This window comes from Cordyceps fumosorosea (assembly GCF_001636725.1).
Source record: "Cordyceps fumosorosea ARSEF 2679 chromosome Unknown scaffold_4, whole genome shotgun sequence".
Taxonomy (NCBI): Eukaryota; Fungi; Ascomycota; class Sordariomycetes; order Hypocreales; family Cordycipitaceae; genus Cordyceps; species Cordyceps fumosorosea.
In genome coordinates this window covers 1-116624 of record NW_017387304.1, presented here as the reverse complement: position 1 = coordinate 116624, position 116624 = coordinate 1, and the positions used below count along the sequence as shown (strand labels likewise).

The following is a 116624-nucleotide window of genomic DNA, read 5'->3' as shown; positions in this document are numbered from 1 at the left end:
GACAGATAAAATCAAGCAGAATGCAGTCAATTCAGCAAGGGACAAGGCAAGGGATAGTTGAAATATGTAATTCATTCAACGGAGCCTGATCTGCGGCTCTTTCGTTCCATCTATATATATCATGATGCTGCTCATATCCAAGAGTGGCAGCAGTCGCAAAAAACGCCAGTATTCCCAAACCTCGAGCAATAATCCAAAACTGCAAAAAGGTGTCCAAGAATTGAAAGAAAAAACAAAATCATCCAACATTATCGATGCCCATAAAAGTCGCCATGAAACGTCGCTCTCATACAACAGGTATTTCCAACAAATGCAAACCCATATCCGCCTCTTTTCTTCTTTTGTTCTTGAGCCTCGCAACTGTGTGCCAGGTCCTTGCAGCAAAACACAATCGAGTTGGATTTCACACGCAACTCGAGCCGGTCAGCACGCAAGCCCCGAGGCACACAGCGCAAGACAAGTGATGATGATGATGATGATGATGATGATTGCACACCCTCTGCCGTCGCACCAACGGGGCGGGTTTCTCAAACCCCGCTCCCCCGTGGATGACAGGACGCCGGCAGAGGGTCTACTAATCATCCGCGAGCTGCCCGCTGCTCCCGGAGCTCGCGCTCGAGCTCGAGTCCTCGCTGATGCTCTGGCGGACCATGTTCATCAATTTCCAAATACCAAAGGCGACGCCAGCGAGCACGGCGAACAGGACGATGATGATGATGGCGATGACGTAATTGCGCTGCACCATGGTTGTGGAAAAAAAGGTTGGGGGAGGGCGAAGCCGCTCCGGATGTTGAGGTTGTCTTGTTTTGTTGTTGTGTGCCCGTTTGGCACGGCGGTGGTGGTGGTTGAAGCTGCAGATGCTATTGATGCCCGATGTGTGGTGATAATGATAATGTGGGTCTAGTCGATGGACGTTGAGCAAAGGGCGATGTTTCGGGAAGTAAAAAGCAATGGAATGCTGTTTTCACAACGGTTTCTTTTGTTCGGGGAAAGAGATGGAATGTGGGAAAGGAGGGTGCGTAGAGCTTGGAGCGCGGGAAGGGCGTTGATATACGGCCTCTCCCCGCCACCTTCTTTTGCTTGCCAAAGACAATAAAAACAAATTGCCAAATATATGAGGAGGTTGGTTGGCAGGGTGCTGGGGATGGATGATGGGTTTTGCAGGCCGCTAACAACTCAGCGCTAAATCGGTGCCTGACAGCGCCCTGTAAGTTCCCCTGCAACGACCACAAGAAAGAAGTCGGGACGCCTCGTCAACGCCCCAGCCTCCCCGTTAAAAAACAGGGTCCCAGCCACGGCATCCGCCTGGCCGGCCCAAAGCTTCCCGCCCGCCGCCGTCGCCGAGGCCGCCCAAGTCTCAGGCACCGAAAAGTCTGGGCAAATCTTTCGTCACCTTCCTGTTCCTGAACAAAGCCCGTCGTCATCTGTCCCGGCATTCCTCCACTTCATTGCATTGTTAAACAATGGAATCTTTTATAGACTTCCTGAATGAATTGCATTGTCATCTGCCTAGATGGAAAAAATCATTACCGTTCAAACGCCAATCAACAACAAATCACCTCTCTAAAGCGCAAGTTGCTCGCTTTTCTGCTTTTCAGAGATTTGAATCAATGCCGCGACGTTGTACCCTCCCTCGCCTAGTCCTGTGCGCGCATGTCTGTTTACCAGGCAACCAGACGACAAACGAAGCAAACTTCAACCAGGTGGTGAGAAAGACGGCGCCGAAAATATATAAACAAAAAGATGCCCATGTTGTGCACACCAAAAGAGAAGCATTCCAATACCTCACTTCCATTTCTTTTCATCTCTTGCCCCTATCCGCGTTTCCAGCCTCGTGCGTCCGTGTCTCGTCAAGACTCCTCCTCGGGCTTGACAATCTTAATGTGCTGCTCGTAGAACTGGAGCATCTGCAACCAAGCTTGTTAGCATGCTTCCTCTCATCCATCTTGCCCTCCCAACGCCAACGCTTACCTTTTGCGGGCACTTTGCGTAAATTACCTGGGTAGTGTGCTTCGTCTTCTTGCCATTCTTCCACACCAGGTAGACCATGAGGTTCCCCGAACCCTCGTCGTGGCAGGCGTCAATCGACTGAATCGCCTCCTCCCACGAACCGGCGGGCGGGCTCCACGGCTTTGTCGATGCGGGCGGCGTTGATTGACTCGGATGCGTCCCGTTGCTCTTGCGCGATCGCTTCGTCGGCGTCGGGTCTGCGGATACGCCGCCCGCTACCGCCGACGAGCCCTTGCGCCCGCGCTTCTTGCCCGACAGCGCCTTGGCCGTCTCCTTGAAGATGCTGTCGCGTCCGCCGATTTTGTTGAAGTACTCCTCTAGAATCTCGTTGGCCGATTCCCTGAAGTGTGCGCGTTAGTGAAACTTCGGTTCGTTCTCAGTCGTGCGCCGGGTTCGGTCTATGCGTACTCGAGGTTCTCTTCGGGCTCCCATGTCATATCCGCCTTCTTGTCGTAGCCTTCCCACTTGACGTGAAACTTCAGTGAGCCCTACACCAGTCAATTAGCACACTGCGCTCCGGGGTTTCTATGCGATTCATGTCTGCGCGTACGTCTTCGTCAATCATGTGCTTTTTGATGGCTTCGACAATGAATCTGCAAGTAGCGCGTTAGTATCGCCTTGGAGAAGCTGCTGTTCGCAGCGGAACATACACGTCCTCATCGCCCTCCTCGTCGTCATCATCATCATCGTCGTTGCCATTCTCGGCGTCGCTCGTCTTTGCTTCTCCGCTTTGTTCTTTTTCTTCGTCTTCTTGGTCCTCATCGTCGTCTAAATCGACTGATGTGGGCTTGGTCGCAGCCGCCGTTCGTCGCGCTGGGCGAGCCTCGCCATCGTCGTCTTCGCGCCAGCTCGCGACGGGCAGGTGAGCGTCCACGTCGGAGGATTCGTCATCACTGATTGCTGCAACCCAGTAAAAAAACAAGTTAGCAATTTCGCGCACGGACTGAATCTCGAGAGAAACGCGCATTTAACGGTCGATTGGCGCGTTTCAACGCGGACGTTTTCCTCTCCCAGTCACCATCCAACTGCAAGCGTTACACGCTGGGAGTAGGAAAAGCGTAGACGTACCCGGTGGCATCGTGGGCGCTTCGGTATCCTTCGAAAAAATATTCCCCAAAAAGTTCGAAAAGCGCATAGGCAGCTCTGGCGGGATGAAGAGAGGATGGCACGGAGAAGAGCTGTTCTGATTCCAGTCGCAAATGCGAGATGCCAGCCTCGTCGCATCGCGCGAGCAGAATGGCTGGGCGAGGAACGTCAAGGTGATTGGGACTGGGTCACGTGCACGCGGCGGCAGGTTTTTGGCGGCGGCAACCTCTCACTGGCGAAGGGAGAACCACCAACATCAAACGGGCAAGAAGAATCAGCTCATTTTTGGCACCGAGAATCTCGATACCGTGAATTGTACGCAGTCGCTCTATTTGAATTGTTTGTGTTGCGGTTGCTCGTTACTCCTATAAATGCGGCCGCGTTCAACTGCTACTTACCAGGTGTAGCGATTAACAGCAAGGCAACCAGTAGGGCAACAACTCGGTCAACCAGTAGGCCACTGGTTACTCTCTCATCATTGTAATTGTGCGGGATCTTGAGAATTTGGTGTCGGGCTGGTTACCGCTCGAGTCAGACTGCAAACGCCATGACACCCACCTCTCACCTAACGACTTCAATTTACGCTTCCCTACGTTCGTAGCCAAAGCTACATGGCCTTCCTCTCAAACCTCTGCAGTGGGCTACTTTCGACTCTTTACGCATTATCTGCGGAAACACACCTGCCCTTCAACAACTTGATCGTATCGTTGGCTTGTGTATCGTCATCGCCGCGGAGAATGGTACATGGACCGCGGGTTGATACTTCCCGCGGCGGATCCATCGATGCCATGTATTTCGCAGCATGAATTTGCACAGCCGAGCGATCTGAATGGCCTGCCCCCACCAAACTTCAACGAGAGGAGCCGAATTTACGTCGCACACAGCCGCAACAGTCAAAGTTGAATCGAGGGGGCGGTTTTGAGCAATGGCCTGCTGGCCAGGTATTACTGCTCTGCGCACTCCAAGCTCAACGGCGCCCGCGGGAGCTAATAAACATCCAAGTTCCGGCCCCGGGAGTAATGTAATTTCTGTTCCAGTATCAACGTGTAGGCACGCACGTAGTTCCCGTAAGATTTGACACCAATCACGCACTGGAGCACGGCCGCCCGTTTGTTCAGTCCAACGAGCGAACATGCCTACATAATTGAGGACAGTGCAGCGCATACATGGCATTGATAGAATGATGTGATATAGAGCCTACGTGAGGATGCACGCCCTGCTGCATCAGTATTTCCAAAACAATTTTCTCCGTTTATTTCCAAGTCAACACTCTCAACATAATTAACGCTATCAGCAACGCTGTCAACAACCTCAACAGCGGCCATCTCAGTGCCCGCGTCTTCTTGTGGCTCCCACATGGATCTGAACACTGGACGGGCCAGCCCGTTATTAAAGCCGCCCGCTCTGCCCCAAAAGATTGGCGACGAAAAATAAATGCCTAATCAAACATTGACAGCTGCAGTTTTCCCCGTCTTTTTCTTTGTGTCTCTCATTCCCCTGTAAATATGTACATTGCATCTCTCGTGATTACGCCACGGACTCGGCGTTCCCCTGGCCCCCTGCGTCAAGCCACTGACTTGACAATTTGACAGCCTCGTGCCCGGGAGACTTTTCCTTCTCCATCTGGTTTCTGCGTATCTGCATATTACGAACATTGACTTCTAGGATTTTCATTTGACAGCTACTACGCAGTAAATAGGGTGAGAACCGTCTTACCCACACCACCCGCAATGGCTACCAAGCTGCCAACGATACCATCAAGCCAGCCGCAAAAGCACTGTTCCAAATAGGCGCCTTCTTGCGCGGGCCTCGTAAGGAACTGCGACCAGGATAGCCCGACGACTCTGGATGTCGTTCCCGTCTACCGGGTTTGGCGGACCTTTTGCAACGCCGCGCCGATCCCCCTGGTCACTTGGTTAGCACATGTGCGATGTTGCAATCCATCGCACCGCCGTCCTTGATCAGCATATTCGTGCCTGTTATGGCTGGGCTTCCAGCCTCCCCATGTAAGCCACGGATCAACACCCCGAGCCGTTCCAGACCCGGCATTGTCTGTTACAGGTGCATCGCAATGGCCTGGCACTGGCCGGCGCCATAGCCCTTGGCTGCGCTACCAAGCCATGGTCAGCAGTCATTGGCCGCATGCTTTTCGAAACGGTAGACTTTCTTGCATGATGAAATGATCACCTGACTGCTTCGCAATTGCTTACCTACTGGTTCTGGCAACTTGTTGATGCTGCCGCCAAGGCTGCTTGCCAGCTTATTGATCCAGAGCAGTGCGGGCCAATCGGGTTGCCAGATCAGTGTGCAGAAGGAATATTAAGAAGTGTTCGATTCTTGTAGAAACGAAGACGCAAAGCTAGCAGCAACGTTTCTATCTATTCAAATCTGCTGCATCATGCCTAGCGAGTCGTTACTGCAGCATGCACCTCGGCCCTTGGGCAGGGGGGTCGTTTTGGCTGTAGCTTTCGGACCGTAGCAGACAGAAATCACAGAAATCACAGAATGTTCCCAGGTTTCCCGAACGAGCAACTAATCTTCACGGCTAGGGACAATATCATAAGCTCGACCCCACGTAATATATCTATTACGAAATTTCTTTTGGTCGTGGTGGCCAAGCCTGTACGAAGTGCCTGTACGACTTGGGTAGTTGGCGCCTGCAGCGGGAAAGGGGGAGCTGCGCCTCACATTGATGCTACTGGTAGTTATCGACTTCCACCCATCTCGCATTATTAGGACGTGAAAAGGACCACAGACGCCTGCCTGGTCGGTGCCATCCATGATGTGGTGAGCCCACACTGTATGCGGCGCTAGTGCCAGGGGCCGACGCAGATGAAGGCTGTCCCCTTCTCTCCGAGTTGGGTCTGTCTCGTGGGAGTTGCTGCTCTTACTTTTTCGTACGACCAAGAGCGTGCTGCGATAGTCTCATTGGGCTCTTGGGAGCCTGCTTGACTCGGTGTGGACCGTTCGTGTTGTACAAGGATAGCCTGGCTTCCTCCATCCGCTTCGTCTGAGAAGCATGTTGGAAAGCACGGAAGAAGAGCGGGAGAAGAAACAATTCATGCACTGATTCCCCGCAGTTCCGCCACGGAGGCTTTTTGCGGCATTTCAGTGCTGACCGAGCTTCAACACTGACCGGAATAGTTGCACTGGGTTAATCAAAAGCTGCACAATAGCACCATCCCGACAGGGGTTGTCTGCTCTTCTTGCAGCAGACGTTACCTTGACTCAAGACGAGCCTCGCTCAGCTTACCATCGCTCCAAGATATCCCCCAATGCGATCACAAGTCGATGAGTATCAGATTATGCGCCCAGGTACCGTCATAGCGCGGCGAGAAGAGAGGCCGAGTATATGTAGCTCGGTCATATCTCGACGAGGCAAAACTTGTGTAGAAGAAATAAAGTCTTGAGAGGAGAGTGCCCGAAGCATGCCGCTAGGTGCACTTAGAGTTAGCCAACCCCGGTTACTGCTTGGCTCTGACAGCACGGTCGTTGGCCGCAACCTTGGCACCAGACAACTACAGAAACAACTTGACATTGTCCAGTCTTGCAGAAAGCTGCCCCCCTTCAATTGTTAACAACACGCATGCATAGGGAGGGGCGTAGTTAGACCCCTTGTCCGATAAGGAGACTAGACTCTTCTTTGAGGGCTCAGTCCTGGCTATCCCGGCCCATATGCAGGCGGGCCTGCATGTGCATGTGCAGCAAATTACCAGCATGCAGCTCTGCATACGCCAACTCAGTTTTAGGGACAAGTGTTGGGGCAGCCTTGTTGTTTGTTAGATGAAGAAGAGATGCATTAGGAGTCCGGTTAGACAAGCACCAATACATTGAACGCGCACTCGAGAGCGTTTACAGCCGCAACGAGCTGACGCCGAGATGGAAGGGCTTGCCAGAGGTAACTAGTGAGTACGGCAACTCGGGTCTGGCGAGAGGCGTGAAGAATTGGTATGTATGTGGAGGACTGTAGCGTGGAACGAAGGGCCGGAAACGATCGGCGACTGGCGGGTGTCAGGATGGCCCCGCCTAGCGGCTGCTGCTTGTCCAACGGGCGGCTTGTTCCTGTGCGTTGTCGTTTAATATAAGGCAGGTCAAGGTGGCTGCTGCCTTTGATTTTCAGCGGACGCGGTGGCAGAGGCGTGCATGAGGGCTTGCTGGGGAAAGCTCGTCATTTACCAGGCGGCCGAGGCAATCTATAGGTGCCAGGTGGCCCATCTGCGGTCCACTCGGTGTGAGTTTTGTCGTCTGGAACGGGAGAAGGACGCAGCTGGAGAGGCAGAGCGGGTTGATCGGAGGGTCGACGAGGTCGGGGCCAGGCACTGGCGATCAGCCACGCTGGCGGGCATGCTGCGTATGTATGGCTGGCTCGCTTCTTTTTCTTTCTCTTTTTTGTTGCAATATACTATTTAATAAGCCAGCTGCAAGTCGGGCATGTGGCTTATCGATGTCGCAAGCAGGCAGCCCTAGTGCCTGGGCCATGCCAGGCATCGCGGTCCAGCTAGTCGGGTTCGTTCGAGGCGGAGGTGGGAGGGGGGCATCTAGGGACTTTGGAGAGAGTCAGAGCGTCCAGCATATGACATGTAATTGTTGGAGCTGAGATTCTCTGGAAGCATTGGCCGGAAGACTGCATGTCTCTGCCGCGACTCTCTCTCTGAGTTAGACCCGCCATAACTAAAGGCAGGGCAAGGTGACGAGGGGCGAGGCTGCGGGAGTCAGAGAGGTCGGAGAGTCGGCTGTGGGTGTTTGGTGGTGGTGGTGGTGGTCTTGTTGTATTGCAGTCAAGGCGGTGGTGGCCATGGCAGCTGGCTGCGGGTATCGACAGCAAGCAATGCGGCGAAAGAGGCAAGGAGCCGGCCAGCAATGGAGAGAAAGCTCAGAATATCGAAGCAGGCAGACAGGCCGGCATAATGATAATCAAAACAGCGGCCCGTTTGGGAGACCATGCGTGCATGTATGTATGTCCTTACCGACTTCCATTTGAGTCCCTCGCTCTATGCCTACCGCCGGCCAAGTGAGGCGGCCAGGGCAAAGCATCAGCAAACGCTCACACCACATTGGTAGACAAGGTATGAGGTAAGGAGGGAGTCGGGAAGAGGAATGAGGAGGCATCGTAGGTCGTCGCACCCGCGAACAGACACACCGTCTCCCGTCCGCCTCCCGTGTTCTCGTTTCCCTCCCCCCATTTCCCATTTCCGGCTACCCGTTTCGCAGGTCGATGGTCGATGGATGCTATCGTCACTTTCGCTATCACTTGTCATTGTCATTGCTCTCTGCTCTCCGCTCTTGTGATTGATTGACTTCGCTCGGCCCTGCTGGCTCTGATGGCCCTGCCGCTGCCCGCGCCCTGCCCTTTTCCACCCAGGTGCTTTTTTTAGCTGCATGTTCTGCTGGAGGAGGGGGTCAGATGGGGAAGGCAGCTCTGCTCTGTCGGTAAGTTACCTAGGCCATAGTTAGTGTTAGTAGTGAGTTAGTTCAGTAGCTGCTTGGTTGGCGCGGCCCATTTTGCGCCCCGAGAGGTTCCACCCCTGACCCGAAAGTCATTATTTGAGGAGAAAAAAAAATAATTAAAAAAAGAACACTCACTGTAATCCTTTCTCCTCACTCTCCTTCTCTCTCACCATTCATTCCTTTCTCTCCTTCTTCTTCTTCTTTTCTCGCCAAAGGGCACCGGATGCGGGAGGATATTGTCACAGCCTTGGGACTCACTCTGCCCGATGCTCTTATGCTCGTTCGCTAGCCTCTGTGCGCCTTGTATATACTAGCCATTGGAGGATCTCGACCTCCCGACGTTCGTTACCTGTCGTTTTACCGTTGCCTTTTGCCTTTTTTGCCTTTTTGCATTTGCGCAGCTTCTTCCGGATCCGTCGCCCATCTGTCTGCCTTTTGTCTTCATTCAATTGTACCCAGATCCAGCTGGCCACTCTCTGCCCCCAATATCTACCCTGCTATCCTTATGATCCTAGCAGCCACTGCTCCAGCCGAGGAGCTGTCCGAGTACGCTGCTTCTAGAGGCACCGACCTGTAGTCTTGGATAGACGTGCTCGGTTTGAACACTCTGAGCAAGTATCGCCGCCAACCTTTGTTCTTGCCATAGTCAACCGCCCTCACTCCAACATGGCTTCGCCCTCTGTCGGGACCCCTGACGCCAGTACTCCTAGGCTCGGCGCCACCAAAGACAAGAACTGCCGCTTCTGTGGCCAGGCCTTCACCTCTTCCTCCCTCGGCCGGCACCTCGATCTCTACATCAGAGAAAAGAACCCGAAACTGCCCGACGGTATCCACGATGTCGATGAGATCAGAAAAATGCGAGGCGGCATCACCAGACGACAGCCGCGGGGCTCTACCGGCGGCAAACGAGAATTCAGTGGTACTCCTGCTGGAACACCCAAAACAAACCCCAAAAGGAAGATTCGAACGACCTCGACTCCCGGTACCCCCAGGCCAGCGCAGATACCCAAAGACGGCCAGTATCTGGTTGATTCGACATTGAGCAAGTTTCCTTATACCGGCGTCATTAACGATATTCCCCCCAAGGTCGCCGCCGAAAACGTACCAAACACGGAAGCCGTCAAACGTCCTGTTACTGGACGAACTGTCAGCAAGCAAGCGGCCCAAAAGGCTCAGTTCGAGTTGAATCAGAAGCTGCAAGATGCCAGGGACAATGCCCGCGCCGGCGAACTGGCCCTGCTAGAAATAATAGGCTCTTGGAGATCTGCAAAGTATGCGCCCCTGCCGGGAGATATCCCTGCTTGGCCTGTTACTGACCGTGTATCAAAATTATAGGCAAGAAATTACCAACAGCTCGAATCCGTTTGATTTCGACCCTCTCTCTCTAGACTTCCCTGCTCTCACCTTGCAATGTCTGAAACCGCCGCCAACACTTTTCTCGTCGACCCAGCACGCCACCTCGACGTCATGGTCCGTTCAGTCGCCAGGCGAGCGTGAATTCAGTGTCCTTCAGTTGTACTTTGAAGATGCTTTCAAAGCCTGGAAAGTTACTTGTGCCTCCGCAACTACCGCCGCCACGGAGGAATTGATCATGCTACCGAACGGAAGGTCAGCCTGGAATCTCCAAGACGCTGTCCGAAAAGCAGAGCGTGACGCTTCCACTTTCGAAACACAAGTTGCCGAGCATATACAGTCTGCCTTTGCCGCATGGGCTGCTCTGCCGGAGCAACGGCGGGACGAGCTCTGGGTGCTGGAACTGGCGCGTGGTGTCGGCAGAAAGCAAAAGGACCTTGACAGATACAAGGATGAGCAGCACCGCCTCAAACAGGAGAATACCCATCTCAAGACCCAGGTCGAACAATTAAACCGACTGCAGCAACCCCGAGAGTTCAAGCTTTTGTCACCCACCACGTTCCCTGTAGATCGGGAATTGGTGGCGAAGGCCTACGGAGCGGGTGTCCGCGGCGCCAAGAGCATTGGGTTTGACGTTGAAGACCGCCAGTTCGATCTGAAGACTGTTGTTGAGAGGTCCATTGGCCGATGGAAAAGCGTCATTACTTCAACTCGCATCTCGTCATCGGGCATGAGTGCGCAAAAGCCTCTGGAGCCGCCCGAGAGCCCTGCCGCATCGGGCAGCGCTGCAAGCCCGGCCCAATCCCAGCAAGCGAGATCCCACAAACCCTCCTTCGCCGAGTCGACCCAGCCGGGACCATCCCAGGATAAACGACCATCCGTCGTCAGTACAAACGATCACGAGAGTGAGCAGACGAGGCGGTCAGCTTCCAACACAGCTCCTCCCTCCGTGGCCGAGACGAGCGATCGAGACGCTGACACTGATGAGGACGCCGATGTCGACGCCGATGCCGACGCCGATGCCGACGTCGAAGCTGACGCCGATGCTGATGAAGAGGCTGATGAAGACGCCGACGCAGAGATGGAAGACGACGACAGCTTCGCCATGATGAATGCCTCCCCCATGAAACAAACGCAGGCTCCCATGCAGCAGCAAGCCGCGCAACTGGACGTGCCTAGGACGCGGGCCCAGGCCCAGCAGATCTCCGGCGACATCCGCTTCATGATGCCCAATGCTAGCACCAGCCCCGCCACGCGGAACTCGATGGGCATGAGCCGCTCGATGCCTGATTTGGGCATGACCATGCCAACGAATACTATGCAAGAGATCGGCATGGCCATGCAGGGCGTACAAAGGGACATGTACAGGGACTGACGCGATGGTGAATGAACATGATGGGACCGAAACTTTGGGAAGAGGAAGGGAAAGGGGAGAAAAGGCTATCGGGTGATGAGGTTTGGAATGATGGTCTTGGGTCATAAAATGACCTTGTCCTCCTTTCAGGGTAATCTGGCGCTTTGTAAATCTGGCCATATACGGTGCAGGTTTTGTAATGACTACGACTATTATGGTGCTTCATTCAGCGCCGATGATGTGTTACTACGAATCAATCATAATATATTTTTTTAGTTCTTCGCTTTGCTGAAATGTACAGTGTTGGTGTATTTTCTCTATCCGGATTTCAAAGATAAGACTATTTACTTTACAATAGAATACTGAGATGAGTACAAGCGATTGACATCGCGATGGCAAAACTCGACGTTTTGGCAAAACGGCTGTTTTGTTACACAGAGAATACCCGAACTTGACACGGTCACACCGGGCTCAACTATTGTGGCTTCATGTGCTTGAGCTTCTGCTCGAGAGCGCGGACGGTGGACTTGGGCACGTGCAGGCGGTGGGCCAGGACGAGGGCGCCGGACAGCACGGCGAGGCTGCCAGCCTGGTGGGCGGCGCCGAGGGGAATGGGCACCATGTAGATGAGCGTGGTGATGCCGAGCGCGACCTGCATGCAGACGAGGTGCACGAGGCCGAGGGCTCCCTTGCGGGCGTTGCTGGGCAGGGCCGCGCCGACGCGGCCGCGGCGCGAGTAGGCGAAGAGCGCGAGGATGGCGCAAAACGTGCTGACGGCGAGGATGCGGTGGTCCATCTGCACGGTGCTGGGGTTCTCGAGCATGTTGCGCCACCAGAGGTCGGCGCCGTCGTCGCGGCGCACATAGAACTTGTCCCAGAGCTCGGCGGCGGGCGGCGTCAGCCCGACGCCCATCTTGGGGAACTCGTTGTAGATGAGGCCGGCGTCGAGGCCGGCGACGAGCGCGCCGGACATGGCGGTGACGAAGATGAGCGTGGTGATGCCGAGGACGGCGCGGCGGAAGTTGGTGAGGGCGGGGTTCTGGACGGCGCGGATGGCGGCGAGCGCGGCGCGCGGGTCGGCGGCCATGCGGCGGGCGCGCAGCACGGCGAGCCCGGAGAGCAGCATCCAGGAGTAGCAGATGAACGCGGTGCCGAGGTGCGCAGTCAGGCGGTACTGGGAGACGCGCGGGTGGGAGCCCTCGGCGAAGAGGTCGTCCTTGAGCCCGGACTTGACCATCCACCAGCCGATGAAGCCCTGGAAGCCGATGAGGGCGGAGATGCCGAGAAGGTTGGCGCCCATGCGGGCGGAGACGCGGCGGCGGGCGATGAAGTAGAGCGTAGGCAGGACGAAACTGACCCCGATGACGCGACCCCACAGGCGATGGCTCCATTCCATGAAGTAAATCTTTTTGAACTCGTCGAGCGTCATGTGCGGGTTGAGGAGTTTGAACTCGGGCGAGGCGCGGTACAGCTCGAACTCGGCCTCCCAGTCTTGCTGGGATCGCGGCGGCATCGACCCAGTCACGGGCTTCCACTCTGTGATACTCAGGCTAGGTGGACATCAGTTAAATCCTAGAAAGCTCGGGGGAGTGAAAAGGTTGAGGCAACTCACCCTGATTCAGTCAATCTGGTCAGGCCGCCCCAGACGACGATACCAAAAACACTAACGGCGCTACCGATGAGCCAATAGCCGACGGCTTTGGACGTGGTCTTGGGAAAGACGTATTTGGCCTGCGAGGAGGCCTTTACGGCGGCGCCGGAGGCATCGGCGGCCAATGCATTCACCGGCCCCGTTGCGTTGGCGACGAAGAATCGAGACTGGGTGGCGGCCTTGAGGATGCGCGACGAGGGCGCTGCGCGGGGGGGCTGCCGCAGGCATTGATTGCAGACGAAGAACCTAGACGGGGCCTGAAAGGCAACCCGTCGGAAGGCAGGGAGAAAGGCCGACATGGTCGCTTCTGGCGATGCAGGCCAGCTGTTTGAGGTCCTCCGCGATGTTGAAGAAAGAGTGGCGTGATGTCGCCTGGGTCAATTTTCAGGGCAACAAACCGCTAAAAGAAGTCGTAGGCCAGTCGCGGCACTCGGACACTCTCGCCTGACCGAACTCAAATACACGGCGCTGATAGGCCACGACTGACTGGGGTGCTTTCAAGGTGTACCCCACCACTAACAGCTCCCTCACCGCCAAAATTTTATCTGGCAGAAAAATGAAATGTCGAGATAGGCTTTGCGTCGTCGCACGTGGATTCCGTCCAACTACGAAAAAGGTCCTTATCCAGCAACTACGCAAGCCTCTCGACATGCCTGGACGACAATCACACGGGAGGCCGCTCTTGGCAGCGCCCAAGACGAAAACTATAAAGCGCTCAAAGTCCCGATCGCAAAAGAGCGCACTCAACGCCTTCAACACAGCCTCTGAGCAGTACCCCACCAGAATAAAAAAGACGCCGCGTGCGCGCGAGCTGGACGCGGAGATTGAGCGGAAGCATGGCCGTGATGACGACGACGAAGACGACGACGAAGATGACGAAGAAGGGCCCACAAGAAAAAAGGCGAGACGGCCAGCTCGGAATGGAGACGCAGAGTACGGCAGCGACAGTGAAGGCAACGAGTGGCAGCTCGGTGGTATGGCCGAAGACGACGAGGACTCTGAAATCGAGAGTGACGACGCGTTCGGTGATAGCGATAACGAAAAGTTCGAAGAATATCAATTTCGTGGTGGGAAATCCAAGAAGATTCAGGTGCGTGTGGAGTTAAACGTGATGGCCACCTGCACAAGTCTAACCGCCTTCTCCAGGATGACGACTCGGAGGATGACTCCAACGACGACGAAGGACAAACACTTGGCGACGAAGCTATTGATTTGGCGACCGCTCTAGACCAATTCGAGGAAGACTCTGACGAGGAAGAGGGCAGTCAGGATAGCTCTGACGACGATGATGAAGACGGCTCCGATGAGGAAGAGGATGACAGCGACGATGAGGACGACGAGGAAGCCGATCCCGAAAAGCTAAATGCCCTACAAGGTCTCATTTCGGGATATGGCGGTGAGGAACCAGCTGCCGACGAGAAGCCTTCTTCCAAGCAAAAGATTGGCTTTGACGATCTCGGTCTTTCGGGTCTCAACGATCCACTAATGCGCAAGTCGGTCAAGCTCATGAATAAAGAAGAAAAAGCAAAGCGTCCAGGTGCTGCGAAGAAGTTGGACGTGCCACTGTCCAGACGCGAACAGGGTCGTCTTGACCGCAGTGCGGCGTACGAAACCACTAATAAAACTCTTGACCGCTGGACGGAGACTATCCAGTACAATCGTCGGGCAGAGCATCTCGTCTTTCCTCTGCCGGAGAACGCCGCGGATGCCGGCCTCGACCGTGCAGAGCTACAGCCTTTGTCGACTGCCAAACCCGCCAATGAGCTCGAATCCGCCGTCATGTCCATTATGGAGCAAAGTGGCCTCAGCTTGGCGAAGCCCCAGAAGCCGAAGAAGGTCGAGTACGACGACGAAGGCAACGAGCTGACGAGGCGGGAAGCCGCCAACCGGCGACGCCTAGAACGCGAACTCAACTCGCGCGAGGCTAAGCGGGCTAAGCGCATCAAGAAAATCAAGAGTAAGGCGTACCACCGCGTGCACCGCAAGGAGCGGGAGCGTGACGAGCTCGCTACCAAGGAGGCCATGGAGGAGGCCGGCGAGCTGGACTCGGAGGCGGAACGTGAGGCGCAGGACCGCCGCCGCGCGCTGGAGCGCGTCGGCCAGCGCCACAAGGACAGCAAGTGGGCCAAGCTTGGCAACAAAACGAAGCGCGCCGTCTGGGATGACGAATTCCGCACCGGCTTGACGGAGATGGCGCAGCGCGACGAGGAGCTGCGACGCCGCAAGGAGGGCAAGCGCGGCGGCACAAACGGCGACGACTCGGATGCCACAAGCAGTTCGGGCAGCGATAGCGATGACGACGGAGATGCAAAGCTACGACGCCAGCTGGCGGAGCTGGAGCAGGACGACGACGACGAGCCGCGGTCGAAGCTGATGTCGATGAAGTTTATGCAAAATGCCGAGGCGGCGCGCAAGCAGGAGAATGATCAGCTGATCAAGGATATCCGAAAAGAGCTCGACGGTGACGAGGCGAGCGGCTCGAACTCGGACGACGAAGCTGCCGCGGATGTCGGTCGCAGGTCCTACGGCGACCCCGGTGCCAAGATCAAGCCCGTCGCCATTGACCTCTCCAAGAAGAAGCAGGCCAAGAAGACCCGCGCGGCCGCCCAAGAGGACGAGGACGAGGACGACGTCGTCATCACCACGTCCAACGGCGCATCATCCGCCAACGCAGCGTGGGCCGCTCCCGCAGAGGCCGCCACGGCCACGACCGGCGCCTGGTCGCGCGGCGAGATGCGGCGCAAGTCCAAGGGCGGCAGCACCCGCGCCGAGGATCTGGACCTCAACTCACACGTCGTCGTAGCCGCCGAGGCCGTCGAGCAACCCCCTAGACGCAAATCCAAGCCCGCACCATCCGCCGCCGCCGCCGCCGCCGCCGCCGAGTCCGACTCCGACGATGACCAGCAGCACCTCCCCATGGCCGAGCGGGAGCGCGCGCTCGTCGCGCGCGCCTTTGCTGGGGAGGACGTGGTCGCCGACTTCGCGCGGGAGAAGGAGGCCGCCACCGCGGCCGACGACGACCGCGTCGTCGACGCCACGCTGCCCGGCTGGGGCGCCTGGGTCGGCGAGGGCGTCAGCAAGCGCGAGCAGGCACGCAACGCGGGGCGCTACCTGCGCACCGTCCAGGGCGTGGTCAAGCCCAAGGACCGCCGGGACGCCAAGCTAGACAAGGTGGTGATGAACGAAAAGACCATCAAAAAGGTAAAGTCTTCCGCTCTCTGTTTCTTTTTTACTTCACCATCTTTGCTCTTTACTAACAACTGGGATAGAACAACTTGTACAGGGCCTCGCAGCTCCCGCACCCGTTCGAGACGAGGGAGCAGTATGAGCGTTCGCTGAGGTTGCCGGTCGGGCCGGAGTGGATGACGAGGGAGACGTTCCAGGAGAGCACCAAGCCGCGGGTGATGATCAAGCAGGGCGTCATCACGCCCATGTCGAAGCCGACGAGGTAGATGGAGCAATTCTCGCCTGGTCAGATATTAATCCTTTTAGTTTGCATATAGGAAGTTTTCCGTGCGGTTTCATTTCCTTCTGTTTGATGGGACACATCAAAATCAAGCATTTACATCGGATGGCTAGATATATATAGACCGCTATGCTCGGTCAATTTACATCCATCACACTTTCGATGACCAAGGACACTTTCGTGGGGTGAATTGAATTGATTGAATGATTAAACTTTCATGAAGGACCAACCCAACAAATATTTCATCGCTCATACGAATGTGGGAAAACAAACACAGTAGGGAAGGCCGTAGGGGCAGTGAAAACAAGCCAATAAGTGGCAGACACACTCAAACTCCAATCAGTCGTAGCTGATTCCGTCCATGTGGTGATACCAACCCTGATAGAGCTTTCTTTCTTTTTTTTTTTTTCTTCACTCGGCGTGAAGTTTCTATCATTACACAGTCCGTGCTTAATTGCCGTTGGAGAAAAAGGTCATGGCACTGTCCATAGCGTCGGCAGGAGTAGCGTAGAAAGCAACTGCGATGATGGTGTAGAGACCAATCAACATGGCTCCCTCCAGGTAATTGGACTTGCCGTCTTGCACAGTGTACGTGACGACGAGAACTGATACGGCAAACGAAACAGTTTGGACTATAACCTGTCAGTACATGATTTCTCATTTGCTGGCGCGCGGCGACAGAAGACGACTTACAAGTTTCAAAGCGCAAGGTCATATCCCTGTTCATGATCCAACCGACAATGACGAGGAAAGGTGTGACGCCAAGAGCAATTTGGATACTGGAACCGATGGCCACACTCATAGCGAGGTCCATCTTGTTTTGAACCGCGGAGTACACAGCTGACGCGTGCTCAGCGGCGTTGCCGACGATGGGGAGGAGAATCAGACCAATAAAGGCCTTGCTCATGCTGGTGGAGGCGACAATTTCGTCGATGCTACCGACGAGGTAGTCGGCGCAAATGGAGACCAGCACAGTGACAACGACGAGGACACCGAAAGCGCTGGCAGGGCCGAGATGGACCTCCGGTTCATCATCCTCGGCGGCTTCAACCTCGGGAGTCTGGGTGGTCTCGTCTTCGGCGATGGCGGCAGCGCCGTCCATCTCGGGGTCAAAGAGGTTGCGATGAGTGCGCAGCTGGAAGACGAGGTAGAGGACGTAGAGGATAAGCAGAATGATGGCGGTGCCGCGGGAGAAGACGAGAATAGATTCGCGCTTGGCACCGGAGTGGTTTTGGTCCATGACAGCGTACAACTAGGGAGCTGTTAGCATATACTGGGGGTTTTATAGAGGAGATAGCAAGGGAAGACGTACAGCAGCAGGGAGGACAAGTGAGGCCGAGGAGAGCGCCATGAGGGAGCAGGTAGTCTGGGCAACGGCGGCAGAAAATACCTGCTCGCTACCATGGCCGCTGCTGCCGCGGTGTCTAAGGCCACCAAAGAGAAAGCACATGCCCATGACGAGGAGCAGGTTGGAGAGGATGGAACCGAGCATGGACGACTGGACAACCTCAATCTGGCCATCACGAAGGGCGACGATACTAACCTATGAAATTGTCAGCAGGGAGAATAGGCAAGATAAGTTGCGCTTTGTGCGCGTTGGGGAGTAAAGAGCATACAATCAGCTCCACGGCGTTGCCAAAGGTGGCGTTAAGCAGCCCGCCGAGAGCCTCTCCAAGATCCGCGGCGAGTGCCTCGGTGGCAAAGGCCAGGACGGCCGCGAGGGGAATGATGGCGAAGAAGTTAAGGGTGAAGACGGCTGCGGCGCTCCACTTGAGCATGCCAGCGGCAATACCAATGGGAACCAGGACGAGGAGAAGGTTGACATAGCCTAGATTTTGACGGTGGTTAGTATCCCGATCCTCAGCCTGTCGCTCCGGGGCGTGAACTTACTGCTGAGCAGGGTCGCCTTGAGGGTGTGCCAGCTATATGCGGCGCTGCGCACGATGAGGCTGTGGTGGTCGGTACCAGGCGTGTAGTGGGAATTTGTGAAGAATTGCGCGAGTTTGGAACCAGAAGCCTGGTGGTGATGGGCGCCGCGGCTAGTCGGCGCGGCACCGGCGTTGGAGCCGCCCTCGCCGTTGAGCAAGGGTGTGCGCTCCGAGGAGTCTTGACGTGATTTGGTGGGATCCATCACTTTTCTGTGTTGACGCTCGTCTGCGGCGGTGGTTTGGTGAGAGCTCTGGTGAGGGAAGAGCAAAACAGGTGTACAGGTGTACAGGTGTAGAGAGGGACGAGAGTGGGTGTGGTGTGGTACGGATCAAGCTAGGTCGGACTAGGTTCGTAATTGTCCTCGTTGCAGAGATAGGAGTAGTCGGAATTGATGACTTTGCTGGAGAAGCAAATCTCGGCTGACTTGATGCAAAGATGAACGTAGAAGCGAGACGAGAAATATTGGCTGCCACAGTCGTAAACGGTGACACGGTGTCTGCGGGAAGTCCGGCGAGAATGAGTCGTATATGAAACCGGCAAACGAGACGAGATGAATTGGCAGTGGCAGTGGCAGTGGCAGTGGAAATTAGGACGAGAAAGAAGGAGGAGGGGACGATTATTATAAAGATTGTAGAGAAGAGAAGAAGGAAAGAGGGGAAGAAAGAGAAGTTTAGCCTTTTGGCGGCGCCCGTTTTACCTTTAGGTTCGTCGTGTTGGACGGATGTTTTAGTTGGAGCTGAGGGTGGGTGGGAAGCGAAGCTCTTCAGATCGCACCTGCTGCAGGGGCCAATTTAGTTAGCAGGAGGGAGCTCGTTACCCGGACCAGCCTAGCGCCTAACTCAGCCCTTGTCTGTCGGTAGCTGTGGCGCATGCAGCGAAGGCCAACGCTCCGCTTTTCAAGCTTGCACAATGTTTGATCGAGTTCGCAGGAGTAGTTATGGATATAAGACGTAGCAAGTAATATTAGAATTTTCATTGTATAGCTCGTATCAACCCGTACGTGGTGCAAGAAAACGCGCGCCATTGTTCACGGTAAGAAGACAAGACAGACGTCACTGTCCTCCCGTCCTGACCACATGTCATGACCATCTCTGACGTCGGTCCGTCCAGTCTCGCCAAGGACAGGGCACTTGCTACAGGGCGGCTAGAGCCCCTAGGGGTAACTCATACCTGCTAATTTGACAGAGTTGTTACACCAGCACATGCTACCGCCCGGCTCAATGTGCCTCGCCGTTGAAGGAAGCACGAAGGCAGAAGAATTGCGGATTTTATGACGAGGAGCCTAAAAATACCATTTTGAGACGGAGGAATTCTTCTTCTGTAACCGCGCGCTCTCAACTTCCTTCTGCTTGTACGAGGAATGCTGCCTGTCGCTGTGCTTCACAATTGTTGAGTGGCGCATGTACCCAGCCCGCCCCGTCAAACTGTGGCGCGTGGCCCTTTTTTTTCCAGTTAATTTCCTCCACCCACTGTCGTCCCGGCGATCCGGGAGGCCTCTTGTCTCTCCTCTGTTTCTCTTCCTCCGCTGTTTCTCCTTCCCGTCACGCAGAAATCAATCAAAGCTCATCACAAAGCCACAAGCCACCTTCTCCATAAGCAACGTGCGCATCCCACAGGTCCTCCTCTCGTTCACATCGCGACGCGCATACCCGTCCACGTAGTCAAGGCCTCGTCGCCTTGTGTGAGAGTGTGATCCAACAGTCCGCCTAGCTGTCTGCCTGACTCGGATCAGCACCGTTAAGCGTACGCACCCGGACCAAGTCCCCCAGCTACCTGCTGCAGTAGCAGTGCTTCAGCACACCGCATCGTCACATGGAAAACTCCGTCCCTGGCCCTTCCTTCGTCACCGCCTCCCATGCATGTTGTTCTTTCGGTTCGACATTTCATCCAAGCGACCCGACCCTTATCCGCCCACCCCTTGCAAGCTGAAGCTCCGATGCCTGCCATGCTAAATACAGATTAAGGTTTCCAAGACATGCACTGCCTCCCCCGCAAAATCGCCAGCCAATCGACAGCCAATCGACAGCCACATCTGGCTCATTTCGGAAGCTTCGCCTCATTGCACCAGCTGTCATCTGTCAAGAAAAATCATCAGCAAAATACAAAGGTCAGCTTGAACTGTACTGTTCTAGGTCTATCTATTACTAATTACAATTTCGAAACTAAGTATCAACGCGGGCGTGTCATCCATGCATTGCCCTCTATCTGTATTCTTCCATCCCCCCTTTGTCACACATTCAGCATCCCCAACACAATTACAATCCGCCGAGAGCTGTACTGGTGTTAGCATTCATCATTCATACGCCTCGCTCAACCAACTCGGACTCGCAGCTTACCAGCAGAATACGCCAACAACCATGTCAGCGAGACGCCTCCATCCAGCCACTTGCTGTCAAAGTTCTTCTCGCTTAGCACCGCAAACGCCTGCTTGGGCTCGATCGTCGCCAGGTTGCCAAGCAAGATAGACTTCCAACCATTGTCGATGAGGTCCAGTCTCCCGTTGCTGAAGAACGCCTCCCACTCCTCCTTGACAAACTTGGACGTGCGCGCCACTGTCGTCACCGGCAAGATCGGAATCATGTGAATGCCCTGGATAAATTCAATCTGGTTGCCAAAGAACGTGGTGTGGTCAATCTTGTTCTCAAACAAGATACCCGCAACCTTGTTTCCGATAAAGCTTCCCGGCTGAATCGTGTTCTCCGCCTCATACAGATAGTACTGCTGCAAGCTTCGTGCTGTAATGGCCAGCTGCAAGTTGGCTCTGTTTCCGTCGTTAGCACCCATTCGTCCATCCGTGTACACTGGTTCTTCGCCGCTTACCGAGCTTCAAGGGGTGCATTCCTCGACACCTTACCCCACATCTTCAAGCCATACGCATGCATCATATCCTCCGAGCTCGATTCCTGGTTCTTGCCGTCCAGCGACGCGTACAGGCCGGTCGCCCAGCTGTGTCCATGATACCAGTCAAACGACCGCCACTCCGGGAACACGGTATCCTTGGAGCTCGGGTTCGAGGTGTCTCGTGCTAGCATGTTGACATAGTCCTTGTTCTTGGCCACCCACGTCTTGTCCAAGTGTCCAATCACGGCCGCCGCCAGAATATGGTAACCGTAGTGGAAGTGGTGGTCGTTGTAATACGTGTTGCCAAAGTCTTCCAGTGCCTGCCCAGTCTTGTAGGCTCCAGACGATACAACGCCGCCCCAGGCGGTTTCGTGGACCAACGGGAATTTTTGCTTGTTGTCGGCGAATCTTGCAAAGGCAGTCTTCAACTGCCCCAGCCCAGTCTGCGCAAGCTTCGTCTCTCCAAGCATGTCGTTGATGATGTAGAGCATAAATGCATACTTGGCCAGCGCCTTTCCACTAAAGTACATTGAGTCAAGGTCGCTCGCCGCTATCATGTCTTGGAGGATTTCCTTGGAGGCGGCGGCCTTGATGGTCGACTTTGCGCTGTCCGAGAGCTTGTTCAGGCTGCCCTTTTGCGCATCATAAGGATCAAAACCGAGCTTGACGGGCATGGCCGGTTCTATCATGTTCCACTTTGTACCTTGCACCAGTGCGGCACTACCTTTGGTAGGTGTCATGAGTGAAACGCCCTTTGCCTGTTGGCCAAGTGTGGCTTTGTCAAATGATTGCACATGATGAGGCAGTGCAAACATTAGAAGCTCACCATCCTGGTGGCCGCTCTTGTCAAAGGTGAATTGGTAGCTTCCAACAGCGCCTTTCACACTGCCATCAAGGGTCATGCTTGTAGGGTAGATACCAGCGCCCTGATCCAGAAGCTTGCTTTCCTCGTCCGAGTTAGTTGTCGTAGATTCCTTGACAACTTGAAGAATTCCGTAGAAAGGCTTCGACGACGTGGCCACTCCGTTATTGAGGACCTGCAAATCTAGGTCATCTCCTTTCGTCTTGTAGCCATACACACGCCATGTCGTGCCATCCTCCAGAACAAAGCTGTATCTGGTGACGTCCTTTTTTGGCTTCTGCGTGGACCGAGTAACATTTCGGAAAAATACTCCAGTCTGCAAAAGGGGCGTCGCTCCGTTGTATTCGGCCGTGATGTAGGCCATGCCCTGAACAAGAGGGAAGGAGATGAGTGGTGCCGACGAGTCGCTTGAGCTCAGATGAGCCCGAATCGACGATGCGGTCATGCTGTCCAGCGTCATCTTCGTCCCTTTCGAAAGTTCTCTTGCAGAGATAATCATGGAGTGGATACCGATCGGGTTAATAAAGTAGGACGCCGAGCCGTCAAACTTGGGCGGTCCAAAGACACGCTGCTTCTCGTCGATGTGCGAGACAGCCATGCCATAGCTCCCGCTAACTCCCGTACCGTCGACCCATGACACCGAGTAGGGATAAGTGAAGACGGGATCCCTTTGATTTCCCAGGAAGAGGTTGGAGTAGAACTTGTTGGTCTGAAGCGGGCCTTGGGTCTGGATGCCGGTGCGGGGGACCGGATGATCGGGCCGGGACGAGAATTGACGCGGCAGCGGCTTGATGTCAATGGGAGCGGCAAAGATGTTTGCCAAGTCCATGTCTGCAGAGTTCCAATCCTCTTGAGCCGAAGTTGTATTGGCAAGGGACTGTGTTGTGTTTAGACTTGTCGAGCTTGAACTTGAGGTGGTGAGGCTTGTAGTTGCGCTGGTACTTGTCGAGTTTAGACTAGTGGAGCTGGTTGAGTTGCTTATGGCTGGTTTGAGCTGGTTGAGCTGGTTGAGCTGGTTGAGCTGGTTGAGCTGGTTGATGCCCCGGTAGGTTGAAGTTGGTTTCCGCTGGTACCTGTCGCGAAACCGGTGCCAACTGACACGGTAGAATTAGGTAGCTGAAAAGGTGCACCAATAGGTGCAGAGGTGAAGTCAACCTTGTTGAAGACTGTGCTCGACGACTGTGCCGTTGGTGTAGCCTCTGCAGAAGCTACAGAGTCGGTGCTTGGGAAGGTTGGTAGAGACGACAGGGTAGGAATCGAATTAGTGAGAAGAGGCGCCTGAGTAGGCTGGCCTTCTTCGCCAAGTTCGGTATTGAGAACACCCGAGGTTTGGGGCTCGACGCTTGTAAGCGACGGCAGCGAGCAGATGGTCGCGGTGTCGGTTATAGTCCTCGTCACCACCTCGACAGTGTTTGACACGTTGTAGACAATCGTCGAGGGCGTTTCCAATATAGTGCGGAGACTGGTGCTGGAGATGACTAGAGTAAAGAAGTCTTCATCGGGGCAGACGGTATACTTGGGAGCAGGGCAATCCGACACGGCCGTCTCGAGGATGGTGACGGTCTTTGTGACGGTCGGGCGATTCGCTCTCGAGAACAAAGAATGGCCGTTGGCAGGACGCGACGCTTCAACCAAGGTCAGTGCCTCGCCGCATAATAGCAACGATGTAGAGCAACGCATAGCTGCTGTTCTTGTGTGCCACTCTCACAAGCAGCAACGATCAAAAGTACAGCAAGATGAAGACATGTGCCCGCGCGGAGCAGCCTGCACAGCTCTTTTCTCATTTATAATGGATAGCCAGCGTACTTTTCACATTGTCCCGCCAGCATGCTGTTCCAGGCGCCTCGTGGCGACCCATGAATAATAGATCACCATTCCAGTCGGGGGCAGAATCGCCAGTCAATTCCCGCCAAGCCACCTGCACCGGAGCCCATTGGTTCCGCACAATGGAGAGGAGCGGAATGTGGGCAGAAAGCATAATGGCGAGGGCTCAAATAAGGAATAAGAAAATAAATCGCGTCACTTACAAATTTGCTCGGGGCTGGCTGCGCCGAGACCCCAAGGGTCCAAAAACGGCGGATCCCACAGTTGTCTTGGATTGTTCGCCTTGGTTGCGATGGAAACGATGACTTTTTTTTCCTTTTTCCTGCGCTCTCAGCTGGTAGAGAAATACAAGGTAGGTTCGATTAGCGGCAACTAGATGAATTATAGGTTCTGTAGGGTTTCGAGGCACAGTGTGTTTGCATGACTTTCAGAAAGGGTGTGTCGGCTTGGGAGGTTGCCGCGCGCCTTCCCTGGGAATGGATAGGCGATATGTCCCTGACATATCAGTCGCTGTGCCCCGTCCGTGGAAATTCAATATGTCAAGACAGCCAGGCACAAGACCCTAAAAGAGGGGAGAGCTTAGGAAATTGCAGGTTCCGATTTTTCGATGAAAATTTTCCAACGGGGTATCAATCAGTACCGATGCGCCATGTCCCATGAATCTCTCCCAACTCCGAACTATATAGAATACCGCCCAATCATGAATACACCATCAACACACACGAGTCAGAGCCCTAGGGCGCTGTACTCGCCCTTACAGCTTGCCACCAGCACCTTCAGAGCCTCCTCTCCGTCTCTGCTCGGGAACTGCGCCGCCTTTCCAGGCCCCTCAGCCACCCCGCGTCTCCCACGCGCCGCGTCCTTGTCCTTGTCTTTGCCCGCCTTCGTCTGATGCCGGCTTCCGAAGGCAGCAGCATCCCTGAGACGCTGCTTCTTCCTCTCGGCCTCTGCCTCTGACCGTTCCGCAGCCCTGCGGCACTGGCGGATCCTCTTGTCTGGCAGCACCCAGGCCTTGCCCAGCACGTCCCTGCGAAAGGCGCTCCTCTTGGCCCAGAGGCTGACCTCCCCCGCGGTGCTCGGCACCGTGGTCATCTTCTCCACTTTGAGCTGCCTGGCATCGCGAAATGTGGTCAGTGCGCCTTTAACGTCCACGACGGAGCCCACGTCGACGTGGTCGTAGGGTTGCGCCAGGGAACCGGCCGGTGCTGCCGCGGGCTCGTTCGTAGTCGAGGCCGTTTTCGCAGTGTCTAGTGATACGATGGCTTCTATGCAGGCGCCGCTGCTGTCGTCGATGGTAAACGCTCGGCGGCCCGCGAACTCGTCAACGGCGACCACCAGGCCGACGACGCGGACCCATTTAATCGGTAGATTTTGGTAGAAGAACAAGCCCTCCCCTGTATTGCGTTAGTTGAATCGAATTCCTCGTCAGGGCGCAAAGGCGCATACCCTCGAAGCCGTCTCGCTGTTGCAGCGCAAACAGGTCCGCTATCCGGAAGAAGCACCAGGCATCTGCAGTCGGGGCCAGGTGGAAGCAGTACCGGGGGTAAAAGGCCCTTTCAATCGTGTCGCTCATGGCATGATTGCGCAATATTCGAGATCAAGAGACCCGAATTTTTCAAATTTCAAGCCGGGTGTGGAGAGTATCCGTTGTCTAGAGGTAATGGTAGTTGAAAGGTCAATATTTGGTTTCCGGGCGCGTTCACGGAACGTCATTTGGTACTACATTACATACAGTGGGCTTGTAAGCAGCCCACTAACTACGGCGGTCAGCGTGCCCCGCCATCCCACTGCGGACAGCGGCGAGGCGAAGCAAAGAGATTTGAACGAAATAATAATTGTAATGATAAATTGCAGGAGATAAAAACATATTTCTGTTTGATGCAAAATGCGGAATCAATTATTGCAAGCAATGAACAAGTGCGGCGCGGCTCACGACGAAAACATTCAAGTTGAAGCAGGAGTAGTCAAACACCAAGTTTGAAAATGCAGTCATGCGATTCTTGTTCTATGTGTACGATAATCAACCAGTACGCCAAGTATTCCATAAAAGTTCCAAATCATCATAGCAATCCAACTCCCTGCTAAGGTAAAGTTCCGAGATCCAATGCGAAGCAGCCCCATCTATTCACGACGCTTCTTTGAGCCATTCTTCAGTTTGGCGGCAGCCGCCTGGAAAGCCTCCTCAGACGGCTCCTCCCCCACCACCCTCTTCTTCCCCTTCTTGCCCTTGCCCGGCGCTCCGTACTTGGCCTCGAGGTGGTCAAAGAAGCTCTCCGAGCGGTCCTGCTGCCTCCGCTGAATCAGCGCCGCCAGGGCATCCTCCGAGCCACCACCCTTGCCGCCCTTGCCGCCCTTCTTCTCACCCTTTTTCGCACCGCCACCGAATATCTCCTCGTGCACGCCCAACTCCTTCGCGTAGTCCTCCGCCTCCGCCGCCTCCGCGCGGGCGCGCTTCAACCTTGCGGCGCGCTTCAGCCTCGGCTCCTTCGCGTACGCCTTGAACTCGGACACGTCCCCGTCGGCGACGGCGCGGTCGATGATTGCGCGGAAGCGTTCCTCGTCGTCGATGACGCGGCTCAGGACGACGTGCTCGAAGAGGGCGTCCATGTCGCCGGCGCACCGCTCGTACGCGGCCAGCACGTCGTCACGCTCCTCGTCGGAGCCCCGGTAGGCGCGCGCGAAGCGCTCGATGGCATCGCCCGAGACGGCGTCCCGGAACTGCTCGCGGTAAAAGTCGCTCCAGTCGAAGCCGTCCGCGTCGACGATGGACTCGGCCGTGGAGCCGGTCGCGTCGTAGCGCTTCCGCCGGGCGGGGTCGGACAGCACAGCGTAGGCGAAGGCGACGGCTTGGAAGGTCTCGTGCGCCTTAAAGCGCTCGGAATCGGCAACCTTGTCTGGAGATGGTGAGAGAGGGCCAGGTTAGTCGGGTAGTTGTGCGCGCGGCGGGGGCGGATTCTCCCACCTGGATGGTGCTTGAGCGCAGCTTTTCGATAAGCCTTCTTGACGTCGTCGGCCGTGGCGGTGCGCTCTAGTCCGAGGACCTCGTACGGGTCAATCGAAGGGGGCTCGCCCTCGACGCTGTCCTCGCGATCTGACATTCTGGCTGATGCTTGTGATGGTGGTTGGTTTGATGCTCTTTACGCGTAAACGCGTCTGGGCTGGGGCCGGTAGTGGGGTCCGCTGTAACTACCTTACAGATTAGCTACCTACCCGGCACTGATTCAACAGTCAATCAGAAATGAGGCGTCAAATCACCAATTACGCTTTTGATTTATTCTCTGTATTTTGACGACTCTCAATCCAATTGTTCCTGTTTTTCTTTTTTCTATTTTCTTTTTTTCAGCCTAATTGGTGCTCATCCCCATAGGCTGAAAGTCGATCGTCAGCTCAGGCCGGCAACTTACCAGCACTTCAGCCGCCAGTGGGGTTTGCTGTACCTTAGAAGCTACAACAACTTGAAAGCCTTTTCGTTTACTGTCATAGCCAGCCCTCCCATGTCTTTAAACCGGCCCATATCTGCTTCGCGACTTGCACATACTCGCCATGGCGACTTTTGAGAAGGATGACCACGTCGCTTTCATGCGACACGCCATGAGCCTGGCAAGCCAGTCTCCCCCGAAGCCTACGAATTTTCGAGTCGGCGCAGTGCTTGTCAAGCTGGACGACTCGTCCATAACCGCAAGCGGATTCACCCTGGAATGCCCTGGCAATACACATGCCGAAGAGAGCTGCTTCATCAAGCTCGCTGAGCGGCACTCCACGTCCGAAGAGCGTCTCGCCGAGGCCATGACCAGCCCTCACGCCCTCTACACAACCATGGAGCCATGCTTCAAGAGACTCAGCGGCAAGCTGCCCTGCGTCGAGCGTGTGCTACGCCAAAAGTCATGGATCACGAAGGTGTACGTGGGCGTACAAGAACCGGAAACATTCGTCGGCCAGAACACGGGCCGGCGTGTGCTGGAAGATGCCGGCATAGAGGTTAATGCGGTACCTGGATTGCAAGCCGAGATTCTGCAGATTGCCACGGCAGGACATCTGGCGCCGGAAGCCTGAGTGAAATACTACGTTGAATCCTTGGCGACCATATGAAGACGTATTCACGGCTGCATCGATGGCCGCCTCGGTTTTCTTTGTTGGTCTGTGTCGAACAGCAGGCCATAAGGCAACAACGAAATACGCTAGAAAGATGTTGAATTTACCGGTTGGCGAGAAGAGCCAATCATTGACTTTGGGCGTCGTTGGCCAGCCTGTCGAACTGGGTGTGGCAATATCTTACTGGCCTCGGGCCGGCGCCTCATGTAACTATCTACTGAAATAGCATGCATAGTATGATTTAATAACCGACAGCAATGAAAATTCAAGCTAAAAAAGAAAAGTAACGGCGCGAAAATGCCAAAACGTGTCACTGCAGCTTTGACGGAGCCTTACGTGTTACCGTCGCACGGCATACGACATAGTCGCCCAGCATGCGACGTGCACATGCTTCCTCGTTTGTAGCATCATCGATTGACTAAAATGGGCACGACGGTGCTTTCACTTAGCCCACTCACTCACTCATGTACGCACAAGTGACGTTTCTTCTGGATGATTCTGAGGACCTGGCTTTGTCCGCGTCGGGGCTGAGTTCTGACTGCCCTGTCCGTATAGTCATGACAAATAATGACATCGAAGAAAGAGTTATCGATTTACATACAAAAGGCTCATAGGCGCCCAAAGCGCCGAGACGTTGCCGTGCTTGCTCTTTGGGGGCTGAATAGACGTTGTTTGCTGGGCGGTCAAGGTGCTGCTCGGGGATAAGCGAGACCCCTATTCGGCTTGACGTATGGAAACAAGCGGATAGAATTTACAGATCAGATTTGTAATTACTTTTAGACATCCTTTGGTTGTGTGACTGCCTGCTTAGGGCTGGCCCGTGTCTTGCATCACAAGAATGTTGTGCGCAAGCAGGCTCAAGGTCAGCATCACATTGTAAACATTTTCGCTCTCACGAGTTCTTGACTGTACGAGCGCTAATTAGCGAATTTTCCTTGGCCGCGCGCAAAAATGTAGATGTCGTGTGACGTTACGGTTATCGTGTAGCGGTTAAGCACCGTGATGGCAGACATCGTCAGGGATGAGAGATGGCCAAGAAGGCTGTATGCGCTGGGAGAACGAAAAGGCAAGTGAATGACTGAAAACATCAAGAATAATAAAACACCAAGAAAAAAACCCCAACAATAAAATGAATAAAGATTAACTATCTAAAATTTTACATTTACTGCAGAACCCGCGGTGACGTGGCGGCCCGTGCCGCTGCTGCAGCCAGAGATGGAGACCGAGAGGAGGCGATAATTCTCCCAGAGGTGTTCAAAGGACAAAGGCAAGCAAGATGTTTATAGAAGTTGATTAAAAAAGAAAAGCCAAAACAAATTCAAACAAAAGAGACACTTTTGCACGACTCCTATGATTCTCTTGCACGACTCTTGTGATTGTAACTATGTAGTTAGTGCTGCTTTTGGCCAACCTTCACACAGCTTCCCGATCGCCCCAAACTGCGGGCGCCAATAACGTCCAACGAACAGTAAAACCTTCTCTCCACCAGCCACCCAACGGTTTCCTCTTCTTCCTCACCGGCACACCACGCCCTGGCGTGAGAGACCTCTTGCGCGAAGCAGAACCAATCGCTCCAGGCCCTGTATCACGGGCCTACTGTCGGTCTTACCTTGACCGGTCCTTTCATAGCCCCACGACTCTTTTCCCTTTTCCTTTCAGGCCGAGCTGCCATTGTCCGCTGCCCAAGTGTGCGCTCCCTCCTACACGGCTGCCCGCTGCGTGCATCCCCTCACGGCGTTTCACGACCAGGCAGTACTGAAGGCTATTTAAAGCCTGTCCCGTCTCCGCGAAACACTGGGCTGGTGCTTTTACCGAATTTCGGATATTTACACGAAGCGTTTTATAACGAGTCTGACAACACATCCAAACACGACTCTTTCTGACATAGCTTACTATCTCCCAACGTCACCATGTCGGACAATCGCGGAAACCGAGGCCGCGGCAATTACCGCGGCGGCGGCGGCGGCGATCGTGGAGGTGATAGGGGCGGGAGAGGAGGCGGCGGCAGAGGCCGTGGCGATGTCCCCTATCAGGGCAGCTTTCCCCTTTCGCATCGAGGTGGTCGTCCTGACTACCAAGGAGGCGGTCGAGGCGGTCGAGGCGGATCCCACCAAGGTGATCAAGGTGGTTTCTACCAAGGCGGCGGCCGAGGTCGAGGTGGACCTTACCAAGGTGATGGCGGAGGTCGCGGCCGAGGAGGAGGCCGAGGTCGAGGCGATGGCGGCTTCAGAGGTGGAAGAGCGCCCCCCAAGTTTTTCAGGTAAGGTTCAGACTCACCATGTCCCTAAAGAATCGATGCTGATGCTGTCACAGTGCACCGAACCAGAGTCCGGTGCCGGATCCAAAGATTGAGCAGCTCGAGAACGCCATCGTCAAGGTCCAGTCTGAAGAGCTGGCCCAGCGCGTGAAAAAGCTCGTCAAGGGCCCCAAGGCTGCGGCTTCGGTCAGAACCGAGTTTGGCGAGCATCTCCCTGCCCGCCCTGCCTTTGGCGACCTGGGTCGTGCCACTGTCGTCTACGCCAACAGCTTCGATGTGGCTGTCAAGTCCATCACCGTGCAAAGGTACGGCCTCAACATCAGCAAGGTCGCCGCCGCCGCCGCCGAGAACCAGAAGAGCAAACAAGGGGCCGCCAACCCGGCGTCCGAGATTCGCGGCAGGAAGCTGCAGCTCGTCATCCAGGCTCTCCTCAAAGTCATCGCCGACATGCCCGAGCCGGCCCTTCATGAGGCCAAAGCCAAGCTCGAGCAGGCTAAGCAGGACCAGACGGAGGCGCAGAAGACGCGCGATAAGGACGCTATCGCCGCGGCCAAGGACATAGTCAAGAAGGCCACGGACGTCCACAAGGCGGCTGCGGCGGCTGCGGCGAACAATAAAATCGTCGTCAGCGAGTTCAAGAGCGCCGTCGTTTCCCAGGAGCCGCTGCTCTTGACCCAGAATCCTGTTCGCGTGGTTCTGTCTGAAGAAGCTCTTGAGGATGGAGCCCCTCCTCGCCAGGAGCTGTTTGACGTTGAGCTCACGAAGCCGGTTACCTTGAACTTGCTGGACGTCAACAAACACGTTGATACCATGGTAGTCGACAGGGACGACTCGGTATTCCCTCGCCATCCGGAAGTGATGGATGTCATCAACATGATCCTTGGGTTCTACGCGCGATCTAACATGGACCGTGTTAGTGCTGTTGGATCCTCTAGGTTCTACCCGCTCGATGATGCTCACATGTCATTACTCATGAGGGACGGTCGGCCCCTGATTGCATCCAGAGGCTTCTTCCAATCTGCTCGTCTCGCAACGGGCAGGCTTCTCCTCAACACACATGTTACTCATGGTGTGTTCAAATTCGCTTCAAAAGGCGTGGAATTTTGCAAGAAACTGGGCCTTCGGCCCCTTTTGGCGAGCGAAGTAGGCCAAAATCGCAACATCAGACATCAGGACCTCAAGGCCATTTCGAAGTGCCTCAGCAAGGTTCGGGCGTCCGTTACTTTCAGAGTTATGACCGAAAATGCGGGTAAACGTGTGGTCAAGCGTGAGGTCCAGCGTGTCAAGATTCTCGAGGGCCTAGTTCTAGGGTCCGAGATGACCAAGAAGCGCAGCAACAAGGGACCCAATGCAGTTCGGTTCAAGCCCGGCGTGGAGATCTGTGGCCCGGAGCACGTTTCGTTTTGGAATGAAAAGGAGAAAAAGTATGTGACCGTCCAGGAGCATTTCAAGACGACTTACGGAATTGAGCTGGGTAAGTACCCGCTCTTCAACTTCAGCCACGGCGATAAGAGCTCCTACTTCCCTGCCGAAATGGTTGAAATCCTGCCGGGCCAGCAGGCCAAGCTCAAGTTGAGAGCAAATGAGACGACTGATATGCTCAACTTTGCCTGCCAGCCGCCACACATCAATGCCCAAACCCTGGTCGACGAGACTCGTCCATGCTTGGGCCATGATGGGCCTCTCCTAAAGCAGCTTGGCATGTCTGTTTCACCAAAGCTTCTTGCTGTGCAGGCTAGAATCTTGAGCCAGGTGCAGGTACAGTACGGCAAGGGGTTGAAGCCTAGGATCAACTCTGGAAGCTGGAACATGAAAGACACTGCCGTCACCCGATCCGGCAAGATGATTCAAACTTGGGCGTACCTCGATCTCGTGCGGTACGACACGGAGCAGAGTGTCGATCATGGAAAAGTTGGAGACTTGCTTAATGCATGGCGCGGAATGGGCATCGACATCAAGGGCGGTCCTCCGGCAGTGCAAGGCAAGCTTGACCAGTTTGTTGCCCCGGACAGGTTGGAAGATTTCTTTAAAAAATGCAAGGCAGAGCACGTGCAGCTCATCCTCATCATCCTTCCCCAGAAGGACTCTGGCGCGTTGTATAACCGCATCAAGACCCTCGGCGATTGCATCTACGGCATCCACACCAGCTGCATGGTTCGTAAGCAGGTCGAAGGAGGGTCGTTGGGAACATACGCAAACCTCGGCCTCAAGGTCAACCTCAAGTTTGGCGGCGTCAACCAGAAGCTGAGCAATGACATTGACATTTTGCGCGACGGAAGTACCATGTTCGTTGGCTACGACGTCACACATCCCACCAACATGGAGGTCCCCAAGAACGCCGCCAACCCTCCTAGTCTGGTCGGCCTGGTCTCGAGCATCGACAGTGAGCTCGGCCAGTGGCCCTCGGTCACCTGGGAACAAAGCTCCAGGCAGGAAATCCTTGGCTCCGTGCTGGAGAGCCACTTCGCCGGGCGCATCAGCCTTTGGCAGAAGAAGAATCCCAAGAAGCAGCTCCGCAACATCGTCATCTACCGCGACGGCGTCTCCGAGAGCCAGTTCTCCACGGTGCTCACCCACGAGCTGCCGATGATCCGGCAGGCGTGCGAGAAGAAGTTCCCCGGCAACCCGCCCTCGCTGACCATCATCGTGGCCGTAAAGCGGCACCAGACGCGCTTCTTCCCCGCCAACGACGACAACCTGAGCGCCTCGAGCAACGTGCGCAACGGCACCGTCGTCGACCGCGGCGTCACCCAGGTGCGCTACTGGGACTTTTACCTGACGGCACACCACGCGCTCAAGGGCACCGCCCGCCCCGCGCGCTACACGGTGCTGCTCGACGAGATCTTCCGCCCGCGCTACGGCGTCCGCGCGGCCAACGAGCTGGAGAAGCTGACCCACGAGCTGTGTTACCTGTTTGGACGCGCCACCATGGCGGTCAGCATCTGCCCACCGGCGTACTACGCGGACCTGGTGTGCGAGCGCGCCAGGGCGCACCGCCCGGAGTACGCGGGCGTGGATGACTCGGCGAGCGAGAAGTCGGGCTCGACGGGCCTCGGACCGGTGCAGTCGCGTGAGATTCACGAGAACCTGCGCGACAGCATGTTTTATATTTGATGGGGCCATGTAAGCAGACGATCGCTGTGAGGCTTGGTCTTGTGAGGATTTAATTTGCTGCTTGATCTACATGAACGAAAATGACATGATGTGTTTGAGATTTTTGCATACACAAATTGCTTGAGCAAGTTGGACATACAGATTGGATATTGCGTATTGGATAGGCAAGTTGGATCAACAGATTGGATACCATGTATTGGATAGTTAAATAAAATTATACTCTCGTACATCTTTAACGTGATTGTGTTTCTTGTCCCGAAAACTTCGCCAAAGAGAGTCATCGCAAAAAGTGTATTTTCTCCTCCATCTACATACAAATGTATGTCTATCCTCAGATCATTACATCAATATACAACGCATCTATGTGCACATCCTCAGAGCTTTGGTTTCAGGGCCTCGGCCATGGCATCCAGCATCCCCTTGCTTATGCGCGCCTTGTCCTCGAGCGGCCTGGCCGCCCACGCCTCGTACGCGCGCTCCTCCTCCCGCCACCTTCCCACCGCCTCCGCCGCCGCCGCCGCCGCCGCGCGGCCCACGAACGCCGGCGCCTCCAGCGGGATCAGGTGCCCCCACTCCTCGCCGACCACCTCCTTGACGCGCCCTGCCTTGACGCCGCCGCTGCCCCCCAGCCCCACCCCCGTCGCGCTCACCTTTTCCTCCCGCATCGACTCGGTGGACATGTAGCTGGCGCCGCCAAACACCCAGAGCGCGGGCGGGCGCAGGTGCGGCAGCTGGTCGAACACGGCGCCGGGCTCCGGGCGGTACACCGGCGTCATGACGCCGCGCGAGGTGTCCATGTCCGGCACAAGGTCCACCTCGACGCCGCTGCCGTCGGCGGTGACGGCGTGGAAGCTGGGGCGGGAAAAGGTAAAGACTTCCTGGTGCTTGGTGGTGGTCAGCGTGACCTCCCCTTCTCCCTCAGTGGTCGGGGTGAGGCCGTGGGCGATCCAGCGGTCAAAGACGCGCGGGTCCCAGGTCTGGTAGAAGGGGCTCCGGCGGAGGGCGGCGGCGGCGGCGGCGCGGGAGGGCCAGAGGTCGCGGCGGCGGGCGCTCATGGTGGGCGGCTGCAGGTAGGCGGCGAGGAAGGAGGGGTGGTGCGTGGCGATGACAGGGTCGACGAGGACGAGCCCGGAGAAGAGACGCGGGTGGAAGAGGGACAGCTTGACGAGGGCGCAGGCGCCGAAGGAGTGGCCGACGCCGAGGAGGGGCCGCGGTGGGCGGAAGTGGTTGATGAGCTGCAGCATGTCGCGGGAGTAGTCGAACCAGCCGGCTGGTGGATGTGAGAATGTGGGGGCTTTCGTAGAAGGGTGGGTGATGGGAGAGGGAGGGAGATGAACGTACGGTCGTCGCCGAGCTTGGCCTTGTTCAGGATGCCGCTCTGGCCTTGCCAGGCGCAATCTGCGATCCAGATGGAGCCGACGCGGACGCCCTTGCTGGAGAGCTCTTTGACGAGCTCCTCCCAGAGAGGCTCATATAGTTCCTTTCATACAGTTCAGTTACGAGTTCTCAGGTGGTAAGAGTGACGAATTGGGCCATATGCCGTCGCACCTTGGGGAAGCCATTGGCGTGGGCGCCGATGATGCTCAGGTCGCCCTTTTGCGGCGCGCCATTGCCCTTGGGCGTGTACTGCTTGACGTGCAGGACGAGCGTGTCTTCCTGGGAGTTGGCCTTGGCCCGCGCGTACTCGCGCGTGTGCTCGCCGGGGATGACGTGCTCCTTGATGTCGAAGACGGCGGAAGCCATTTGTGCCGCCGAGTTTGGCGCCGGATCCTCCGGGGGTGAATTGGCGATTTGCGTGGGGCGCGTGCCGAGACCGGTGTGAGTTTGGAGTTGATGGGATAGGAGTATGAGTTAGGCGGCGACGGCGACGGCGAGGCTTGTCAATGAGGTCAATTGGCTCTTTGACGAACAAAGATGCTTCAATGAGTAGTGAGTTGGTTGATAGGTGCGGAAGGCTATTTGGGTCTCAGCCAGGGCGGCTACACTAGTTAGCCTCGGCTACTAAGTCGGCGTGGCTGTGGGGAAGTTCCCCGGAATAGCGGCCATGAGTGGCTCCAGCTGGAGCCTGGTCTGGTCTGTTGGGGGGTTATTTTGTCTTGACATTGGAATTTTATTAGCGGAAGAGTGGTAATTAATTGGCGAGCCTGCCTTGACGTCTGGCGGTTGATGTTGATGAGGGGGTTCATGGCTGGTTTGCAGGGGTCATCACAGCCCGCACCTACATAGCCACCTGTGGCGCCTACGCCTCCTTTGCTTTGTACAGTATGTATGTACCTTCTGGCATTCGACGGGGATGCAAACAAACGCCAACCATAAAACACCTCTCTCTCTCCGCAGTCCATGCAACACGTCTCTCCCTGCAGCCGAACGCGAGACGCAAGCGGAAGATGAATCTCGAAATCGCCACTGATAGTAACACTTCGGTCGTTGACTCTGTGTTACCGCCTCCGTGGAGTGTCATCGAGTTCACATTCTCAAATCAAGATACTGACGTGGAGATAGTTGCCATGTGCAACTATGTGCGTTTTGTTGTCCAAGCCACCGAGAACGGCTTCGCTTCGTCGCCTCAGTTAAGGGAAAAATACATCTTCTTTCTCAACATGGCCAAAAACTACGAAGTTCCGGACTTCAATGAAGATGACTTCTTCGACTGGGCTCTTGAGCCTCTACTACCCGTGCTCTGCGAACAGACACCATGGGAGCTGAAGGGTAAAACAGCAACACTTAACAATGCTTTATATGCCCCAATAATGGAATACACACTAGAAGCCGTGTCGGACAAGCTAGTCTTGAGGCCACGCGAGGAACATGCCGAGACGCAGTCTATGTTTGGTGTCTCCCGGCCGGACGGATATCAACAGTGGCCGGGCTACTTGCCGTCTGAGACTCTACTCGATAAGAATGCTTCTTACGACTCGATACCTAGAAAAGTCATCCTGCCTGATGGCAGTAGGGGCTTTTTCAAGATCGTGGGCCGTGGAGAGAAACATACCATCGAAACAGAGCTTAATAATTATGATAGGATTCGAATCTCACAACTCCCAAGCTCAGTCCGTATATCTCGTCTTCTTGGGTTGGTCCGGGACGAGTGCGATACAGTGTTTGGTCTGCTTCTCACGTACATTGACTGCGGAACTGTGACTTTGACCTGTGCCGTTGAGTCGGGCGCGTCGGACTGCCAACGGCAGGAATGGGTAGCGGAGGTGACACAAATCATCTCATCTTTGCATAAAAACGGCATCGTGTGGGGTGATGCGAAACCGGACAACATCCTCATTGATCAAAACCAGAATGCCTGGATTATTTACTTTGGCGGTGGATATTCAGAAGCCTGGGTTCCAAAAGACCTGGCAGGCACCATGAATGGTGATCTTGTGGCCCTTGCCAAGGTGGTTGATTATATCAACGGGGACTTGCCGTTTCAATCTGAAAAAGGTATCTCGACACGCTGCAAGTTCTTGTGACGCATTTCCTTTTATTACTAACGAAAGCAAGCATCGGGAGGCCAGATCGATCAGCCCGCTGCCTAGCTCCGGTCCGATACGGCCAGCCTCACTCAGTCAGCCTTGCCGTTAGTCACCGGCGAGTCCTTTCCGGAACCATTTCTTTGTGATATTGGTAGAAATACAAATCACCAATAAGGCTGTGCCATTACTATACCGGCGTGAGTCAATACCGCGATTTTGATTCTCGGTGGAGCTGCGCAACAATATTGGCAACGGCGACCCAATTAGGCGACTACTCAAGCTGCAACTACACAACTAGACCCCTTCTCCTGGGACATAAAAGAGCGCGATGCCACCGCTAAAATATTTGCCACGAACAACTTCAATTGCTCTTTTTACCGCTGCTGGAGAGAGCTCAGCACGACTCACCCGACATCGCCGCCGGTTCACACCCCCTTTCTTTGCAACCATGGCGACGTCAGCTTCCTCTTCAGCTGCCATCCTGTCTACCATGAAACATGTCACAACAAACAAATGGGACAAGGCAGAGGCTCGTTTGCAAGAAATAAAAGGTCATGTGCGTGACGCCGAAATGCGGCTCGTTTGCAAGCCAGGCAGCCGTGATGCCGATCAGCACAAGCTTGAGGCCGATGTTGCGAGTTTGCTCACCGCCGTCCGGAAGGCTTACGCCGGAGCGCCCAGCATGAGCGTAAGCACCCGTGCTGGTCTCAGATCCAGGGGCGCGGCCTATGAATCGCTCGAGACGCGCCTCAACACCATCGAGCGGATGCTATCCAATGCAAAGTACTCATCCGGCTTCTCGACCTCGGCTGCCCTGTCGTGGCGCGATGAGCTGCTTGCCTATCTGCGCCAGTCCCAGCGCCGCATGGAATATACTATACTCTTTGGAAAGCTGACCAACGAATGGGCCAACTTCCGGTTCGGAGAGCTCTCGGACACGATTGTTTCTGCAAAGCAAGGCGGCGAACAGCAATCCGATGCTGTCTCGGAGGATGAGGAGGGCCCCGTTTCTGTCGGCCGCAAGGAAATGCACGAGCAGAGACAGGTCTGGGAAAGCCTGGTCACCAATCCTCGGACAAGCGACAAGGACAAGATTGTCGAGTTTCTAGACAATCTCTTTCATGCTGCTCCGCTGCAGAAGAAGAGCAGTAGCTCGGTCGAGGAACTAGCCGACTTGCGCACAACGCTCTTGAAGAAGATGCGCAAGTCCATCTTCAATGCCTGCAAGCGCACGATCCATATCGACGTTGCCACAGTCAAGGCTGCGATACAGGCCATCCTCGCAGCCGACCAACTAACCAGCGAGAAGCGCCGCGCCATGATCGACCTCAGCAATAGAGAAAACGTGCTAAGTGAGATTGCCGACATCCTCAATTTTGATTTGAAGCTCGCGGCCGTTGAGCGGTGGTCATGGGGCGACGCTCCAATCCAGGCACAGTTGCGCAAGGCCATCAATGGGAAGTACCGCGTGTACATGGACCTTGAGCTACTCGACTCGATCCTGATTCAATGTGTCGGACAGGCCGTCTCGGTGCACATCGCAGCCGCGCTCAGGGAGGCGTGGCTGCCAGCCGTCTCAAGCGTATGGAAAGCCAAGGAGGACGAGGTTCGCACGGCGGCAATCGAGGCCCAAATTCCCAATTTCACAAGCCAAAACGCGTCCAACTCGACCAGGCAACTGCGAAACGACATATTCAAGACCATCTTTTTCTCTCCGCGTCTACCGACCAGTATGACGGATGGAAGCAGCGGCGTTGGACGCTACGATGATGATGGTTCGGATGCCACCGAGGATCAAGTGCAGGCAAACTTGACGAATCTTCGGAGTGGTCCGCCCAACGTTGTCAACCTTAAGACGGACATTCTTCGTGTTTGTACCGCAGAAATGGGCGTCCAAAAGATCGTCCACGGACAGTTTTGCCTGCTGCAGAGCGACTTTGAGTGGTTTGGACCCTCGCTCCCGCATTCAACTCTCACCACGATCATGGAATACTTCCACTTTCCCAAGGAACTCGTTCAGTTCACCAAGTCGTTTCTGGATATGCAGATACAATTTCAAGAAGACGGTTCGGAAGGGGCTGTGCTTACCCGCAAAACTGGCATCCCCGTGTCCTTTCAACTGACCGACGGCATCTCGGAGCTACTCCTCTTCGTGCTAGATTTTGCGGTTAACCAGAAAACTGGAGGGTCACATCTCTATCGAAATCATGATGACTTGTGGTTCTGGGGCCAACCATCCCAGTGTGCGGCCGCTTGGGAGACCATACGTCAATTCACCCAGATCATGGGGATGAAGCTGAACAAGGAGAAGACTGCCTTTGCTCACGCTATTGATGAGTCTAATCCCCGATACAAGCCTGCATCCAAAGAGGAGCTGACTAGTCTTCCTACTGGGAAAGTGAAATGGGGATTCCTGCTGTTTGACGAGAAGCAGTGGAAGTGGACAGCGAACAAGACGGCAATTGAGCAACACATGGACGAACTTCGATTCCAACTCAAGACACGCACATCCGTCATGTCGCATGTGCAAGCCTACAATGCCTACATGAAGAACTTTTTGCCCAACAACTTTGGTCCCGTGATTGTCGGACTGGGCGATGATCACCCTGTCGAGGTGCTGGAAGCGCTGCAACACGCGCAGCAGTATCTCTACGGCGGCGGTGAGGGCGATGGAAAGTCTTCTGGCAACGTTGCCAGTCATGTGCGGAAGATGATACAAGAGCGCTTTGGCGACGAAAACATCTATCCGGTCCCAGATTGCTTCCTGTACTTGGGCGTCGAGCACGGCGGCTTGGGCCTGGCCAATCCCGCACCCGCAATTGCCCAGTTCATCCAGCTACCCAACAAGGACCTCAAGGACGACCACAAGCCGCTCCCTCCCATGGAAATGGCCCTCAAGAAGCTCAACTCGGCCGTGTCTGATCACTACCGCACGGAGAGCAAGCAGTTTGCAACCCGCCTGAACAGCAAGCAACAGAAGAAGCACATGGCGGGCTCTGTCCAGATAGGAGAAGGCAGAAACGGTGACGGTGAGCTGTCGGACCTGACCAAGATAGCAGGAAACGGTGTCCCGCAGTTCATGTCATTTGCGACGTACATGGGCACGACGGAGGAGCGGAGCGGCCCGATGAGCCAATTCTACGAGACGCTCCTTGGAGAGCCGGACGCGGACTGGTCGGTGTCGAGCAAGACGTGGGCGGTGAAGATGTTTGACAGCGAGCTGGAGGAGTTGTTTGGGGGGCACATGGCCGAGGAGGAGTTCTTGTCGCTGGGGTTGTACAGGACGTTGGCCGAGGAAAAGGTTCGATGGAGCGGTTGAAGCCGAGGCGCGACTTTTGCTCCCTCTTTAAAGATGTAAAATTTTTATAATAGCCTAAAGCAAATTACGTTTCAAGATTTACAAAGATCCAAGATGAGTTACTTGACTGCGCTATCTTAGATTACACTGTGCGGCTGGCCGGTTGTATAATTCTACAGGAATATCCGCAAAAAGAATATAAACTAATTATAAGACGTAAAAAACTCGCCAGTCAATGTGACGATGAATATAGGAGCTAGAACTCGGGGTAAAGCGTAAATTTCTGTAAGCTCCTCAGCCGACCTCTGCAAGCTCTTCAGCCGCAGCGAACTCGTTGAATCCTTCCATCGTAGGACCCAGCTCGGAGTGCAGCAGACGAGCTCAGCTGGTATTGGGCACTACTCCTCGCACCTTCCTGGAACTGCCACGTCACGCGAAGATGACTAGGCTTGTCGTCTTCTTGGCGGCAAGGAATGGGTATGCTCTGCGCCGACCTGAGGTAGCTGAAGTTGAGCGGGAACAATCTGGGCATGGAGTGCGGCAGCTGGAATAAATGGACAGTTTAGTATAAAGATCCCCAAGGCGCCGAGAAAAAAAAAGACTGAACATTTCTCTACTTGTTGACTTACTATTTTTCTTATTCTTGTCTTGAGCACCATGCGCTTCACCACCGTCATCCTCGCGACGCTTGTTTCCTTTGTCGTTGCCAGCCCAGAGTTGGAGCGACGAGTGACTGTAAGAATATGCTTGAAAGCATACAAAAGAAATGAAGCAGTTTGGTAACCAAGACTCTGTCAAGTGCGCTGATGGCACCAAGTGCCCGACCAACTACATCTGCTGCTCATGTGGCAGCTCCGGCTATGTACGTATCATGCTGGAATGAAATGAGATTTATCGAATTCTGCAGCACGCTAACATGGATACTATCAGGGATGCGTGAGTGAAGTTTGATTGGAGTATAGAGTGATTGCTAATGAAGACAACTCAGAGACCAAGAACGGGCGGTCTCTGCGCGGTAAGTATCAGTGTAGGGAGAAAACTCAATACGCTACGATTAACCTTTCGTTATTAATGTTTGAATCAATAGTGCCGCTAAGTTTAGTTGAAATAAAGAAGAAATATCTTGATGAAGTTAGTCTCATTACTCACCTCATAGTTGTGGTTTGGCATTGTTGTTTGTTGCTTACCGCGCGGAGTGAGCTTGCAAGTGTGACAGTCATACCGATCGAGGCTTTGGCATCAATTTGAATGAAAACCAAAAAAATATTGTTGGAAAATTGCATCGTGTGGAATTTATTTAAGCAAAATGCGGAAAATCAATTTCCATAATCAGACGCAGGAATACTGGTCCTGTCGACTCTGCAGGCAGCAAGCAGCAAGCTGAAACGACGCAAACAACGCCCACTGTTATAGCACGATACTAAGCTTCCCGCTCCCGCTCCCGCGCCTCTTCTCCCCAAACAACAAACGACATGCACCAGCTTCTGTGACATGAGCCTTGGCGCGATAGCACATCTTATACGGAAGGGCCTCATTATTTAACCAAATCTCCTAGAACCAGCTGCACAGCTCATCGAGACGATCAGCGCCTCTAGCGCACCGCGCCATGCCCTGCCCTGCGTGAATCCAGCAACAGCACCCAATGCCCCCGCGCATCATCCTGCTGGCTGGCGCGCCGTCGCCGTCTGTCTTGGACGAAGACAAGTGCACGGTGAATTCCTTCCAAGAGCCCTTCCACGCCTTCATCGACGCGGCCGAGACCCGCGGCGACAGCCACAGCAGCTCGTCGGCAAGCATCGCCCCGTGGCGGTCGATATCGCTGCATCCGAAGCCGCTTCACACGGGCTTCAGCCAAGCCCATGACTCTCTCGGGAGATTACTGCACGGCGGCCATCAGCACGACGACTTCTTCTGCCCCCCTTCGCTCGCGTCATCGTGCGACGGCGGCGAGACCGCCAGCCGTGTTGATGAGGATGACGTGCTCACCGAGTTTTGCGAGCAGTCACTCGCAATCCACAACTCGCTGCCCTCCTCCCCGCTCGCCGAAGAAGAAGAGGACGATACGGACACGTTCCTGGAGGGGGAGACCTCCTTCCTCTCCGCGTCTCCGCCGCCCGCCAGCGGACAGCAGCGCCCGCCCGCCCCTGCCGCCGTCCCGCCCGGGCACCTCTCCGACCTCGAGGACGTGCCCCCCGCCCGGCAGGTCGCCTCTCTGCACCCGCAGACCGTCACGGTCAACCTCATCGCCGGCGTGCTGTCCGTCGCGCCGCCGCGCGCCGTGACCACCCGCTGGGGCGCGGCGCTCTCCCTCGTCGAGGTGCTGCTCGGCGACGACACGCGCTCCGGCTTCGCCGTCACCTTTTGGCTGCCGAGCGATGCGGCGGGGACGGCGGGTGGGTTGCTGCTGAGCTTGCGGCGGCAGGACGTGGTGCTGCTGCAGAACGTGGCGCTGCATGTGTTCCGCGGCAAGGTGTACGGGCAGAGCCTGCGACGCGGGAGGACAAAGGTGCACCTGCTCTGGAGCAGGAGGAGGGAGGCGAGGGCGTGCTATAGTTCCAGGGCGCTGGCTGCGGCGGATGCCAGGGAGAATCCGCAGCTGGTGAAGACGAGGCTGGTGCGGGATTGGATTTTACAGTTCGTCGGCGCTGATCCTGCGGTCAAAGGACCGAGTCACCAGAACGTCTGGGATCGACCACCTCGAGACACTCAATAATTCAATGCTTTAAATTCTTGCAGGATTAAACGGATTGGGGTATGTGCATTATTTAATTAGTTCATATGCGGAGTGGGTTATGTCCAGTCGTCCATGCCTATCTAATAGCTTCAGGAACCCAAATAATACAGACAATGAAGCCAACAACGCCTTGCAGTGAAGCAATTGCGAACCTCGGGTCAGGCCGCAGCAGTCTCGACATCCTCCTCCTTCTTCTGATGCTTCTTGACCGACTTCTTCTCCAACGCCAGCGCCGAGAGCAGCGCGCAGAGCGCACACGCCAGCGTGATGTAGTACGTGTTGCGCAGCCCCTTCATGTACGCGTCCAGCACCAGCGGGAGCGCATCCTCGCGGTGTATCCTCGCCAGTATGTTCCTCGCCTGCGAGACGCCGCTGTTGATGAAGACGCGCGGGTCCTCCAGCCCGAGCCCCGCGCGCTGCACGCCCTCGATCAGGCCGTTCTGGAACACGGTCTGGCCGACGGCGACGAAGATGGCGCCGCCGAGGCTCTGGAAGAACTGCACGCAGGCGGTGCCGACGGGGATCCACTCCTGGGGGAGCACTGTCTGGACGACGATGGCGCCGATCTGGAAGCCGGCGCCGATGCCGAGGCCGGCGAGCACCTGGTAGCCGAACCAGGCGCGGAGGGGCGTGTGCGGGTTGAAGGTGGTGATGAGGCCGGCGCCGACGGAGAAGAGGACCATGCAGGGCACGATGATGTAATTGTAGACGCCGAAGCGGGAGATGAGCCCGCCGGAGGCGACGGAGCACAGGACGGTGGCGAGGAGGAGCGGGAGGACCTTGATGCCGGCCTGGACGGCGCTGACGCCCTGGATGGCCTGGAAGTAGAGGGCTGACAAGCGGTTTCATTAGCACAATCATGATGGTGCTGGCGAGGAGGAGGGCTTACAGAGATAGTAGATGAGGGGGAAGAAGGCGGCGCCGAAGAAGAAGCAAAATGACATGGCCGCGACGATGCTCCTGTTCTTAAACAGCAGCGGCGGGAATGTGCTCTTGTCGCCGCGCCACCACTGGATGACCACGAACAGCACCAGCATGGCGCCGGAGCCGACAAACAGCCCGATGACGCGCGAGCTGTTCCATGGGTAGTCGGCGCCGCCCCACTGCAGGGCCAGCAGCAGGCAGATGATGCCCGGCACGAAGATGGCCGTCCCGAGGAGGTCGAGCTTCAGGATGCGCTGCCAGACGGAGAGACCCGCGCCGAGCTGGGTGTTACGGCGGACGCGGACGACGAAGGCGACTATGGCCATGGAGAGCCCGCCGACGGGCAGATTGATGTAGAAGCACCAGCGCCAGGTGATCTTGTCGGTGAAGACGCCGCCGAGGAGCGGGCCGGCGACGGAGGCGATGCCCCACATGCCGCCGATGAGGCCGAACGCGAGGGGGCGTTTAGCAAGGGGGACTATCAAACATAAGCAGATGTTCTGTTGGGGGGAGGGGGTTAAGTTTGGAAATGAGGTGATGATGGAGGAGGGCAACGCACGCGTGTGGGAGAGGATGACGACGGCGCCGGAGAATAGCCCCGCGGTGCCCATGCCGGCGATGGCGCGGCCGACGATGAAGGCGACCGAGGTGGGCGCGACGGCGCACAGCAGGCTGCCGACTTCGAAGACGAATATGGCGGCGAGAAAGGTCCACTTGACGTTGAAGAGACGGTAGACGACGCCGTAGATGGGCTGCAGGCAGGTGGAGGTGAGGAGGTAGGCGGATCCGTACCAGCCCTGGGATGTTGGTTAGCAAGGGAAGAGAAAAAGGAAAGGAAAAAGTGGAAGGGGGGAGTTGGTGTGAACCAGGAGGTGAGGGCGGCGGAGAGAGACTGACAATGTCCTTGGTGCTGTTGAAGTGGTTGGTGATGGCGCCGAGGGCGGGCGCGATGATGGTCTGGTCGAGGGCGACGAGGAAGATGGAGACGCAGAGGGCGAAGAGCGTCAGGGAGAGCTTGACGGCGCCGGGGTACTCGGGCGGCCCCGTGACGGTCGGCGGCGGCGGCGGCGGCGGCGGCGGCGCATCGTGCTGCTTCTCGCTGTTGGCGTCTTGCAGGCTGTCTGCGGGTTGTGCGGTGGTGGTGGGCATGGTCGGCGGGGTGTCGTCGAGGGCAGTGGTGGTCTTGTCGGACGACGGCCGCGAGTCGACGGCGTCGGAGGAGTGTCCAACCATCGTGTCTCCGGCGTCGGAGGAGGAGGAGGGGGAGGGGGAGGAGGAGGAGGAAGAAGAAGAAGAAGAAAGGGGAGCCAGAAGTTGGGTGGGCGTTTGCGGAAACCGAGAGGACAAGTGGTGAGGTTGTCGTTTACTAACTGGCAGTTGGCCGTTTGTGTTGGTGCTACCGAGTGTCTGGGTCAAGCCAAACGTCGGGAGGCGGCAACACTCGACTTAAATAAGAAGTAGACAACGAAGACGATGACAGGGAAAAATATAAAGGCAAGGGTTTCAGGTGGATGCACGTCAAGAACTGCACGAGCTCCCAAAGAAAGCCACGACAAACGGACCCTTTTTCTCTCTCTTCCAGGTGTGGTCCGTATGACACTGACACCTGCACCTTCACATTGCCGCCGCCCGGACAGCAGTAGTGCCGATGGCCGACGATGATTGCGTGGCCCTCCCATCGTTTTTTTTATCGTTTTCTTAGCGTCTAGGTGTCTTAACAATGGCGTTATTATACTGCTCCGCAACGGCTCACGGTTGTCGTAACTCCATCCACTTTTACCACCCTCAGCTATAAACCGCTGATGACTGTTCGGTCGATAAATGCGAGCGGGCCAATAACACAGTTTGACGGTGGGAGTAAGAATATAATTGATGATCCTTTGTTGAAAAATGAAACCAACTCAATCAATAATCTCGGACTTCCCTGAAGCCACTAGTACCGTGGTATTGCATTGTTTCGATGACAGCATCATTAGTTAGTACTACCCGGCCGTCTACCCCCCCCCCTGGCAAGGCACGGGTACCGCTCGGCATTCCGGCCATTCACCTTCCAGAGCCGTACCCTATCACGAAATGCCAAGCGTCGTAGGCAATCTGACACACCGCGCAGATTAGATCTCCAGGCTCTCCTCCGTACATGCAGCGCATGCAACGACCACCACCAGCCTTGTTAAACCGTGTGTCCGGTTGGAGGGCATCATCACAAAAATAGCCTGTCTACCATCGACAATGTTCCCTCTTACATAGAACATCCAAAGCAATAAGATAAGTCATCATTCCATCTCCGTCGGCTCCGAGAAGGGCCACGGTAGAAAATTCTGCCGCGTGAACAATACACGCGGCAGGGCTGAAACAAATTCAGGTAGACCAAAAGGGCGGGAAAGGCTGCTAACTCGGTAGGGCTAGCTAGCTAGCTTGTTGTCCGGTTCCCTGCGACGGACTTGATGTTGACCGATGTCCGAAGTGAAATGTGTGACTCCCGGCTTGGCCTGAGATTGAAGTCGTGGCCCTGCATGGAATCCACGAACATACACAAAAAGAAAAAAGGAGTACAGTAGGAAAAACTAGCCCATACCTCGGCATATCTGTAACATCATTTCGGAAAGCCCATGTGGGCAGCGAACAAACAGCTGACTACCCATAGGGCTACCTCATGGGCCACGCCGACTTCTACGTAACGAAGCTTGTCATACAACATCCCGTTTACGAAGCGCCCATCAGCCATCCCTGAGCTAAGATCCGACGTTGCACCGGCCCAAATCCGAAAGCAGCGACGCCATGCTAAAATTATCCGTTAACTCCGTGACGTGAATGAATACGCTTCTGCCACGGCCGCCCTGGGCCTAAATGACAATATGACGGCGTATACGCCCAACCGGCGCGCCCCACATCGGCGCCAGCCCGCCTCCGTGCCGACGACATTCTCACTCCAAGCTGTCGGTCTAATACAAGCTTACGACTCTCACTCGACGCATGGCAATTCCTGGCAATTCATGGAAATTCATGGCAATTTTACCCTGTTCCCGCTGGCATTCAAATTCTTTTTTAACCCACTGTATCTTGCAACATCATCATCATGTAAAAATCACACATGTATAGCGCCTTCCCATGCCTACCCACTCATCCCATCCCAGACCTCGTCATCTATTCCCCTCCCTTCTCCTCCGCCTCCTCCTCCGCCTCCTCCTCCGTCTCTTCATCGCCTTGCTCACCGTGCTCATCCCCCAGCAGCCCCGGCACCCACACCAGCAGACCGTCCTTATCAATCTTCATGCCCTCCGTGGGTATGATCCGCAGCACCTTCTGAAAGTACTTGTCCCGCACCACCAGCCCCGGCCGCACGTAGCCGCCCCTCTTAAATGGCAGCAGCCGGTACGTCGCCGTCCGCCGCGACATCGGCAGCATGTGCAGCGTCGTCTGCTTGGCCCCGGAGAACGCAAACTCGTCGCTCGGGTCCATCGTCAGCCCAAACGTGAGGAGATGGTTCGACGGGTTCTCGATCGTAATGTCCAGCTGCACCGTGCTCGTCTCGTCCGGCTCCCCGTGCAGCGCCGTCGCCAGCACCCGCGGTTCCGACCCCAGCACGAGGTATCGCCCGACAGGCATCATCGTCGTGTTGACCGGGCTGTCGGCCGCAGAGTCTGCTCGCTGCCACTTGATCTTGAACGCTAGATCAATCGACACCGGGCTTCGGTCTTCCAGCTGCACTTTCTGCGCCTCGATCTCGAACTGTGCTTCGTGCATCGTCTTTGGCTCCACCAGAATCCCATCTGCTTCTGTAATCTCGCTCATCTTGCGTACACTACAGCGTGCCCCGCCAATGCACTCGGTCACCTCAGCTTCCGTGTCCAAGACACGCACACTCTCCTGCGCAAATGAAGCGTAATGCGACAACAGACACCAGCGTTGGATGAGCCCGATAGGCGTCCATTGCTTCCCATCTTCCTCATTGATATCGTCCAAGCCTTCCGTATTAAAGAGGCTTGGCCACGGATCAGGGTGCAGTCTGGGGACGAGATCGTAATTTGCTTCAAACGCATTCACCAAGTTGAGCTGCACCGAGAACACTTGTATGATGGGCGTGGCCGCGTCGGTTTCCAGGTGATATGTCGCTCTCAATTGCAGATCATATGACGTTGAACCATTAATCGGGTCGATTTTGAGGCTAACTTGTCGCGAAGCCGAGCTTTCAATTTTGCCCAGGGCAATACCGCTAAGCTCAGACTCTTCGTCGGCTTGCGCTTCAGTTGCCCGTTCTTTGCCATCTGCATGAACGCGAAGTACCGGTATGAATTTACCAAACACGTGGATGTCTAGTTTCGCGGTCGCCGCCTCATCTTCGTTGTTTTGTAGCACTATATCCAGCGCGATCGTTTCGTTCGCGTAATATTGTGCCAGTTGTCGAGCAAGTTTGATGTCCAACTTTGGGGGACGTGGTTGAACGTTCAGTGTCCTAGAGTCGGCCCGAACGTAGCGAGCCTTTTTCGAGCCCGAGGTGAACCATCCAACTGGCTCATCCGTGTCTCTGAATGGTAGAGTCAGGGTCAGATCGAACGTCTTCGAGTCTATGTTCACCACAACAGATAAAGGCTCAGCGTCACCGGCCTCTCTCAGTGGAATTGCCATCTCAACAACAAGGCGCTGTCCTGCTTCCAAAGTCAGGTCGCAGTTGCCATGCACCTTTGTCGGAAGCTCCTCCTCCTCCTCCTCGGGAAATTCTTCCTCCAGTGTCACTCGCCGAATTGACACTGGGCTGCCTATCGTCTTCTCTTCCGATGGCGCATGCTCCAACATGATTGGCTTCAAGCTGCCTTCGAATTCGACTCGGACGTTTGACAGAGTAACCGGTGCCGACCCGGGCATAGCATTAGAAATTAAGGACAATTGAGCTTTGCAAAAGTCGCCTGCTCTGCTTTCCCGGTGCTGAAACACGAACGAAGTGGAAAGAAAGCCAGTCGCAGATTCGTCTGAAATAGTGACAGAGGGCTTTTCTTCCAGCTTCATACCATCAAGGGTTTTGTCGAGGTCGTAATGCCAGTAGGGGCGTTTTGTGAATTCTGGATTGTGTCAGCTGCGTTATAAATTCGTATACCCAGCACCTCAACCTACTTTTATCCAGAAGTTCCCAGTCAATAGCTACCACAAGCTCGCCTCGACCAGCTGCCACAGCAGCCCGGCGGATCAACCAACACAGTTCTTCCGAAATATCGACCCAGTTTTCGCTGCGAAACGACAGGTCTTCCCAGAGGGGCCGCAGCATTGCCAGCACATCTTGCCAGTCTTCTAGTCTCGCCATTTCGCGCGCACATTCGAGAGACAACTCAGCCGCGATGCGTAGCTGTTTTCGCCCTTGAAATTGTGTGCGAGCCGCAATCAAGCAGTCTATGATTAGTTGCGCATGGTTCACTCCGTCCCCTTCTATGGGATATTCTTTATATGGTGGCGGGCACAGGTATGTATCGTAATGTTGTGAGTCTTGTATTTTTGATTCGCTTGGGGGCGCGCGGTCCTCGTCGGGTATCATGAGAGCAAGGGTTCGTCGTGCACCGATATGCCGGGCAGCTATGCGGTACCAGTAGCCCGTATGGTGAAGGAGCTCCCATGGATGCAGTCGCTCCCCAAGAACAGCCTTTTCGGGTTGCAGGTAGAGGTTCATGGTTGACGGCGCAAGGCCGGGCAGTTCAACCCGTGCGATGAGTTGGGCCATGACCAGCGCCCAGCGCGCCTCCCATGCCTGCCATCCGTAGTTATTCGTCCCTTTTCCTCTGCGATCAACCAGGTCGCCGATGCGATCTCGGTGCATCTGCCAGCGACGCACCGCTAGACTCGGCTGGCTCATCCAGAGGTGGAGCCGCAGGCACCGTATTGAAATGATATCGGCAAGCAGGCGTGCCTCATTCCAGCGAGGACTCCAGCTCGGTATCGTGTCCATTACGTCCTGTCCTAAGAGTATCTCATATGATTGCTCAAACGACCGCATAGCCGGGTCGAACTCCTGCCTGAATTCCGAGAACACAGCACTTTTGAAGTCGTATCGGAAATTCCAGTCCGGCATTGACAGAGTCTGAGACGTGCCGGACGTTGGCGGAACTGTCGGTTGTGGAACAATGCCGCGGGATCGCTTCTTCCGTGCGTGGCGGCCAAGGTCTCTATAATATTCAATGGCGGTTCCATACAGACTAGCCAGGATGCTGTCTGCGACCTGCTTCAGATCCGCCGGCGAGTCTTGCGGGTGAATGTAGAATATCGATTTAGGATCCATAGCCGTGCCTTTTCGGATGTTTTCGAGTCGCTCTGATATTTGGTCCGTGATAGAGGGCGAGCTTCCGTCTCCTTCACGCTGCACAAAAATGACAGCCAACCGCGTCTTGTAGCCGGTCTCTTGCAAGGCCACTTTGATGCTATTGATGTCCGTCTTTAGTTGATTGTCTTGAAGCGTCGCCGCAGCCGGGTCGTTGGTCAGGCAATAGCAACAAGCAAAGACACTGGGCACGATTTCTTGGTGCTTCTGTACCCACTGCGCGTTCATCAAGCCGTCCGGGTACAGCGTCGAGGCCGGGCTGAGAGGCGAGAATGTCGAGTGCAGTATCGGATTCGGTCTTGTCGGTTCCGCACCTTCTGGGAGGGATGCGCGCCTCGGCGGCAGAGGGTAGGTCTTTGATAGTTAGCGCCCAGCGTCAACGAGCATCCGCGGCAGAGCCAACTCACGCGTCCAACGGTCTTGATGCGGAGCCGGTAGGGCTCGTCTCGCGAGACGCCCCTCCACGATTGCCCTTCGCTGTCTACATCTTCAAAATGCTGCGCCAGGAGCTCGGCCTCTTTGCTGTCCAGAGGGGGCAGGTCGGAGCGAAGCAGCACCGCTTCTTCTCGCAGGCTCGCGTCGAGCTCGACCTCGGAGGACGTCGACGTCAAGCCCGAAAAAACGAGCAGGGGTACATTGTGATCGAGGCTTCCTAGAGGGTATCCGTCCATAATGGTGCTCGCGCGCCTACATGCGCCTGGAGCTCTTCGAGAAATGCGAGGGGAACACCTGATGGCTTTACTGGAGAGCCCGCCAGTTAGCTCATGCCCCTCGTCAACTTGGTGGGTTGGTACAAGTGGGAGTTACCTTGCGCAGGGCCATTCTACGTAACAGGCACCAAAACTCGAATGATGTCGTGTTTGCGAGAGATCTCAGGCTTAGTCAAGCAATAGTCGCCCGAAACCATATTAAAGTTATTATTCAGAGAGTAGGTATACATGTGGTCTTGGCAGCAAACGTCTTGTAGCACAGCCGTACTAATTAGCATAGCTCCGCCAGCGCAATGATACAGTGTGGGTCAGTTCCCCAAGTCGCCTTCGGAGCCGGAACAACGCCAGCCGCCGGGACTTCTCTACACTAGGAAATTTCAAGATGCGCTCTACCACCGACCATCGTAACTCCCACGATCGCATCCCCAGAGTACAACACCGCGCCCGCGGCCCCAAAAGCGACATCGCATAGCGCCAAAGCCAATAACCCGGCACCATGAGGCCGACACTACCCCTGCGCGTCGGGCTCTACCGTCACCTAAAGCTCACGACCAAGGATGTCAACAAGGGCTTCTACAAGGGAAACCGCACTGGCTCTATGGGTCGCCACACAAAGTTTGGAGGATACGTGATTGAGTGGAACAAAGTGCGCACATATGCTGTGCCGCAGAACTTGAAAGACTTCAAGGTAGGAGGAAAACCCGACGCTGCCGCTCGGGGAGATGATCACATCCGCTAACGGGGAATCATTTTGGTGTAGCTTACGCCGTTTGTGAGTCGACAAGTCTACGCCGAGTCTGGCGATTACAAGGGTCTGGCGAAGGGCGCGTCCGACCCGCACTTCTACGTCGAGCAATGGAAACGGTACAACGGCGTGGACTAAAGGGCCGAGTCGCTCCGGGACGCTTCGATCCACAACTGACCGACACGTCTCTCCCATATATAGAAGAGGGCACTTCAAAGGAAGGAAGAACACAAGAGCTGGTGCAGTGTGCGGGAACTGCGACAGGTCTGTATATACCCCCCAAATGTACACTACCATGTATCAAACTGTACCAAGAATTGGACAATACAAGTTCTATGAATTCAAATATCTTATAACGACAAGTCAAATGCACGCACTCTTCTGATGCTATTGTGCAGCTGGTGGTATTGTAGGAAAATGCGCAGGCGACAAACGAAATGAACAAAATAACATTCACCTTCCATATCTCGGGCAATAGTCTCGACGTCTTACAAGCTTATGCCGCAGTGCCATTTTCCACGGACAGCGCTGGTGACTTGCTTGTCGCAGTCTCTGGCTTCAGGGCATCTCCGTCGCCTTCACCAGTCCCATATGCTAGAATGGCAAGCTGCCTGTTCGCCTCCTTGCCAGGGCTGGCATGTGATGTGAGCGTGACCATGCTCGCCGTATCAGCCTCCTTGTTCAGGCTGAAAGGAAGCGCCAGGCCCTTGATGAATGGGCGCTTTCCAGCCACGCCGGTTTCCGGTACATAGTCTGGGCTCAGCAGGCCAGGGTGCGATGCCTCCTGTTCCTGTCTCTGGTGCAGCAGCTGAGCAACGGGCGTGTCTTCATCGACAGCGCCATCCTGCGTCTGATGCTCGTCCACAACGGTCCTGCGGCGTGAGCGGCTGCGACTTGTCACATCGCCGGGGCTCTGTGCTGGAGTCTGCAGCTCGCCATTTTTCTCCCTGTGAGAGATGCGACCTCCAGCGTCTTCCTTGACCACCTCAGCTTCCGGCTCCTCGTCTGCTTGCTGCTCGCGCTCAATCGTTTCCTCGTCGTGCTTGGAACCCCAGAGAGACCAGAGGGATAGACCAAAGCTTCTCTTCTTCTTGGTCTCTACCATGTGAGACTCGAGTTTGCGTCTGCCTGCCAGCGCCGCAGGTGGCGGAAGCTCGCCCGGTCCAAAGTCTTGAAAGCCAGTGGCAAGATCGCTTACCAATTGCTTATGAACCTTTGCTTTGGCGCCCGCGTACCGAGTGTCATATTCGCGACGAGTAGCAAGCCACTTCTTCGCTGTTCCTGCCTTGAATACTCCAACCTCGGCCGGATCCATAGTACAAGCCTCTAATTCTTCCTCTGGCGCAAGGGGAAGCGTTACACCATGACGAGTAACACGTTGTCGAATCATGTGGTTTTTGAACGGTGGAAGAGGATCTCCAGCTTTACCGACTTGGCCAGATGCAGTTGTCGCAGTCTTCTCTTCTTCGTTGCGATTGTCTTGTTCCTTTCCGGCAATATCACCCGTCTGCGCGTCTGAACCTGAAGACGAGATTACTGAGATTCTATCGTCGTCCATGATTTCGATTCCACGGTGCTGGGCTCTTGCTAGCAGCCATGCACCGAACTGCGCGATAGACCGGTACATGAACTTTGCCGGTTTGGTGAAGCTCAATGTAGGCGCAACGTGACATAGGTCCTCCCAGACCTGCAGCTGGACATCCGTGGGCTTGAATTTAGCGAGCTGCTCTTTCTCTCTGGCTGATAGCCCCTCCATTTGTGGTGCGTGTTTCTGCGGGTTGGCGGCCTTATGGGCTAGATAGATTTGCTCGTCGCGCAAGATCTCGCCTCCACCAACCATGACAAGCAACGGCGGAAGCCCACCGAGCGTGGCTTGTAGCACAGGGCTGACAAGAGGGTGGGTGAGAAGGGCATTGGTGGTGTAAAGCTAGTCGTCATCAGGATCAGTGCCAATATTGAGCAACATATGAGATACTTTAACGGACCTGGATTTGATCTTTGATCGTCACGGGTTTTCCATCAATGTCGAGGGTGATGTACTGTCGTTCATCGGGTTTGTGCTCAAACTCCAGCGTAGCTGCAGCTTTGGCATCCCTGGACTCAGTTGCTCCAGTCCGTACTCGTTTCATTTGCTGCGCGTCCCGCTTAATATCCGTGATATCGTCGTCATTCGGGGGAGGCCATGCCTTGGAAGGTCTGTGATGAAATCCATTCGCGGGAATATAGTCCATCGGCGCGTCGCCGGCGATACTCTTGAAAGAATGGGTCAGGTCTACCCAAGGGCTGATGAGTATGGCGCCGGCCGGCAGCGGCAGATCTTGGTTGCGCAGAATCAGCAAGAGAGCCAGGGCCATGCCACCACCAGCAGAGTCACCGGCCAAGATGATGGTGCTGGGATCCTGGGAGGACAGCAGGTGCAGGTAGGCCGCGAGGCAGTCTTGCAGGCCGCAGGGGAAGGGAAACTGCGGCGCGAGTCGATACCTCGGGGCGAGCACGCGGGCCTTGAGCTTGCGCGCATGGCGCTGCATCTGGTAGCGGTGCTCGTCGACGCTGCCAAAGTAGTAGCCGCCGCCGTGGAAGTATAGAATGACGCGGTGGCCCGGGTCGCCCGTCCTCTTCCTCTCGTTGGCGTGGCCGCGCATCTCAATCCACTCGGCCTCGAGGGGTTTCTTGGGCCTGCGCCATTGCCACCACTGGCTGCCGCCGACCAAGGCGCGGCCGTCCTCGCCAAGCTCCTCGTTGATCAGCTCGGCGGAGCGCGACAGGTGCTGCTCCGGTATTTTGATGTTCTCGAGCTTCACCCACTGCGGAGAGGGCACCCATTGGCTAGTGAACGCCTGCAAGTCTTCAACGGTGTGGTGAGCCGCATGCTGGAGGAATGCGCGGACCAAACGGAGCCCCTCGTCATAGGACAGGTGCGCGGTGGGCTTCTCCCGTAGAGGTTCCCTGTTGAGATACTGCAATGAGATCGGCAGTTAGTTTGGGCACAGTCACAATCTCCAGAAAAAATAATTGATTTGACAGCCATTGCTGCAAGATGAACCCGCACCCGCACGGCTGTGCAGTTCCAGAGTCGGGGCGCAGCACACAATGCTCGCTCCTACTAGGCGTCGAGCTTCTCCTGACCACCCTAACCAACGTCTTGCAAACACAAACTCACATGTGAAAACAGTGTCGCCACGACCGTGGGTGTCACGGCGAACGAGACTGAGGTCGTACTGAGCTTTGTCATTGTTTGTTTTTTTCGTGCTCAGGAGTTAGAGAAGAAGGCAAGGGCAGAGCGTGATGCAATCGACGCGAGACTTATTATGGCGGTGGTTAGCGTAGCCGGGGCGTTCAGACATGAATCTATAGCGCCTTCTGGGGGTCAATCGCTGTTGGTGGCTGGCGACGATCGGGAAAATCGCTATGATGTCATGTCTACTTTCACACCCTGACCCGGAAGGGAAAGCCGGCACGAGCACAAGCTGTACCCGCATTACAAGCCGGAAGGGAGAGAACAATTCAGTTTGGGATAATTAGAAAATGAATTCCCCTGGTATTTATTGTAAAGCCCGGACTGGTAGTCTTAGAGCTCCTTGCCTTGCCCTGCTGCTCCACTCTACCCAGGTTCTTACATACGTTCTTAGATCTTCAGAGCTTCCTTGTCGCCACCTCTTGTAGTCCGTTTAGCATAGCTTTCTGGGCTCTCATATGTGCCGAATAGTCTATCCCAGAATGAAATCAGCTGTCCAAAGTTGCTGTTGAACCCATGATGGTGGACAGTGTGCCAATGGAAACCGCTGTCATCTGTCAAGTTGATTAGCCAAAATTTCTTGGGGTTACTTCCCTTGAAAACTCACGATCAAAAAACGTTGCCGCGTTTGAGTACACCAATATTGACATCTGAGCAAGCTTTGACATGGGGAACAAGAAGCCGTACATGTATACAGGCAAACTCAGAATCCAGGCCTCCACCGGGTGAAAGGCATAAGCCGAAAACGGTGTGGGAATCATATACCTATTTCAGAGACAAATCATTCATATGACTGTTCGAATAAACACGTCCTCTGCCCGCCATAAGACATACCAGTGATGCTGCCGGTGGAACCAGCGAAAGAGCAAGCGATGGTGCATCAAGCGATGCAGAAAATAAATTCCGCCATCCATCAATAAAACCGCAAGAGGGAATTGTGCAATCTCGTACCAAATTGGGACGCCTCCTGCGCCAAACGAGTACAGTTTTGCGTATCCTCGAACTTGGGCCGCAAATATCGGTGCCGTCAAGAGGTTTGCTAGGAGCAGGGTTTGAAGTGAATCGGTAATTTCACCACGAATCTGGTTGGGTCGATACTTTGGGTGGCGTTTCAACTTGAAATCAAACATGACATAATAACAAATTGTACCGAAAATCAGATATGTCAACGTGGAAATACTCCTAATCGCCAGGTTAGCTTCCCGCGCTGCCTGCTACAGGGTATTTACGTACCACAGGCCGAGGAACAGACTCAGCATTTGCCTGCACGTATGATCCCGCTGCCATGTTTCTGCATCACAGAGTATGGAAGAGATTCTCCATTTCATCTCGTTGGAAACGGGCCATTGCGGTGAGGTTGATTCGAATCTCTTGCCAGTTCTGCTCTCGAGCGACCCTCGGCAGAGATGGACGCCGACCTGTCCCTGCAAAGCGTTGTACACCTGATCCAACACCAAGTCGTCCAAAATCTGCAGAAATGTATCCATGGCTGTGTGAAAGGTAACTCTAGTTTTTGGACGCGTGTAGCTTCTGGGAACAGCACGCTGGCAAGCAGACACCAGATCCGCTTCGATATTGCGAAGACCACATGGCCTTTATATCGACGGTCGAAAGCCGCCGTGTTCTACCATGTCTCAATATTTGAGTGATGGTTGGAGCCATTGCCTTTCACGACCCATCTGCCTGCGTCATGCCGCTATGCTGATGCATCGTCACATTTTTCATCGGCGCGATCCTGCAGTCGACAGAATCCACCATCACCCACTTGCAAACCTGCATGCGGCCACCCTGAGTAATCTGCGGCAGATGATGACCGCCGAGAGGTCTGGAAGCCGCGATATTTTGGGAGCAATGCAGAATGGCATCAGATTCCAGGTAGTAAAACGCATCACCAATTGCTCGATTGCCGAGACATCTGGACAAGACAGAAGCTGAAAGGTGACGCGTGTTTCGCTTGACGTTACAAATCGTTCACCGAGCTGAGCTTCGAGAACAAGACAGTTCGAGCTGCGAGATATATAAAATAGTGGCTGGAAAGATTGCATAATGGCCTTGGGTAGGCACTACTGCAGAATATCGCAGATGCCATCCCGATGCATGTGCGTCAAAGCCTCAGCCCTAGCCTAGTTTTTCTTCAATAATTCACTTCCTTGTTTCGCATGTTATTTTGTCCGATGTTTGTGTGGCTTTACCGGTTCTAGTACGACTACTTAGATTCATCGCTTGCCGTGGCAGCCGAGTCGCTCTGATAAGAAACGCTTTTTGCTGCTGCCGCGGGAGGCGAAGCTGGACCGGACATTCCGACCAACATCAGGGCTTGATGAAGGCTATGAGGGTAAGCCTTCGAGCTTGCCACTCATTCATACCTGGGCTTTGTCTACTTGGCCGTGGGGCTTGATCCCCGTACCTCTACTTGGCGCTTCGTCGTGAGAATCAAGATGGGCAATTCATGTTTCGGTGTTTATTTTTTTCTCCAATCCAGTCACTCGAGTATTGCACATGCCCCCCTACAATCATCCAGTTCCTCAGTTTCTGCACATCCCGGCAAGTCTGGAAGGGGTGATGTGCAGGCACCAAACTTAACCTTCTTATTAAAACCACCACATACGTGGGTAGTTCCGTACACGTGGATTTGTGACTCGCCCTCTCTGCCCAGGGATGACCTGTACGAACGCGAATGCGGTGGAAGGTGATGGACTCTCGCATTCATGAGTATTCGATACTGTGAAGACCACGCACAAGGCGGCATCCTTTACTCACGAGCTGACAACTGACGGTCTGGTCCTTCGACATCTGGCGCCACCATTCTTCCCATTCAGGTGGTAAATTTTCGACAAACCGATCATTTGATCAACGAGAACATCGTCCCCTCTAAAGTAAAAGAACGGGTAGGAGGCGAAGAGCATCGAACAAAATCAAGGGATTGTCAGTACAATAATGTAGTCTGGGCATTCATGGATATTTACAACACAGTCGACTCGCCAAAGGTCAATTTCGTGACTGAACTTGTTCGCAAAAAAAAGTCTCTGGAACTCGCAGTTCGCTAGGCTGTGCCAAAGCGCTGGGGACGGAATCGAATTGCAATGACCCTCCTAAATCGGCAAAGCGAATGTCCCCCTCGTCTTCGTCAATCCAAGTCTCCCATTCCATCTTCCGCGCCAACTGCTTCGGTAATCCTTGGCTCAGTGGAGTGCCATCCGCATTCAACAAAGAAGCTGTTTCGGGCTCGCCAAGAATTTTAAAGAGTTCGTCCTTCGATAAAGAAGTCACATGAGACGTTGTGAAGACAACGTCAGATACGCTTATGCCCATCAAACCGTGGTAGTTTTCGTTCGGATGCACTTTCAAGTAGGCTCTTACCTCCTTGGGCGAATCCAGCCTCATGAAGACTTGCAGTGGCTTGCAATATCTGTCTGGTCAGCCGCAGGATGTCTTCCGGCTCGAGCTTTTCTCGGCGGTAGTCTTCGACAATTGTGTATAGCGATGGACCAAAAACTCAGTCACAATGCATAAATGAGAACCACTAGGTCCCTCATGAATGAAATCATCATGAAGATGCACGGTATATGTGTTTTCTCGCGGCGATTGAAGCGTCAATATTTCTCGTCGGCAAATACTTCTCCTGGCCTGGCATATTTTCAGTGTTGCCCATTTCTCGTCCCTAATAAGCTGTTTAGTAAATAATCACAGCAATGCTGTACACAAAGGTTTGACGCACTGTGTGTCCCTAGCCAGCCAGACCATCGAGAAGCCTCCCCATCCTAGTTTGTGCAAAACCTCATATCGACCGTCCTTAAATTTGTCGCCCAAACAAACGGGATGAAAGCCACCGGAACGGTACGACAGTAACTTTTCTTGATCATGTAGCAGATTGGAGGAGGGTGCGTTATGACTTTGTCCACGATCTGCTGAAGTGGCAGTAGTAAGAATACGACGGCAGACGTGTTGGGCCAAACACGAGGCGGACTGGCCTGCTTTTGTGTGACGTGTGACGTGTCCAACATGTCTGTTAATGGCACATTTTTCCTCTTTATATCAATAGCACTATTTTGATACTATCAGGTAACCGAAGTGGATTGGCTTAGCAGCGAAGTCCAGGCGGGTTATTGTCCACCTCAGATATGACCAGGCTTCGCAGGTAGTTAGGCATGCTACATAGTTAGCTCTAAACAAGCTAACTTTGGCTAAGAGACAAAACGCAGCGACTGGTGGGTTAGAATGGAGTATCTCGGTCATTCTGAGAATATTTATCAATTTTAAAACCAAGGAGAACTTCCATTGATTTGACTTGGAAGATGTAAGCTGGTCGCCGCTTCAAACCATTGCCGCAAAACCACCCCACCAATTAGTACCATTCCGCCCCTCCACCACCCCGCCAAAATGTGTGTGGGAAACAAAAATTTTATGATGGTGACAGTTATCTCTCTGCAATCGCTTTAAGACTCGTCAGATCAAGACCACGACGCAAACTTCGCAGCTGACGGTCAGAATCATGTCTTCGACTTCACAACTTCCCCCGGCTTGTACGTAATCTATCTGCTACCTCCCCGTTCTCGCCTTCCCCGACCTTTAAACGGCCTCGCTAACACGCCCTCTCTTCACCTTTCTCTAGCCACTCGCCAACACAACTTTGAGCAGGCCGTCGCCTACGCGCTACACCTCTGGCCCGCGCTCACGCTCTCCGTCGCCAACGGCTGGGGCGGCCCCGAGTCCGCCGAGAAGCGCGACTGGTTCGCCGGCGCCATCGTCGAGCTCTTCCCCGAATTCACCGACACCCCCGCGCCGACCACATCCACCACCACCACCACGCAGACGAGGACGACGACCGCCGCGGACGAGGCCGACACGGAAGACGTCGAGACGGTGCTGCTGCAGGTGATGGTGGACGAGTTCGAGGTCAACGTCGACGACGACTCGGCGCTCGAGGTGGCGCAGCAGATCGTCCGCGCGCGCGCGCAGTGCGCCGCCGGCATGTTCGACGAGACCAACGCGCTGGCGGAGCGCTTTGCGCGGCTGAAGGGCGGCGACAGGGCGGCGGTAGGGCAGATGTTCAAGCAAGGCGAGGACCCGAACCAGGACACGGACGACGAGCCGGACGATGATAGCGATGACGAGGACGAGGACGGCGACGTGGACATGGGGGAGGCGTCTGCGCCGGCGGCGGCCCCTAAGCAAAAGGCCGAGCCGCAGGTTGACGAAGACGGCTTCACCATGGTGACGAAGAAGAGGTAGAATGAGGCGGGGTAGCGGTGGTGTCAGTCTTTGCGTGCTTCCATAGGGACGGCGGCTGGAAGAGGGGGAAAAAGCTTCATTGATGACTGGAGACGGAATTTGTTGCCAGTAGACCGGTCTCCCAGTATTGATACCCAATGCTAGATACATGATTACGGTTATCGATTAAGACAAAAAAGAGAAAGAGGAATAGACACTGTTCCAGGTCGACAAAGACACCCAAAACGCCCGCAAATCGGTATCCCAGAACGCAAAACACTTATCAAGAAAAGCAAGAAAAGAGGCCGCCCATACGGCCAGGGTCAGCAGCGGGGCGCAGCAGCTCCTTTTACTCCCAATCGTCATCGCTGTCATCGTCCTTCTTCGCCTCCTTAGGGCTGCTCGCCGCTTGGCTCGGCAGGCCGGAGGTACCTCCAACCACGTCGTAGCTCGCCTCGCTGTCGGCCTGAGACTTCTCATCGTTAGACTTGCGAGTAACCTCGCCGGGCTTGAGCAGGCCATCCTTCTTGGGGTTGATGGTGGTGGACGACTCGACCGAAGCGGGTTTCTTGGGCGCCGCGGCGCTGGCGCCAGCGCCCTCGTCGTCAGATTCGTCATCATCCCAGCCAACCTCGTCCTCGGCGGCGGCGGCTACCGAACACAGTTAGCATAAGTGGGTAGAAAAGCGCGTTCCTGCGCATTAAAGAGTCACTGTACCTTTGAGGAGCTCCTTGCGACGAGACTCGGCATCCTCGATGCCCCGGCGAAGGAAGTAGTAGCGCTTCCAGAAATCGGCGTAGGTAATTTGATCAGGCACCAACTTCTCCATCGTTTCGCGTAGCTCAGGGTACTTTTCCAGGTCCGCAGCTATGTCTGCCGTCTTCTTCTCAACGTCAAACTCGGACGTAAACTTGTTGTATTCCTCGCCCTCAGGGTCCTTGGCGAAGCTGGAGGTAGAGGTATGGATGACATGGAGCTGGGCGTCGAAGCGGGACGTGTGGATTACGCGCTTGCCAGAGGCGTCCTTGCTCTCAAAGAGCAGGGTGCTCCCTTCAGCCCCGTCGGCGGGCGGTGCCACTTGGATGGCGTCTCGGAAGAAATCGCGGACGTTGCTGCCGAATCGAAGCAGCGCCTCGTCAGCCGCATCTTCTGCGCGTTGGAGATCTTGGAGACGCTTGGCGGCCTCTGTTCGTAGTCGTGAGAGATAGGTCTCGGAATCGGCGGCCGAGCCGGATGCGGTCGGGGTCCCCTCCTCGCCGGCAGCCGCAGATCTGGCTGCCTGATCGCCGCTGGCGTTTATCGACATGCCGCGGGTTCGGCTTATGATTGTTTCGCGAAGATCGGCAAAGCCCTTGCTGGCGTCTTCGCTCACCTCGGCCAGCTCCTTGGAGGCCTGGTTGTAGACGGACTCCCCCTAAGTCAGTCAGCACGCCGTTCCATCGTGGATGCGCCGGGTGTTGTCGGGTGTCTCGTACCTGCTTCACCATGTTGCCAAAGAAACCACCAATCTTGGCGCCCCAGGGGCTGGAAGAGAATGCCTTGTAGGCATCTTGGATCTCTTCGTTGAGGGAGGATTGAGGCTGCTCCGAGCCCTGCTCTGCCGGTTTAGGCGTATCTCGGCGGAAAGCCTCCTCTTGAATGTGGTCGTACGCCAGATCCATGCTTGCCTATTCGGTTACCAGATCGTGTTCCTCAAAGTATGCGATGGAAGCTGGAAGTGCTGAGATGCGGACAGTGATACAGAGCGCTGAGCTAACTACCAAATGCAGCCAGTTAGCTCATGGTGGGGTTTCGAGGCACGATCAAGCACAGACCACCGCCCACCGCCCATCGTGCACGTGATGATTGCGTATTGGCCTGGCTTCAGACTTGATTCCTTTTGCATGAAATTTTTCATCAATTTGCGACACATGAGTTGCTGAACTGCTTGTCTGTAGCGCTCTCCCAGAGTCGCTTTTACCGGACAATGTGACACAAAAGCTGTGGCAAGTAGGGGGGTAACCACATCTTCAGATGATGACCGCCCTACAAACGGGGCAGCGATTATACTCACGATGACATCAACATTTGGGGGTTGGCATGAAATATAAAATATATCAATACGGGCGGGATGTTTCTCGTAGAGTAATGCAAACGTGGCCTGGTCCGTCGCTGTGGTTGCCCTGTCGGAGCCGTCCGGGTACAACTAGGCTCAGCCGCACCGCCAGGATGCCTCGCATCTCAGTCCGCCGCTATAACATGCCAGGAGTCATCAGTGCAAACGCCGTTGTTTGCAGAAATCTCCTGATTTTCTTCTCCTCACCACAATGTCCAACCGAGTTAATCATCGCTAAATGACATACAACTTATTTAACGGACTCCGAATTCTTTTTCGGCCGCTGCTGGTCGGGCTCTTCAACACCCGCATCTCCTGGGGCATAAGATGGCGCATGTTGGCCCTTCAGCAGTTTGTCTTTCTGACCTATTCAATCCCAGTGGCGCCGTATCTGTTTTCGCGCCCGTTCATCACTGAATACCTACCAGTTTTCACCAAGCGATCCGTCCGTACGCTCGTGTTCAAAGGCAAGGGCAAAGGGTCTGGCCGTAAGCTGCGTCCGTTGCATGTCGACATCCACGGAGGCGCCTTTATCGGTGGCCTAGCGGAGCAAGATGCGCGCATGTGCGAGATGTGGGCGAACGAGACTGGCGCAATCGTTCTCAGCATCACGCATCGTTTTGCCCCCGAGCACGTCTTTCCTACCGCCATCGATGACATTGATGCTACGGTGCAGTGGATAAAAGACAATGCAGAGAGCCGATGGGGAGCAGATCCTACACTCTTGACAATATCTGGCTCGTCTGCTGGAGGAAACATGGCTGTGGCATCGACGCAGCAACCAAGCTGTCATGGGCCCTCACCCACAGCGTACAAGGGCATCATCACGGCATACGGCGTTTATGAGCTGAGACTTTCGCCGTGGCAAAAGCCTGTTCCTGAAAAGATGCCAAAGAGCGATCCGACTGCTTTTCTTCAGCCGCTCTTTGATTCATACTGCGCGCCCGCCCGGGCCAAGCACATGGATGACCCACGTCTGAGCCCCATTCTAGCGGAGAGGGAAACGCTGCCAAACCGCATCCTGATGGTAATTGCGGAGATTGATATACTCCTCGAGGAGCAGACGCAGTTTGCGAAGCGCATCAATGAAGAAGATGAACGCGCTGGTTGGGTAGGCAAACCTCGCGTTGAAACCATGTTTGCGCCGGAAGGCTTCCACGGCTGGCTAGAGTGTAAGTTGTTTCCGCTCACAATCCTGCTCACTTGCTAAAGGTCCTATCATACAGTGCCGGATTCTATCATTAAGAAGGAGCTGAAGGAGGCGTACTGGGCCCGATGCGTCGAATTTCTCCGTGAGATCCATCAGTCTGAAGGCTGGAGATGGGAGAAGGATGGCTAAAGGAGCAGTTCTCCTATCAGTTTTGTATGAATGCGATGTTGCTGTTGGTGCCATTGGATTCTCCAACGTGTTTGTTAGTGTCAAAATAGTTCGATTTCAACATGCACACCACTCTCATCAAGGGGATCGCTTTCTACGTCATTGATCTTCAATGTCTGCAGGGTATCACATGTAGCACCGACCAACGTCACTGGTAGGATTGTGTGGAGCTACAATGTAAATGGCAGTCCCTAAAATTAAACAAAAGAAGACGGATAGCCAATTGTAGAAGTCGATGCTGAAGGATGCTGAAACATGTTCCTAGTTATATGATTGAAAAGCGGGAAAGTTGCAAGTTGCAAGATTGTACTTCAAGGCTGGTCGGTGGGTAAAAGTGATGATGGTGAGCCTTACGCAATTGTACGACGAGTCGTTACAACGAGAAAGTATACAAACTGGGCCTCGCAAGGCTTCAAACGTGATGTTGCGACGCATGCGGCTTTATGCAATAAAGGCGAGGAAGCATAGCATTCCGATTGGTGATGCAAAATGCGCATGCTGTACAGCCGCAGATTGCCGTCAGCCAAGGTTGTAACCAGTAATTAGCCTATGCCTAGGCAGGCAAAAACCAAGGAACTCTTAACGTCTATTGAAAGCCACATCATGTTTTACACAGCCGTGTGGGTAATTCCGGAAAAATCTATGGAATTCTCTCGCTTTCCATTTATTCCATAAGTTGATGCAAGGTGAAGAAGCAAGGTCCAGTTAGGGGTCGAGACCGGTCTACGGTTGGATCCCAGAGCACTAGCCACAGTCATTGCAAGTAAGTCGTGGCTGTAAAACCGGTTTTCTGCCGTGTTCGGGGGTTCCATGGTTCCCTCGTAAATGGGTTCGTGTGGCTCGGGCGGGACCCTGTGGCTCAATCGGCCAAAATGATGATGCGGAGGCGCACTGCTTGATTCTCGCGATCGCCGATTTGGCTGTGAGAACGTAAACTGGCAATGGCGGCACTTTGACGCATGACTCCGCTAGAGTGTCTTCAGTGACGGGTCCGCCCTCTGTGAGAGCACTAGATCAGCTGTAGCGGAATGGGTGCAGCGCGCTAGCTAAGTGGATGGAAGTACACATACGAAGGAGGGGAGAACGTGCAGGAAAAAATAAGGGACATAATAAACTATGACCTTTGATGAGCAACTTCAGACCTGAATATCAATGGCGGTTGGCGGTTGTTGGGTCGGTAATGGTCGTTGGCGGGCCATCATGCATCGTGGCTGGTGCCACAGTGACAGAGTCATGTCGTCATTGTGGATGGAGTTGGTGTGGCTGGCCGGAAGCAACCGCCGGCAACAAGCCACCTGTTTAGCGCGAGACACTTCGCCCGCCACAACTTGGAGGGGTTATTGAACCGACCACACCGCGGGGCATACATTGACTGTGACGTAGTTTTCCTCTTGTTGATACGCATTTACTTTCTCTCCACTGGCAACCCCTGTCCCGCATCACTCGAGACAGGCACGGAGCCGTAAATAGGAGCTTGCGCAAGCCACACCAACTCGCACTGATCTGGCTAGCTTCAGCCTCCCAACACATGAATGAACGGGAAAGAGGGGTGTAGCATGTGAGGCGGGGGTTGCTTGTCCGCTCTCTCCCTTAATCGTGTAATTGTATTCGTAATAGACACGGACGACCGAGTTGCGTAGCCGAAAAGTCTATATAATCCCATCCTCCCCCCTCCATCTCGACAGACTTTCTCTTCCTCCTCATCACACACAAACACTTTCTACAATCACTTACTCAACTTCCACATTACCAACACTCACAATCTTCACAATGGAGACTGCCAAGCAAGCCGCCAACTACGTCTCTGAGACCGTCCAGGGTGCTCTCTCTGGTGCCTCCAAGGAGACCAACAAGGAGGTTGCCAAGGACAACAACGCCAACGTTGGCACCCGGTATGCGAATCCTTTTGTGCCATCCTCGCGCTTCCATGACTGGTTTGCTAACTATCTTCTAACAGTCTCGGTGCTGCCAAGGATGCTCTTGGTGACAAGATCGACGAGAGCGGCCACAACGCCAAGGCTGACGCCCACAAGGAGCTCGCTAAGAACTAAGAGAACTCCAATGCTCGATGATAGCTGTGCTTCTACGCCATGGCTGGATGCGAAAATACAACGTTGATGGTGGTTGTCGAATGACTTCAGAAGACCCACGACAGCAACAATAAATACCCAACATAATAATAAAGAAACAATTTTACCGAAACGGTGTTGAAATCGACTTTTGAGAATACGTGATGTTTTTGAATTCTTGCACGAGTTGCTTTTGCTGAGGGTGTTGCGGATAACACAGTGTAGCGGGTCGCCCTGGTGTAAGTGGGCTGCAACGCGACAGCCCTGACCGATTCCGTGCGCAACTTTGATGAGTGGGAGTAGAGGTGAGAAACAGCGAGAGGATAGCGAGCATCTTAAAATGTGTCATAGACAAAGAGAGTTCATTGTGATGACGAGTCTGCGAAATCAATGAGATACCGGCTAGCTGTGGCAATTGGTTGGTGGAGGAACTTCAGTCTCCTAGCTTGCTGCTGTTGGTTGGCTCACAATATAAATATATTAGGCGGTATGCATCCATCTCCCGTCGATGAGATCCGGCCATGCAGCAAGGCGCATCATAAAGGTTGTGTTTGAACCGGCCGCGCAGATGCACGCCGGTGCGGGCGCCAGCTCAGCGATTAAAGTGGATCTAGCAGCGAAATAAAGTTCAAAATGGGCTGATGAGCATGACTGGTGAAGCTGTCTGATGCAGAAAATATATTGCAGACTGTTAAATGGGCTGAGCGGCATATTTGAAGGTCCAATAGAGTTATGGGGTTGAGTACGTGGACGAGGCTGAGGCGACGAACGTTACGTATAGCAAGGCGTAGACACAATTGCTCGGCGATCGGGAATTTTATTGACGATTGCATGGCTCGGGTAAGAGGATCAGATCAAACCACAAGGCAGGCGTTCCTTACCATCAAGGTGAAGGAGTAGAGAGGGTACTGGCAGTGCGGGTCCTTGCAACAAAATTCAGTTATGAACTGTTGACTACATTTAGGTATGATCTGGTCAGCTTCTGGCGGTAGATGGCATGACAGCAAATAGGAGAATGCCTGGTATCAGTCAATCGGCTCGTCGCTACGCGCCAGATCCGACTTAGACCTCTTGTTTCTGTTTCAATAGCACATGGTGTCGCTGGCCTTGTCCAGGCCCTCCCTGGCCAGGCCCGTCACAGCCACAGTGTCAAGCTTTTTTTTTAAACGGTGCCAGGGTCCTCTAGCCTAGGCTCATGTCTGCGCCGCGCATGGCAAAAAACACGGCGAGTACCTATCCGTCCCCGCAAATCCATATGGAAGCGCAAGGTCACTCTGCTTGCAAGTCACGGGACCTGGCCTGCTGCAAAAACGACGAAGCACCAACGGCGCTGATTGGCGGGGGCTGCCAAAAAACCAAGCCTTCAAGCTCCAAGCCATCTAGACTCAGCACCAGGCCGTTCCGGGATTGGTTCCGGGGAGGCTCGAGGCCCACTCTTGCTCACGCCCTTCAACGCTTACAAATTCACTTTTTGACTGGTAAATTCCATGGGACCCACGAAGCCAGACGATTGATTCAGTGGCCGTTAGGATGCTGTGAGACGCTGTGATGCCCACTGCCTGCCTGCGCTGCGAATTGATTGATCTTCATTCTGCAACCAGCCTCCTCCCTGCTCTGTTCCTCCTCTCCTCCGCCACAATAAGGACGACATCAACAACGAAGCCTGATCCTGCACCGCCCAGCTCCGAAACTTGCCCCGGTCCAACTGCACAGTGCATCTCCTTTCTGCCCCGAGCGATCCCTGCCTTATATACTCCTTCCCATCCACCGGCTGTCAGGTCCATTTACCGGTGACTGATGCGGGTGGGTCGCGCCCATTTGATTCCTCACCCAGAAACCGCCGGAACTGCTGGCCTCTTTGCCTCTCGCATCGACACACCACACAACCCTTTTCCCGGATCGTTGAAATATCCATATCCTCGCTGCGGCCGTTCGTTGTGCCCTTAAACCCCTCGTACACTGTCATCTTTGATCCCATAATTGGGCGCCGTCAAGGCGAGAGCCTAGCTTCATCCTCCAGTGGCAAACCGCTGCACCACCGCAATTCCTATCTCTCTGCCTCTGCCACTGGCTGCCCCGCTTCACAACCATTCATCGCCACGGCGTCGCCTCCCTGATCGATCTCTCTCAGCAGCCCTAGGCCGACCGATTCTTTTCTGCCTGGCTTGATTTCAGTCCTTTTGAACCCATTATTCTTTTCGCTGTACCAAAAACTATACCCCGTTACACTCCCCCGACAATGTCTGCAAACACCAACGGCGCTTCTAGCGAGGGTTTCTTCTTAACTCCGCACCAGCAGAATCTGCTGTTTGCTGCCCTCAACGCAAACAAGCCGCAGCCATCGGCTTCTGCCGCGCCGAACCCAGTATCGCTGTCCCCCAGCTCCTTCAAGAACTCCCCTGGCAATGGCGCGGCCGTCACCGGAGGCTACCAGGATAGTCCCTTCCTCGACAACTATGAATACGAGTTTGCCGACTCCAGCTTCGACTTTTCCTTTGCGGACAATGATCAGACTACCATGATTGGCGACATGCCTTCTACATCTGACAAGTCCGACACACCGGACGATGATCTCCATGAGAAGCGAAGCTATCCTGACGAAGATGATGACGCTTTCGAGAATGACCCCAAAAGGCGAGAGGGTGGCGAAAAGGTTCCCAAGAAGCCTGGCCGCAAGCCACTAACCTCAGAACCGACTTCCGTAAGTCAAACCCACCCGTATAAGTCCGATTCTAATTGCTAACGCACAAGATAGAAACGCAAGGCGCAGAACCGTGCTGCTCAGAGAGCATTCCGTGAGAGGAAGGAAAAGCACCTCAAGGACCTCGAGACCAAGGTTGAGGAGCTAGAAAAGGCATCTGAGGTTGCTAATCATGAGAACACAAGGCTTCGAGCTCAGGTTGACCGCATGAACACTGAGCTGAAGCAGTACAAGCAAAAGATGTCCATGCTTGCCCAATCTAAGCCATCACCACAAGCGATGCCCTTTCCTAACACCACTGTCAACGGTATCAATGATGTCAACTTTCAGTTTGAGTTCCCCAAGTTTGGTGCTCTCCCTGGCCCCCCTCTTAACAAACCCCAGAGATCTGTTTCACAGCCTCTCAGCCCGCAGCATGGCACCTCGGTCTCCAGTCCTGCACTCAGCATGAGTAGCGACGTGAAATCTCCCCAGCAGTCGGCGGCGCAGTTCAAGGAGGATCTGGCCAAATTTTCCAACATTTTCTCTCCTTCGATGAGCAGCTCCGTCGCCAATGGCTCGCGCGCGAGCGTTGATTCCGCCAACTACAGCTTCCCGGGGGCCACAAGCTCACCATCCGCTTCGTCAAACTCCAATGCTGGGCCCAGCTCATCCTGCGGCACCTCCCCCGAACCATTTACACAGTCCCCCATGGGATTCAAGCCAATCGATGCACTCAGCACAATCGGTGAGGAGCAGGTATCTACGAATAGCACACAACAGGCATTTACCAACTTTGCCAATGCCGACTTTGGCACCAACAGCCTGGACTGGCTGGCGCAGCAAAACGGTGGACAGTTTGATCCTCAGCTGTTCAACAACTACAGAGAGCCCCAGCAAAATATCATGGCCAACCCATCCTTTGACGATTTCTTCAACGACGCCTTTGACGCCGACTTCCTCACACCTTTCAACACAGCCCCCAACCCCAACCTTACAAGGAAGACCAATCTCATGGCCGAGATTGATGCTCAGCAGAAGGCTGTCGAAGACGATGTCCCGGTTATCGGCAAGAATAGAAGAGCGCACGAAATTTGGTACGTTCCGCAGCACGCTTGGTTCTATTTATGCAAATTTGCTAACTATTTATGTAGGGAGAAACTACAGGAGTGTCCCAAGGCCCAGAGCGGCGATTTTGATCTCGACGGGCTGTGCAGTGAGCTCACCAAGAAAGCCAAGTGCTCCGGCAGCGGCCCCGTGGTTGGCGAGGTCGACTTCGACACCATACTCAAAAAGTACATGGGTAAGGATGTCGCCTCCGAGTGCGTCGCCGACAAGCTCGGCATCGAAGTGGCCAGGAGCAAGCCCGCCAAGAACTAGACGGTGGTCGCTGGCGAAGGCCATTCGCTATGTTTATGAGTGCACAACGCAAAAACTATCAGTTTATCAAAGGATTGTATTGTAACGGGGAGTTGGGCAGCAATGGTTATTTCTTCCATACGGCAAAATCACAAATCAAATCAGTCTTTTTATGGCGTTATATGCGGAGGCTTGCTACGACCACAGACGATGCAAGGACTGTGGTCTTCTATCGCGGCAAAAGGTCCGCCCTCGAACGAACCCGAACTCGTCCTTTGCAATCGACAGCGACAATTTGGTGTGTTTGGATGAGTGGTAAGCCCACCACTCTTTGGGACATGCTTCGCCAGCCTCTATCAATCTTACTTATACTTGGATTTTCAGAAAGAAAGGGGGAAAAGAATGAAGAGATGTGTTCAAGTGCTTTTTTTGCTGCGGTACCGCTGCGGCGTTGGGTATCTGCTTGCATTTACAAATTTTATATGTTCGTCCTCGAGGTTTGCGCTGGTGTAGTATGCTTTATGTCGGTCTTTGGTTTGAGGTCGTGGAGAGGTTCAACGTTCATTGTTTCAATGTCTCTGGAGTTTCATTTTTGTAACTTTTGAACTAGGCAGACAACTACTGGTACACGCAATCGTACAACATCGCCGCTTTCAATACAATATGGCAGGCAACATCTATCTGTCCCCTGTCAGGCATCCCGCCTCTACTAGGTATCCTAGGTCTCTTACGCCTCTTCAGAGGTAGGTATCGCATCTCTCTTGAGTATCTTAGGCATCTTCTGTATCCCGCCGTTCTTAGGTATCTTGCCTCTCTTAGGTGTCCCACCTATTTTGGAGTGATACCTGACAGGAGGGAAAACCTACATATTACCACCCACAACCCGTCTCTGCCTCCCCGTTCATTCCGGGATGCCTGCACACAATAGGCGGAGCCTTAGCAGACAGAGGCCAAGGCTCCAGCTGCACCCAGAGCCATAGATCACATTATAGAACGGTGTAGGATAACGTTCAATAATAAGCGATATATTTCCTCGTTGCGCGTCTAATAAACGTGATAGTAAAACAAAAACAACCGGGAATGCAACACGCACAGGAAAGCAGGCAACAAGGCCCACCGTCTGCACACTCCAGAAGGATCAAATGGCAGGGGACATATCTCGGGACCGCAATGCTATGTATAGTATGTAGAGAAGGAAGTATGACAGAGATAGCTCGTGTTGTGCGCTGGGCAACAAGTCTAGAATCCAGAACTAGAAACAGGTAAGAAATGTGAGTACAGCAGAGGCTGCGGACTTGTTGGAGGATCCTCAGCAGCAATAGAAAGTGTAGGGTGCGGGGATAAAAATGGACAGGGCGAGAAGAAGCCTTGCATGTAGAGTGGTTGTGTGTAAGGTATAGCCTCTATCCGCGGCCTAGGGTATAAAAACAGTTCTCTCGACAAGCGAGCAAAGCAAAAATGTCGGAAACCAAAGAACCAATCAACTCCAATGTGAGAATAGCGCCAGCACGGCCTAGCTGATGACCACGCGCGCGCCTTCCTTGCCTAAAACACCGCGCTCCTTAGGCTTGGGGCTGTGATTTCGCCCCTTCTTGCCCTTGAGAAATCCAAACATGCCGCTAGAGCTCTCGCTCTTCGAGGCAGCTGTTGTGTTCGCGTCAATAGGCAGTGTCGCGTCTTGGCGAGCGAGATCAGACCAGCTACCGCCGCCATCAAGGGTGACTTGGACGCCACCGGTGGGACTTGCTATTCTGTTGCCATTGGATGGGTTGCGTCTAGAGACGTATTCGCTCCGATAGTTGTGAGGTGCCGGATTGCTGCGGACTGGCTTCGGATAAGTCGCCTCGTCACTCCCAGATGTTCGAACCAGCCGCAAATCACTTGTGGAAGGTGCAGGCACTGCTGCATCAGTAGTAATGGCCCTCGGACCGTCCCCTTGGGGCTGCAACGGCGGTGGATGTCTCGGATGTTGCGGGATTCCGGCCTCTTCCGCGGCCTCTGTGTACCTGTTGTCGTGGTTAGCGGAAACGATCGGGATGTGACAGGAGCTGAGGGCGAAGCCAATTTACTTTTTATACGCAGCCACCGTATAATCAAATGGACGGAAATCTGATTCGATCATGCGATAAAGTTCATCCTCTCGAATTTCTTGTTGCGATGCGTCTTCCTTTAACCGTTCACGCGGCTTCTGTCGTCGCGCCCTCGCTTCCAACGGGGCTTCCTCCAGCAGCAATTCCTCAAGATCATAAGTAGCATCAAAGTTCGTCTTCTCAGAAGAGGGTATGAAGATGGGCTCAATTCGCTTTTGCTCCAGGAGATCGAAGTTGATGTCGCGGAAAAACTCATGACTGGTGAAGTGATCCCAGGTATGGCCTAGGCGAGTATTCGGATTTGAATCAAGAGCCGAACCAATGGCATACAGGCAAGGGAGGGAGACTGGTGGTTGTGTAACTGGGTATCGGGGTTGTTGGTGTTGAATCTGCTGACTTAATGTTGATTCGGATGTTCCATCAAAGGGACGCTGTAGAGGTCAGCTTATCGGGATCTTCAAGTAGGTTGATCATCCGGGGACATACCTTGTTGTAGATACACTCGTAGAAGAGAACGCCGAGTGACCACCAATCTGCGCGGACATCGTAGCCTTTGCCAGCATATACCTCAGGCGCAAGATAGGCAAGCGTGCCAGACTTGCTGGTGAGCACTCGCCCTGGAACGACGTCGGAGGCAACATTCTTCTACTAGTCAGTATGCGCTGCATGCAGATGGCAAACAATGGTTAAACGTACAAAATCCGTCAGATGTACATGGCCATCTGCGTCCAGAAGAACATTATCGGGTTTGACATCTCGGTGGATGATATTGTTGGCGTGAATATACCGCAAGGCGCAAGCCAACTCAGCAATCCAAAAGCGAACGGCTTCTTCGGTAAATGTTTTCCGGGAAATATGAAAGCGCAGGTCGCCACCGCTCATCAGGTCGACAATCAGATACCTAGAACGTTGTGTAAGTTGAGATATGAGCTGAGAGCAGGCCGCGAGTGGCGGGGTTAAGCGCACATGTACTCAATATCCTGAAAACTATAGCGCAAATTGCAAATAAAAGGATGGTTTACATGCTCGAGCATGCGACGTTCACGAATGATGTTGCGTACGCTCTCGGATTTGACAACTAGGAAAATAGGTTGGCTGTTAGCAAGACATTGACTCACCAAAGGGACAAGGGTCTAATAGATAGATGATCAAAGTTTACCTTCATCTTTGCGAATATACTTCAGGGCAAATGACAGTCCGGTGTCCTTTCGCTCGACAATTCGGACTTTGCCAAAGGCGCCGCGACCGACAACTCGTAACAGGCGGAAATGGTTGAGACTAACTGCTGCAACGTCAGAACATTACGTCAAACAATTGGCTGCAGAGGTATGGACAGAATGGGAGGTGGCACACGCGTGCTTGAGCACAGCGCAGCGGTTCTCGGTGAGGTATGGCTTGGGGTGACTCCGAAAGGCAGATGTGTGTTATGTGGTGAAGCTCGTGTTGCCTAGCGCTCGTAGAAGCACGAGCGCAGAAGTGGAAGCATACCTTCGCCGTTGAGGTCGACAGGCTTTCCCTGGCCGTTACCCATGATGCGGGCGGCGATTTGTGGAATAAAAAGTGGAAGGGATTCAAAAGCCAACCAACATGCTGAAGGGAGGTTGAAGACGAGGAGGAGATGTATTCAATGCGGCGTCGCGAGCGAAGTCGTGTGGCAAACGGCTATTGTTGCGGTCGGTCGTTTGCTGCGGATGGTAGAAGGCAGGCTGGCGAGGAAGAAGAAGGAACCGGCGTTGGGTGTTGGAGATTCAATTGTCGCAGAAAGTAGGGGATTCGCGTGATCGATAGAGGAGGGCGGGCGAGGGGGGGCTGTCTCGAGGTAAATATGGCGAAGAAGCCAAGATTGAAGGAAGCTGTGTTGCGGGAAGGGAAAGTCGTGCAGTGGCCAGGGACTTGGTCAGAGAGGAAGACGAGACAAGCAAGGTGAGTGCGAATGAGTTGCCTGTTGCGGGTGGGCCAAACCGCCAACCGCTGAAAATGGCTTCCTTTTTTAGCGGGCACAGCGGGCACGGGGGGCACAATGGGCGGGGAGGGACCACTGGGGACCACTGGGGACCAGCACCCACAGCACTTGGCTTCGCTGGAACCTGAGCCTGGCCCTGATGAGAGGGCTCTGAACAGCGTCTGCTGGGGAGGAGACTCAAGTACCTTGCCTTATTACAGCAAGCTGGCGCCTGGAAGCGCGGAACGGGGTGGAAGGTAGCAGGCACTTTACGCACCTACCCACAGGACTGTCTCTGGTCGCGTGCAGTGACAAATATTCCTTGCATTTTTTTTTGTCCATGAGAAAATTATCCGTCAAAAGATCTATGCAAGGTACGGCGCTCCAGACACATGTAGCACATGTCGGTGGGCAAAGCACTGATAGAGAGAACTCCATTGCGGGTCACCTCATTTAGCTCCAGCAAACAGACCGCGACCTCCTACTAAGAAACCCTGTAGGCCGTCAAGCAACTGACGGGAGACAGACACATGATAACAAGAGACTTGGGCCATTTCAGTCGGCAGCAGCGAAGGCGGGAAATCAAACCAACTCTTCGGTGCGCGTAACATCCACCGTACATCCATTGTGACGGATTGCAGCAGATAGATACCCTCCACCTTATCCCCGGACGGGGCGCAGATGAACGAGGTCCTGGTCAGATGCCGTCTGCTCGCTGTCGACCTTTACACAGGCGGATGGATGGATCTACAGCAATTTGCCCACACCGGGACCACCTGCAGGGACATTGCAGCACGTTTTAGCAGAGTCAGGCGCGGAAAGTCCCTGTAACCCTTCTAGTCGGGCGAATGACTGGCGCTCTCTCATTCGTCGTCCATGCATCTCCAAACCTGCGACTTCCAACCATCACGCATCTGATGTGCATCTCACTTCAGCCACGCCCCAGAGCTGATAGTCCTGCTCCGCATCATCCCTGGACACCCGCAAGCCCCTTTGCTGCCCTCCAGCATGGGCGAATGTCACCAGCAGCCACAAGGGGCTTCGGCTTGCTGCGTCATGCCGATTGCCACCTTGACCACGGCCACCATACAAACACAAACACCCACCACCACTGCGGCTGGGTCTCCTCTACTAGCTTGCATCTCGCAATTCTATAGCCATCACTTCCGGCAAGCCTGTGATTTAACCTACAACAGACGCTTCACCAGAGGCGATCTGATTCGATACTGCACCTCATCATTACCCAGCAACACGACTCTGGAACCTAGCGTCAGGCGTGCAGGACAGCTTGCCAAGGATTGGCATTGTCAGGTCGACTCGCTCCTCTCGTCTGTCCGCCATCACGCCGGCTGAAGTCGACCTGGGACTGCAGCCTTGTCGGCTTTCATGGAACAGGGTCCCTGGGTGCCCCATGGAAATGCGGGCGGGCTTATTATTAACAAGAACGTTGGCTGACACACAACTGGGAGACCCCATGCTAGCAACTCGCTATCAAGCTTGCCATCATCATTGGCGCCATCCTCCACCTCCGCCCAGTCGCCCATACGAATAAACAGCGTATGATCCCGTACTCGTCGACCGCAGCCTGCCTGCAGACGTGGCGCCCGGCTTTGGTTGCTGCCCGACAAAGTCTTTATTAACGAGCATAGCGTCCCGTCCCATCTCGATACACACCTCGGCATCTTGCAGTCCCAGCTTGTCACCGCCAACCTCAGCATCTTCGCAGACACCGCGGCGCTGCCGCAGCTGTTTCATGTATTGCCTTTTTTAACCTTTTCGTGGCACAATCCATGAATGCGAAAATCTTATTGGACTAGTGCAGGGCCAGCCATGAGCGCGTCGCTAGCGGGCCCGGGGTCGCCGGGCATGAACGCTGAAAGGACCACCACTCACTCCAAGGTTGATTTCTACTGGCCAACATCCGTTGACATCCTGTCTCCGGATCATGGCCGCTACTACTTGCACCGCTAAACCCAACTTCGACAAGAACCTGCTCCCCATAGCTGAACCTCCAACATTTAGTTTTCGCGGCGGAGCTGACCGAGGTTTCTTGGGAACAAGTCCAGAGGATATCACAGCATCAGTTCGTGAAGGTCTGCGAGGCGTCGCGCCTTCACGGCCCGCCTTGGTGCCTTGCGCCTAAGTTAGTACCATACCCCAAAGTGAGGCTGGCGTTGCATATTCGACGCAAGAGACGGTCTACATCAGAGCTATTAACTATTATTCATATCAAACCTCGGGCTCGTCTTATCTTCCAGGTTTCTTCAATATCCAAACTTGTGGCCTGTGGTCGGCTCCTGCCGCCCGCTATACCCCAGTTGGCTGAACTTACTCATGGGCACTATGGTTGTTCGGATACCCAGCCACTGCTTGGCAAATTTCACGGCCAGGTTAAAAGAAACTTGAGCCGTTTCTATCAGAACAATAGCCCCTTGTCGGGCAACTCGCAGGCTGCAGCGGACGCGGATATGGCGAGACTAGCAGGCCCCTTATTACTGCAGCCTTGTCCAGAACAGAGGGCGCCACAATGGGGGTGATGGTGCCGCTCGAGAACATTCCGTGGCTTCCAGAACAAATGCGCCGGCACCGTGGTCGAGACATGCTTATTGGTTTTCGGCACATACAAATCACAGTGGGAAGGGTCTGTACCCAGTATGAGCAAGTTCAGAACGGTGTACTGTGGTCTGTCTTTGTTGGGCTTTGTGCTGGTAGTCGGGCAATCGGGTTGTGGTATTGCTTGGGGAGCCGAGACCTGGGTCATATCCCTGCTACACCACGTGTCGACTGCGATCCCCGTTACAGCATACAGATGCTCTGAGGCTAGCCGACTCGCCATCACAAGACACCAGAGGCCCGCAGCATCCCTGACCAGGGCATTGGTGAAGTTGGGTCGCCAGGCAGGGGTCAGGACTGCCGTGGCCCCGACGGCTGCGATTTGCGCCCTGGAAGTCTAGCCGAGGACCAGACAAGCAGCTTTGAACATGCATCTGGCGCAATACAAATTGCTTCGAAATTAACAATGTGACAGAAATTACCCACGGCAATATACTAGACCTATAGCTGCTATCCGCGAACACGCTGGCGTTATTGGCGACGGCTGCTATTCTGTTCCGCATAGGAGGCTAAAACTGGGCTGCTCTTGCTCGTCCTGAGACCTACCTTACCCCTCGCTAAAAGTAGGCATGCTACAGTGCCCGAGCGGGACAATCACTTCTTAACTCTGTTCCCGGCCAGGTATGCCTTGATTCAGCAAAGGACACGACGCCATCGAGACGCGGCTGTCTTGCGGCCAAATGCTCTGCTTTTGCTAGCCTGCAGCACTAGCAAGCCTGGCTTCTGCTCCGTCGCGCCGTCGCATGGATGCTCGACGACGTTGAGTCACTCACTCATTGTGTCTCATCCGCGCGCTGCATTTATTCTGCAAACTTGCATCAGACCGCCGTGAGCAGCTTGCAGAGGTGCGATGTTATGACTTGTCCTCCTGGTGCGATCATCAGGGGACGCGCCAAAACAGATCCAGCCAGGTAGTTTGCCATGGCGGAAATGAGTGTACCACCGTCGGAACGCGAACCTTGTTGGCTTGGCCGTTCCGGTCTCTCCTTGAAGGACTAGGAAACGGGAGCTGGTCTGAACATCCGCCCTGTCCCGTTTTCTCAGGCCGTTGCTCGATCCTGCGGCAGTAACCAGAAATCGCAACAAATGGATTACAGGCCGCCTCAGCCTCCGGGCTTCTAGAAGGCAAAGAAACCTGCGGGCGCACCCGTGTCGGTGGATGCTAATAATAATGCTTGTGGCACTGCCAGCCCGCAATGCCATACCAAAACAAAGGGGCACCGACTACCAGTAGGCGCACGTTCTCGGATCAAAAGCCGAAGAAAGCAGGAATCGGCGCGCCAGAGCTGGGAAAGGCCAATATTGATATCAGGTTATCGGCCGCCCTGGCCTGACGCCGGCACTTGCGTTCTATTTACGTACAGAATTGCTGGTCGCCCCTTGCTCAGTGGGCTCACCTCTACTGGTATTTTCCGGGTCACCCTAGTCATCATACGAGAGCACCAGGCAGGCAGCGGTGGAACGCAATGCCAGGTCGTCAGGACATAATATTGCACGGCAATGGCGCTTGCGCGCTGAAAGCTTCGCTGGGCCTTCCAAATGCGTTCCATGGGCACGGCACAGCCACCGTGGACGGTACGAAAGTGAGCGCTTGTTTTGGTAGCCTGATTCAATCCCGTGAGACGGATTTCAGACCAACGTTTCATCTCAAGGAACAGGCTTTTGCCATTCAATTCTCCGAGGTTGTGCGAAGCATGGTTTGCAGGGATAGGTTCAACCGTTTTTAGGCTTGGTCTTTCCCATCTCGGTCGATGGTCCTATTCCAGATGGGTTCGACATGTTGGCCGTGCACGACTACGCTCCTTGTATGGCTGGGCTAGTGACACGCTCGTATGGTCATGATGCTGCATGATGCAGTCACACAGACATCAATTCATTCACTTGAAACCATATGGATCCGGACTATCTAGCACAGCAGACGTCACGAAATCGGGGAATTTGCGCGCATCCAATCATGCGCAGAAGCATGTGCTCGATGCTTTACAATTACGTTCATGCTGCAGGTTATGGCTGTGGAGCCTTCAAACCTGACAATGCCCGAGGACAACACAGAGACACGGTGCACCGGGTTCCTTAGAAAGGTATTGGTGATGGTGGGACTGCTCTGTGGTTGACGGAAGTTGGCGCTGGTTAAGAGGCAAGTAAGTTGCCCGAAGACATGGTACCCACGGTTCGCCAAAGTGGTTGGTGAGTTCATGATTCGTCCAATGTTGCAGATGTTGAGCTGACACCGGGAAATCCGATGCAGATGAAAGTGGAACGTACAAATCCCCTGTAAGGTTTACCTTCTCCTTCTTATCAAGTCGCCAGCGAGAAAAGCCTGCTCCCCCTTCATTCTCTAGGGTATGGAACGCCCAATTTTTCTTTTCATTAATGTGTGCGTCGGTGAAGACGAAGTGATGAACTGACGTGGGCGCCCAGATACCCCGCCAAGACTTTGCCCTCGCAGACAATCTCTGTTTTTTCTTCTGGCCAAATACAAAATGCGGGTTGTGACCGAGCAGTGCGTTCTATTGGAAGAATATGCTTTCTATGGCGATGCTAGTTTGGTGGCAGCCTCGCGCCGAGTTCACGTGCAAGCCAAGAGCTGGAATCACTCGTATTCAAGATGCGAGGTGTGATTGATTTGTCTGGTAACTTGCCAGCCACATCGAGTCACCGTTCCTGGCTCGCAATTGTCTCCCTGCGCGATTTCGGCTTCTCGTGCCAGTCGGACTCGAAGTCGGCTCCAGGTAGCACAACTTCCGTTTCACTGCATAGCCTCCTCTTCTGCGCTGTCAAGACTACCGAGGCCGCTTGTACTTGAACCCCGCGCGACTTCTTCCATATCTGGGAACGTTATGAGAGCGAGATATTTAAAATATCGCTCATAGTTCATACTTCCTGCCATCTTTCTTCTTGTCTCTGCCATAAACAACATAAAGAAAGTTGTCAAATCCACCACTTATATCATTGAGCAAACTCCCGTGAAGACTCGACACCATGACAGAGCACAGCCGCTTCGCCACCTACCCCAGTCTCAGGGACCGGGTCGTCGTCATTACCGGCGGCAGCATGGGAATTGGTGCATCCATGGTTGAGCACTTTTCCGTGCAGGGCTCGCAGGTCATATTTCTCGACATTGACGACGACGCCGCCGCCGCCACCATCGCCCGCGTGGCCGGCCTCGGCGTCGCCCACGAGCCCGTCTACCACCACTGCGACGTCTCCGACATTGCCGGCGCTCTGCAGCCGACCGCTGCCGCCATCCTCTCGGCCTTTCCCCGCATCGACTGCCTCGTCAACAGCGCGGCCGCCGGCATGCGCAAGCCGACCGCGGACATCACGCCCGAGTGGTGGGCCAAGGCCGTCGACGTCAACCTCAGCCACCACTTCTTCCTCACGCAGGCGCTGCAGCCTGGCCTTGAGCGCGCCGGCGCGGCCTCCGTCGTCAACATGGGCAGCATCTCGTGGGCGATCCCCGCGACGGGCCTCGCCCCGTACACGACCATGAAGGCGGCCGTCGTCGGGCTCACGCGCACGCTGGCGCACGAGCTGGGCCCGCGCGGCATCCGCGTCAATAGCATCATGCCGGGATCCATCGCGACGGAGCGCGAGCTGCGTGAGGTCATGACGCCCGAGTACGAGCAGCTGGTGCTGCGCAGCCAGGCGCTCAAGAGGCTGCTGGTGCCCGCCGAGGTGGCGCGCACGGCGCTGTGGCTCTGCGCGGACGACAGCTCGGGCATGACCAACCAGAGCATCCGCGTCGACGCCGGCTGGACTTGAATTGCATTCATGTTTCTGCGTGGACGGGTCACCTAGAAATGGGGGGACCTGAAGGAATGGGCATGGGGCTATTAATACGAACGCTCGGGAACCTCATCAGCTGCGACCTGAGCTAGGAGCACGTGCATGTCCAGCCACTGAGTACAATGGGGGCTCTGAATGCCAAAAGAATACTCGCCAGTTAGCGAGCTATCTAGATTGAACAAGCAATGTACGCGATATGCCTTTCCGTGAATGTATGCAGTAGATGTTGGTAGTTGGGTACCACTGCATATCAGCCAGCCGCAAGGCTGCACATCGAGTGCCCCGGCCAAGACTCGCTGCCGTAACCCGAGACACAAAGTCATATCTCGATTCCGAGACTTGAGTTGCACAACATAATGTCTAGGATCAGCCTCCGAACCGGCTCTCTCAAAAAGACCTACACCAGTCAGACCACGGTCCAGGCATGGCCTTGTAATACCCTACTTTAATTGCTCTATTAGATTTACCCTTCGTCATGAGGGCTATGAGAGGTGCTTCAAAGGCGGCAAGTGTGACTAACATTACGCTTTCCGTCTCAGACCTGCAGCGGCACAGTGGACAGCAATATATAAGTGATGCATCTGCGAATCGCGTGCTCCTCATTCCAATCTTATTCCAATCTCCCATCTTGCCCTTTCTCATCAACTTCTGCTCCTTTTGTGAAAGAAAAGGCATGCGTACAGGACGACCATACGACGGTAAGCTGGGCATCATCACTGGCGGATCGCGCGGTATGTTCCCACGTCTTGCTCGTAGATGGCACGTGTATGCGTGTATTGACCACCCCTCTCCCTTTAGGGATCGGTGAGGCAACTGCCAACCGATTGGGTGCCAAGGGATGCAATCTTCTGCTCGCCTACACCTCGGAGTCGTCGCGCGGCCCAGTTGAGCGGATCGCGGGTGACCTCATCGCCGCGCACGGCATCGCGGTTGCGACGGTGCAGGCGGACCTCCACGACGAGACCGGCTCCGCCGCCGTCGCCATCCTTGACGCGGCGCGAAGCCTGAGTGCGCTCCGCTTCCCGGATCGGCCGTTCCAGGTCGATATCCTCATCAACAACGCGGGGGTCCTCACCTCGCAGTCACTCAACGACCCGGCGCTGGGGCCCATCGCGGGCGCCACGTTTGCGCGCGTCTTCGGCGTCAACGTGCTGGCGCCGCTGCTGCTGATGCAGGCCGTGGCGCCGTATCTGCCGCGCGACCGCTCCGGGCGCGTCGTCAACGTGTCGAGCGTGGCGGCCGCGGCCGGCTTCGCGACCACCTCTGTCTACGCGGGCAGTAAGGCAGCGCTGGAGGCCATGACGCGCGCCTGGAGTCGCGAGCTCGCGGAGCGCGCCACCGTCAACGCTGTCAGCGCCGGTCCCGTGTGGGGACAGATGTATCTGCAGGCCGGCCCGCGCGCCTGGGAGGGCATGCAGCCGTACGCCGACGCGACACCGCTGGCGGTGTACCATGGGGAGGAGCACATTCGGAACATGGCAGGGCCGGACGCAGACGTCTTTGATAACACGGTCCGTGGGCACATGGGTGGCCGCCGACCGGCGTTTGCGAGCGAGGTCGCTGGTGTGATTGACATGCTGTGCTCAGAGGAGGCGGGCTGGTCGACGGGCGGCGTGGTGTGCGCCAGTGGCGGCATGAGAATGTCACTTGCCCAGTTGTAGCACTTGGAGGGCTTGAGGAGAACTGTCAACTTCCTTGACCTGTGTGAGCAGAACGTGGAGGAGGTGAGATCCGTGCTGTAGCGTGACCGCGCCGTGGCTGGCGGACTTGCTTCAGCTGTCATGCAATGCTACTGCCCCCGCCCATGAGGTTAAATGGGGAAGGTAGTAGTAACTTAGAATGGAATTACGGCTCACCTCATCGAGTAAAATGTTCTTTTTAAGCTTAATAAACATGATTGCGGCTGGAGTAATATGAGACATGACGGCAGTAGTGGCGCTCAGATTGGATGAAGTTAGGTTGTATCAACTGGCCTCTTTGGCGTGTACATATATGCTTTTGCTCTTCGTGTCAAGTGCATCTACGGCATACCCGGACACCCAGGCATTAAAATGCTGTTTCTCGCCTCCTTTCTCGCCAGCCTGGCGGCAGCCGTTGAGCTCAAGTCCACTGTGGCACCACTGTTCAAGCCAGCGGGCGACGTTATCCCGGGTCGGTACATTGTCAAACTCAAGTCTGATGTTTCCTTGTTGTCTGTTGGCAAAGGTATCTTGCAGCATCTCTCGGCCCCTAGCCATGTTTACGGTAGTGTCTTCTACGGCTTTGCCGCCAGGCTTGACGAAGCACAGCTGGAGTTTGTGCGGCTGAGCCCGAGTGTGAGTCGCGCGTTGCCTGCGGGAAGGATGCTTCTTCTAATACTCGTGACGCAGGTAGAGTTTGTTGAACACGATATGATCATCAGACCGTCTAGTTACATAGACCAGTTGAATGCCGGTTGGAACCTGGGCCGGATTTCCCACCGAAAGCTAGGGAACACGACGTATGCCTACGACAGCTCTGCTGGGGCCGGAACCTGCTGCTATGTCGTCGACACGGGCATTGCAGTCGATCACGCTGTACATGCTTCCTGATCGCCCTTCATCTCAAAGTACTTTCGGCTGATAATCAAGCAGGAGTTTGGTGGCCGAGCCGAGCAGCTCGTTTCGTTTGTCGGCCAGAATACCGACGGGAATGGGCACGGCACGCATATTTCCGGCGTCATCGGAGGTGCAACGCACGGCGTGGCCAAGCGCACAAGGCTATACGGCGTCAAGGTACTCGACGACAATGGTAGCGGCACTCTGGCCAACGTGATTGCAGGCATGGACTTTGTCGCGCGGGACTCTAAGACGCGAGGTTGTCCACGGGGCGCCATGGCGAATCTGAGCATCGGCGGGTCCTTCTCCAAGGCGGTCAACGCGGCGGCGGCGGCGCTGGTAAAGGCAGGCGTCTTTGTGTCGGCGTCAGCGGGTGGGAGCAACGGCGATGCCGGAAAGACATCACCGGCATCGGAGCCGGCAGTGTGCACGGTGGCGGCTAGCACGGAACGCGACGCCCGAGCGCCGTTCTCCGACTACGGCTCGGTGATTGATATTTTCGCCCCAGGGACTAACATCAAGTCTGCCTGGCTGGGCGGCACTACAGTATGTCTTTTGCGTACGCGGAGCCTGTCGTGCGGATGGCTGACGAGCAGTAGCAAACGCTGTCGGGCACGGCCATGGCGGCGGCTCACATTACGGGACTCGCAGCCTATGTCGCGGCATTGGAAGGATTTCCGGGCGCGGAAGAGTTGTGCAAGCGCATCCAAGCGCTCGCGACCAAGGATGTCTTGACGAATATCCCAAATGCCCCAGCTGGCACGCCGAACCTGCTGGCGTTTAACGGGAACCCATGGGGTTGACTGTGATTGACGGGCCTGTGCAGGCAAGAACGGATTGCAGAGAGGGGGAATATGATCCGTTGCGTGCGCGTTCAGTTGAGGTTGAAATGGATAAAGCTGTCCAGTACTTGCCGTCTGGTTTGACTCACGCCGAAGGACAAGTAGCTGTGCGAGATGGTGACGTTGTGCAGACACTCAGAGAGGTGTCCCTTTGTGCTCCGCCATTCTCGCTAGTATCGCGAAAGTCAAAGCAAACACATTAAATCGCACATGTTCAATCGTCGCCAGCTGCTGACTGGTAGATGGATGGGAGATGGCTGCTGAGAGTAGCGGGGGCGAGGCAAGAGATCGTGGCGCGGGCTAGACTGGTGATTGGTCTTGTTGCAAGGGGAGCGCTGACGGCTAGAAAGAAAACGCTCAGGAAACGTTGGCTACTAGCAGTCGATTTAACCGCCTCTGAGCTATGTAGGCACCAGTAATTATAAAGGGCACTGGCGTCGCTTCCTAGATGGGCTTTCGGTGAGGTGAGGGGTACAAGGTTTGAAGGCCTCGAGAACCTGAAAATGACCCCGCGGTAGCTTACCTACAGTAGGAGGGGGGCTCGTCAGCGCTCCTTTCCAATTCCGCGTTGGCTACCTCTACGTACATAAGCTTGGATCTTGCAAACCTACAAGACGCCCCATCCCTCCATTTTTATTCATTGTTATTGTTTTACTTTTTGTCTCTCGTACATGTTTCTTGGATGAAGCCTGCCTTGCCTCGCTACACACACCCTGTGCCGATCCGACCATCCAACTCGTCGTTCGTCCCCGCCACTCGCACCTCCCGCATCCCCCACCAACGTCATCGTCCACCACCACCAGCCTTGCTGCCGGCACCTTTGTCGATCCAGCGGCTGCCATCGTACCACGGCTCCCGCTCCTTTTATTCTCTCCCAGCTCCTCCTTGTCCCTTCCTTCCTCCTCCTCGATCTTCACTCTATAGAAACTCATACTTCACAATGTCGACGGCCCCTCTCAAATCAACCGAGGTCGCGAGCGGTGACTCTCTCGCCAAGCAGCTTGCTGACATTATCGACATCGAGGTCAAGGACGCAAATTCAGTGAAGACCACCTCGGCCGAGGACACGGCAAGCAAGATTGATCAGCTCTTCCAGGATTCGGTCGCCGCCAATAGCGACGGCGCCGAGGACTTCCTCTACACCCTCTGGGACGTGGTGCTAGAGTCGGCCGTGACCATCCCCGCAACAGACCAGCGTCTGCAGCAGCTCATCGACGTCATCAAAGCGCTTCAGAAGAAGAACACCGCCGAGGTTGAAATTTGGGGTGCCAAGACTTCGGTATGGAAGGATTTGCCTATGTTGGGCCCTGCACTGAGAGAGGCATGGAACTGTAAGTCGAGGCGAAGCAAGCTAGATCAGCGCACAGCCACTGACACACCCACAGTCAAGCCTGAACTCGATGGCACGGAGGACCACGCATCACTCCAGAAATGGATCTCGCTCAATTCGTTTGCTGCGCGCATCCTCGGCCACAAGATCCAATCTTCATTTAACCTAGGGCTATGGGAGCTGCGCGCCGGCCTGGAGGAAAAGCACCCGTCAGACGCGTCGCGCGACCTCCATCTTAACACGACCAGTGAGTGGCTTTGGCACGCCGGCAACGAGCTGTACCGTCTGTCTTACAACGGCACCCTGAGCCAGGGAGATGTGGACATGACCAAGACGGGCAGCCTGGTCGCGGTGCCGACAAAGGGCCTGTCCAAAGATCGCTGGACGTTTTGGAAAAAGCGCCTTGGCGAGCTGTCGTCCGAGATGTCGTGTGCGGCCAAGGAAGAGGGCCTGAAGGAGAGAGTGGATGGCGTGATTCAGAAGATGAGCACGATCGAAAAGGGCGGAAGATGAGGAAGTTCAGCATTCGTGATGCCGATGACCTGGAGAGGAGGTCTTCAATGCCAATTTATATACACGACTTAATCAGTTGAAGCAAGTTTGTTCTGAAACTAGCCTCTGTAGTGCTTGACGCTTTATATGATTTGAAATGGCAAACTCCAATGCGCCCAGTAAATTCGTTCCCACATCTCGACTACCACAACTGGCACCGCAACAGCAACCCCACCAAGACGCTATTCACATGCTTTCCCCCTCCATCTTACGCATACATCATGTCGCCATCTTCCTCCTCATCATCCTCGACCACCGGGAGCTCCTTCTTCTTGATCATCTCCTCGCGACACATGGGACACGTGCCGACGCTGCGCAGCCACGGCCCCACGCACTCGAGGTCGAAGCGGTGCCGGCCGCGGCACGGCAGCTCGACGACCAGGCACCAGTCATCCTCGAGGTAGGGGATCTTGCAGATGGCGCAGTCGTCGTCGCTTGCGAGCGTCTTGCGCGCGACGCGGTCCAGGCCGTCGAGGAACTCCTGCGAGACGCCGCGCAGCGAGGCCGGCGGGTCCTGTATCTCGCCGTCGAGAGAGGAGATGAGCTGCTCGAGGAAGGAGCGATTGTCAGCGGTGGGCGCGGTGGTGTGCAGGGTCAGCAGCTGGTCCTGCAGCATGCGGAAGAGGTCGGCCGTGTCGGCGGGGGTGGGCGTGGCGTGCGGGTTGTGGGCAGGGGTGGCGGCGGCGGCGGGCGTCTCGGCGACGCGGTTGAGGAGGGAGAAGAAGGAGGCCATGTCGACGCGGCGGCCGCGGCGGGGCTCGGTGAACTGCACATTGTGCTCGACTATGGTAGGAGATGTGAGCTGGGAATCATTGGGGGGCTATGGCGGGGGGAGGAGGCAAAACGAACCTTCGTACTGAGTTGCCATGGTGGACGGGGAAGATGTGCTGGATTAGATGGAGGGGGAGGAGCGAAAAGGCCGCGGCTGCAGTAAAGAAGGCCCTGGAATAGGCGCCAGTGGTGATGCGCAATCCCAAATCCAGCGTTCGTTGAAGCGAAGCAGGCAGAGAAGCTGTTACGTCGGCAATGCGCCTTGGAGCGGGGCGAGAAAAAACCCCTGCGCCGATTGTAGCCAAGGAACCCACTAAAATCGGGAGCTTCAGCAGCCGAAGCTTCCCCAAGCTCCAACCCCCCAGCTAATGATGATGAAATCCGCTCCGCACTCCGCGCAACCTTGTTGACTTTTAAGACAACCCAGAAACTCCAATCCAGCTCTGCGCGTTTCTTCCCCCCTTCATCATCACCCATCCCATCGACATCGACAGCAACAAACCCATCCAACCCACATCATCCAATCTACGATGCCTGCTGCCGCCATCATCGGCTCCACCGGCCTCGTCGGCTCCAACATCCTCTCCACTGTCCTCGCCGGCGAGACCTACACGCCCGTGAGCACCATCACGCGCCGCGCCCCCAAGGCCACCTCCTCCGCCCTCAACGCCGTCATCGACGCCGACACCAACAAGTGGGCCTCCCTCCTCTCCAACCTCTCCCCCTCCCCCGCCACCGTCTTCTCCGCGCTCGGCACCACGCGCGCCGCCGCCGGCGGCCTCGCCAACCAGTGGAAGATAGACCACGACCTCAACATCGAGCTCGCGCGCGCCGCCAAGGCCGCCGGCGCCACCACCTTTGTCTTCATCTCTAGCGGCGGCACGCGCGGCCTGCTGTCGCGCTCCGTGCCCTACAGCAAGATGAAGAACGGCGTCGAGGACGCGATCCGCGAGCTCGGCTTCGAGCACGGCATCGTGCTCAAGCCGGGCGTCATCCTAGGCGAGCGCGAGGAGGCGCGCGCGGCGGAGAGCTGGTTTCAGAGCTTGACGCATGGGTTGGGAAGGGTGAGCGGCGCGGCCAAGGACTTTTTGGGGCAGGACGCGGAGGTGATTGCGAGGGCGGCGGTGCGCGCGGCGCAGATCGCGGAGGAGGGCAAGGCGCCGGCAAAGTACTGGGTCGTGGAGGCGAGTGATATCATCCGCCTGGGCAGGACGGAGTGGAAGGAGGCGGAGAAGCCGGTGGAGGAAGGGGCTGGTAAGACGGCTTGAAGAGAGTTCGCGGAGGGGAGCGCACGGTAATGGAATGGTTCGAGAACTTGCTTTTATGATACCAGAATGATAATCTTGTTGATTTAGTCACTCACTAGACTCGGTTGTTCCATGTTTTTGACGAAAAGCTACATGTATGTCACTACCTACATGCCCGCACCCATCACCAACGCAACGCCCGGCGGCTAGAAAACTCTTACCTTCTTGATTGGAGCATATTGCCCGTAAATAGAGGGTGTTATTTTGGCGTGGCAGAGATGAGCTCTTAATTTGATCGCGTCTTTGCTGCATTTTAGTCGTCCCTCCAAGCCCAAAGAACAGGTGGGTGCTTCAGATTAAACGCGTGTGATCCTTAAAGTGTTCCTTGTCCTATAACGTACGCGCCCAAGGCAAGGTTACCTCAAATTGCTGCCTGAGGGGTTTTTAATTCATTTTCGAGCGCAATGTCGCGTCAACCTATCTCAAGAACTTCTCAACTCCAACTACCTTCACAACTCTCCGTCGTAGCCGCCAGTATGACTTCCGCGATGGCTTCCCCGGAGCCAGACCGGCCAGAAATACCTGTGGCTGAACTCATTGCTATGAGCGACACCCAACTCTCCCAATTCATACAAGAAAATTGCCTCCCTAACGGTAGTTACATTATCCTTTCCCATGGGTTGGACAAGCTGTCCAAGGATGATCGAAGCCATCTCGCCAAGAGACTAGAGTAAGCTTTTTCGATCTGCCTGGCGCGCAACATTCGGCAGCTTCTAACAGTAATGCAGAGCCCGAAAGCATAACTTGGCTCAGAGCCCGACAGCCTGCTCGCGGCCGCTTGATCTCATCGACCTAGACGCACGCTTGCGTCAAGTATCACCCAACAACAGCTTGACAGCAAGACTTGCAACTCAAAAAAACCTCATTCGAGCAGCCGCCGCCGAAATGCCTGCAGCGTGCCCGGCCGAGCCAACATCAAGGCCTGACCGGGAATCACCGACGAAGCCGCAGCAGGCGTCCCATCCGCGCAGGGCAGCGCCAAAAGTCCCGCGTCCGCTTCAGGAGGCTTCCGCGAAAATCGCTAAGCCTGTAATGTCCCAACCAGGGACACGCTCCAAACGGGCAGCGCCGTCAAAGGTGTCCCGCTCACGAGTGGGAGCACCCGTGATCTCACTTCAAGAAGCTTCCATGAAGGCAGTTAAACCTACAGCGCCTCGACCAGAACCACGCTCTACACGGGCAGCACCGTCGCCACAGCCGCGGGTATCCCGTTCTCCTAAGAGAGCACCAAAGGTTCCGCGTCCGCGTCGGGAAGCTTCTGCCAAAGTGTTTAAACCTACAGTGCCGCAAGCCGAAAGCGAACCAAAGGTTCCGCGGCCGCGTCGGAAAGCTTCTGCAACAGTGGTTAAACCTACAGTGCCCCGAACAAGGTCGCGCCCTAACCGGGCAGCACCGTCGCCACCGCAGGTATCCCATTCTCCTGAAAGAGCTCCAAAGGTTACAGTGCCCGAACCTGCGAGAGCACCAAAGGTTTCCCGTCCGCGTCAGGAAGCCTCCGCGAAAGTGACTAAACCTACAGTATCCCAAAAGGGGGCTGCGCTCTAAACGGGCAGTGCCTCCGACACAGCCGCGAGTGACCCGATCAGCGGGGAGAGCACCAAAGGTTCCGTAGCAAGAAGACTAACCGCCAAGCACGACTCGAGGCGGCTTGGCTCAACATTCGTGATATCCGCAAAAGCCCCATTAGCGATAGCAGATGTGCGTACAGAGGAGCATGGGTTCGGGATAGGCGGGTAATATACATAGCATCACTAAGGTTGAAGGCCATCGATGGCCATCGAAGGACTGACGTTGAAATTTCAGTACTAGCTGCGACAAGGTGACATTTCCTTGTCATTTTTGCCATTTTTGTCTTATCGTTTTTCGGAGCGCTACCACCATAGTTGCCCTAGGCGGCACAATACTCCTAACCCGTAACGTTAGCTGCGCCCAAGCGTTGGTCCAAGATGTGCGATTGCAGCACCGCGATGGAAGCTTGCATACGGCGACCGGTGTGGGCTATTTCCACTGCGATGGAACCTTGCTTCTTCAGCAAAGAAGATCGTCAAGTACAGGCAACTGACTTGGTTAGTCATCAACTATTCAACTCTTTGCGCCTTGCAAGACGCGGTAAATCATCTCCAATCTTGCCTCGGGTATCCAAAGCTACCCTATACCCCCCCTCCCCCCCACTCGGAGTGACTCAGCTCGTTCTGCCCCGCGTCAGCCGCCGGAGTTTGGCGGGGGTGCCTAACCAGCCAACCTCGCCCCGCGCCGCCCGCTGGCAGCCTTGGAGGCAGCCTTTTCCGCACGCAAAAAAATCACAAGCAGCCGTGTCTGGCCTCACTCAGCCTTCCATTACCAACACCCGCTCGTTCTCTCACCTCTCGTTCTAGCATCCATCGCCTCTGCATACCTCGCCCGCTTCACAGAACCCTCCCCGCCCCCCTCATGTCAGACAGACCAGCGATCGTCGGCGCGGACGCCGGCCCCGAGCCGCCCTACCCTCTGCAGATGGAGGGTGAGGTCATCTCTGGCTTCGGCCGGGGCTCCAAAGAGGTAAACCCCCAACCCTCCCCTCGTCTCGTCACCGTACTGACCTTGACGAATTGCAGCTCGGCATTCCCACCGCCAACCTCCCCGTCGACGCCGCCGTCACGCCGTGGATCGGCACCGCCACCTCCGGCGTCTATTTTGGCCACGCCGCCCTCCTCCTCCCCGACTCGCACCCCCAGCGCACCCCCTCCTCCTCGCCGTCCGCCTTCTCCGTCTTCCCGATGGTCATGTCGATCGGCTACAACCCGTTCTACAAGAACACGGTGCGCAGCGCCGAGGTGCACGTGCTGCACGACTTCGCCGGGGCCGACTTTTACGGCGCGCACATGCGGCTGCTCATCGCGGGCTTCATCCGCGAGGAGAAGGACTACAAGAGCCTGGAGGCGCTGGTGGAGGACATCAAGACGGACTGCGAGGTGGCGAGGCGCAGCCTGGACAGGCCGGCGTGGAGGCACGGCGCGCTCAAGGGCGGCGAGTGGCTGACGAAAGAGTTGTAGATGAGATGGGGGAATAATGGGGACTTGGGAAAAGGACGGGGTGAGTCGGTGACGAGGATGGGGTAGCATGCCGCATGGGCAAGTTAGACGCTGTAGATACAGAGGAACTGTGGAAGTGACAGTTGCGATACAAACGCTTATAGAACACGGTGCGTCATTGTACGCGCCGCATCAAACATCACCGCAAGAAGAGCGCCCTGCACGGCATTGTCATGTTCAATTGTTCAGCGACCCTGGCGCCGAGGGTATTACCGTCCTCTGCCTGCCATCGTCTACCCAAGAAAAGAAGTAAAAAAAAGAACACCCGAAACTAAGTAACAGATTTCCCACCCAAGAAGATCTAGAACCTTACTGGAAGAAAAAGACAAGGAAATTCCCTCCCAAACCCAAATCCAAGAAATATAAATCAGCATAAAATAACACCGCCCATGCAGTATATACGCCCAACCCAAACCAAAAACCTCCCTGAAAAAACAAAAGACCCGACTGCGTTTCATACAGCGAGCTGATGAGGCTCCATATTTGGCAAATACCGCGGCAAAAACTACAACAACAGTCAGTAAGTATCCTCAACCTCGACACTCTTTCCTCATGCTGGCACAACTCACGTTGATGATAATCATCATGGGAATGTCAAACACGTCCCGCTTTATCGTCCAGCAATACGTGCAGTCCACCTTGCCGTCCTTTTCGATGCGCGAGATGCCGTGCTCGCCGTCAATCTTGGTCACGCGATTGCTCAATATGCTCCCGGCCGCAGCTTTCGCGCCGCCGCCGCCGTTCACAGTCAGGGCCTTGACGTCGCCGGCGTCGTCGCTTGCGTTGCTGCCCGTGCGGTACTTCATCAGCCGGCAGCTGCGCTGGACCTTTCCGCGCGAATCCTCGAACGCGAGCTGGCCAAAGTCGTGGTAAAAGTCGACGACGCTGTCGTCGTCGAGCAGCTCCGCCAGGAACACCGGTTGCTGGGCCTCGCCCGGCCTCCTGTTGCGGGGCGGTGGCGGGGCGCTGCTGCTGTCTTCACCAGACGCCGCCGCGCCGTACACGTTGCGGTTCGGCTCCGTGCCGAGCAGCACGTCCTTGGTCCAGCCCGTCAGCGCCGTGAACTCCTTGTTCACAGCCGCCACCTCGCCGGATCGACGGCACACGATCGTCGGCGCGCAGCAGTGCTGCAGAAAGTCGTGAAACTCGACGAGCGTGCGCTGGAAGCACTTTTCCATAAACACCAGGTCTTCTCGGGTGAGGTCCTTGGTGCAGGCAATGAAGGACGGGCGGATCTCGGCCAAAGACCGCGCCACCTTGATGACTTTGCTGTGCGGTAAGCGATCGCGCAGCACCTGCACCATGTTGTGGAAGCCTTTGGTGTACGGATACGGCTCCTTGACGGCTGCGTAGATGCCAGCTGAGTCGCGTTGGCGCTTGCCGAGGATCTGGGCCACCTTGTCCGGCTTTGTCCTCATGCGCGCCGCATGGGCGTTTTGCAGCGTAAAGCTGTTTGGCTTGGGAGACCCGTCCATATTATTGCCCGGCTGAGGACTCGTTGTTGCGTCGGTGCTGGGGCTGGCTAATGACTGCGGTGCTGCTGCGATGGCGTACGCATGTGGCAGGCCGTGTTGCAAATTGCCTTGGGTGTACATGTTGGCGCTGGCATCGGTACCAGCGTATTCACCACTCAGCATGGTGGCTCCGTTGCCATTTGCAAAGAGCGTCGCGTACGCGGGGTCGGCCGATTGTGACATGGAGTTTTCTCGCGACGAAACATCCGCGCCCATGCCCATCTTGTTGAGGATGCCGAACTCCCAGCCAGCGTACTGGCTGCCGAAGTTGAGACCCTCTAGGTCAAAATTGTATAGAGCAGGATTGCTAGGGTCGAATAGGGCGTTGAAATCCATCGTATTTCCTCCCAAAATGCCGCCGATTTGTGCTTGCGGACTGGCGGCGGGGAATGGATCAGATGGTGCCGTTGTCTGCGGGTTGAAGGCGAGATTCGGGGACAGAGCCACACCGGCCTGGGCAGTAGACGAGTACACGGGATAAGAAGCGGTACTGGCCGCAGTCATGAATGCGCTGCCGGGAGTGGAGATGGCAGCTTCTGAGGTTGTCGAGTTTTGTCTGTTGCCATTGGCTTGAGTGGTGGTCCCCGCGCTGGGGTTGTAGTTGGGGCCCAGGACTGGTCGCAGCGCTTCAGGAGGTGCATCGTGGAGGTACTTGGCCTTTTTGCGGACGCCGTCTTGGCAGGCGTCTGCGAGACCGCGCTTGATACAGCGTTGACAGGGGCGCTCATCGCCTTGAGGTTACACGTTAGATCTGGCGGCGGGCTCGAGCGACAGTAGTTGGGGCGGGGTTGGATGACATACCACAGGTCAAGTGAGCTCGCTGGCAGGCGAAGCATGCTCGCCTGGCCTTTTTGCGCCTCGGTCTTGAGGGGTCTTTGGGGTCATACTTTTTCTTGATTTCGCCATTGGTGTTGTCAGCAGAGTTGTCGGCCATTCTGATGTCTCCGTCTTCCTCAACATCGGACATGTGATCCGACAGCTCGGCTGTCGAGTCGTCGAGGTCGTCGGGCATGACGACTGTTAAATAGGACAATGGGGCTACACAAGACGTAGACCGTTCGGAGACAAGGTCACCTAGGGTGGGCTGAAGCTGAAGAGCTACGAGGGGATCTGGGCAGGGGGTTGCAAAGGTGCGACCTTGTCGATGCAGCTCCGTGTGGCGTTGACGCAGTGCGACAGAGCCGGGTAACACAAAGCAGTCGCGCCGGTGAGAAGGTGCGGTATCGGCTGAGATGAGAAGTAGGCCCGTCGGTGTCTGATCGCGGCGAAGAGGCCCAGTTTGGCCCTGTTGGTCGTAACTTGGATGGGCGGGCTGCGCCGCTGACGACGCGCAACTCTGCGACGGGCTGAAGAGGCCGAGTTGAGGAGTTTCAAAGACGCGCCGGTGTAGGTATGTGCTACCGGGACTGTGGGAAGAGTTTTAAACAGAACGTCGGCGAGTGGCCGGTTCGTACAATTCCGGCCGAGGCGTAGAGGCGGGCACTGCTGTGTGATGTGCCGGCTCGGCTAGTTGCAAAATAGCAAGCCGGCGATTGGATAGATGCGTGCGACGGGGAGCGAGTGTCGGCGACAAGCGAGCAATTGTCAAACGTCGTGTTCAGGGGAGGTGTCGAAGCTGTGGCCGACAGAGGAAGCTAAGAGGGCTTGGTCGAGCTGGACAAGCGGCTTCCATTAGCACGTGGCGGTGTTTGGTTCGGGTAGCATTCGGCGACAGCGGGCAATAGCAGGTGCAACGCGCGAGCAAAGTTCGAGATGGATTGGAGCTGTCGTGGTTGACGCAGAGCGAGGGCGGCGACTAGGTGAGTATTGCGCGGCCGAAGAGGTGATCTTGGGTGCGTGGCTTTGGCTGGGTGTCTCTGTGTGTGTGTCGCGCACGACGGGTAGTGGCGGCGACGGTGATGGGGAAGGCGCCTTTTTGTGCGCAGTTACAGGGAACGCGCAAAGCGACCAAAGTCCTTGGAGCAAGAAAGAAATGAAAATGCAAAGCCGAGAGCAAGAGAAGAGGTCGGAAAGGCTAGATTGGCGCCATGCGAGAGGTGCGGTGGTGGTGTCGGGCCATGCGAACTCGCTCGCGTGTGTGCTGTTGGCGTGGGCGTGGCAGCGTCTAAACGGTCGGCGAAGGTATTCCGAGGCTGTGTGGGCTGTAGGAGGTAGGCTCGGTACAAGAGCGGACGAGTTGAAGGGACTTGGAGGCCAACGGGAGGGAGATGTTGAATAGGGAGGACAACGGTCAGGAAGATGCAAAAGATTGGAGATGGGGAGGCAGAGGAGAAGTGCGGGATGCTAGTGGGAGATGAGTTTGGGGGAGGCGGTTTTGGAGGGCCTCTTTTTTTTCTCTCTTGTCGGATTTGCTTCAACTGGGATGGATTGGAATTTGCCAGCGTTGGTTTGGTCTGGTGGAGATGAGGCTGGCCAGGCTGGGGCAGGCTGGGCTCGGCAGGTGGGCGGGTGGGCAGGCATTGGAACTTGAGTGAGAAGGGCGCTGAGGCAAGACGCCAGAGGACCTGGACGGGCGCTGAAACTGCCCAAGGAATCTCTGAAGGATTCAAGAACGCCAAGTTCCCCCAACTTGCCTGCTGCATTTCACCATCTCAACTCCTCCGAAATGCGGGGTTTTCTTTTCAAGCAATTCTTTTCCAGCTCTCTGCAGCTCTCTGCACCTCCAAGCCTTTGCAGGCTCCATGCGCCTTTTTTCACATTTTGGCTCTTTTCCTCATTCCGCAGCCCAACACCCTCCAATCTCTAGTACGAAGTACCAGTGGTCACAAAACTCAATGCAGCGGCCGTTGCCCTCGCTGCCCCTCCGTCTAGTGGGGCAACCTTGGAATAGCTCGCTCGTGACTGGCTCGTGACTTTCCAGAACTGTCAGTCGCTCCCTCAGCTTTTAACGCCCAGCTTTGTCCGCCCCCGCACAATTCTCCGTACCAAACAATACGGACAATACAATTTCGTACGTGACTGGGCAAGCTAGTCTTGCTTTTCTGCAAGCCACCGCAGCCGACGCCACCACCACCAGCCGTCTCTCTTGTCTCTCCTGTCTTTCTGATTCATCCTCTCCGTTGGATCGAACCCAAACTATCGTACGTCTTGAATCCACGCGATCCCCCCTCTTGGTCAGTGCTGACTACGGAGTACAGCATCTCGAGCCCAATACCAAGGTGCCAAACATGCGTACTTTCTCGTCCAGGGCACCACCTAACTCGTCTCCGTCTCCCAAACGCACGCTCCTAGTTGCTGATCGGCAGTGAATTCTCGTCCGAAGAGACATATGACGAAATGCCCTTCGTACCCCAGCACCACCCCCAACACTAGCACCACAGCGCCTGCAGCAACAATATGCAGCAACAAGTCGCTCAGCCTCTTCACCTCTTGGCACAAACTACCACACCACCACCTCGGCTCTTGGTAAACACGATGCGCTACTGCTGCCAACCGGGCCACGGCATCATGAGCTTTCAAAAGTTGCTGCCGCGCTCGGCCCTCCGCCGAAGCACGTAGTCAAACTTACGCTTTCTCCCACCGCTCTGCGCCGAAACACCGGCCCACGGAGCCCACCTGGAATGGACCACTATGTAAATTCCTCCCTCATAATAGCATAAAAGTATCCCGACCTCGTTGCAAGCCGAGGCGGTACCGTTCGGGCTTCATGCACTGTAGGCTCAAGGGCCGCTCGACCTTCCCGCCGGCACTCGACCATGACGCCGCAATTGCCGAAAATTCCCGCCCATTACTGCTTTCTCATCTGACTAGGAAAAGAGGCAAGGAAAAACTAACAACATTCTTGCAGAAGCCCACCCGCCTACTTTTACTACAGGCAATTATTTACAACCCTCCTGCGTCGTCGCTGCGTATCGCTTACGACCCGTCTCTGCCATCGTTACCACTTGTCGAGCCAAACACCATGCACACTGCGACATCACCATCTACTCAATCACAAGCCAGACAAACGACGACAATCGGAACAACGGTATACGTCAGGCATAATAATTTACATGCTGAGCAGTGCCAAAAAAAATCAATCATCCCATTCGCCATGCTGGAAACACCGCCATGCCACTCAGCAATTTCGCCAGCACAGAAATACATGATGACTCGGCACCCTATGCATCCCTTCATCCGAGCGGCCGTTCTGGACCCTGCGGTTTGTAATTCTTCATCAGCGTCTTGTTTCCTTTCCGCCCCAGCGCTGCCTGCGCTCGCCACTCTGCCCGCCGCGCCTGGTCGACCTGCTTCCTGCGCAATGTGAGCTCCTTGCGCTGCTCGTGAGGCACCAGATGCGCCAGCGCCTGCTGGTCGCGCACGCTCAATTGTGCCATCTGCCTCGCCGCCGTCGCCATCTTCCTGTCTGTATCGTCCAGCACTACCTGCTGCTCCCCGTCGCTTCGAAGCGCCATGGCCGTTTCCCCACCCTCCTCGGCTCTCCCGCGCTCCAGCCTTTTGCGACCGCCGCTGCCGCTACCGCTGGCCAGCCCACTGCCCTGCGCACCACGATGCATGATGAGCTTCCCAGAAGCCAACCGGATCGTGCCCTCGTCCGACTGCGCCAGCTCCGACACCAGTCGCGTGTCCAGTGTCGCAACATCGTAGAAATCGCGAATCTCCGGGTTGGCCATGTCGAACCGGCAGTGGCCTTTGCCCTGCATGTGCTGCTGCGCCGCCGCCGCCGACCGTCGCCGGCTACCGCACGCCACGCACTCGTGGTACGTGTAGATCACCAGGTGCAGGTACCACACCAGTGTCGGCAGATCAACGACCAGCGATGACTGGTACGGAACCACGAAGCTGTGCGTGCTCGCCATGTGGATCAGGCTCGCGTCAAAGTCGGCAGAGCGCGCGTCGCAGAAGAGGCACTGCTCCGCGACGAAGCCTGGGGTCGCGTTCGCGGGGGCGCTCCGCTCGGGCTCGGAATCGGAGTCGCTCGAGGTCAGGTAAGACAGGCTGCTGTCTGAGTCGGAGTCCCTCGCGGCGCGAATTTCGGCACCAGATTGTGCCGCTTTCCGTCGGACGTTTGCAACGCTGTGACTGTTAACATCGATTGGCTGCAGGGGAAAAGTCCTGATTGTAGAACATACTGCTCTGGTGATTTAGCGTGTTGGCGGAATGCGCCAACATTGTCGAATGTGAGGTTGCAGACGCCGCAGGAGCTCCCGCCGGTGTTCATTATTCCCGTCATCATTAGAATCGTAAAGGACAAGATAAAAACAAGAGAAGAGGAGGACAAGTGAATTGGCTTTTGTAGTGTGTATTTGGAGTTACTGAACGTTGCCGCGCCGTGCCTTCATATACCTGTTTGCACTTTTTTTTTTTTTTTAGCTTGCGGCTCTAGCGGATGGACGTCTCACCCAAAGGCCAAAAAACCAGTAAAGCTACTGGCAATACGAATAATTCGGTAAATACATCCAAGCTAAAGAAGCTGCAAGACGTTGGAGCAATGAAAAGCGCAGTAGACCAAGTTCGTCCCCTCTGGCAAGTGAGTCACTATGCGCCATCCCGTAGCTTTTGCCTATTTGGGCGGTTGACTCAGAGTATGACTGGGTGCTGCCAAGCGCACGCACTCCGCGATGCTACTGATGTGCTGGTACAACACGACTTACCTGCCTCTGAGTGTGCCACTGTTCGTGCTTTGTCGAATAATTTATATGGTCATGTATTTCTGATCACGCCAATACATACACCAACTAGGCAGAAACTTGTAAAGAGGGAATGCGACTGTAGAGAAAACTCCAGTTGTAAATCATGTACGCCAAGAAAATGGTGGGTGGTAACGAGGCAGCAAACATCCACATTGGCTGCTTCCCCGACCCGAGCTCCTCAAAATTCATCCCCCATACCGAACATACAAATGACAGTGGTATGAACACCGTGCTAATAATGGTAAGCTTGTGCACTGTCTTGGCCATCTCAACAGACCGTCGGGACTCTTCCAGCACAGCACTGTTGGCGAGCGTTGTCATTCCCTGCTCGCATTCATGTGCCAGCGTGTGCACCTTTTGCAGAAGATACTCAAAGTCCGCGAGTAGCAAGGTGGCCATCTTGTCAATGGTAGCGTTTCCTTCGATGCGTGGCCAATCCAAGGAGTGGCGGTTGCGTAGGATGCCTGTTGTCTCGGCGAGGCTCTGCGCATGGGATGCCAGGATTGTGTTGATGTACTTCAAGTTGAGCAGCAACACCGAGCGGTTGTGCGTGATGTCATCCGTGCTCGCAAATGAGATCTCGTGCTGAATGCGCTGCCCGACAAAGTTCAGCAGCTGCGCCTCCGAGGAAGCAGCGAACAGAAACAGCTCGCTCAATGAATAGAGGGCATCGCCTTTAGCGAGGTCTCTGTCCAAGGTCAATGATCCGTACTGGAAAGGTAGCAAGCAAATGTTTTGCCCTGCGCGCCATGTCTCCGGTTCTGTGCTGGAATCACGGCGTCTCTGATAGCCCTCGGGGCGAAGGTCCTTTTGCGGATGTCGGGAGCCGTCCTGTGCCGTCATGGTAGGGGTCTCGCCGATGCCTGAGTTGACGACAACTGGTGAGAAGTACGTCTCCCATGGGCGGGTTCCCGGCTGGGGACACCAAGGACCGGGGGCACTTTGGGAGAGGTCTCTGCCGTTGTCCAACCAGACAACAGCATGCCAGTGATCGGATGCTGGGCTGACCGCAACGGTCACGAGCTGTTCCAAGACGTATTCCTGTTTGCTGAGCAGGAGACACTTGCGGACTACCGAGTCCGCTGGTTTGGCTTTTGTTCGCAGTTGCAGGAAGTACCGCGTCATGGCGTCATCTTCCGAACGTCGGGCATCTTCTAGGTCTTCCGGCTCATAGCTGGAAGTTGGAATATTGTTCCGCTTGCAGATGGTTGACATTGTGAGCTGGAACACACGCGACGATGAAGAGGGCAAGGGCTGCGATGAGTACAAACTACGCCGCCCGTGCGTGAAGGCATAGAAATCCAAGTGTCGCCGATATAGCTCCGGATTCACACCGTAAGCTTGCCCAATCGCAGTCAGCCAGTGTGCTGTAGGGAATCCTCGTATAAATAATATCGACGGATTTGACGGGCTGCTCTGGTGAGTGGTAAAAACCGCCGTTCCAGCCGGGGATGCCAGAAAAGACTGCCTGTCCCCAGTGGCAACATTGTAAACGACAGCCAGGCTATTTTTGTCATCATCCGAGTCGTCAGGCGTCTTTGTTGTGCGGGGATTGCTCAACGCAGGATAGTCTGGGTTGTTGAGGTAGTCGCTCAAGCCGATGAGGTCGGGTCTTGGGTAGGCATTATCTTGGCTGGATCGCTTGGATAATGATTCAATTCCGCGTTCAAAACTCTGTCCTACAAATCTCAGCGTTAGTTTTCTCTCTTAGCGGTATGGTCGGCCATGCATACCCTTGCCTTGAAACACAACCATTCTGCGGTAGTCGGGCCCTCAGTTCGAGAGTCCTGTGTGGATCTCTCTAGCAGCCGTGATTTTAATAGAGGTCTCTATAGGTTCTTATAGTATCAGAAAATTAGAATGCTTCCCTTCCGGGCTGAAGGGGCTGCGCCTTTGGGGCACTGCCTGCACAATCCTTGTGGACAGTGTGGACTGGTTGCTACAGTACATGCCAACTTATTATTAGGCACCACGCAGGCAGCTGCCTTATGTATGTCTCGCCTGGGTATGAAACAGATGTCACTTCGCAGACGGATAGCGAAGCGCGTGAAAGGCAGCCTATACTAGAGCAGACATGTCAGCAACGCCAATTTTAATCTAAACAAATTAAATCTTGTTTTGTTCGGATACATCTAAGAAAGTATCCTGTTTTCTTTTTTAGGACAGGCTTTTCCTCAATGCTGCTGTATCTTCCGTTGATGAGAGGTGGCCTTGCCATACGCGCCGGCTGCCGTTTTCACGCCCACCAGCCAGAATCTCTTCATGCTTACGTGCTTTAGATTGATTGGGGGGCATGATATTCTGCAATTACCATCATGCTGGTACTCGGTGGCTATTTCAGTTTTTTTTGCCGCACGATCTCACTACTTGCTGTTCTCTGAGCAGCCCGAGGCATGGATAAGATGAATCCACCAGGCCCCAAGTAAACGGCACCAAAGTCGCTCTAGGCGATTCCCACACCACATGCAGAGCCGCTTTCAATACATCAGACTGCCAACCTTCACTTGTCTTGGGATATCAGCGCCCTTCAAACCCGCTTCCACCAGCTTCGACAGAATCAGATCAGTACCTGCACGTATTAGCGAGGGTCTTCTTCTTCGACGTTGCAAGTGACGTGACTGTACCTGGTGCCCCAATAAGCGATACAGCTACTGGGAGTGCCTCCTCCTTTTTTGTTACATTTGACAGATATGGAATGTCGCCCACTATATAAGCGGTCAGTGTTGCACTAGATTGTAGTACTCAACCGTAGCTCTCTGGGAACTGACCTGGGGCGGTAACTTCCGGTGCGCGAAGCAGGTTTGACATGTTCAATGCCGCGTAGCCGCTAAGCAGCGAATATTCCCTGGGCCTATTAGTGAACATTATATGATATGAGAGTAAGTGACACATACGGTAGAGGCGCATCACGATAATTTGGCTGCCCGGCTTCAATAGGAAGCGGCATGACAACCACAGTATCCTGCGAGTCTGCCTTGAAGACTTTGCTGAGCATCCAGTGGCGGTAGACCTCCGAGCGACGCCAACCTTCATCACGCTCTTCTTTTGACACAGCCTTACCGACCTCCCTGCTGATGTGTAAGTACGACTGCGCATACTGTACTCGAGTACTGGCTGCACGACAACTCACCATTGCCAGTGTAGAGCCCGATGGACAAATGCGGGCCTGCCATATTTCTGTGCGTAATCATTCCTAAAGCTTTCAAGGGAATAGTACTGATCATGATAGAAAGGAAGAATCCCGGCCTAACAGGCGCCGGGGGGGGGGGGGGGTTCTGGTAAGTCTCACAGTTTCAAGATACTTGGCGATATCGTCATGCTTGTTACCGTCGGGGCAGTCTTGTTTCCACATGTCGGCTAAGGAGATGTTTCTGCGCGAAATTTGCAGCGTAGACTCCAGTCCGGATACAAATCGTTCGATCCGTTGGGTTTGCTCCGGGTTCAGAGTTGGAAGGTAATCGGTTGGATAGAGAATCTCGACTGTCGGCTATGTGACCATGTCGGTCAGTGCGTGCATGTGCATCCCTGATTCAAAGTTACACTTACCGCGTCCGGGCTGCGCAGCATGGGCGAGTCTCCGTACCATGTAGATATGAAGTCAGGAAACTTAGAAATATCTCTGCCGAAGAAGACAGGCATATCAAACTGCCTACAGGTTGTGCGGCCAAGTCAGTATCATTTCGAGAACCAGTTTAGAGGATGCATACGGGAAGTAGCCGACGACACCATCCGTGTTTATGATGCCAGTTGAGGGACGAATGGAAAAACAGCCATTGTAGGAAGCTGGTTTGCGACCGCTACCGTTGGCTTAGAGATAAAGTCAGAAAGTGTCGTAGTTGGGGAGGATGCATTGCACATACTATCAGACCCGATTGAGAAGTCTAGCCAGTCATACGAAGCAATGCTGGCTCCGCTGCCGTTACTGCTACCTGACGGCACTTGGTAGCCGTCGGCACGAGGATTGAAGGGCGCCGTAAACTCGACGCATTCGAGCGGCTCTTCGCGCATTATCATGGCCTGCAGCTTGAGCTTTCCGACAATAATAGCGCCTGCGTCTATAAGTGTCTGAATGCAGGCGGCGTTCTGAGTCTTGGAAGGGTAGAGATCCATCCACGATCGATTGCATAAAGTCGTTTTGTGGCCAGCAATGTCGATGTTATCCTTGACACCGATCCTAGCACCAGCAAGGGGACGATCCTCGGTTGGCTTGTAATAGCAGCGTGAAGGCACGACTACTCTTCCATTCGTTCCAGCATATGAAGCATCGACGGTAACTAGAGTAAGGGGTAGTTAGCCTTGGAAGGGTTCCGGTGAGTGTAGCCAGCTATCTTGTTGCTTATCTCGTTGGGTTAATGGTCGAAGGCTTGAAGGCGACCATAAAACAAGCATTGAAATCGTGATAAATTCTCCACGGTTGCCAAGTCTTGCCCGCCGAAAAGACATACGGGCCAGGGGCGACAGAATGTGCGGAAAGAGATTCATCTCTTGCCAATGTGTATTGCCTCTTGACATTCCACAACTTGAGCTCCGCCGCAGTGTCCGGTTCAATATGGAGGTTTTTTTCGTCACTTCCATAGAAAATCAGGTTGGTGGCGAAGTCGGACTGAAACACATCATCTGGTTCGAGTGTTTTGGTTCGAAACTCGCGCAGTGACGATACAGAGACGCTTTCGCCTGGAGTGGTCGGATACACCAGCGCAAGGGCATGGCTGGTGGCATCTAAGCCAGCTTTCTCGAGAAAATTCTAGTATAAAATGGCTAGTTAGTATATATTTTTCGGGGATTGTCTTTTTCCCCCGGCTTGACAGAAGGGCAGAAACGAGGGGCTCCCCGACTAATGGTGGATGCATAGGAGCAAACGGTAACAACAGAACTAACATCTGGGTTCAGGATCAAGAGATAATTGATATGGCCCACCGTGATTTCTGCATCCTGGTGGACGGTCACGGACCCAAAGTTGGGTGATCGATCATCGCCAGACATGGAAGCGGTTTGAAATTGGTGCTTTGCGGTAGAAACTTAGGGTGCTCGACTGAGAATGCGTTGTGGGAAAATGTGAGAGCCTGGTTAGGGTTCAAGGAAAGGAAGGGCAGATCAAGTACTGTCAGTAAGTTCCCCCCGCGAACTGCAGGAGCGCGTCAAGACATGCAAGTATGCAAGTCTACCGTCGCACCGTGGTGTGGGAAGGTGTTTGATTGGGCCGACGCTATCATTACGTTACGTTTTCCATCTGCCAGTCTTCTTTCTGGCCATTGTTTGCTCAGCGGCCGCGCAGCGCTGTTTGCCAATTGATAGCTACTTGACTGGGTTACACGATTGAAGCGGGCGCGCGTTGTTGAGCAAGCTGTGTGACGTGTCCGGCCCACCTGTATGTACTACATGTCCGTACATGGGATGAAAATGTGCGAGAAGTGCCCTCTGAGCCATTTGCAGTTCAACCGATTGATCTACTTTGGACCCCGAAACCTTGCTGCTGTATGGGGGACAAAAACCCCCATCTAGTCCATGTAAACTGCATCACAAGTTGGTGCTCTCGCATTGGGCTTAGCAAAACGGCCAGATCAGCATCGGGATTGTCCTCCGAGCGCCCTGCGTCGCCCTTCTCGTGCAGCAGCGGAGCGAGAAAGAGCAAGATACTTGACGGTACATGAGGGGCTTATAGCACGTGCATCCTTTTCTGCAGCGCTCGCAACAATTGTCCCAACAAATGTAAAGGACGCCTTCTATCGATGTGGGCTGCACTCCTGCAGCGGAATACACACCCGCCGCCCGCAGAAAGAGCAGCAATAGTCATCTTGCCAGCCTGGAAAGACGGCTTCGATTAGCTGCAAGCTGAAATCCTGCGACGAGATGTGTTACTTCTCGCGCTGCTCAAACTTATCGTCTGCCTTGGAGCATGAAAAGACGTCATTTATTGACTGCAACCTGCAATCCTACGAAATGGCGTATGACTGCTCGCGCCGCCGGCAGCGATCGTCTTATCACGAATGGCAGAAGACACCACCTCTGAGCTCCAGGTTGAAATCATGCCCGAACTGCACTCTGCCAGGCTTGCCACCCCAGGACTCTTCCATCTGACTGCTACTGGTACACAATCGCTGCCAGTACAGGAAGTCCGTAACGCCCGATAGTCGAAATGAGATTGCGAGGCAGCTACTCCCTCCCACCAACATCGCGGAGAAGTCTTGGTTAATACTCATCCTCGACAACTCTCTCTTTGCTGAGAAAGAAATTGCAACATATCCGCCGGCATAATTCAAAATGGCTGATCGTGTTTTGCAGACTGACGCGCTAGGTACTTCTTCTCCATCTTACCACACGCTGAATATCTGCTTACCGACACCGCAGAAGCTCCATTGTACTTCCTCGAGCGCAACGAGATTTGGGACTCGACGAAACCGTACACTTTTCAGTATTACACAAAAGAAAAGTTTCCACGCACTAATGTCCTGCAATCACCTTCTCTCACGCGGATCAATGATATGCGATCCCACTGCACTCCCGCAACACTAGAGGCCGAAGGTTTCACATTCTCCCGCTTCTCGTCGAAGATGCAACACTCGGACTTCCAGGACGAGGAAAAAGTAGCATCGGTCTACTGTCGGGAGCTCGAGAGTCACTTTCTGGACCTACTGGGAGCGAAGCATGTCCGAGCGCTGGATTACCAAGTAAGCCCTCTCTGAAACGTGGATTTCGAGTCCATTTACTGTTCTGGTGGCCAATAACATGTTGATCGAAGGTCCGCCGGCGATTGCCAGAATACCCATATTTCGGCGGCAAAATACCCCCAAGCCCACAGCCAAGTCTTCTGACACACGCGGGTAATCTTGCCAAATCTTCTGCTTCTTTTCTGATCATTTCTAATCGATCGTAAATCTCAGATGCAACGCTTCAATCTGCCGAACAAATTGTGCGCGAACTGTACGGCAAAGATGCGGAACAGGTTCTCCAGTCAAGGTTTCAGATCATTACGTGAGGACACCCAAGTCCCGTCAGTTACTAATAAACTAACGTCTCTCTTCTGCAGAGTGTGGAAGCCGTGCCGAGGACCTGTCAAGGATTGGCCTCTCGCCGTGTGTGATGCCACGAGCGTTGAGCGGTCCGACCTCTTGCCTGCCGATGTCATTTATCCCAACTACCTCGCCGAGAACTGCATGATCCACTTCAATCCAAACCAGAGATGGTATTGGCTTCCCGAGCAAGAGTCTGATGAAATTCTCATTTTCAAAGCCATTGATTCAAGCAATCCAACTTCTTCTTGTAAGTCCTCCACTGCTATGTCTGTGTGTCCTGACGCCGAGTGCGCCACACATCTAACCGCATGCTAGCATGTCCACACGGCGCGTTTGCACTCCCAGGCCAGGAAAAGGAGGCTATCACGAGGGAGAGCATTGATGTCCGGTTATTGGTTGCCTACGCTGACATGGTCTATCCAGCTGCAACTCTAGATCCCGTGCTAGGTCCGAAGTAGCATAGAGCATCGGTGCGATTCGATCGGGCGCTAAGGGGCACTAGTTATGTATGTATGTATGTAGTTCCGGGAGCCTGGGTTCCGTAGTAGATCACCATTTTTCTTCTATTTTTCTTCTATTTTTCTTCCTTCATTCTTTTCATCTTTCCATTCGAGACGAGAGGCAGAGGATTGGTACGATACGCCTGCTAGATGACCCGTTGGAGTCTGATTTGCAAAGCCGTCTGTTTGACTGTTACCAGTAAGAGGGGTACACAGGGCGGGAAACCACAGAGGGTATGGATAGAGCACCGAGCTGCCAGAAAACGGCCATGAATGTTGCTCAGCAAGCGAAGTGCCTATCATTATACCGTCAATTATGAACTACAATATCTGCTCGTTTTTTTCGACAGTCAAGGGGACAGCCCTCGTAACTTTGCTTCTTTCAGCGCAGGGCAGCTTACATGACTTCACCCTATAAGAGCTTCAAATAACGCTGGCATATTATTGGCATCAGTACAAAACGATTTCATTGGCTTTTCGAGCTATATGACGGTCGCGGATACCCTCGGATCCAGCTCCCTGTTTCACGCCTCCGCTTGCCCACAGCGCAGCGAAGTCTTCGCAGTTAGTAGCCGTCTCGACGGGCTGATGAGGGTATCTCGACTCACTGCGACCACCATTCAGGTCTGTGCTGTGCCTGATTCAAGCTTGGCGGCGGTGATGCTGGACTGTCCCGTGCGACGGTCCATTGGCTTGCTGACAGAGGAGCCGCTGCCACCACAGGGCTGAGACCTTTCTAGGGCATTCAGGCCAGAAATGTCAGGGTTGGGGTCCTCTTCAAGAGTCCTCATGGACTTCCAGGGCTTGATTTTGTTTGTGATTTTGATCGGATCACCAGTCATTTTGGTTTCGCAAAAGGTATAAAAACTCAAGGTGTTGGACTGTTTTGTCACTCGTTCAGATGGATAGAACGCCTTGCGGTCTGCCTTTATTTAAGAACTGCGGGACCAGAGTTACAAAGTGTCAACTCAAATGTGCGGGCCACCGGTTAGATGCAGATCTCTAATGTGACTTCTCATTCATTCTTGCCCAAGCCGAGACAGCTGCAGTGATGAGGCCACCAAGTGTACAGCCAGTGACATGGGCAAGCCACGCCACGTCCGTCGCATCTGCAGAAATTTCTGTGTGACACATCAAAACCGTGTGTCATGATTGGAAGCTGAAATGCATGATTCACCAGCTTCAGGCCGCCACCAGAATATCTCGGCAAAGACCCGTACCAGAATTCAACATATTAAGAGACACGTGACGGTGTATAAAAAAATGCACAGGTCGTTTACCCCGCGCGCACGCCGATTCTATTCCTTACGTGGAACATTGGGAGCATTCTATCAGGCTTTCAATGGACCGATACCGGAATAAACAGATAGCCCCAACATCGTCGAGTTCTGCCCGAAACGACACGGCCGAGACCAAAGAAGCGTCCTCGCCCAAGTCTGCACTCAGTTTAAGCAGCGTCGTGCGAATGCGTGACTGCGGAGGACAAATAGAGTCAAAGTGAGTCTCCCAATGAGCATCTTCATGCCAAAGTTATTCCTCAAACATTCTTACAGCTTTGCAGTATCATTGCTGTCCCAGGATACCGCACGCCACCCGTGCAGACGTGGAATATGAAAAGCGAACTCCGGGAAGCAGGCTTCTCGGTCAACTCCTTATCGTCTCTCCACATGTACATCTATCAGCCTGGTTACGAAGCTTCGGATGAGTTTACATGGGATAGCTTCCTGCGAGTGGGGAGCGATCTGGCAGAGGAGCTGGCCCGAATTGCGACTGAGGTACGCTGCGCGCGAAAACGAGTCGTATAAACTACGACAGCATAATGACCGAACTGCAGTTCCCAAACAGACCAACAATCTTTGTAGCGCATTCTTTAGGCGGTGTCTTGCTCAAAAAGGTATCATCTTTACCTCCATTAGCAAGCGGGCAGGAGAGAGTACTGACCAGCGACTGATAGGCCTTGCTTCTGGCACATGAGAACATTCAAGATCCACGATTCAAGTTGGTGGTAGAATGCCTCTCTGGGATTCTTTTTCTGGGAACACCGCATGCTAGCGTATCAGACAAGGATACTTTACTCCGACACAACCAAGTCCTCTACAGCTGCGCCAAGGTCGCGGTCCACAAGCAAGCATCCAGGCTTCCACGGCACGATGTGTTCCAGCTAGCAAACCTTGCGGCTGCTTTCGAACAAATTGCTACTATTCCTATCCTGTCGGTCTTCGAATACGATGCACCGAGATCTGGTGTGCCAAAGCTCTTCGGCAAAAAGAGCAAAGTATGATAAAACTGTGCATGCAAAGTTTTCTCAGTGCTAACTTCGTTTCTAACAAGGCGCTGGTGGATGAGCAGCTTGCTACCATTTCCTCCCACGCAGAGCAGCTTCTTGGTGTGCATCTCACGCATCCTGAGTTGTGCAAATTGCCTAAGCTGAGCGACAACTCATATTCGGCAAGAGACTTTCTACGATTTCTGCTCGCCAATTTTGCGAGTAGGTTGCCTATTGCATCGATCAGACTTGACCGTGAGCTGACCCTGAAATAGGTAACAAGAGATGGTCCGCCGACGCTGCATCTCTGACAAGCATCCAACCCTCTCCTGCTGATCCATTGAATCCATTGAACCTTGCGCCGATTCCTTCACTCAGGACACAAGATGTGCCATCCTGTGTCTCCAAGGATATTCCCGTTGCTCAAAAGCGAGCGACGGGGCTCAGTCTGCACTCACCCATGCCGTTGCATACCATGTCCAACAACAGCGACACAAGCTCCCTTTGCGATCTTGGGACATGTAGATTGCCATGTTTTATGGTGCCTCAGTCTCGGAATCCAGATTTTGTCGGCAGAACGGACATCCTCGACCGGATAGACGAGCATCTTCACTCGTCTGCTCCATCAGCCCGCCGGCAGGACCAGCAAACCTGCTTTTTTGCCCTCTGCGGAATGGGAGGTATTGGGAAGACTGATCTTGCTGTAGAGTACGCCTACTCTCGAAGGGACAAGTTTGACGCCATCTTCTGGCTTGAGGCGGGCGGTGTGTCGCAGCTGGCATCTGATTTTGGTCGCATACCAACTCAGTTGGGGCTTCAAACTGCAGAAGAAGCTGAAAGCCTCGAGTCAAGCATAGAAATCGCAAAATCCTGGCTGGCCAACCCCTTCGCCACTGAAGGTGGGGAGGCTTGCCGGTGGCTACTCATATTCGACAACGCGGACAACCTGGACATCATTACCAATTACGTGCCTCATCAGGGCAATGGTGCGATACTTGTGACGAGCCGGGACCCATTTGCGAAAGACCATTTCTTCACAAATGGTTCTGGTATTGACCTCGATCCTCTGCCTCTAGACGACGGCGCAACTCTGTTGCACAACCTCATCACCAAGTCAGATGATTCTCGCAGTGCGGATGAGCAAGAGGCAGCGGTCGAACTGGCGACACACCTTGACGGGCTGCCGCTGGCCGTCGCGCAGATAGCTGCTTTTATACGCCGCAGACACTTGTCAATCCGAGAGTTTGTCAGCCTTTATAGCAATGACGCCCGATATGCGGAAATCCACAACATCGGTAGTCCACTGCAACAACGGCGATACGGCTATACCCTCGCCACAGCCTACAGCTTTCAGGGGCTCAACGCGAATGCTACTCGACTGCTTCGTGTCCTTGCTTTCCTTAACCCTGACAGAATGCAGGAGCTCATTTTCGTCAACGCAAACGTCCCAACAACGACAAACGAGCCCTGGACCCATTCTACCTTTGACGATGCGCGCTACGAACTTCTCGCTTCCTCCATCGTCAAACGCAACATTGCCAAAAAAGAGCTGTGGATTCATAGATTGATGCAAGCCGAGGTTCGCACTCGCATGGATGATGGCGATCGGTACCAGACATTTAACGACGCGGTTGCGTTACTCTCCAAGGTTTGGCCACCTGGTGACCATTGCAGTCAAAAGGTGCAGCGATGGAGACTCTGCGAAGACCTTTTACCACATCTAGAGCGATTTCATCAGCTCTTCATCGAGTACTCCGCAACCTGGTCCCAGTATGATGTTGACCCAGCGCTCCCAACACTCCTTAACGAGGCCGCAGTGTGAGATTCACATTTTACTATCCATACGAGGCACAGACTAATGAGTTACTAGCTATCTTCACGAGCGGGGCTTCTCACAGGAAGGCAAAGTGTATCTCAGCCTCGCCCTTGAGCTCTGTAAGCGAGCCAATATTACAACAGAGCCACTGATCAGCGATATGCATCTCAATATGGGCGCTTTGTCCAATGAGACAAACGATGCTGTCGCATGTCTAGAACACAACATCGTATGCCTTGAAATTCGAAAATCCGAGGCTGCCAAAGGCCGCGCACCGGACTTGAGACTCGCTTTTGCTTATAGCCAGATGGGCATCGCATACATGATGATACGCAAGTTTGCGCTGGCCACGGCATACTTCAAGCAGAGCGTCGAGATGCTCAAGATCATCGACGGAGACCCAGACGACTTTGGGTTCCCCGCGTGTAATCTAGGGCTATCATACTGGGTGCAAGGGGACCTTGACAACGCGGATCGGACGCTCAAGGATCTTCTCGCGCAACGAGAGCAGCTGCATGGAAAATTGGACACCGTATCCTACAAGTAAGTACAAGACGTCAGCTAGTGAAAGCCGCCCATCCATGCTGAAATGGATGTCCAATAACATAATTCTTCAGAACGGGAAGAGTTCTTCAGGCTCTGGGCAATGTGCGGGCGGGCAAGGCCAGTCGCGCAGAGATGGAGGGCGACGGGCTGAGAGCCGCCAGGTTGTGGGACGAGTCTTTGCAGTTCCACAAAGATTGCCTTCAGCAGTACGAATCTACTCTTGGCAAATTTAATCACCGCACAGCCGATGCGTGCCACAAGCTGGCCGAGCATTACATCCGACAGGGAAAGGATGTCATGGCACAGTGAGCTCCGACAATAAGGACTGCTTGTCTCTGCCAGAATACTGACGTGGTTGAGCAGGAGTTTCCTTGATCGGGCTCTAAAAATCTGGGGTGATCGACCGCACTATAAGAATGAGTCTGCCCGCTCATCCTTTCTGCGTGGCACCCATCTTATCTCGCTCGGCGATGAGGAAAGCGTTGGAAAAGGAAGATGCTGGGTGGAGAGGGCCAAGCAGCTCCGGCGGGAAATTCTACCACAGGAGGAGCCAAAGAAACTTCAACACGCTGACTTTGATGACCTAGTTTGCTTTTGGTCTATATAGCTTCTATAGCTATTATCAACTAGGTAGTTTGCTAACAAAGAGTGAGTCGCTGGCACAGCCCCTATACTGAATGCGTGAATCGAGATTCTCGCAACCCCACCTATAGAAGCACGCATGAAGCCCGGCACCTATGCATTAGGTCGCAAGAGGTCATTCTAACACAAGCGTCTTTTATGGAAGAGAACTTGGCAAAGGGAAGATCTTTGAGCCATGTACGTGGCTTGCGTTGGCAAACAAGGCCGCAGCGAACGACCCCTCGGCAGAAGTTTTCATTCAACGTGAGCCAATATAAACAACATGACCCTCGAGAAATTGGCTAACAAGGCGTTCCCTGTCGGAGGAACCTTTTTTCTCACTCAGAATGCGTTTTCTGGTGGTGTTTCTCGTATGGGTCGATGTTCCTGCGGTTGACGCCTGGAACAACTTGGCAGACCATCACCAAGCACACCGCTGAGAGGGCGAGGGGCTCAGAATGGGGGACTCATATGTTGAGCAGGCTCAAAAGAGGTGCGAGAGAGGCATTTCAATAGCACTGACTCGAAATGACGAACACCAGATCATCTTGAAAACGCGCGGTGACTACGTGACCATATGCAACGCCTGAATCGGACCATCTATGTACAAGGAACTGCAGGGAAGGTTACGGTATATCACTGGCACAATATTGTTCATGCCAGGGACTCGGGCTCTTGCGTACCACTCTATTCACAGTTTCTTACGAGTGAGTCGAGGTTCCATGCCTCCTCGGACAACAACGACACGACAAACCCAATGACGCTACTCGTCCATGCGGAAGATTGAATTCCGCCTTTCCACTGGTCGAGAGCTGGGAACTTACGGCGTATTCTCATGTTCACTGGCCTGAAAACCCTGAGCAGCGCATGTGTCATCGCGACCATGGCTGCTGGAGCTGGCGCAGCATTGAAGTTGCGTTGGCTATGCCCGCTCGACTTTGTGGAACCACTTCCGCAATCGCCCATGCTTTCTTTTGCACTTGGACGAAAAAATCACAAGTGGCATAGTTCTTCAATTTCGGGCTGGCTCCTGAGCATCTTCCAAGTATGTGGGTGCCAGGCCCTTTCAGCCGCCGGCAGGTTGGTAGTCGCGTGCCCAAAACGCAAATCTGCTAGGGGTGTGGTGCCTGCGTCAATGCCCCCCGCGGTCGGTCGCATCAATGCGCCCCGGCTGAACCGGAGGCGGGACGATGCCCTTGTATCAATGCCTAGTTAGCGGGTGTCGTTCCGGCGTGATGTTTCGCCTCGACTACGGACCAACGAGGAGAGCCAGGTGAGGGGACAAAAAAAAACAACGTCCTTGTTCCAACGCCTTCTCTTCCCTCTCTCGCCCCCCCGGTTGCCCCCCCCCGAGTTCTCGACCGCGATCGGTAACTACTTGGGCGCAACAAATCAGCCTAGTTCGCGCGCGCCGCCCGACTCGCCCTGTCTGCCATTTCGCCCAAGATCAGATGCAGGGAAGTGGTGCTGGCAGCTAATCCTGCCATCCCAAGATCTTCTGTCGACGCGCCGGGGTGGTCTGATGCCGACTCGTTCGCAGCTGCCCGCGTTCAAGATTTATGTCTCGCCAGACCTCTCATCGCAAAGGAATACCCGATACAGAATAGTGGCCCGCGGCGGGCACTCTTGGCAATGCCGGAATGGTCGCTACAAACACGGCTGTGTAACCCAGGTCACTGTAATCATGGACGCGTTGGAAAGATGAGGCATTGGTTCTCAGGTTGGATGCCACGTTGAGGATACGGCTACTTGTAACGAACACATGCCTGTCTTATCGGTCCAGTGGTGGCCGCACCCGAGTAAAGTCGTTCGTTGCAAATTCGCTGTCCCACTCCACCGCCTTCCTCTTTAGGGTAATCGGCCCCACTTTCAGCACCTGCCGCTTTACAAATTTCTATAAGAGCCGGCGACTGCCCTCCCACCTTTCCCCCTCAGCCCGCAACTTTCACTTTACCCCCTTTTGTCTGCCGGCCCCGTCGCCTTCAACAGCCTTGCGCGCCATGGCCCGTCTGTTCGCCCCTGCCGCAACATTGTCAGCGAACGCTGGACGCCGACTTCCTTCCCTGCGCTCGCGTTCCAGCTGTAATTGACGAGCTTTTCCAACGCTACTTCCACGGCAAACCGCTACTCCTCGATGCTCCAACCAACATCCCTTCCCGTCAATTCCTCGCCATCACCACACTACCGAGCCTGACGACGAAAAGAACAAAAAAATAAAGCATCCAGAACTCCCCGACTATCGCTTATGCCGCTACTGAAGCTGCCGACTGCGAGAAGCATGTAGATGGCGCATTACCACGTCAGCTTGTTAAGGTCTGAGGCACGGTGACGTGTATAGTCCTGTGCTGCCGCCCTTCGGACACTTTCCGAGTGACACTTGTTAAAACCGGCCTCCGTTGCTTCCTACGGCCAGGATGCGCGCTCGTTAAGGGCTGGCACTGGCTGGCACCTTGTGGGATAATAGAGCTTGTGGATTGGCTTCGTGTTTAGCTGACTATAGTGCTTGCGACCTGCATTAGCTGTGTTAGCTGTTTAAAGAGCCACTGATGAAGGTCTGTTGATCTGCGACCGCCTGGGGAGCTTGTAATCCTATCTAGATATAGTGATTTGTTGTCGCGCTAAAGTAGTAGTATCTCTAGGCGGCTAACATAGCCGGTATACTCCGCGTAGTTGAATTGTACGATATTTGCCTCGGATGCAATGTTTCTGGCACCTTAGCTCGGGTTCTGGGAAGGATGAGAAGCCGTACTGACATTTAATCGGTAAAATATGGCCTTATGAAGTGACCTTAACCCCCGCTTTACTGGTATTTATGAGACGCCTCGCTGCTTTCTGAAATGGAAAAGAAGGAGGTCTCTATGTAGCCGGCTGGCTAGTGTAGTGCCACGCTAGCTACGAAACCATAGGATGATACGTGCGAACGTAGTAGCTGGTCTGATCGGACTAACTTGGTCCGGGCTCGTTTAAGCTGTGGAATGCGAAGTTAAATAGAGGCTAGTTCCTCCCTTCTGAGTACTTGACTTCCACATATACTCTTGTTTTAAATCGTACTGTTACCGCTAAGTTTATGAAACGATGGTAAGCACGATGAGCCTCCCTAACTCCTATATAGGATAAGTTCTTCTTAGAGATCTGGCTGCTCTTCGCTAGCTAGTTCTGCTAGTGCCTGTGGCACCCTTTTGGTTTATAGAGTAGAAGAGCTTAAGATTAACCCTAGTCTGGATTCTGGTTCTAGCATTATATTCCTAAAACGCCGATCTTCACCTATTGAAGGTATAGCCACGATTCTATTTCCTGATAATGGAGATTGTATTTAAGCGCTTATGGCTAAATATAAGTAGGTAATGAGCGGCTATAATGGCTAGACTTAGTGTGCTAGCCCTAATACCCTAACTAATAAAGGTAGCCTAGATTAATTGTGGGCGGTTATATTATATGAAGGCTTACTAAGTCCTCTAGGCGGCCGTTATGCGAGTCTACTAGGTTCTTATAACCACGATGACCGAATAGATGATAAACTAATGAAACCGGGCGTACTGCTAGGGGGACTAACGTTACGGAAGCCTTAAGGCAATAAGAAGGGTCACTCTAGGACCTAAAGCCGTGTGTAGAAGAAGAGTGCCTCGGTTAGCCGTCGCTAGGTATACGCCTTTAACCATCTAGGAGGGGCTTGACTGTTACGAATACTACAGGCATGCATGCGGGGCTGAGTGAGGCAGGATAAGGCTTATCACAATAGCGCCTAAAAGGGATAGGAGGTTATATAACCTCCTAGTATTAAGGACTTAAGCTATTAAGCCATTAATCTAGGAGATAAGACTTAGAGGATTAAAGGTTAAGTCTATTAATCTAAGTAATATAGTAGAGAATAGGATAGATATATAAAGAAGGGGATTCTAGTAGATAGTTAGACTAGATCTCTACTAATTAATCTAAATAATAGCTCTATTATTAGGAGATATCTCCTAATATAACTTATACTATAATAACTACTTATATACACTTTATATATTTAACTAACTCTTTACTTAAAAAGTAGACTAACTATAGATTAAAATTAAACTACTATTATATTTTAATTAGTCCTATTTAATAAGTTACTTTAAAATTAAAAGTAATTAACCTTTATAATATCTACTACTAGTAGTATAATAATTAACCCTAGTTAGACTATAGTATAAATAAAATAATAGATTAATATACTTACTATTTAAATTTAGACTATAAAGAATACTAATAATAGAACTCTTATTCTACTAGAGTTTTTTAAATTTAACTTATTTAATAGAATTAAAAAGAATATTTAAAATTTCTTAACTTAAATAAAAGCCTATTTATATATAAATACTATTATTCTTAACCCTATAGTATAAGTACTCTATATTAGAAACCTCCTTCTAAAAAAGATAATAGAGTAATAAGAGTTAACTCTTAAGAATTACTTTAATAATAAAGAACCTAAAGATAAAACTATATAAATCTTTAAATAGTATAAATACTTTAAAGAATTACTTTAAACTACTTTTAAAGACTTAAATAAAATATATACTACTATATATAAGCTTAAAGCTCTTAAGTAGACTAGATTTATTTAATACTTTATAAAGGAATTTAAGTATATTTTAAACTACTTTATATAGAATAATAATAGTATAATAAAACTACTTTATAATACTTTATAAAAAGATATAAAGAATAAAATTATAAAGAATAATTAATTTAATACTTTTAATAAATTCACTAATAGGATTATTAAAGTTAATAACTAACTTTATACTAAATAACTTAAATATAGAGAATAAAGAACTAGAAAATAGAATAACCTACTATTATACTATAAGTTAAATAATAACTAATATATTAGAGAATCTATAGTCTATAGAACTTTCTTAGGCTTTATAGAACTTAATACTATATACTAGAACTCTTTTAAAAGAAAGAATAAAATATATTATAATTATAAGAAGTTAAAATACTTTATAAAGAAGTTAAAATACTTTATAAAGAAGTTAAAATACTTTATAAATAAATATAAAGTATTTAAAAACTAGTAAAACTAGTTAGAAAAACTATAAGTTAAATATAATAAACTATAATAATCTATTAACTTATAATATTAATATTATTAATAATAAAGAATAGTTTCTAAATACTAATTATTAGATAATATATAGTATATACTCTAAAAAAGACTAAAACTTTAGGAGTTAATTATTATTAAGTAAATAATAAGAACTTAATAATATAAGGAATCTAATAGAACTTTTTATAACTTTTTTTATTAAAGTATTTAACTTTTATTATAATTAAAGATTATAATTAATTATTATAGAATTATAAATTATAAAAGATATATATTATTTATATAAATAGTCTAATTTAATAAAGCTTTAAAAGACTCTTATTAAAAAAGAAAGAGACTTTTAGTAAGATAATTAAATTAAATCTCTACTAATTAATTTAAATAGTAATTCTACTATTAGAAGATACTTTTTAATATAACTTTTACTATAATAACTACTTATTAGTACTTAGTATACTTAAATTAAGTCTATTAATTAGTATTATAAAAGTACTTTTTATTATTTACTATACTAATATTTTATATAAATATATTTTTATAATTTACTATATTAAGCTTTTTCCTTTCTCTTATAGGCTTTTATTATTTCTTTAGGGCCTAATATTTATTTATAAAGTATCCTTTCTTACTATAATTATAGTAAGTCTTAACTTTATCTTTATTTATAGTATTAAACTCTATTAGTCTTATATAGTAACTATAAGTACTAGAGGTTTATTATAGTTTATTAGTATTTTATTTATTATTATTATTAAGTTTTATATAGTTTTAGTAGTTAGTTCCTTTTTTCTTTTTTTAATATTATTTATAAAGGTAATTATTAGTTTTAATAACTTCTTTAATAAAGTTATTAAATAAAACTAATTAATCTAATTAGTAAATACTATTCTTTATTTCTTCCTTTAATCCTTAATAGAAAATCTTTATTATAGTCTTATTATTTTAATTAAGTTTAAATATAATTTATTTAAATTCTTATATATAGTATATAGTAGATCTAGTCTATTTAAAATAAGTAAGTAATTAAGTAGCTTCTTTATATTTATTTAAGTTACTAAATATATTTAAAAGTTTTTCTTTAATAGTTTTATAGTCTAAGAAATTATAGACTATATTAACCCTAGCTTTAATACTATATTTAAAGTATACTTATAATATAGATATGATAAACGAATAGGAAGACGGAAGGAGCGGCCCGTTATGCAGCCATAGGGAAGCCTGTGACACCTAAGGGAGCTGTGAGGCTCCCTAGGGTA

General features: G+C 53.9%; 37 protein-coding genes across 37 annotated transcripts; 20 read left to right on the top strand and 17 right to left on the bottom strand.

The window, feature by feature from the left end:
* Positions 1 to 1850: 1850 nt before the first annotated feature.
* Positions 1851 to 3088, bottom strand: ISF_02236 (chromo domain-containing protein; the record flags this gene model as incomplete). The annotated part of the gene is made up of 6 exons (XM_018845842.1): positions 1851 to 1907; positions 1972 to 2350; positions 2419 to 2498; positions 2561 to 2603; positions 2661 to 2910; positions 3079 to 3088. 6 exons carry the CDS (start codon positions 3086 to 3088, stop codon positions 1851 to 1853), a joined length of 819 nt encoding a protein of 272 aa, XP_018706549.1.
* A 6122-nt stretch (positions 3089 to 9210) lies between these two features.
* On the top strand, positions 9211 to 11272 carry ISF_02235 (hypothetical protein; the record flags this gene model as incomplete). The annotated part of the gene is made up of 2 exons (XM_018845841.1): positions 9211 to 9815; positions 9880 to 11272. 2 exons carry the CDS (start codon positions 9211 to 9213, stop codon positions 11270 to 11272), a joined length of 1998 nt encoding a protein of 665 aa, XP_018706548.1.
* A 454-nt stretch (positions 11273 to 11726) lies between these two features.
* Positions 11727 to 13201, bottom strand: ISF_02234 (Heme A synthase/Protoheme IX farnesyltransferase; the record flags this gene model as incomplete). Its single annotated transcript, XM_018845840.1, has 2 exons — positions 11727 to 12801; positions 12864 to 13201. 2 exons carry the CDS (start codon positions 13199 to 13201, stop codon positions 11727 to 11729), a joined length of 1413 nt encoding a protein of 470 aa, XP_018706547.1.
* A 350-nt stretch (positions 13202 to 13551) lies between these two features.
* Positions 13552 to 16354, top strand: ISF_02233 (small nucleolar ribonucleoprotein complex subunit Utp14; the record flags this gene model as incomplete). Its single annotated transcript, XM_018845839.1, has 3 exons — positions 13552 to 13992; positions 14049 to 16103; positions 16172 to 16354. 3 exons carry the CDS (start codon positions 13552 to 13554, stop codon positions 16352 to 16354), a joined length of 2679 nt encoding a protein of 892 aa, XP_018706546.1.
* Positions 16355 to 16818: 464 nt separating this feature from the next.
* ISF_02232 (Calcium/proton exchanger) lies at positions 16819 to 18499 on the bottom strand (the record flags this gene model as incomplete). The annotated part of the gene is made up of 5 exons (XM_018845838.1): positions 16819 to 17000; positions 17062 to 17620; positions 17681 to 17911; positions 17985 to 18196; positions 18259 to 18499. The coding sequence occupies 5 exons, from the start codon at positions 18497 to 18499 to the stop codon at positions 16819 to 16821; spliced, it is 1425 nt and encodes a 474-aa protein (XP_018706545.1).
* A 2053-nt stretch (positions 18500 to 20552) lies between these two features.
* Positions 20553 to 23978, bottom strand: ISF_02231 (endo-1,3-beta-glucanase Engl1; the record flags this gene model as incomplete). The annotated part of the gene is made up of 5 exons (XM_018845837.1): positions 20553 to 20569; positions 20634 to 21058; positions 21118 to 22935; positions 23100 to 23625; positions 23807 to 23978. 5 exons carry the CDS (start codon positions 23976 to 23978, stop codon positions 20553 to 20555), a joined length of 2958 nt encoding a protein of 985 aa, XP_018706544.1.
* Positions 23979 to 24550: 572 nt separating this feature from the next.
* On the bottom strand, positions 24551 to 25397 carry ISF_02230 (OB-fold nucleic acid binding domain protein; the record flags this gene model as incomplete). Its single annotated transcript, XM_018845836.1, has 2 exons — positions 24551 to 25218; positions 25271 to 25397. 2 exons carry the CDS (start codon positions 25395 to 25397, stop codon positions 24551 to 24553), a joined length of 795 nt encoding a protein of 264 aa, XP_018706543.1.
* Positions 25398 to 25945: 548 nt separating this feature from the next.
* ISF_02229 (DnaJ domain protein) lies at positions 25946 to 26922 on the bottom strand (the record flags this gene model as incomplete). Its single annotated transcript, XM_018845835.1, has 2 exons — positions 25946 to 26718; positions 26787 to 26922. 2 exons carry the CDS (start codon positions 26920 to 26922, stop codon positions 25946 to 25948), a joined length of 909 nt encoding a protein of 302 aa, XP_018706542.1.
* Positions 26923 to 27367: 445 nt separating this feature from the next.
* Positions 27368 to 27877, top strand: ISF_02228 (cytidine and deoxycytidylate deaminase zinc-binding domain containing protein; the record flags this gene model as incomplete). Its single annotated transcript, XM_018845834.1, has 1 exon — positions 27368 to 27877. The coding sequence occupies one exon, from the start codon at positions 27368 to 27370 to the stop codon at positions 27875 to 27877; it is 510 nt and encodes a 169-aa protein (XP_018706541.1).
* A 1949-nt stretch (positions 27878 to 29826) lies between these two features.
* Positions 29827 to 33287, top strand: ISF_02227 (Stem cell self-renewal protein Piwi; the record flags this gene model as incomplete). The annotated part of the gene is made up of 2 exons (XM_018845833.1): positions 29827 to 30176; positions 30230 to 33287. The coding sequence occupies 2 exons, from the start codon at positions 29827 to 29829 to the stop codon at positions 33285 to 33287; spliced, it is 3408 nt and encodes a 1135-aa protein (XP_018706540.1).
* A 374-nt stretch (positions 33288 to 33661) lies between these two features.
* On the bottom strand, positions 33662 to 35030 carry ISF_02226 (hypothetical protein; the record flags this gene model as incomplete). The annotated part of the gene is made up of 3 exons (XM_018845832.1): positions 33662 to 34557; positions 34629 to 34767; positions 34836 to 35030. The coding sequence occupies 3 exons, from the start codon at positions 35028 to 35030 to the stop codon at positions 33662 to 33664; spliced, it is 1230 nt and encodes a 409-aa protein (XP_018706539.1).
* Positions 35031 to 35887: 857 nt separating this feature from the next.
* ISF_02225 (Serine/threonine-protein kinase-like domain protein) lies at positions 35888 to 36817 on the top strand (the record flags this gene model as incomplete). The annotated part of the gene is made up of 2 exons (XM_018845831.1): positions 35888 to 36722; positions 36783 to 36817. 2 exons carry the CDS (start codon positions 35888 to 35890, stop codon positions 36815 to 36817), a joined length of 870 nt encoding a protein of 289 aa, XP_018706538.1.
* A 385-nt stretch (positions 36818 to 37202) lies between these two features.
* On the top strand, positions 37203 to 40073 carry ISF_02224 (reverse transcriptase; the record flags this gene model as incomplete). The annotated part of the gene is made up of 1 exon (XM_018853658.1): positions 37203 to 40073. The coding sequence occupies one exon, from the start codon at positions 37203 to 37205 to the stop codon at positions 40071 to 40073; it is 2871 nt and encodes a 956-aa protein (XP_018706537.1).
* A 1621-nt stretch (positions 40074 to 41694) lies between these two features.
* ISF_02223 (Nucleic acid-binding, OB-fold-like protein) lies at positions 41695 to 42765 on the top strand (the record flags this gene model as incomplete). Its single annotated transcript, XM_018845830.1, has 1 exon — positions 41695 to 42765. One exon carries the CDS (start codon positions 41695 to 41697, stop codon positions 42763 to 42765), a length of 1071 nt encoding a protein of 356 aa, XP_018706536.1.
* Positions 42766 to 42944: 179 nt separating this feature from the next.
* On the bottom strand, positions 42945 to 44943 carry ISF_02222 (MFS toxin efflux pump (AflT); the record flags this gene model as incomplete). The annotated part of the gene is made up of 4 exons (XM_018845829.1): positions 42945 to 43618; positions 43676 to 44188; positions 44270 to 44507; positions 44608 to 44943. The coding sequence occupies 4 exons, from the start codon at positions 44941 to 44943 to the stop codon at positions 42945 to 42947; spliced, it is 1761 nt and encodes a 586-aa protein (XP_018706535.1).
* A 1911-nt stretch (positions 44944 to 46854) lies between these two features.
* On the bottom strand, positions 46855 to 50682 carry ISF_02221 (hypothetical protein; the record flags this gene model as incomplete). Its single annotated transcript, XM_018845828.1, has 3 exons — positions 46855 to 48767; positions 48820 to 50365; positions 50419 to 50682. 3 exons carry the CDS (start codon positions 50680 to 50682, stop codon positions 46855 to 46857), a joined length of 3723 nt encoding a protein of 1240 aa, XP_018706534.1.
* Positions 50683 to 51217: 535 nt separating this feature from the next.
* ISF_02220 (50S ribosomal protein YmL27) lies at positions 51218 to 51604 on the top strand (the record flags this gene model as incomplete). Its single annotated transcript, XM_018845827.1, has 2 exons — positions 51218 to 51409; positions 51482 to 51604. 2 exons carry the CDS (start codon positions 51218 to 51220, stop codon positions 51602 to 51604), a joined length of 315 nt encoding a protein of 104 aa, XP_018706533.1.
* Positions 51605 to 51962: 358 nt separating this feature from the next.
* On the bottom strand, positions 51963 to 54698 carry ISF_02219 (alpha/beta hydrolase fold-3; the record flags this gene model as incomplete). Its single annotated transcript, XM_018845826.1, has 3 exons — positions 51963 to 53393; positions 53452 to 54423; positions 54627 to 54698. The coding sequence occupies 3 exons, from the start codon at positions 54696 to 54698 to the stop codon at positions 51963 to 51965; spliced, it is 2475 nt and encodes an 824-aa protein (XP_018706532.1).
* Positions 54699 to 59193: 4495 nt separating this feature from the next.
* Positions 59194 to 59933, top strand: ISF_02218 (Pre-rRNA-processing protein TSR2; the record flags this gene model as incomplete). Its single annotated transcript, XM_018845825.1, has 2 exons — positions 59194 to 59224; positions 59314 to 59933. 2 exons carry the CDS (start codon positions 59194 to 59196, stop codon positions 59931 to 59933), a joined length of 651 nt encoding a protein of 216 aa, XP_018706531.1.
* Positions 59934 to 60261: 328 nt separating this feature from the next.
* Positions 60262 to 61573, bottom strand: ISF_02217 (BSD domain-containing protein; the record flags this gene model as incomplete). Its single annotated transcript, XM_018845824.1, has 3 exons — positions 60262 to 60563; positions 60630 to 61326; positions 61388 to 61573. 3 exons carry the CDS (start codon positions 61571 to 61573, stop codon positions 60262 to 60264), a joined length of 1185 nt encoding a protein of 394 aa, XP_018706530.1.
* A 672-nt stretch (positions 61574 to 62245) lies between these two features.
* Positions 62246 to 63346, top strand: ISF_02216 (Alpha/beta hydrolase fold-3; the record flags this gene model as incomplete). Its single annotated transcript, XM_018845823.1, has 2 exons — positions 62246 to 63179; positions 63234 to 63346. 2 exons carry the CDS (start codon positions 62246 to 62248, stop codon positions 63344 to 63346), a joined length of 1047 nt encoding a protein of 348 aa, XP_018706529.1.
* Positions 63347 to 65155: 1809 nt separating this feature from the next.
* ISF_02215 (Grg1 protein) lies at positions 65156 to 65436 on the top strand (the record flags this gene model as incomplete). Its single annotated transcript, XM_018845822.1, has 2 exons — positions 65156 to 65277; positions 65343 to 65436. 2 exons carry the CDS (start codon positions 65156 to 65158, stop codon positions 65434 to 65436), a joined length of 216 nt encoding a protein of 71 aa, XP_018706528.1.
* A 2257-nt stretch (positions 65437 to 67693) lies between these two features.
* ISF_02214 (Transcription factor PAP1) lies at positions 67694 to 69514 on the top strand (the record flags this gene model as incomplete). Its single annotated transcript, XM_018845821.1, has 3 exons — positions 67694 to 68155; positions 68210 to 69231; positions 69289 to 69514. The coding sequence occupies 3 exons, from the start codon at positions 67694 to 67696 to the stop codon at positions 69512 to 69514; spliced, it is 1710 nt and encodes a 569-aa protein (XP_018706527.1).
* A 1492-nt stretch (positions 69515 to 71006) lies between these two features.
* ISF_02213 (Protein kinase-like domain protein) lies at positions 71007 to 73114 on the bottom strand (the record flags this gene model as incomplete). The annotated part of the gene is made up of 7 exons (XM_018845820.1): positions 71007 to 71499; positions 71563 to 72014; positions 72070 to 72225; positions 72280 to 72484; positions 72550 to 72661; positions 72743 to 72865; positions 73072 to 73114. 7 exons carry the CDS (start codon positions 73112 to 73114, stop codon positions 71007 to 71009), a joined length of 1584 nt encoding a protein of 527 aa, XP_018706526.1.
* Positions 73115 to 79120: 6006 nt separating this feature from the next.
* Positions 79121 to 79903, top strand: ISF_02212 (short-chain dehydrogenase/reductase SDR; the record flags this gene model as incomplete). Its single annotated transcript, XM_018845819.1, has 1 exon — positions 79121 to 79903. The coding sequence occupies one exon, from the start codon at positions 79121 to 79123 to the stop codon at positions 79901 to 79903; it is 783 nt and encodes a 260-aa protein (XP_018706525.1).
* Positions 79904 to 80600: 697 nt separating this feature from the next.
* On the top strand, positions 80601 to 81588 carry ISF_02211 (NAD(P)-binding domain protein; the record flags this gene model as incomplete). The annotated part of the gene is made up of 2 exons (XM_018845818.1): positions 80601 to 80658; positions 80726 to 81588. The coding sequence occupies 2 exons, from the start codon at positions 80601 to 80603 to the stop codon at positions 81586 to 81588; spliced, it is 921 nt and encodes a 306-aa protein (XP_018706524.1).
* Positions 81589 to 81978: 390 nt separating this feature from the next.
* On the top strand, positions 81979 to 83306 carry ISF_02210 (subtilisin-like protease Pr1B; the record flags this gene model as incomplete). Its single annotated transcript, XM_018845817.1, has 4 exons — positions 81979 to 82242; positions 82297 to 82482; positions 82540 to 83049; positions 83103 to 83306. The coding sequence occupies 4 exons, from the start codon at positions 81979 to 81981 to the stop codon at positions 83304 to 83306; spliced, it is 1164 nt and encodes a 387-aa protein (XP_018706523.1).
* Positions 83307 to 84285: 979 nt separating this feature from the next.
* On the top strand, positions 84286 to 85188 carry ISF_02209 (hypothetical protein; the record flags this gene model as incomplete). Its single annotated transcript, XM_018845816.1, has 2 exons — positions 84286 to 84676; positions 84731 to 85188. 2 exons carry the CDS (start codon positions 84286 to 84288, stop codon positions 85186 to 85188), a joined length of 849 nt encoding a protein of 282 aa, XP_018706522.1.
* Positions 85189 to 85435: 247 nt separating this feature from the next.
* Positions 85436 to 86095, bottom strand: ISF_02208 (Zinc finger domain-containing protein, RING-type; the record flags this gene model as incomplete). Its single annotated transcript, XM_018845815.1, has 2 exons — positions 85436 to 86010; positions 86077 to 86095. 2 exons carry the CDS (start codon positions 86093 to 86095, stop codon positions 85436 to 85438), a joined length of 594 nt encoding a protein of 197 aa, XP_018706521.1.
* Positions 86096 to 86528: 433 nt separating this feature from the next.
* On the top strand, positions 86529 to 87266 carry ISF_02207 (NAD(P)-binding domain protein; the record flags this gene model as incomplete). Its single annotated transcript, XM_018845814.1, has 1 exon — positions 86529 to 87266. The coding sequence occupies one exon, from the start codon at positions 86529 to 86531 to the stop codon at positions 87264 to 87266; it is 738 nt and encodes a 245-aa protein (XP_018706520.1).
* Positions 87267 to 89735: 2469 nt separating this feature from the next.
* ISF_02206 (Riboflavin kinase) lies at positions 89736 to 90337 on the top strand (the record flags this gene model as incomplete). The annotated part of the gene is made up of 2 exons (XM_018845813.1): positions 89736 to 89843; positions 89900 to 90337. 2 exons carry the CDS (start codon positions 89736 to 89738, stop codon positions 90335 to 90337), a joined length of 546 nt encoding a protein of 181 aa, XP_018706519.1.
* A 493-nt stretch (positions 90338 to 90830) lies between these two features.
* ISF_02205 (Zn(2)-C6 fungal-type DNA-binding domain protein) lies at positions 90831 to 92902 on the bottom strand (the record flags this gene model as incomplete). The annotated part of the gene is made up of 3 exons (XM_018845812.1): positions 90831 to 90881; positions 90946 to 92621; positions 92692 to 92902. The coding sequence occupies 3 exons, from the start codon at positions 92900 to 92902 to the stop codon at positions 90831 to 90833; spliced, it is 1938 nt and encodes a 645-aa protein (XP_018706518.1).
* Positions 92903 to 96002: 3100 nt separating this feature from the next.
* Positions 96003 to 98738, bottom strand: ISF_02204 (Zinc finger, C2H2-like protein; the record flags this gene model as incomplete). The annotated part of the gene is made up of 3 exons (XM_018845811.1): positions 96003 to 96906; positions 96963 to 97120; positions 97731 to 98738. 3 exons carry the CDS (start codon positions 98736 to 98738, stop codon positions 96003 to 96005), a joined length of 2070 nt encoding a protein of 689 aa, XP_018706517.1.
* Positions 98739 to 100265: 1527 nt separating this feature from the next.
* Positions 100266 to 102506, bottom strand: ISF_02203 (amidase; the record flags this gene model as incomplete). Its single annotated transcript, XM_018845810.1, has 9 exons — positions 100266 to 100374; positions 100418 to 100591; positions 100654 to 100700; positions 100813 to 101010; positions 101070 to 101172; positions 101231 to 101330; positions 101384 to 101760; positions 101969 to 102267; positions 102402 to 102506. 9 exons carry the CDS (start codon positions 102504 to 102506, stop codon positions 100266 to 100268), a joined length of 1512 nt encoding a protein of 503 aa, XP_018706516.1.
* A 1278-nt stretch (positions 102507 to 103784) lies between these two features.
* Positions 103785 to 104994, top strand: ISF_02202 (hypothetical protein; the record flags this gene model as incomplete). The annotated part of the gene is made up of 6 exons (XM_018845809.1): positions 103785 to 103818; positions 103872 to 104191; positions 104263 to 104344; positions 104405 to 104495; positions 104551 to 104783; positions 104972 to 104994. The coding sequence occupies 6 exons, from the start codon at positions 103785 to 103787 to the stop codon at positions 104992 to 104994; spliced, it is 783 nt and encodes a 260-aa protein (XP_018706515.1).
* A 662-nt stretch (positions 104995 to 105656) lies between these two features.
* ISF_02201 (hypothetical protein) lies at positions 105657 to 105878 on the bottom strand (the record flags this gene model as incomplete). Its single annotated transcript, XM_018845808.1, has 1 exon — positions 105657 to 105878. The coding sequence occupies one exon, from the start codon at positions 105876 to 105878 to the stop codon at positions 105657 to 105659; it is 222 nt and encodes a 73-aa protein (XP_018706514.1).
* Positions 105879 to 106378: 500 nt separating this feature from the next.
* On the top strand, positions 106379 to 109973 carry ISF_02200 (tetratricopeptide repeat domain-containing protein; the record flags this gene model as incomplete). The annotated part of the gene is made up of 7 exons (XM_018845807.1): positions 106379 to 106533; positions 106598 to 106811; positions 106991 to 107311; positions 107368 to 107524; positions 107578 to 109120; positions 109173 to 109661; positions 109736 to 109973. The coding sequence occupies 7 exons, from the start codon at positions 106379 to 106381 to the stop codon at positions 109971 to 109973; spliced, it is 3117 nt and encodes a 1038-aa protein (XP_018706513.1).
* Positions 109974 to 116624: the final 6651 nt, after the last annotated feature.